Below are 144,179 nucleotides of genomic sequence, written 5' to 3'. Positions count from 1 at the left end.
TATTTGTGGATCCATTGCCACACCACCGTCCGTATGTGGATCCAAACGGAGCCACAAGTGTCATCGTCAGTAATAATAATAATTACGTGCTTTTTATACAAATCCACCTTTTTTGCGTTTTAGCTCTTGTTGATCCGATTCAAATGAGCCAATCAGAGCCCACCGAGCTCAGCCATTGGTCGTTTGCGGCCTTAGCCATTTGAAGGTTTCAAGACATTTATTCCCGTTATAGAAACGTATGTTGCCGTTCGCCTTCCATAATTTGTTCGGATCTTCGGGAGGACAAGATAGCTAGCTCGTCTATTAGGATAGTGGCGATTTGATGTTGAGATTATAATATTTGTATTTATGTTTTATGTAGCGCTTTGCGGATGAACATACACGTATTATAAAAGTAAAATTGTTTTAAATTCATTATTTTAGTGTCGTCGTAGATTTTATTTGTAGAAGTTAAAAAAGGATAGTTAAAGATAGTTTTAATGATTTTATTTTGTTTGTTTTATTTTATTTTGTTTAATTTATTTTTTAGGTGGTCGATGTGATAATTCCATTTCAGAGAGCTGTCGATTCGCAAACCTAGGCATTTCTCGTGGGTTTTATGTTCTAATACAACACCGTTAATTTTAATTGGAGCGTGTGGTGGAATAATTTTGTTATGAGCTTTGAATTTAGATATATTTATTTTTAGTAGATTGCATTTATTTATTTAATTTATTTAAATCATTTTGTGCTTGCGCTATCATGTCATGTATAGAGGGACCAAAATAAAACAGACAGGTGTCATCCGCATAAAGTGTTAGGTGACCATATTTTAGCTTTAAATCTTGGAAATTATTAATATAAATTAAAAAAAAGCAATGGGCCTAGAATCGAACCTTGTGGTATGCCACATGTAATTGGTAAGGGAAGGCTATCATGGTTATCTATTTTATCTATTCGTGATCGATTTTTTAAATATGATTTCAGCATATCTAGTGCTTTACCATTAATGTTAATGGATGCTAATTTCTTTTTTATTAAAAGTTCGTGAGAAACGGTATCAAAGGCCTTTTGTAGGTCAATAAACACTCCCAAAACTATATTGTTTGCGTCAATGTTCTGTTTTATTTTAATAGTTAGGTCCATAGTCGCTGACAGAGTGTTACTTTTTGGCTTAAATCCATATTGACGCACTGAAATAAAATTAAATGAGTCTAAATATTTTTCTAATCTCGTGTGTAAAATCTTCTCCAATATTTTTGACAATACTGGCAAAACCGAAATTGGCCTAGTTACCAGGTTCAAATTTTGAGCCACTCTTATAGATAGGAGTTACCTTCGCTATTTTTAACGAGTCCGGAAAACGTCTTTGACTTATGGCTTGGTTAAAACAGTCGCTTAAGGTATGATTTAATTTTTAACCGACTTCAAAAAAAGGAGGAGGTTATCAATTCAGCCGGTATGTTTTTTTTAATGTATGTACACCGATTACACCGAGGTTTCTGAACCGATTTACGTGATTCTTTTTTGTTCGATGCGGGATGGTGTCGAATTGGTCCCATAAAAATTTTATTCAGATAGGCCCAGTAGTTTTTATTTTATGAGCATTTTTGTCTGTATTTGTAAATGTTGCAAGTGCAAGTTTGAAGTCGGTTGTTTTTAACGCAGTTATCTACTTGTTCTTTGATGCATTTAATTGCTTTTGTAGTAATACCATCAAGACCTGTACAACAGTTTGAATTAAGGTTATTTATAATTATATATTTTTTTACTGGCTTCGGTAGGTCTGAACTTATTAGTGAGGTAATTTTTTAAAATTTCGTAGTTGTCTTTAGATTTCCTCTCCTTTGAGTTATAAGATGTCGATTCTGGGAAACCAGTAAAAATTACATTTTTTTCGCGGCTCTTTCTGTCCCGTAGTTCCTTGATTAAGTTTTAAATTATATGAAGTTGATTTTTAGACGTAAAACCCGATGGATTGGCTGACTGATTTATTGATTAAAGATTTAATTCCAGTGATTTTATTTTACTCTCACCCTAGTTTATCTGGGATTCTAATTGAGAAATTGTATTTTGGCGAATTAAATTCAAGGATTGTTCGTTGGACGATTTAATTTCGGTAATTTGTGTTTTTACCTCAGAAATGTTTTCATGAATTTTGTTTACTATTTGTTCATTTGAGCATACATATTTTTCAAGTAATGTACTAATACGGCTCAACTCCGACCGAATATCCTTCATATCATCACTACATCTGCAATCTTGTTCTAGCGGTTGTCTCTGTTTTCTGCAAGTAATTTGAGTATCAGTTGGCATAGAACTCGTAGAAAACGAACTTAGCTTCGATAGATCGGGATGCGATCCACCGGCAGTACCCACTGCACCACTGCTGGTTAAACGTGTTGGCGATCTGCGTACACTCATATTTACTCCGCAATGGATAATTTGTGCAGGAATATGAGTCGTCATTTGTTTGACCTAAATCTAACATTTTAATTATTTTATCAGATTGATATCAGAGTCAGGTCAAAGGCGAATAAATATTATGATAATTATCTTGATATTTACTGATGATTCAAGAGGTAGGTTGTTATTTGTAGGTTGCATACTACTTGAGAATTATCACCGTCACTGTATGACGAAAGCTTCGTCGAAATATCTATCTTTTTAGGGTTCCGTATTTTTAGTTTCACAACGTTTTCTATAAGTTTCAATTGAATTACGGTCGACTTCTTCAACTTCCATAAAACTCAGGAGATTTTTTGCTAGCCTTAATTTCATATCCCCATGTCAATGTCATGCAAGTGCATATAAATGGAACAGATCAACATACGACTTATGATTATATATATACGACATAAAACGGAGTCAAAAAGTGTTTGAGCATTTCAAAATTTGAACCGTTACGGAGTCGAGTTCGTCTAGTCTAGGCGGATTTAGCAATGTATGGAACATTAACTAACTATAATATGTTTGTGTACGGAGCCAACAAATACTGTAGAGTTTACGAAAAATTAAACTACGTTACTTAATATACAGTTTCGTTTTGTCGGATCAAATAAAGCTGTAATTTTGATAATATAAATGATAATGATCAACATACGACTTTGGATTTGGTATATAAAACGGAGCCAACAAGTGTTTATGGGTTTCTGAATTTCGGCCGTTACGGAGTCGATTCAGTTCGAGATCTTAGCAATAAAAATGTTGAGTATATCAATTTCTCCACGAATACGTTTGGCAACATCGCTCAAATATTTGCGCCGTTGCCACTCCGGGCAAGATCTATGCAACCGGAGTCGAGTAATATTGGGGTAAAGGTGGAGTCAGGAATGCACGGCAGTCAGGCTGGATCAACTTAGTGCCCAAGTTGGTATTTATATATATATTATATATATATATATATGGCATATATCTGTGGCGACATTTTTTTTCTTTTTTATGGTCTTTTGTTATTAAAATATTTAACGAACGTGTGAATTCCGGCATTCTTTTTTAAAACAAATTGGATGATTCGATAAAAAGGCACAGATCTAGAACCACTCTGTGTAAAAAGGTCATACCAATATAGAAATAAAAATGTAAGTAAATATATATTATTTCTGTTTCTATTCTTAAACAATAGCTTTTATTTGTATATCGCATTATCACTCTCATAAAAAACAAGATACAAACTGTAACAATATTCGTGGTACACGACTCTTTCTACGCATCCAGTTAAATATATTAATCAGCAAATTAACTTATGCTCCCAAATATCTATACAGTAATTCAATTTGTTACCGAGTGAACCACGGCCGCCATATTGAATTATACCTTTCATGTTTTCTTTAATATACGGCAGAGTTTCCTTTGTCATATTGCACGCCTCATAAGCGAAGCGTTGAGGTGGGTACTACTGTCACTTCGCGCAAAACATCTGATTTTTCAAACTTAAAATGTCTTTATGTATCATACATTGCACTTGTAAGATAAAACATACACACACATATTAAGAAAAAACACTATTTTTAACATTCATGATATTTTTGATGTCATTTTTGTTATTTAAACTAGTTAAAAAACAGTTTAAAAAAGTTCTGTCTTGGACGTCCGTGTGTCTGTATGTGCGGAGGATTTTCTTGTTAACACGATAGCGACCGAAATACTTTACTAATCGAGTCTTTTTTTTTCTCTTACGCTTGAGTATGCTCAGGAATAGAACCCTTTCATTTTTCAGGGTCTGATTCGATGTGGTTTAATTGTTATTAAATAAACAAAAAAAAAATCGACTGTTCTCCATAATTTTAGTATATCTATATATATTCTTTATTTTATTTTTTATTTTTTTTTTATATTTATAGTCTACACAAAATTCACCATTATAAACTCGATTCTTTAAACTATAAGCCAAGGTTTAAAAAAATAAGTTGGTAGTCAGTCCCTTAAACCTGCGCAGTTTCACATCTAGGTGGGGCCACAAGAAAAATAGCTCAATTATTACGGTAGGTACCGCTTTACTTTTCCAACTGTTTTATTTTATTTCTATTTTATATTTATAGTGTACTCTTTATAAATAATCAATTTTATTGTAAAGGATGAGATTATGAGGCGTGCACTTTTGGATTTTCCAAACTATTTTGCTAATGCAAAAACATCAACCATGTTACAAGATGGGATATCTTAAATTGAAAGTAATATGTGATATAATGAAAAGTATCCTGTCGGGTTGTCTGTTACGTTTTATGTAACTCAATGAAGCAATTTTTTTCAGTAAAAAATTATTATTGTATATTTTAATGTTATTGTTGGAAGAATTAATTAATCTACGGTAGAAATATATCTTAGATAAATAGATACGTGGACAAGCATAACTAACATTTATGTGTTAATTTGGATTAAGTACTTCATAATATATTAGCGTGATGATAATATTATTATATAGCCTATAGCCTTCCTCGATAAATGGGCTACCTAACACCGAAAGAATTTTTCAAACCGGACCAGTAGTTCCTGAGATTTGCGCACAAACAAACAAACTCTACAGCTTTATAATATAAGTATAGATGTGAATTTAAACGTTCTCTTATTACACTGTAAACGAATCAAATTAATATTATTCTTATTTAAATCTGTGAACTGTATGGATAAACTTCCTTTAGACAAAATTAACTATTTTGATAACGAGATTATTTTAAACTAGGTTTCCGCCCGCGGCTTCGCCCGCACAGTCAAAGAAAAACCCGCAGATTGCGTCATTTTCCCGGGATAAAAAGTAGCCTATGTCCTTTCTCGGGTATCAAAGTGTCTCCATACGAAATTTCATGAAAATTGGTTCAGTAGTTTAGGCGTGATTGAGTAACAGACAGACAGACAGAGTTACTTTCGCATTTATAATATTAGTATGGATTAACAGGCCTTTTTCTTTCTTTCCCTAATGTAAAATACACAAATGTTTTATTATTTAAGCCATACATCCTTCTTGAGTGTACATCCAAAGCAATTACATTTCACACCCTATTACGTGCACAGTTATCCGTTAGGGGAAGATAATTTGATACCCGGGTCTACCCGGTCATGACGGATTATCCGACCCGGTCATCCGGCCACAATGCATTTGCTGTTTCATGTATTGTGTAATAGAGAATGCAAATTCAGAATTATGGATTTAGCAATTTTGTGTTGATTAATTTATACTTATAGCGGTAATGGATTGAATTTTTAACCGACTTCAAAAAAAAGGAGGAGGTTATCAATTCGGCCGGTATGTTTTTTTTTTATGTATGTACACCGATTACTCCGAGGTTTCTGAACCGATTTACGTGATTTTTTGTTCGATGCGGGATGGTGTCGAATTGGTCCCATAAAAATTTTATTCGGATAGGCCCAGTAGTTTTTATTTTATGAGCATTTTTGTCTGTATTTGTAAATGTTGCAAGTGCAAGTTTGAAGTCGGTTGTTTTTAACGCAGTTATCACTTGTGTGTTGATTAATTTATACTTATATATTTATATTTATAGTAATGGATTGAATTTTAATGTGAATCATTTCAAATAACATTATACTTGTACAACATAATTAGTTAAACAGGTACCTACTAGGGAAGCGCGTACGATCTTAGACCACATCTTAGCTTTCCATCAGGCGAGATTGTGGCAAGCGCTTCCCTATCTAGATTTAAAAAAAAAGAAAAAAAATGTGAATATTTCACACAACAATACCTATCTAGTGAAACTAGGAAAAGCTTATACCCACTATGGATAACAGATAGCGGATTTTATTTATTTATTTATCTTTCGGAAACGAACAATACAATATTTATTAATCTTATTCTTCCTCGGACGTTCTAGCATCGCCAATTTTCTCAATACCATAACCTACAGAATATAATAATTGCCTCCGGAAGTAGTCAATACGCGAAACAATGGCGTGTGATTCTGTGATATTAGCACATATTAGGTATAGTTTGAAATTTTGTGCCATTTATTTTTATTGTATTTACTAGATTTCCGCCCGCGGTTTCGCCCGCGTTTGCAAAGGAAAACCCGCATAGTTCCCGTTCCCGTGGGATTTCCGGGATAAAAACTGTTGTTTGTGTGTGTTAATCCAAGTTACCCTCTATATGTGTGCTAAATTTTATTGTAATCGGTTCAGTAGTTTTTACGTGAAAGAGTAACAAACATCCATACAAACTTTCGCATTTATAATATTAGTAGGATTTTACCCAGTATTTTAACGTTTGTATATAACATTTTATTTTAAATTTTGTATTTTAATTTATCGTATTGTAAATAATTTTAGTTTAAATTTATAAAATGGCTGTAAATTGTAATGTAAATAATGTCTATGGACAATATTCCAGAGGTGGCGCGAACACACTGTGATGGCGGGTTCCTTTAAAAAATAATAATAAAATAAATAGCCTCTGCCGACTTTACTTTTATCGAAGCAATGGTCTCAAAGTTGATCGTCTATCAAAGTACTCTTCTGTACTCTTATCCATTTGAGTGCATCCACTCTAATAAGCAAACTGAACACTCGTTTCGCATTATTTACCGACAATCCAACGTTTTTAATGTTGGAAAAATAACGTAAAGCTCGATTGTAGAATATGCCTGTTCGCTGCGGTGTAGGGCTGTCACTGGTGGTATTTAATAAAATGTGTTAATTTATGCCGTTAGGAGGCGCTATGTAAAATTTAATATTTATAATTTGGTGATTATTGCGTCACTTTTAGATTGTCTTTTTTGTCTAATCCACAGGTAACTCGTTTCATAAATAAATATACTGTTCTACAAACAACATATCCCTATCATGCATTTATTCATATTTTGAACTAAATATCACAACGATAATTAAACTTAACACAGACAACTTAATACGTAAACATTTTCTACTCTTACAAAATCCATGAAAATATAATTTTCCTGAAGAACTTTTTACTTTTGACAACCCTAACAAACTAATGCTTTTATTTCAAATTTTTTTACATTTAATTATGAACTCTATAATTGAGAAGTTTAAACATAAATCTCTTGTTTCGAACTACCGCGCATGTAACCTAGTTCATGAAATATTTTTAAAGTTATACAATGCTATTTCCTTGTAAATACGTTATTTTTGTTTGTCTTGCTTCATATTATACTGTACTATGTTATAAAGATTATTCAATTTATTTACAGTGTACGTAAGGCTTCGTCTTGGTATAACTTACTGTGATACTAGAAAGAAGCTTATCTATCTAGCAGTAGTATAGTAAATCATTTAGTAGCTTCCAAAAATAATATAAATACTTCGTTAATAATCAACAAAATTACCTGACAAGCAGCGTAGCAAACAAGACGAACAGCAGAGGCAGCAGCGTCCCGAAGCAGGCCAGAAACAGAGTCTGCATATCCGTGAAGCCTGAGAACATAGATAGAACTGCGACAGGTCACATGCCAGGGCACCAGTGGCCCCGTATAGGGAACTGCACGTTGGTAATATGGTCCCATACGGGGTACTAACAGTTTGAATGTAAAGGTGCAAATCGACAAGGTGCAAGGTACATGGTCCCATACGGGGACCCTGGCAGAATGTAAAGGTGCGAGTGACCCCGTGTGGGGAATGGCACGTCACGTAGTAATATAGTCCTATACAGTTTGAACTGACACTGACAGTTTTAATTTAAAGCTACAAGTGGCCCTGTACAGAGATGTACGTCGCATTGTAACATGTTCCCATACGGGGAACTGTGACAGTTTAAATGCAAAGGTGCGAGTGACCCCGTATCGGGAACTGCACGTCACATATCGATAATGTGGTCTCATACGGGGGACAGTTTGATTGTAAAGGTTCAAGTATCACCATGTAGGAGACTACACGTAACATTTCAGCAATGTGGGCCCATATGGGGAGTTACGATAGTTAAATGACTGTATCACGGCCCCAAGAGGCCATTGCGTATTAAGAAATATATCCAGCAAATTGATATCATAATTTTTTATTAAATAAACATGTCAATCAGCTTTTCAAACTGATACAAATCCAGTTAATACATTCAATGATTAAATTTTGCTGAATTGGTATTAAGAAATAAAATTGACTAAGTAGCTATTTCACAAACCAAATATTGAACTGTTCCACTTTTATACTACTTTTAAATTAGGTTCCATTAGCAAGATAATTAACTAATGGACCTTTTTAAATTGAATAATAATTGAGAGAAAAAAATATTCATGCCATTAATATATATAGGAGAAGTAAATCCCATTTACGTAAAAGAGAATTTATCACGAGTTTATTTTTAACATAAATTCATCTGAATCCCGGAGATTTACGTTTAATTGAACCGTCAATGGATAGTAAATGCGGAACGAGATGAGATCTGAATAAATCTAGACTTAATAATAACGCTACAGACTTTGTATATTTTAAAAAGAATCAATACAATTAAAATATATTATTGATCCAATAATTGGTTTGAAAGTAACAACATTGAATAGATAGAATGAATTTAAACATTTAATATTTACTCACTTGTGTCCGGAGCAGAATCGTTATCTATGTCATGTCCTGTGATATTACCAAGAGTATAAGCACTTTTGTTTTCACTAATTTTCGGTTTCGCAACCTCAACTAACTCCACATAGTCCACCTTTCTAAGAATATCACTAGAGTTCCTATCAACTTTATCTAAATTATTATCACTAAACACAGCAGTCCTGTTTACATCACTTTCGTTAACTCTAGCTGCGATCAGGAATTCAAATCTTGGTCCTTCAATATATTCTGATTCGGGCCTGAACAGAATATCAGTTAACGTTTCCTCGCGATCTGACTCTGAATCAATCATTGATTCTAACAACGCACTTGACGTGTTCAATTGTTTTTCGAATGCTTCAGCCTCGTTTTTCGTCATTTCTAGAATACTGACTTGGTCTTTTATGACTTTCTCTGATAGCGCTTCGTCCCTGTCTTGTTCCGCATTCATGATTGCCTCCATTTGTTTGTTGGAACTTTTATTCGTTTCTTCCGGTGTTTCATCGTCGTTTCTTTGTTCATCATCTTCGTTAGCTACGATAAGAGTGTCCGAATTGGTATCAACTGGTATAGTGTATGTGCTGTTATTAGAAAAGTTCATGAAGAATTCTGTGACATTTTTATTGGAGTAAGGACGAGAGTGCACCAAATCAGCTGACAGGAGCGCGTTCAAGAGGAAGAACAGTAGTTTTAATTTGACGTTTGTCATTTTGAGTGATCATCAAGGCTTCATAGTAAGTGTTACGCGATTCTTGGAGACATGATGCGGCCCTGGGGACAAAATAAACTATTGAACAAAAGTTTTTACTATCGATAGAGGAGGAACAATTTAAGCTCACGTTGTGCAAGTCTTGGAGAAGTTACGAGTTGGAAATAGTGAGAAAAACATGTTATTGGAGAACGACAGCTTGCTATAAAATCAAGAAATTTAATAAGAGTAAATATCGCACTTGCAGTAAACGCTGTAAATAATGGTCAATTCATTCCTTGTCTATTACAAAATTCAAGATCTATACTCTAAGCACTCAAATAATAACCACAATAAAATAATCTTAAAATAATAATAAAAAAAACTTTGACATGAAACTAAACATTGAAAGTTTTACAGAATTGAAGAATAACTAACAGAAGGCATCAATATCGGAAACCAATTTTGTATAAGTACCAATAAATATGTCCATTTGAATAATTATTTACGAGTAATATCAAAATGCTATTTCAGTTAATTACACACGCGAGCAGCTGTTACAATAACGCCAGTATACTTTGCCGTCCGACTTCTCCCGCTTCCGTCTAAATTTATTGAGCAAAATAACCATATCTTTTTCGTGTCGATACAGTTGTTTTTGAGGAATGTATGGTACAAAAATAACGAACACACTTTGTGATTTTGAGTAAATTTTATCCTTTTTTATCACATTCAAATTTTATCAAGAACTTTTTTTATAAACAACATCTTATACAAGGTGGTACATACTTTCAATATAGGTAATAACATAACAAAAAGAATTAAAGTTGCATAAAATCTAATGCACTCAGGTATCTACTAAATTGTCAGCTTATCTCATTCACATAGATCCAAATCATCGGCTAATTAAAAAACTTAAACCTCTACACGTGACTTATAAAATATGAAACCCTACGTTTTCACACAGACCAATCTGGTCGAACTGTCATGTCCGCCCTGAGTGCGAACTCAGAGGATGTTAATGTCATGCATGTTATGACATTATGCTGAATCTGAGTAAAGCGGTTGTAACTGACAGTAATTGGTTTGCTATATATAGTTACTAGCTTTCCGCCCGCAGCTTCGCCCGCGTTTTCAAAGAGAACCCCGCATAGTTCCCGTTCCCGTGGGATTTCCGGGATAAAACATGTGTTAATCTAAGTTACCATCTATATTTGTGTTAAATTTCATTGTAATCGGTTCAGTAGTATTTGCGTGAAAGAGTAACAAACATACACATACACATCCATCCTCACTAACTTTCGCATTTATAATATTAGTAGGATTAGTAGGATTTAGGATATATTAACATTTAAAATATCCTTGCAATGTTCAGGATTATAATAGCATACCTCGAATTCGTTTGCTCTTCCTCGATAAATTAACTATGAGTCCATACAGTATTTTCCAATAATTCGAACTAGCAGAACAGATTACTAAGTAGTTACTACCGATGGTTTTTGAGAATAGCGCTATTATCTACACGTCTAGTCTTTTATTCTTTATAATGGTAACATAAAACTTAAAAAAAAAGAAACGTCAGCCAGTTACAAATTAAAAAACGACTAAAAACTGTACTTATTCATATATTTTTTTAATATAACTACCCAGTCACTAGACACATCCGCGGCATTTCTCGCATGCACATCACGTTATCAACAGATGTTGCCCTTATAAAATTTCTGACTATTTTGCCCCTTCAATTTTATTTTTGGCAATAAAAAAAACTCTTTAGTAGTCTCGAAGAGCTGTTAACGTAAGAAACAGAGAGATACTATTTTAATGAAAAAAATCAAAATTATCAGAAAATAGAGCTGTGTCTGGTCATACGTAAGGTATTATTTAATTTTTCTATGATCCCAAAAAAGATTAAATTTATTCATAATATTAATAAATTAGTTCATCCACTTAAAAAAAACTAAATTAGTAACTTTGTAGGTAAATATAATTATTTGTTTAGTCTCTAAATATTAAAACCAATTCTCATAATTCAAACTAAAACTAACGATTCGTTTACTCATTCATGACCATTGATTCTGAAACACCCTTTACAAAGCTACAATTGAACTCGGAAGGATCCTCAACAAGATAAATATCAAGCGCTTGAAGTCGATTACGACAGCGCTGCAACAAATCTCCTGTATTGATTAACGAGCGCTGTCAGCGCTTTAGAACCTTTGTTAATCTGGCTTTACATTACACCGATGAAAAAAAGGTTTTTACCGCCTTTTTAGCTTAAAATGGTGTTGAAATTGATGTGTTTAGATTAAATAGATTCCGATGGTTAATATAAAATAAGGTTTAGACTTTTATTAGCCTACTGTTTTTATTTATATCTAAAGGGGTATCTTTTATAGCGTTCAGCTTTGACCTACGTTTTAATCGCAGTATAAAACTGTTTATCTTTGTGTAAGTTACAGATTTTTATTTAAACGTCTAACCGTTTCATGTTTTTGTATTATCAAACATAAATACTCTCATAAATGTAAACTTTTATATTCATATTAACAGAACTACGTTAAGTCTAGGATTGTAGCACATAAATACCTATTACCACATACAACCAAATCAAGACTTAAACAAACATTTTTTTTATATATATTTATACCTATATTTAATATTTTGTTTAAACAATGGAAACACTCAATTTTCTTCATTTTTTTTCACCAAAAAGCTACAAGGTGAGCTTTTTTTCTTTTTATCCTATTTCAACAACTATAAACAAATATATACTCCTAACTATTATCAAACACTTTGTCTATTTCAAGCTTACTAACCACACCAACCATTTATAAAGATAAAACGGAACAGTTAAGCTTTCATAAGCTTTGATCAAAGCTCTTCTATTCAATGAGTTTCCATTGTTATAGGAAACGAGTGTCAATCGATATTACCTCGGCTCCTAAGTTGTTACTCATTGCAAATAATTGCTATATTATGTCTTTCTAGGTAGGTTTTCGCCCGTGGAGTTACTTGCAAGAGCTTTTAGTTGTGAAATAATTAAAATAATACAAAATTATGAATATTCGTTATTTAGAGATAACTCAGAAGGATTAAAAAATATAATATTGAATGGTATAATTAAAAATATAATTGCTACCGTAGGTAATTTTTTAATAGGAAAATTAATTGTTACAAATCATTTGTTCATTATTGTAATTAAAAAAGTGTTGTTTGGTGTAAATGTGTTATAATTTTCTGAATGCCATATGAGCTACTATTTAACCATTTATTAAATAACTAGCTTTCCACCCGCGGCATCGCCCGCGCAGTCAAAGAAAAACCCGCATAGTTCCCGTTCCCGTGGAATTTCCGGGATAAAACCTATCCTATGTCCTTTCTCGGGTATCAAAATATCTCTATACCAAATTTCATGCAAATTGGTTCAGTAGTTAAGGCGTGATTGAGTAACAGACAGACAGACAGAGTTACTTTCGCATTTATAATATAAGTATGGATTTACAAATGCCTTTCAAATAAACGAATATACAACGTAAGAAAAAATACAACAGAATTGAATACCTCCCTTCTTCATCGGTTAAAAGCTATGCCCAGTCCTCTGTTAAATAGAAACATAAAAACTAGTAATCTAGACTTGCCTTGAACCAAATGGCTGTTATTAAGACAAAACTGTGTCGACCTGAGACCTGACCTGAGGGTATTCATGCCTCCTGGCATATGAGCTTTTTTATACTTATTATAATATACTAAACGTTCATTTATATTATCTAGCTGTGCTACGCGGTTTCTGTAGACAAACCCGCGGGTAAAACAAGTATTTCTTTAGCTTATGTGTTATTCTAGTACATAAGCAATAGTATGATGATTCAGTGGTTTTCGTGTGAAAAAGAACAAAGTGCAAACATTCATACATACATACATACTCATAATAAATTATACTAGTCTATATATATAAAAATCCGTTTCGCGTTGTCACGGCATCACGTGTGAACGGCTGAACCGATATAGATAATTCTTTTTTTTATTATATTCCTTGAAGTACGATGATGGTTCTAATTTAGAGAAAACGTAAATATGTACCTCGGGCGGACCGCTAGTAATAAATAAAATATACTACATATTAACTTATTAATAACTAGATTTCCGTAGCTTTTCCTGTAGTCACGGGAAATTCCCATGGGATTGAGATGTTTCATCGCGGCAAAAAACGTCTTTATTATTCCTTTCTAGCCTTACAACTTTCTTCACACATAAAATATTATAAAATTGCTCCGTTTATAAATAAAAAAGGCAAACACACTTCCGAATTTATATATTCCGAAGAAACAAGAATAAGGATAGTAAGGATACGGATAAAGATGGGTTGAAATATAGTTTCTGGTATTTTCACTTTTTATTTATCTTGAACAAAGTTTATCCAATGGACTACGCTTCAAGACTCAAGAGCATTGCAGAAGTACTGGATCAAGGGTCAGTTTCACAACCTGTTGACAAAGTTACTGATAGGCTATTTAAAACCATTCTCACTTATATTTCATTTATTATTTGTCAGTTTAACTGGCAGATAGGCCAAATAGAGCGTATACGAAAGATGTTAAGGGGCTAAATTTGGTCTATAATAGCATGCATATTATTGGACGGATAAATTTTAACCAAGGATTGAAAAATCGGCCCTTACTACTACAGATAGATATTCGACATAATATGCCTTGTTCATCGTAGTTCGTAGACACCAGTCTAGAATCAAGATAATAATGATTGACGCGATCTATGTCTAGCACAGTGTACCTACCTCGGCCTTGGAGGTTCTTTGCATGCAAATTGTTACCCAACTGCGGGAAAAGAAGGGTTATGTGCCTAGATTATGTGTACGTATTTATTAAACACGTCTGAAATAACGATAGTAATATGAGGAATTCTATTGTGGTACTAAATTACAAACCCATTTTAAACACTATAAGAGTACGTAGTGAATGAAAATTCATGGAATATTTCGTTTCCCCATTCGTTCCACATTCACAACTCTTCTCTGTGGAAATTGCATTGGAAATCTATCTATGTATGAGGGCGATTCAAAAAGCACTGATTGGCATTCATATAAAACAATAATATATGACTGGTTATTGCGATCATAATATGAATTTGCCAGTCAGTGCAATTCAAGGCGTAATCTGTCTGGAAATAAGAGGTCATAATACGACCCCTGAAAGTCTTTTAAAATAAATAGATACATGTAAATGAACATTCACACATACATTTAACCCTTCTAGCTAGCCTATATCTAGCCTATACCTTATCCAGCCCGCGGCCAATGGCACATTTCCCCCAGCATCGCTATGAAAGGCAACAAATTATGTACCGACCCTTAGCTATAAAATATTCACAGGCACACGTGTGTTTGCTCTAAGGGATTTATTAAAGGCATTTACAATGCAAGCGTGTATGTATGAATGAGATGTTGATTAAAAAGACGGTTTTGTTGGAATGGGTTCGAATTAAAGACGAAATTGAATATGGAATGTTAGGAGCAATTTGAAAAAATTGTTATAGGTTTTGTTAATGGAAAATTAATTCAATCTGTACATTACCAACCCGTACGTATATTACGTTCAGTTTAAAAGTTTCAAGAACAAAGACTTCATCGAAATCGATTCAGATGAAATATAAGCCTCACAGTTTTATACTACGAAATATAAGTGTGATATAAAAATAGCTGCTAAGTTTTATGTTGTTTTCTGAGTTTTATGAGGCAAAAACCAACTTCAGAAAAGTAGAAAATCAATGTGTCGCAGTATACTTTCGTACTATAATATTAATATGGATTAAATTTATTACACATCCTTTATTACCTTAATTACGAAAGTGTATAATCGGTAACACAAGTAAACACATAAAAGTTACACCTCACGCTAGTTTCACTAATTTAAGCTCTAATTAGATAGTAATTAGATATTGAAACGAATACGTCGCCCCAGTTCAGAAACTTGTAATTAAGCTTTTGAATACTGGAGCCATGAGACTAATGCTTATATTTTATTTTTATATTAAGAGCTTGGAAAATGTAAGAATTAAAACCCACGTAAGAGGCGTTTGTCCTTCGAAATAATGGTCTGATGATTATAATGAGGTGTAAGTAGATATGTATTCGTTGTTGAGATTTACTTAAATGATATTAATAGCAATATTAAGAAGCAGTATTTTATTCGTCAATATAAAAATATTGTTTAATACAGCAATTTTAAGTGTTCTGTTTAACCATTAACAATAATTAAACCATCTTACGAAAAATAATGATATTGTACGAAATATTATATAAGTGTAGATAAACACACAAGGAAAGAAATACGTATCTAATATATTTTCGTGGGCAAATTACGGTCGTGAAAAAGCTAGAAGCGGTTTTAATGTTGACAAAACTGCTACGCGGCTACGCTGCGTAGACATTTCGTAGCGCGGCTACGAAGCTTTTTAATTATCCGTTTCCTTATGTCATGCTTGTTTCAAGTACAGTGCTTTTTACGTATGGTATATGATATATAATGTTCGTTGAATACGAGTAATGAATATCAAATATACGACTAATCAAAAAATTTGCAGAATAACTGATGAAGAGTTGTTCTAAAAATGTATTCCGTATATGCGTAGGTGTGCCTGTATATTCAGACCAACCTAATTTTAGGTTCTGCTCTACCTAACAGTAACTCTATTATATATTGTTTTTATTTGTATATAAAAGCTAAAAAGGATTTAAACTATACGACAAATCACTATTTTTGTATAGCTCTAATTGTTTTTTCCTTGCGCATTGAATTTCAATATCTTTAATTGAAACTCAATGCGCATTTATGTAAAATTAAAATGTGGAATTGACATGATTTAAAAGAGCAACTACAAAGTTTCTTGCCGGTTCTTCTTTGTAGATAAGTACCGCTTTCCGAACCGGTGGTGAATGATAAAGCTATGATATGACGATTCAAAAGTGCTTCTAGAAGAAGTCTAATTGAATAAGTAAATGTTTGAGTTTGAGTTTGAATGAAATGGGTGAAATACATAACTTCGGATACAGAAATTCGATATGAAAAGCTTTAATAGTTCGACAATTAATTGATAACAAAACCTTGAAGCATAGTTTATGAACACGTATAAAATTAATTTATTTAAACTAGTATACTTAAAAAATATGGTTGATTTTGAAATTGCCTTAGAGGGGTCGTTAATACCTGCGTTTACCTTAATGTATTCCTGATGATGCTTTTTCTGGGATATCAAAGAAACAATTTTTTTTTAATTTCATGAATATGTCTTTTGTTGAAATTAAATTCGTTTATTTTTTTTATTTGGGTATTTTTATAAAAAAAAGACATGGATTGTATATTTTTTCAACGTCTACTTTGCAACGTCGCTCAAAAACACTTATTGCATCATCGAGAAACTGAAAAGCTGTTAAATATAAATAAATCACCTGCAAAACGTTGGTATTTCATGTAATAATAATAATAATTAACCGAGGATCTTATTAAGCCACATGATACGTGAAAATTAATAAATTACTACAAAACCATGCTATTTTCATTTAATATTAATCAACGTATGAACTTAATAAGCCAAACTTAAAAGCAGTGCCTACATGATAGCTATTAACCGCGACATTGCTTGTGGTAAGGTTAAACTTGTCACTCCCTACGTGAGTCAGATGTTACGCTACTGTAACGTCTTATATGGGTTTAATAAGTCCTACGTTATTGAGTACCATACTTACATAATATATTGAGATAAATATACGTATTTTCTTTTTCATATTCTAAAATGGATTTTACCATTTTATGGTTAGGATTTAGGTATATACCTAATGAAAGACACGTAATTATATTTAATTGTTAAAATTACATAAAACCTTTGAGATTTCCCTTAAAATCAATATTAAATTAATTTTAAGAAAAACATTACTTGCGCGCAAACTATCTTATCGTTAAAGTAGAAAGTAAATTGCTTGAATAATTTTCATAAATTACAAATACATAAATATAACGAATTCATTACATGTATAGATAACAGAATATATTTTATCTATCATCTATTAATTAAAAATTATTATTCTTTTAATAATAAAAATAACTTTGTAAAAATAATTTTGTATTGTACTCTTAAGAAATAGCTCTGTATAATTGGCGCATGCTGTGTTAACCCCTAATTGTTTGTTACTTTATCGCAAGAACTATATGTTATGTAATAATAATTATATTAAAGAATTATTGTAAACAAATGTTGGTTAACCAAATAAATAAATAAATAAATAAATTTTATCTTATAATTTTACTAATCAAAGAAAAAGAAATGGTATAGGTAGGTTGAAGGTTAACAGAACACTGAATGATACGAAAGTAAAAAAAAACATGCTTTAATAAGTTAAGAAATATTAACCCACCTTAATTAATTAATACGTTCCTTCTCATGTAATATTTAAATGTTGTATAAAATACGAACCTGAAAGTCCATGAAGCCAGTGGAAATCCTCTAAAAATTGTTCTGTCACAAATTCCGCAATTCACTCACGGGCCGATAAAAATACGCCTTTGTAAAAAAATAAAAATCTAAAATCCGACCATAGCTCGATGCAACACTGAAACATTATTATTTGATAATTATAACTTATAAATCGTGTTTTTTATAGGACGTGGTTCGACCGGGCTATGCCCTCAGCTCCGGAGGCTGACTCTCGACTACCGGTCGAAGCTTCGTATGCTGCGGCTCCCCTCTTGCGTAACTATTGTTGTAAATTAGATAAACCGTCTGGCGAGCTAATAAAAATGTTTATACGTCTATCACCTCACTGTTATTGAATAATTGGTTAACAAACGACAGCTTTGAAGTGAAAAGGAAAACCAATATGTACATATGTGTTATTTCATCTTGCGATTCTGAATAAGTTTCACCTTATGAAGCTGCGAGTGACTCTTCGGGAAAAGCCTTAACGCGCAGGCGTCAAATGGGAAATTCGAAAGAGATGAAAATAGGATCTGCCTGTGCTGGAAAGGGAGGGGAAATCGTATAGTGCAGATAATCTCAATTTGTTGTCTAAACACGTTCGAGTTTTAAGATGTGAATAGTGTATGAAATGTGACGGTCGTTATGAAAATTTTAGATTTTTTGGGACGTTAATTAATGAAACACTGAAAACATACTTTATATGAAATAAATAAAAAATTTACTTACTCTTTTGAATGACTTTAAATGAACTATAAGTACGTGAAGTACAATTAAAACCTAATATTGCATGCCCCGTATCGAGCTAAAAGCTTCCTGCGCGCGTAAGCGTTAAAAGGCTAGAAGGTTTCTTGAAAATAAAATCAAAAGATTGATTCACTTAGCATAAACACAATAAAATACTCACTGAATCGGATTTCCTAAAATAGTTAGGACTTTTAAGTTTAAAAAAATCTTCATATTATCAGAATACATATACAAAAGCTCTTTTAAAAACTCACTTACCTATAACTGTTCACATACCATACGTATTACATAGGAATAAATTTGGAAACCGATAATATTCAATAAAAATCCCTTTATTAGACTTGAATTATAATAAAATATGTATTAATTTCCTTAAGTTTGAATTTGAAATAATTAAAACAAAAAATATTATATTTTTGAAAGACTGCGTCTCTATCTTATCTATAGATCTCCTACGTAAGCAATCTCTCTGTCAAATTTCACTTAAAAACGTCAAGCAGTTTTAAGATATTTCACGCTAAGTCAGTAAGTGTTAATCCTTAAACTTTATAAATAAACAAGCAAAAAAAGAGTTGCTTTTAATACGTAGAGTAGTAGTTAAAATTAGATGTAGACTCGTATATTATTGTTATAGAAGCAGGCACACCTACGCATATACGGAATACATTTTTAGAATAACCGCCATCAGCAATTATGCCAAGCATTTTCATCTGTAGATTAGTCGTATAACTACTATCTGCCCGCGATTTATCGTGTGAATTAAACTAATCATACAAACACATGTCATACGTACTAACTTACTCACATGCTCTGCACAAACACACAGATGCACAAACACATACACACACGCAAACACACACACACACACACACAGACACACACATATACGAACAGATACAAGCACACAATATTTATAACGGGAATGACTTCTTAAAATTGAAATATTAAACTTCAGTTTGTCCTTTTTTTGTATAAACAAAGGTATATATATATTTGTTTTTCCTTTTATCTATTTTTACTGTTTAAACATAAAACTGTGAGTTTGCAGAAACATATATAATATAGATATAAAGACTGGGAAGAAACTGGCCTTCGAAACACAGTTTACAATTAGTTCGAAGGTCAGGGTCTGAACATAATGCTGTACCTGTTTCTTGAAAAATAATTTTTTATTATTATTATTTTTTTTTTTAAACATTATCATAAAGAGAGATTGCATTATGAAACATTCTGAAATAAATTATTTTCAACCATGAACTTATTAAAAACATTATAATTACATAAAAACCTTCTCTGTTAAAAAAACAGTGCAAAATTATCCAATCCTAATAGTTTTCATTTCAGTCAGTTAGCTTTATAATTTAAAGCCAAGGTCTATAGAAGTAGATGAAAAATAACCGTTTTTAATGCGTAGTTATCATCATTCCATAATTTTTGAATCATAATAACCGTAACAATTACCTCTACCCGCAAAGTATTCGTAACTCTAAAGAAATAAAAACTTGCGAAACAAAATGTAACCTGGTAGAGTCGAAACATACAGCTACTTTGAAATAAATAATAAATTAATCTTTTTTTCTATTGCGCTCTTAAATATCTAGTCGATAGACATGGTATTTATGAAATGACAGCCAAATAATATGGATCGTAAAAAGTTATGTTACCAAATTAATAGTATCTGAAACATTAGTTATAAGTTATAACATTAGGTATAAGGTTATTTATGAATTTATAGTAATAATAGCTTTCTACTTTCGGCACATTCCCAATAGGAATTTCCCATTTATAACGCGTAGAACGAAACAATAAAAAAGATGACTTATCTTTTAATCCCCCTACACAATAATCAATCATAAATTATATGCTATCATTATTTTTCTGGAATTGTTATCGTGTCCCCAATAAACGCCAATTATCCCGCAGGACTTTCACCCCGGGGACATTGCTCCTGAAAGGGGGAAATAATTACATTAATAACGCTTTGCGATGATTGCAAAGACAAAACAAGTATCTTTATATTTAACTAGCGGTCCGCCCCGGCTTCGCCCGTGGTACACGTTTTCTACATAAGATCCATCCTCGTACTTCAAGAAACATAATAAAAAAAGAATTATCGAAATCGGTTCAGCCGTTCTCGAGTTATGCGCTTACCAACACATTTTGCGATTCATTTTTATACAGGGTATCTCAAAAGAAAGTTTATATTTTGTGGATGAATAAAAAAAAAGTAAGCGGTGTATTGAAAAAATGTTTATTAATTATCAGAGTGCATAATATGGGAATTTATTTCTTAAAAATAATATCGTCCAAATGCAGTCCATTGCGTTCACGGCACTCATTTAATCGAACAGTAAAATTATTTATGACAGCTCGGCAGGTAGACACGGTGATGGCTGCCATTTCGTGCCGGATATTTTCTTTTAAATGCACTAGAGAAGTTGGTTTGTTGGCATACACTTTAGATTCAAGATACCCATATTATGTACCTACTATACACCGCTTACTTTTTTTTTATTCATCCACAAAATATAAACTTTATTTTGAGACACCCTGTATATAAGATGGTTAAAGAATAATAATATAATGGAAATTGTCAATATACATGCACAGAAATATAATTTAAAAAGTATATTCTATCAATATTATTTATTTTTCCATCAAAATACTTCCAAAGACAGTCTTATATATCGTAGTTCGTGTTGAATCCGGTAAGGACTAGAAAAACAAAGTAATAAACTTTATAGTATGTACTTACCAAATTATATTATTGGAACTGTGTTATTGGTTACATACTAATAAAGTAATTAAACTGAATGTGAATAATAATAAATGTGTGTAATAATAGTAGAAATATTTTAAACTGGCTTTGTCCCGCGGTTTACCCTTCATTGCTCCGCTCCTATTGATCTTATCGTGATGATTGTATATATTCTCCTATAGTCCTCGATAAATGGATTATCTAACAGTTAAATATTTTTTTCAATTCAGACCCGTGTTTCCTGATATTAGCATTCAAGCAAACAAACAAACTTTTCAGCTTTATGATATCAATACAGTTATTTTTAAAGAAAGTAAGTAAATAATATTCCCAAAGTAGTTTCTCAAGTCTTTACTTCTATATGTCTGTCTGAACTGTCCGTTAGAAACTTGTAGATTTTAGTGGATTAAACTTCGATAGTAAACCTTAATGTATTCAAATCCTTCACTCTTTATATAAAAAGATCTTCGAGACCATTCTCCGTTATATTTCATTTAATCAATTGACTGGATCCAGCTAGCTAAGTGCGGCGTTTAGAGTTCACTTTACAAATGTTATAAAAAAATGTAAATGTCATATACAATAGTTGTAGGCAATGATATAACGGTGCATTTAGAACATAGAGCTAGAGCAAGAGCATTCTTTCGTGATCTTTTAGTGTAAACGAATACTCGTATTCAGTGTTGTTCAGTATTAGAACATTGCATAGAATGTTTTCGAACGCACGAAAAACGAAAGAATGCTCTACTCTCTCTTGCTAAGAATGTATAATAATACAAGTGATAACTTCGTTAAAAACAACCGACTTCAAACTTGCACTTGCAAAAATTTACAAATACCTACAGACAAAAATGCTCATAAAATAAAAACTACTGGGCCTATCCCAATAAAATTTTTATGGGACCAATTCGACACCATCCCGCATCGAACAAAAAAAGAATCACGTAAATCGGTTCAGAAACCTCGGAGTAATCGGTGTACATACATAGAAAAAAAAACATACCGGCCGAATTGGTAACCTCCTCCTTTTTTTTGAAGTCGGTTAATAAGTTTGGTATTTTGTAATGTATTGATCAACGTTTTAATTGTGGGAGGAAATAAATGAATAAATAAAAGAATGAAAGAATGCTCTACGACTATTTACACTACAAGAATTTGACATAGTGGGGTTAGAATTAGCATTCGCTCGTTTGATGTAAATGCACCGTTATAAGTAAAAAGGTGTTAATATTTTATTAACGAGAATGGTAAAATGTGGCTAATTAAAGAATTGGAGCATTAATTTATACCATGTAGTATTTGTATATCTTCTATAATATAAAAATGAATCCCAAAATGTAAGCGCATAACTCGAGAACGGCTTAACCGATTTCGATAATTTTTTTTTTATTATATTCCTTGAAGTACGAGGATGGTTCTTATGTAGAGAAAACGTTAATATGTACCACGGGCGAAGCCGGGGCGGACCGCTAGTCTTATATATAAAAATGAATCCCAAAATGTGTTGATAAGCGCATAACTTGAGAACGGCTGAACCGATTTCGATAATTCTTTTTTTTATTATATTCCTTGAAGTACGAGTATGGTTCTTATGTAGAGAAAACGTAAATATGTAGGTACCACGGGCGAAGCCGGGGCGGACTGCTAGCTATTTATATTTATACAATACGCTGTACAATCAAAAGTATGCAAATAAACTGCACATATCAAAGAGGTATTTCGTTTTCCCACGGCTATTGTGCGGCCTATTGTACTATGTCTATCTTACATTTTGACAGATAGCTAAGGCTGTATTGTTCAGCAAAGCCTTTGTAGCACTTTGATGAATATTGTGTTTGATTCTTGTTGGATTTTAGAGTATATAGTTTGTGTCTTAGTTTGAAATGTTAGTTTTTCATTAAAAATATGACGTTATGCGTTTAGCTTTGCTCTTTTGCCTCGGTTTTTTAATATCATTGTGCAAAAATTTCAAATTGTAAAGATGATTATTTTATATAAAGTTTATTATTAATGGATGGATAAGGTGTTTACGAAATTTCTGTATATGGATTTAAAATTGTATGTAGGTAATAATAATTAATACTCAATCATAGAAGACTTAAAATTTTACAAAATATCACAATGAAACGTCCCTATGCTTTCTAACCGATAAATGATTTATTTTAATAAAATTATAAGTATTTTAAATTGGACTTCAGAGACATGAATAAAATCCATTACACGCGAATCTTTTACAAAATTCTGGAAGAAATCGCTGCATAGCGATAAGGCCGCCAATTGTTTAAATGTATTCTTAGGTTAGTTTTATTGTAACTTTCTTGGAGCAATAAAGAATCTATATCTATACATATAATAAATCTGCAGAAAGGTCAATTCTGTACATTGAAAATATTGAAAAAATAAATAGCAGGGGGTGTTACTGGATCGATACCAAGCCCAAATATGTGATTAAAAAAATTTTTGTCTGTCTGTCTGTCTGTATGTTCAGGCATCACGTGAAAACTAACGGTTCGATTTCGATGAAACTTGCTATAATTATACCTTATTATCCTGGGCATAAAATAGGATACTTTTTATCCCGGAAAAATACGTAGAAAAAAATAAATCTTAATTTTTCCGCGCGGACGGAGTCGCAGGCGGAAGTTAGTTAATAAATAAAATTTCAGTGAATCTATCATAATAAGATATCTTTACTGGTTCATCCTGTTATCATTTAAGATATTTAATTGAAAAAGTATTGTGTGTTTTATTTCAAATTTCAATACTAGCTTTCCACCCGCGGCGGCGCGGCGCCCGCGCAGTCAAAGAAAAACCCGCATAGTTCCCGTTCCCCTTGAATTTCCGGAATAAAACCTATCCTATTTCCCGGGGTAAAAAGTAGCCTATGTCCTTTCTCGTGTATCAAAATATCTCTATACCAAATTTCATGCAAATTGGTTCAGTAAATAAGGCGTGATTGAGTAACAGACAGACAGACAGAGTTACTTTCGCATTTATAATATTAGTAAGTATGGATTAGTCAACCATTGTTTGCACCAGACACCTCAAAGCACGAGTCAATTTCACAGGCGCGTTTCGTTGAACGATCTCTGGAATAGAAAACTGTCCAACAACAAAGTCCATATGACTCGCATTGCTATTTCAATTTCTCTTTTAGTGAAACCTTTGTGCTTTTAAAAGGGTATATAAATATTTGAAGGACAAATAAACATACCGTGGTCAATATAAAAACCTAAGACTATACCTACATAGTACCTAGTGTATTTATTAAAAGCATTCATTCATAACATCATCATACAACTAAATACAACAACAACATATTTTGTTTTTTTTATTACTCCGCTGATAAGAGAAATGGCCTATCCAGTACAATAAATATTTTAATTTTAAACCTGAGATAATCACATTCAACAAACAAACTCTTCAGTTATATTATACGTAGTATATTATTATTAGTCTGTGGTTATATGTATATATATTACTAGCTTTACTCCCGCATACTCTAAAACGTAATAAATATACGTAGTAAAACCTTCCTCGATAACCACGCTATTCATTAGTGAAAACAATAAATATCGATGCAGTAGTTTTTGAGTTTATCGCGAACAGACAGACGAACGCAAAGGATGACTTTGTAATATAATATGTAGTGATTCTTATAGATTTAAAAGCGGTAGATTAAACACTAGAAACTCGAAAGTTACTTTTACCTTCTACTATCAAGTAGAATGCAAGTAAAACCGCATGCTCCAGCTAGTTATATCTAAATCAGCAAGAATTCCACTACATTGTGTCACAATGCTCTAACCTTGCGAGTTGCGACGTATTGGCAAATTGCTTCACAATACACATTGTTGTTGACAAAAAGATCACAAAATGTATTAAGTGAGTCATGTGCATCTCTAGTGAATAATATTGTGGAATAATAAAGGCTTTTTTCAACTGTTGGTTGAGAATCTAAACAAAAAGTATATTGGCAGTATAAATAGAATGTTAGCAAATATTCTTTAGAATAAATACATAGTTGTCGAACTTTAATATTTATGAATTACAAGCTTTCAACCCGCAGCATCGGCTGCGCAGTCAAAGCATAGTTCCCGTTCCCGTGGGATTTCCGGGATAAAACCTATCCTATTTCTCGGGTATCAAAGTATATCTATACCAAATTTCATGCAAATTGGTTCAGTAGTTAAGGCGTGATTGAATAACAGACAGAGTTACTTTCGCATTTATAATATTAAAATAATAAGTATGGATTTAGATTATCATTGTCGTGATTTTTCTAACGACCTGCTAGTCATTTTATCGTTCAAAATTATACATATATTCCAGGAGGTAGCAACGTTGACAAGTGAGCATTTTAGTATAGTTGGTTCTTTGATATGCTGTTCCTCTTGCTATTTCGGTTACAGTCCGGGTTGTCTGGCTGGCTGCAGTGGTTGCGTTTAATAGTGCGCATCTTATCTGCACAGGAAAATATTCTTATTCATTTTTTAACGCGTAATTTTTAATCGTTTGCCTTTAGATAGATCCATTAGACATACATTTTTTATTGCAAGACGTGTTTTTCGTTGTTAAATAGGTGCCAGACGCAATTTTTATTTCGAATTTATATTTTTATTTATTTTTTATTATTTATATTTTTTACAAATATCATCGAAATAAGTGAAATTCCATCAACGTGAGTCCCAGTGAAGGATAAGTAATCACTGTGTTACTTATACTATATATAATATTCATTTTACTATTTACAGTTTTTTTGCAACAATCTACCTTATCGCACTAATAAACGCAACCACTGCGGCCAGCCAGACAGCCCGGACTCTAACCGAAATAGCAAGAGAAACAGTATATCAAAAACACAACTATACTAAAATGACTTTTTTTTAAACGTTGCTAGCTCCCGTACTAATACATGTACATAATATAACATTGGAATGGTCATAAAATAAAACACATCATAATATATTTGTATTATTTATTTAATCTTTATATTTAAGTCCATAATATGTAACAAAAATTCGATCAAATGAGGTTAATTAATTGTTTCTTTGTTATTTCACAAACGAACAACATATATATATATATTAATGTGTTAATAAGATCAACTTTTAAATGCAACACCTTCCACTACCAAAAAAATATAGTAATCTAAAGTAGATGTTTTTCTAACAACTTTTTAACTCAATCTAGAAATCTCACTAGAGAAATTCACTAAAGTGTCCTTCTATATCATTGTAATAATCATCATCATCATCATCTTCATCATAAACATTACTCTCATCAACAACATTATCTAATTGTAGATATTTATCACCCTGGTTTTTTAACTGTTTGTGTATTTACACAATTTGTTAATTCTTGTTATTCAATGTTAATTCTATTAATTCTATACGAATCTCCCACAATACCACCATTGTATCTTTGACGAAAATGTCTTTGCATGTCAAAACCTTTATCATCATCACCTTCTATTACAGTAGCGACGTCATTTGTTTTCTTTCTTCCCAAAGTTAGGTTAATATCAACGCTTTTTATACTAATACTTCTTGATAACGATTTTGTTCGTTTTACCAGTTTGTCTTTTGGTTTGATATCGTATATAGGATTGGTGATACCGATTGTATCATTGCCAGTGATTTTGGGGTAGCGTTTTATTATCTGGAAAAATAAAAATTTATAAATCGCTAAAGTACGACTGTGTAGTTTATAAAATTCAAAAGATATTAAGTGTCGAAGTGAAGTTCGTAGTTTATTTAGGTATATTATTTTATTAATTTCCGCAATTGAACAAGTATTGTAAAGGAAAATAAAAGTCGTTTTTTTCCTTCTCAAGTTTTTGTTAATTACTACAGAATTAAAATTGCCCGTGGTGTCTTTAAAATATGAAATTAATCAGGATACATTGTAAAATTTATCGAATCACATTGGTTTCATAATAAATTCTCCTAAAATTACATTAAAAAAACTACATCAATTATTCAATAAGCAAGAATTTAATCGGTCACGTTTTCAATTCCCAAAGGAAACAATTCTTGTGACAGCATACAGACAGATTGCCCGCTCAGTGCTCATATATAACGATCGATCAGTCCCTGTTGATATATCGAATTAAAAGGATATTTCTCATTTAGAGCACCTGGAGAATGTAATTTTATCAAAATCGGTTGATAAAACTAAATAAATAAATAAAATAAATATTTCGGGACAATTTTCACACAGGGCACAATCTGATCCCATACTAAGCATTTCGCTTGTGTTTCGAAACCAGATGGCTGATAAACATACATATAAAATTTTAAATAATATAGATAATTAACACCCAGACACGGAGCAAACATCTATGTTCATCACACAAATATTTGCCCCGGGTGAGAATCGAACCCACGACTTCCGGCTTGGAAGGCAGGGAAGGGTTGATAAAACTATGCCAAAGAAGTAGATTACTTTGTAGATATAAACAGATTATTCTTTTTAACGTATTTCTTGTTTCCTATGATAAACATTAATGTAACTATGTAAGATTTGTTTGTAATTAAATACATTGTTTTTAAAAGCAACAATTTTCTTTAAATACCTTCAATCTTCATTTTGAAAAAAATCGGAAATGTTTGAAAATAAAATCCAGGAATAAGTTTTACCTCAGTAGAAGTAGATCTACGAGGAACAGGTGGTGCATGTTCGTCGGAGGACGTGTAATCTGGAGGCCGCGCCCGGTACTGCTGGACTGTATTTGATGCGATTGTGTCTGGTAGTTTCCATGTACTAGGGAAATTATAATTATAACATTGTTATATTATGTCAGTTGGGAATTTAAGATATTCTGTGGTTAAGTATAGCAATCTAACACAATACAACACATAAATTTTTCATTTTTATGTTCCAATATATAACTTATTCTCGTGTTTTTGTTTATAATAGTGTTCGATTAACTGCTTTTTCTTTTTCAAAATGTTCTCTATCTCCTCAATTCTTTACGATTTCATAAGCTAAAAAGGCTTATAGCTATATAATAATATGTTTGTTTGAACGCGGTAAGCTCAGGAACTACTGGTCCGATACTGGAAAATTATTTCGGTGTTAGATAGCCCATTACCTTTTTTTAGCATTAGCCCACCAACGAGAGCGGAGCAATGCGGGTAAAACCGCAAGGCACAGCTAGTTTTCTATATTACTTCGCTCTGTATACAATGAAGAAAAATCTTTAGACATTAGTCATTAAGTACATACCTATCAGCCCGCTCCGTGCTACGAGCGCGCGCGGCTCTCGCGAGGCGATGCAGCGCGAACAGCGCACCCTCACTCTCGTTCAAGTGTACACACAGCTCTTGGAGCATCTGAAAGTGAGTTTTGTTATTGTAAAGTTGACTTTATCAGTGTGTGGTAGAATTAAAAGTCGAATGGCAAATGTGTTGGCTTCAAGATGCACGTGGAAGATGGTTTTGTAGTAAAGGGTAGTTGAATCAAGAATGGTTACAAATGTGTATTAATTACAAACTAACTGAAAGATGAAACAGGTTACAGACACCGATGAATAAAATGTTTTATCCAAAATATTGAAAAAATGTGCAGTGCAAAAATAATGATACAATATAACAATAATGTAAAAACTTTTAATATAACAAGAACCTCAATCATAATTTTATCTTTGAACGCACGTGAAGCATTCACATAACTAAGAAATAACACGTGACCAACACATTTACCTTGAGGCACCCCCAGTACAAACTTACCGTGAAACAGCCTCGGCGTATTGCACATAATATGACATCAGCAAGAAGTAGATGCAAACTGTGTGGCTCTTTATCAGCGATCACGTTGAGAGGTGCCACGTGACTCAACACCCACTCGTCTTCGACGCACCAGCTGTTGTCTTCTATGTCGGATGCTCCAGATTCTTCTACTAAAGATTTTTGTGTAAAATTGATATGGTCATTTTCTCATGTTTTACTATGTTTTCTATATTATCTGGTCAAACAAATATCTTTAAATCAAAGTAATTAAACAAAATCGTTACAGAAAAATTACCAGAATCATATCATCAGCATCAATGCTAGCTTACCACACAACGCATCCTTCACGCTATTAATAAAGTCCATAGTCTCCAACAAACTAGGCCGAGTCAACGGCTCTTTATTCTTCACAGTAGACCCAGCAGACCTCGGCCGTCTTCTCATCTCCTTAACATCCACTTGGTCAGAGTAGACCAAGCTTCTCAACGTGTGATACTTTCTTCTCAACGTCTTCACATCTGACTGGTTTGTGATGGAAATTTCTGGAAACCCGTAGATTGTAGCTGGTCGATGTTTACGCCTAGATTTTGGCTCTAAAGTATTTGATGCTGAAGGAATGATATCTGGTTTGGAAGTTCTCCAGAAGTTACCATTTTTAACACTGGCTAATATTTCATCTGTGCTACCGTGGCGCGATATATTTTTGGGTTGGAACCTGTAGAAAAAACATGTGCTTTATTAATTAAATAGCAGATAACATGTATTCTATTGGATAGCGGTTAAAAATACCTTCATTAATTTGACATTCAATTTTGTAAATAATATAATTATACTGTAATTGTACTAAACAATAAACTTAAAGCGCGTCACACACGGTGAAGATACTATAATATTTTATGTTAAGATTCTCTAATATAAAATATTACAGTATCTTAAGGTATCCGGTATCAGCGTTCTAACCATCATTTTTCTTTTTGTCATGGCGTACTAAGACCCCTGTAGAACCGCCATCCTGTTACAAATGACCCGAAACACTGACACACGGTGACGCGCTTAAATGTAAATCATTCATGTTAAAAGCCATATTTTTATATTTTAGACGCAATTCCAACAAAAGGTAACAATTACATTAAATCTCTTCCTGGAAATCTCGCGAAACATATAAAAAATGTAAACCTCGTACAGGATTTCTTAAATAAAATGAAAACTAACTAACCCCAAAATCTGAGCAAGGTCAATCCGATAACCGTGTCTCGTAAATTGCAAGCGGGTGTGTGCTGAATGTTAATAAAACACATCTGAGGTTCGTAATGTACTTTGTCACCTAGTTTTCGTATTTCACGTCTTTCTTTATTTGTAATTTACTTATCAACCACAAACGTGAAGTATAGGGATAATTAGTACCTCACTAGATATATATAATATAAAGTTTTAGCACTAACACTATTAAGACAAAACACTATGAAGACTTACTTATCATTAATTAAATTATATCTATTAATGTACTGATAATTTACGACTTTCTCATGCTATAGTACCCAAAATAATGTTTAGATGTAGGAACGATGATGCGAGACCGGATTTCGTCAATTTTATAAAAACAAAACAAATGATTTCGTCTCTGTATATAAAATTTGATCTTATTCTTCATACCTATTTAGTCGAGTTAGGTACCTATAGTAGTAAAAATAGATAAATTAAACTTTCATTTTCAAATTCCAATATATTGTTATCAATTTAACAGTAACCTTGAAAAATTAAGCACGTCAGTGCAATTTTAATTATTGTAATAAAACTTACATAACATCAAGCTAAACTATTTTATGTCCAAACCAAATTAAAATTGTCTAAAAGTAGCTAGATCACGTAAAATTTTCTCTTTTTAAGTATTCCCGCTATTCCCTTGGCGTTAGCGTGATGTAGAGAATTGCTGTTTCATTATACAGATGTACAAAGGAATTTAAATTGGACGGGTATGTACTGAATTTAGATTTTGAATAGATTTCTGCTATTGCATAGTGCAGGATATATATAATTCGGTTAATTGTAAAGAGGACTCTGTGCGAATGCACTTATAGAATTGGATTCGTATAATAAAAACTTTGTCATTATTTAAAATTAATGTAAAAGGTATACCATAATTATCAAACGCCTCCCTTTACTTACTTTTACTTGAATTAGTCATTGTAATAAATCAAAGAATAACCAGCATAGTTCCTGTGGGATTTAAGCGATAGCCTATGTCTTATTCTGGGTCTTCAGCTACCTACATACCAAATTTCATTGTAATCTTTTCATAAGTATTTGCGTAAAAGATTACCTAACAAACATCCATCCTCACAAACTTTCGCATTTATAATATTTATAGGAATGACCGTCAGAAACCTACCGTTCACCAACGAGAGCGTCATGGAACGCGTTCACGACGCATCGCTTCGCCAGCCGAAGCTTCGCCTCGGCTTTGTCCCGCCTGCTCAGTGTGAGGAAGCGAGCGGAACTGTGCTCTCTCCGGGAGGGGATCTTTAGGGGGTAGGATACGGCTAGACCGTCTCCGGTGGGGAATATGAGGCGGAATTCTGAAAAAGAATCGAATTTTATATACGTTGTTTAAGATGATGATAATGATGATGACAATGATGAAAATAATATGGTAACATTTATATTAACAAAAATGTGTTTCAATAAGTACTGTACTCGTAGGTATTATCAACACACTTCTGTTTTTTAAAGAAACATCTTAAAATTGACCTTTTTCAGAATTTCACCCGCGCTCTTACAAAATTGATAAAAATGTTGCCTGAAATGCTTTTACAATATAACAGTTGTATAAACATCAACTTAAGAGAAATAAAATAAGAAATGCAACTTTCACAAAAACAGGCTAAAAGCCATATCAGCTCCAGTAACTCCCCTTAGCGTAACTCCCATAACTTTTCAAAGGTCCAACTTGACCCTTCGGCCTCAGATTTCCCGAGGGCGAGCAAATGGACAGAGTATTGACAAATAAATGATGAGCACAACTCACGCGTAACAAAAGGGAATCTGCAAATATTTGGCTGTTTTGTTTGGAACTAATCTTTAAAAGTAGCTATGAAGTATGAACTTTACGTGTTTACACGGTAATTTCTAAGTAAAACCTATAAATGGAGATAAATAGATACTTTACGTATTTTACTTTTACATGGTAATTTCTAGAGTAATAGAGACGTCATCTAGCAACAGAAAGCAGGTAATTTATGAAGGTTTGTACTATACCCGTAACCCGTACAAGATCAGTCTATGACAACAGAACAGGGTAAAGAAGGCTAAGTTACAAGCTTGCTGCCAATAAAAAATCATTTAGTAAAATTACGATGGTACTTACAAGTTACAGAGAAACTCTGTCATTATTCCCCAAATCACATAATATCTAAAAAAATACGTAAATTAGGTGCTGCATAATTTAAAATAGTCCTTAGCTAAAGCAAAACTACACCGTTTAAAAGTGTTACATTGCACGGTAATTCGCTTTTATTTGAAATTCTTTAAGCAAAAAGATTTAAGCGCTAACTCTAATAGGTATATCGAGTTAGCCGGTTTCTAACAAAAGTACTAACTCCCCCGGCTTCCAGTCGCCACCGGTTAGTCATTACATCGTATAGTTTACTAGATGTGAACTATAAATACTTTATTTATTAGTTACCCGTGTATAGAATACACAACTTTTTAGCATATAGCTCAAAAGTCCAATACAAATTTTAAAGTTTAAAGATTTGTATTTGTGTTCTGTCTACCTTTATTAAATTTCAGGGGTTCAGATGTGATTACATTTGAAAGTTTTGAATTATTAATATAAAAAATAATAGTCACGTTCACATTTAATAAAACTTTTGACACAATTCATTTTATTGATAGCTACCTAGCTACTCATACTTTGAATAAAACAATAAATAGTGTAATAACATAACATTATAAAGTAAGTACAAAATACAAGAAAAATTACACCACTTGAAAAATAAGCCACATCTAGTGAATATAAATCTGTGTAAAGCTATCGCCAGCATTAACTTTTCTCCAGAACCGTAGCCGTAGTTAAATGGAGGGGTCTAAAAACCCCTCCATTTAACTACGGCTCGAACGTAAAATTACTTGCAGGGGTCAAGTGCGGCTGGTTTTATTCATTTTAACGTATTCCTGTTTAACCCGCCCGAAAATCCCAGCGCATTTGTGAAACCTTTTAAATGAGATAATTTTTGATGAATAATAAAAAGGTAAATCTGTGAGCTGTGTTTCGTTAAATTACGAATGTTGTTTTATGATATAGGTGGGAAAATATTGCTGTTGAGTGGTTTATAAAAATATCCTGTTGACAATGTAAATTCAAATGTTTAAATACATGCTGAGCCTATTTGATGTATATTCTTACTTTTAGCTTTTAGTTTGAAAGACGCAGTATAACTTATAAAATATATATTCGAAAAAAAAAGTGAAACCTTACATTTTAAAACGGATTTAACAAGCGAACTTAATTAATTAACTTATTTAATTTAACTACTACCTATTTAAAAAATGAATCAATTTTCCAACAAACTGAATTTCTTGAAATTAACAAAAACCACATAAAACACAAAACTTACCCGTATGTCGATGTCGATCAACAAAGTCCACCACCGCTTTCGCCCAAGCGTGTTTCTTAGCAGCCCCCAACAACCCCATACAAGGCTCAATGAACCCCTCGTGAACCCCCAAACAATATTCCTTTAAACCATCCAACTCTGAATCACAATTTTTAGTATCAAAGTCCTCTAGAAACCAAGAATTTTCTAAAGATGAGGTAAAAAGATCGTCTAGGTATGGTTTTAAAACGGGCCCTAGATATTTTTTGTCTTCTTTCGCTCCTGAAATTGTTTAAACAGCTATAAGGATAAAGAACGTATTCTGCTAAAATGATTTTATATAACGTTATAATCATGAAATATTTACCATATTGTTAATCTTTGTCTTATAACACTACAACTTGACAAAATCCCCACCTTAACACTTTTAAGATCAGTGAAAGTCTTTGGATTATAAAATGAAAAATAATGCTACGTGTACTACTTACACGAAGTATCTATTTTTTTGCTAGAATTCATCTTCAAAAATTATTAAAATCCTTTCTACCGTTAATGCGTTATCTGTTGTGTTACTAACACGATTCACTTTTTTACAGATAGATATTTAGATAGAACTGCTTCATATAAAAATTTATAATCATATGTGTGCTTACCTTTATAAAGCCAGTGCAACACCAAGCTCATGAGACTTGTCTCATCGTCTTCAAGCTGAAGGTCCTTATCCCTCCTCACTGCATCTATCAAACACGCTGATGATGCATCGTAATAGTCCTTTAATTTGTTCCACTTTTTAGACCTGATTTATTTGGACAAATAAATAATAAAATCCGTTAATGTGAAAGGAAAAATAAGAAATCTTGTCGAAATTCTTAAAAATAATTGCCAATTACCTTTTAACAACTTTAACTTTTGAAAGAAATTACAGAGATTCCAATCGAATAGATATCTCATATTTTGTTTAATACAGAAAAATATTCCTATTTGTACATCATAATCAAAGGTAATTTGCTTTGGTAAAAAGTAATTACAAACCTGTATATTGTTAGCTCTCTATCAAATTCACCTATATTCCTGTTATTTATATTATTCATATACGAATCTCTGGCTTGGTCTAAAATGATGGCCATAATATGTATTAAATCTTCAATAGATTCCAAATGTACAGATGTGGCTTGAATCAGGTTAGCTCGGAATGTACTGTGGCTCTCCTGTTAAAATAATTCTAGTTATTAATTAAAATTAAAGTTGATTCATGCATGATTTTGCTAAAGCCTTTGAAAGGGTGTTTTATTACTATTTGAATTTGTAAGAAAATTTGTCGAATTGAATGGAATTTTAAAAGCAATTTTGTAGAAAGATTAACAACGATAACAATAAAAAAAATGCAAAAATTTATTTAAGGCGTTTCACAAGGAAGCAAACAGGGACCAACGGACTTCCTTTTATATGTATATAAATGATCTTTATCAATGACATTGTAGGATTTTAATTAAATTTTCAATTAACATACATAAACAATAGACCTCTTGCATCGAACCAGTTCCGAAGCCACTCTATTTAAATATCGTAACTGTCGTTTTGAATAACTACTGGGTCCCGTACATTTTATTTCGTGCGTCAGCCTCTCCCATCGTGAAAATAATGCTAATTCCAACGTTTCAGATGGTGAAAGAGGTATTTCTTCGTTACCTAAAATTTAAAATGAAATTATTGAAAAAATGGCAAAAATTACCCTTATAATATTATAAAAATAATGTATTTGTTTCATTTAAAACTTTTAGTTGAATATAAGTAACACATAATAAGAAACAATTACTTACTACCACTAATAGCAGAATTAATTTCATACATCAGATTTATTTACGTAAAATAAAACGTAAAAAACATGAATTGTCAACAAAAAAGTTCTTGGTTTATGCAAGCGATATCCAACCCACATTACAACACTTAAGCCAATCCAATTGAGCATGCTCAGACGAATGAGCGGCTCGGCCAAATGAACCGCTCATTCGCCTGAGCATGCTCAAGTGTATACAAGGCTTTACCCGCGACCCGGTACAAGTGTCGCACGCAGCCAGTGAGTGCGATGACGTCACTCGCCCAGTTCCCGCGCGCCCCGCGCCGCGCCGCGCACCCGCGCTCCACCGGGTAGATGTAGCCGCACCTGCCGCCAGTCGTTGCGATTTGGAGGAGCCTGGTGATCATGAGTGACGTAAGGTAAATAAAAAATAGGAAAATTACGTAATTTCATTAAAATTTAAAACAGTAACATAACAGGGATGTTCTTAAACCGTAATGATAGGAAAAAAAGTGCTCGGCACACACGCTGTGTGACAAGAACACGTGTCAGAAGTGAAACTTCTTTGGCAAGATTCAAAAGTACCAAAATCTTCACCTTACTCCATGAAGTGGCGGTATTGCCACGACAAGAGCTTGAAATTTTACTCCCAACGCGCCTAAAGAAGTTTCACTTCAAAAGACAAATCACTACATGGTTTTATACCATGTCGGTTTAAGATGTAGGTACAAAATTTATTAGGCTTTAGACAAAGCGGGCGATGCCACAGACGGAAACTCAGTTATGTATAATTTAATTAAAATAGAAAACAGCAATGTAACAGGGATGTTCCAAAATCACAATGATAGGAAGATAAAATTTGAAACAGTCTGGTGAAGAATATAACTTACTCATCAAGAACAAGCAGTAAATGATGTGCCAAGTGCGAGGCGAGGCACGCTCTCGCGGCGCCGCGCTGCGAAGCGCAGCGGTACGCGCGACGCCTTAAGACACTGCTGGCGGCGTAGCGACTTAGTAGTTGTAGAGAACCCTATAGGTATACAGACAAAAACTGAATCTGAAAACTTCGAAAACATGTATCAAAAGTTATTTTTCAAGATCTGAACTATAATCAGAAAACTCATATTTTCGTAGCTTTTACCCTGCAAAGAACATTGTGCATAAAATATTTTTACTGTTCAACATTGACCAAATTTCAATGAATTTCATATTTCAAATTCCATGTCATCAAATCTCATTTTTATTAGTCAACATTGTCCTATCCTCAAAATTTCCTTCATTTGTTATTTTTATTTCTTCCTATCCACAGGATAGCTTATATATACTTACCTAAATTTAACCTTATAAACATATTCTGCTTGTCCTACATTGTCCATACCTCAAAATGCCCCTCCCTCATCTTATCCACCAACACGTTCAAGGCACCAGCTATCCTGGCCACGTTGGAGAGATCAGAACAATGTGCATCTAGGGCTGCCTCTAGTGCGGGGTGCCAGAGCTGCCAGGTGGAGGAGCGTTCTGCACACACCATAGAAGATGGTGGAGCTATTGCCACTGCGTAGTAGCCCTGAAGCATATTTAAAAGTTAAGTGAGTATCAGGAGTAGAAAATAATGGATAAGAAATTTTATTTCTAATGATGATATGTGGCAGTTTTCTGATATAACTATCCATAAATAAATCTTTCATAACTTCTTCATTAGAATCTTATTCGAATTTAGCAGTTTGAGCCTATCATCTAAATGACAAAAATCAATTAATCTGTAACTATAACAATTTTAACTTCGCATTCGAAAAGGGTCAATAGTACCAGGCCTATTATTTACAAACGAAAAACTTACGCCTTGTCCACAGCTATAATGCAGCAATGCTAAGGGATGAGTGATCGGCACCTTAGTAGTATACGCGTCTGGGCTGCAACCTCGCACCCTAGCTCCAAGCAGCAGCTTAGCACTATCACCCCCCACCCCCACTCGCACTACAACCCACGCTGACCCTTCTACTATAGCGAGCCGATGTTCTGGGATGGTTTGGTGGGATGCTAAAAGTGGTAAGAAATATATGGCTAAGTGGATAACCGGCTTTAGGAAGTTTAAAGGTTTAAAGCTGCTCAAAGCAGCAGTTTAGCGCTCTCTAAGCGCTATAACTAAGCAATGTTCCGGTTTGGTGGAAGCCGGTAAAATGGGAAACAACGTTAAGAAATTGAAATTGAGAAGATATGGACTGTAATTTTATAAAGAATAGAAAAAATTCGATCACGAGGCGGGACTCGAACCCGCATCCTTTCGCGCCATTCCGGGGCGGATGCCTCACCAACTCAGCCACTCGTGACTGAGTTGGTCGAATTTTTTCTATTCTTTATAAATTTATATTTATAAAGCATTTGAATGCCATAAAACCAAAAATATAAATTCAACAGATATGGACTGTAGCAAAAGCATTAGGGATAATATCTGTGTGATTTTTTTTAAAACATAACATTGAAGCAATTCGCAACTTAAATACTGATTATTTTGTTTTTAGGTATCTTAGTTTTATTTACAACCCTTAAATTTATTAGTAAGTGTACCTTATTGAGATTTTTAGATGAAGGGCCGATTTTTCAATGCCCAGATAAACAGTCTAATAACTACCCCTCGAATAGATTTATTCAATTGCTCTTACAATTGCTTATCTAACTCATAACGGCTCGCCTATTTTTCAATCGTGATTTATTTGATGAATAACTATCTGACCAAATATTTCCATATTGGCAGCTCTGCTCTTGGAGTGGCGAAACAAACATATTAAATTAGTCAGGTTAGAGCGGGATAGAGTCAACTTGCAATATGTCAACAACCGTCATTATGACTCACGTCAGGAGTGCATTTTAAGTTTATCTTGTGTTCTATGATTGTTGATTATTGTTTTGATTCGAGTAAAGAGTTTTGATTAAATTTGTGTTAAAATTTATATATTTTACGATGGAAACGACATAAAGGCAGCGTCTGGCAAATTTTCAATGGCATGATCATCAGTAGGTACTATCAAAAACATCAATTTCAATATGATTTTAATTGATAATTATTTTATAGAAAGAGGCTTTATTGTAAAAATTCTACGCTCTATGTTATTACATACGAAAATATCCCAAATTGGACGCGTCAGTTGTCAACTCAAACGTCTAATCGTCGAATAGCACGCTATCTGGCCGTTGGAGCAGCAGATAGATTTATTCCTCAAATAACGTAGTTATTCGATAGATAAGTCCTATTCGTCTATTGAAAAATTGAATATTTTGTTAACTGAAGAATAAAGTCTATCTAGCTGTTTATCTGGGCATTGAAAAATCGGCCCTAATAAAATAAACATTTTCGGATCAGTGATTAATTTACCTAATCTCTTAAATGTAACGATACAAATTCATTTCAATGAAGTCTAGTGGAATAAAATTTAACGTGAATTAGAAAAGGTTTCATTAAATTAGGTGTCGCATCTATACTAATATTTGTATACGTAGTATATTATTATTAGTCTGTGCTAATATTATAAAGCTGAAGAGTTTGTTTGAACGCGCTAATCTCGGAAAATACTGGTCCGATTTGAAAAATTTTTTCGGTGTTAGATAGCCCATTCATCGAGGAAGGCTATAGGCTACCTATATAAATCATCTCGCTAAGACCAACAGGAGCTGAGCACTGCGGGTAAAACCACGGAGCTCAGCTAGTTAAAAATATTTAAATAAATCTAATCAAGAATTTATTTGATGAAAATATTTTTTCACCAAAAACTCTTTCGCTTTTTAATTTCAATTAAACCATAGAAATACTTAATATAAAACTTATTTATGCAACTCAGCATTTCAATATCAGTTAGCCATGACAGTTTCCAGCTACCAACTCATAACTAACTCAGGCACGAGTGAGTGTCAACTTGTAAGTTAACTAATTAGTTGGTTGGGATTAATTACCAGTTGTGGACCGTGACTTCGCTTTATACAGGAGGTTCAAAAAAGTATAATTAAATTCATCATCATCATCATCATCATCAGCCCATATACGTTCCCACTGCTGGGACACGGGCCTCCTATGAGGGTACAGGCCATAATCCACCACGCTGGCCAAGTGCGGGTTGGCGGATGACACATGTCGTCGAACTTTTTTAATTCTTCGACATGTCGGTTTCCTCACGATGTTTTCCTTCACCGTTCGAGCAGTGGTGATGTTACAACATGCGCAGATAAATTGAAAAATCAATTTATTTCCTGTACGCTCGCCTGGTCTCGAACCTCGGACTTATCGATTTGAAGTCCGAGGTCTCACCACTGAGCCACCACTGCACTGCTAATTAAATTAAATTCGCTTAAATTAATACACTACTAATGCGAATGTTTGGATGGTTTCTTGTTAATTTATTAAGCTCGAACGGTTGCATGAATCTGGGTAAAACTAAGATAAATGAAAATTACACAGTAATTCTTAGTAATTTTCGTACATGGTTCTTATACTTAGTAATAAAAACATGGTCATTATAATGGAAAAATATATTTTTCCGAATTATATCAACAAAATTAAACAGAAAACATTTGCAGCACTGTACAAAACATTCTGAATAAGACATTTTGATGATTCCTATGATGCACAAAGTATGTTAATAAATGTGAATTATTGACGACGACAACTTTGATTTTACTTAAGCTAACTAAATTGTGGCCATATTTTAAATACACTGCGAACTTAGACGCACTTAAAATCGGCTATATAGTACTTTGAAACATCCTGTATAAAATGTGGCGTGACGCGATCAATACCCACTTTCAGCTGATATAATCCATTAAAACTTAGCGAAGTTCGATACACATCACGCCCGAAGCTTACTAACTTCCAAATCGCAAATCTACAATATGTGACGCCTTCCGTTAAATTTTCGTTCAGCATTATATTTCTCCTTTCACGTCTTATATTTGAAAATGGTATAATTTTAGGTGACATACGGTTAAAGATATCTCTATTAAATCAAATTGGAACTACGAAAGTCTCTTGAGAATTAATTCTATTGCCTTGATAAATTTGTTGGTATAGCCTTATCAAAATTCTAAATCATAACAAATACTTTCTTTTACTAACACTAGAATAAGTACTAGATACTAACAATATATGGGCAATGCTGCCTGATACAAATAAAAAATGTGTGCGTGTACTAGTGTACACACGTAAGAAGTGAAACTTCTTTATGACCTTATTTTTCAAAAAAATAAATTACTATATGCAACTTTACAGAAATAGGTCGAATCACGCGTGATAGGGATAAGAAAAAGATGGCGCGTAACGGAAAAATGTCACGCGTAACGTAAAAATGTTACACTAAATTTTCTTCCAACCCCGATAAAGAAGTTTCACTTCTATAATAAAAATTGAGCTATTTATGAAGAATTTAGACACAGAAGGATTTTATGCAATCAAGAGTAAAAACAAATAAACTCACCCCGCTCCAAATAACAGTACGAATACGGTGCGGCGTGAACATGTGCCCTTGCGCTCAACACGCGCAACGCGCCACCACCGCGCGCCCGCGCACAACGCGCTACCAGCTGCACCCAGCGCTCTACTACCTTGTCTCTATGTAGAGAAAATAAATAAGAGCTCTACCAGGTTCTTTTCATTATAAAGGTAAAGATGTAGAGAAAATATAAAGCTCTACGATATAGAGCTCTAGATGACGAGCAAAATTATAATGATCTACATAATTTAGCTCTAGATAAATAATAAAAGCTCTACAGGTTCTTTTCATTATAAAGGTAAGGTCCAAATAAATATTTTTTCAATTTTCATTTTTCATAATATAGCTCTAGTTGTAGAGAAAAACAATAAAGCTCTACCTAGATGTAGAGAATTTTTTTTTATATATATTATATAACTCTAAATGTAGAGTAGAATAATAGAGCTCTAGATTATATAACTCTGGATGTAGAAGTTTGTTAACACACAAATTCTGCTTATACAATCGAATCGACAATTACTATAATCACGTTATCATAACATGCCAGAGAATGGGTATTTTACTTATTTGAAACCCATCTCAAATGGTGATCTACCCCATACTTTCCGACACAGATATGGATATTTAACTAGGATAGTATAGCTGGTGTGTGGAACTCGTTGAGATCTGGCAGAGAATCTATGGTAACTAGATATTCTAGCCACAGATATGGGTATTTAGGTCATCTACTCCATACTAACCGACACAAATACCCAGCTGGCGTGAGGAACTCAGCCCAGGTGTCCGCCTGCCGCCCCGCCAGCCGCACCTTGCCGAACCCCACAGGACCTTCCTGGAGACGACCCTCGTCATCCACGTTCAGTATTGGCAGGGAATCTATGGTCACTAGGTATTCTAGAGATTTGGAGCGCATCTGGAATGATTTGAAGGTAGCAGACGTTAGAAAGACGATAGTTTTTATTTATTTTACAGAGTTGTATAGAATGTTAAATGCTTATACATTAGATAAACTCATAATAAGTATACGGTTAACAGGTAATCTTTATGTTAAAATTCATGTTCAGTGTTTTGTAGAGGTTGATCATTGATGAGTATGAAAAATTTGGCAACGAAACGTTATTTCCTACGAAATTTTTAAAAAGAACAAAGGAATTCAAATATTGCTGAGTTTTCCATCAACTGAAACATGAGCAAAATTCCTGTTATTTTATTAAATGCTTGTCATTAATTATTTTCTCCTGGATCGTTGAAAGCATACATACATATTGCAATAGGAGCAAAACAGTCACTGTTTCCAGAAACATCTTAAACATTATTTAAAATTATATATATCTATGTTTATCTGGTTTCCATAACACGTCAAGCGAAAGCTTAGTATCAGATCGTGCCGTGTGTGAAAAATTGTCCTATAAGTAATATTTTTTTGACGTGACAACGTCTTATAATTCGATAGAGCCGGCTGCACGCACGAAAAAACATGCCTCATGCGGCGTTACCTCGCTCTGAGGCGTTCCGTAAGGCTTGAAGTGCGAGCGAGAGCGCGGAACGAGCGACAAAGAAGCACAATCGTTGTCACGTTCAACTATCGTCAGTAAACCGACTTTACAGACAACCAATTTTTTTATTAATATAACATACCCGTTTCCCCCTATGCAGTGCAATAAGATGACTACATCTGAACCGCGGGTCGCGCTGTCCGGCACCATCCACTATCCTCTGAACTAGAGCCTCCACCATCATCTCTGTTTCTACTGACATGCGACCTGATATAAAGAGGGAAAGACAAAAATTAAATTTTTAATTTTAACTTATATTACGAGTAAGTACTTTAACTAATTATCCCTCGTTTCAAAGTGATAGCTTCTTAGATAGGATAAGTGACCTCTACAAACACCCCAAAGTTATAGACACGATGTTCCATACTAAAATCGTTATTATTATTCTTAAAATATAAGCGAATAGACTACAAAATATGTACATCTGTTTCGCAAAAAAACATCGTAATTTTGCTCATAGGTAAATTTCGAATTATACCAGCTTTGTTTATTTTTATTATAGTTATATTTATATTATAGTTATAGTTATTATATATTTATTACCTTTCCGATCCTCTTCATACAGTGTATCGACATAGGAATTCAAAGATCTCAACTGATGGGTCGTGAAGCGAAGCCCTGACGCGGGCAGCCGCAAGTCCCCGCCGGGCGTGTCGCTCAAAGCTGATGTGTTGGAGCCCATTGCTATCAATATTATTGAATAAAATATTATTGTTTTTACCTGTGCATACCTTAGGTAATAATGTTAATGGTCTTAATGTTGTTGTTAATGTGTCTTATAAGGTCTTAATGAATTGCTTACTTTAAAGAAGGAGGAGGTTTTTTACGGCCCTGTATATTTCATGAGCTGTTATTTTAAAGATAACTAAAAAATATTGTTAAGAAAAACTACTTCAAACATCATTCGAACGTTTTTGCAACAGCTGAGCTGATTTTGATACATTTCCCACACAAAGTCAATTTTGCATGAATGGTTAAATTCACGATATGTTCTTCTAATATTCAAAACACCAAAGTTAGTAAGAATGTATGTTCAAAAGCAGCTGATCGATTTGTAATTGTCACAATGATACATTATTACAGTTATCCTTACTAATATCACAGAATACATAATTCTAATATATAAAAATCAATGCCACTTTTCGTTGTAATTCCATAACTCGAGAACGGCTGAACCGATTTCGATAATTCTTTTTTTATTATATTCCTTGAAGTACGAGGATGGTTCTTATGTAGAGAAAACGTAAACATGTACCACGGGCGAAGCCGGGGCGGACCGCTAGTAGTAGCTAAACGCTACAGAACGGACACTCTCCGCCTCCCGCCAAAATTAAACACTTACCTCACCCCGCACGATCAGACATGTTATGGTACCCATTTCCCCGCAAGGACGATACCAACGACGTCTTTAGACGAAACGCAACGAAGATTGACAACATTAATCAAATTGACTTAAAGCATTTTTATTATTTTGGATTTGTGATTATCGTTTTTCGTAGAAAATGGTTAGATATTGTGCTGTTTACGGATGCATTTCATCAGAAAAACGCGAATTTTTTTTTACGCTAGTCACAAATGTGCCAACCATAAAGAGTTTACACACACATTTGCAGTCTCTACAGTGTGACTGTCAAAACTATAATTTTGTATGGAGTGTCCGGGGTGTGCTAATATTATAAATGCGAAAGTAACTCTGTCTGTCTGTCTGTTACTCAATCACGCCTAAACTACTGAACCAATTTTCATGAAATTTGGTATGGAGATATTTTGATACCCTAGAAAGGACATAGGCTACTTTTTATCCCGGGAAAATGACGCAATCCCGGAAATCCCACGGGAACGGGAACTATGCGGGTTTTTCTTTGACTGCGCGCGCAAAGCCGCGGGCGGAAACCTAGTAGTTAATAAAATACGATAAAATTTACAATTTTGATTTACACAAAACAAATCGATCACAAAATATTCCACAGACCTCTAAATTACTAGATCATTACCGTGATGCGCAGACGCACGCTATCAATACAGAATCAAAATAATTGTTGAGTTTCCGCCGGAAGTCACATTATGTGTCGTCAGTGATGCGGACAGGTGGTCATGTACCATATTAGATAAGTACCATAATATAGGTGAGGTACGAGCGATGATTTTCTTAAAACATCAGTTTTAGTCCGAGCTCTTGTTGGCAGATTTTAATTTCTCACTACGATGAAACTACACAGTATAAAACAAAGTCGCTATCGCTGTCTTTCCTTCCCTATGTTTGCTTAAATATTTAAAACAACGCAACGTATCGCGATTTTTTATTAGATAGGGTACTTCTTGAGGTAGGTTTTAATATATCATTTTTCTACTTAGATTAATGATAGAGCTAACTTTTTTATTATAATGAATTTAAAAAACAGATGTTGAAAGTCGGAATGATTTCTTATTGTTTTATGTGTATAATGATTTTTTCCTTTTCTTAATAAACAATGTTAATAAATGTATCTTCTTTTACTTATATTTTACCATCTCTTATTTTACAATTTACAATTATCCAAGCGAAAAGGTATCAAAGAACTTAAATAATAAGACGCAGAAATTATATACCTGCTACGATTATATTACTTCGCACGTGGATTACGTGAATTCTATGTACCTATCTAAGTTTTATGAGGTATATTCTCAAATATATTCCATAATTAGGGTACAATATTAGGTATTATCTAATATTACACCCTGAATTCAATTTCAGAAAATGGTTATATTTTATTCAAGTCACATTTTTAATTATTGATGTTATTTACAGCTTTTTACGCATGTTATAGATATCTACACTATACAATTTTTCATTTGTATATATAGTTACTCTATCTACTTATATCAAAAGAAAATCATAAACATAAGTCGTAGACAGAGAAATTTCTCTGTCTACGACATAAGCTTTATTAGTAAAATTGCATAGATTTTCAAAATTTACTGTTTCTATATTCGCCCTTGTGCACCATTGTTGTGCACAGATAATGAAAAGTAAATAAAATGACATGTAATTTATGCGCGGGAAGGTCGAATCACTAGTCTGTGACGCGTATTTTTATAAAAAAACACATTGAAATTGTATATTGTCGTAGTAATCCGGTATTGTTACAATACAGTTTCTAACGGTTGCCAAATTTTATATTCGATTTCATTCAATAGAATTAACATACAAAATTGTATAGTTTTAAAAACTGCCTAGACTAACCATAGTAGATAATAATTATGGTAGGTAATTAATTCGTTGTAAAATGATAAGCGTTTTTTGGCATATAAATTTAAGTATTATCGAAAGCATTAAGTTCATACAGAGACACCACATAGATATTAAATTTTTCTGTTTTCCCATTAATCATAAAAGTGCGATTTTAACCTATCCTGAAAAAGAGCAAATAAAAATGACTCTATGTAAAATCTGTGATAGAGTCATGTTGCATGTTTTTTCTCAATAATATAGGGTTGATCTAAGGGGTTGATACTAAACGTTTTTCATAAAATCATAAAATTCTTATATGAAAATCTATCATAAATCTCTAATTGTCTTGACATCAACTAACTAAATAAATTGAAAAATAAACATAGGTATCTAAATACCTACATTGTATACCGCTTGAATTTGACTTAGTAAGTAATAAATTTTATCAAGGTTTAAACTATGTTTAATAATGAAGACAGGATTGTTTTTTCAATTTGTGCCTTTAGATAAGGCTCATATTAAGTGATAGTTAAGTATTTCATTGAGTATTATTTGTTCATTTAAGTATGTTATGTTATAGACTACGCATCGAAATTGCTTTGTTTTTGTATCTAATATATAAAATTCTCGTGTCGCAATGTGTGTAGTTAAAACCCGAAACGGCTAGACCGATTTTCATGAAATTGTATGTACGTATCGGGTAGGTCAGACCTTATCGTAAAACATTAATATACAGGCAACATAAATTAAAACATTGATTATTCAATATTTTATGCCATAGGTAGAGCAATGTATAAAATCTTTTGAGATATGTACCTACTTAAAACTTATATGAACAAAAATGTTGTAATTCAATTCAAAAAATATTAGTATTATTTACATTATATTATTTTACATAAAATAATCATTTGTTAATCTATAATATAAAAATGAATCCCAAAATGTGTTGGTAAGCGCATAACTTTAGAACAGCTGAACCGATTTCTTTAATTCTTTTTTTTATTATATTCCTTGAAGTACGAGTATGGTTCTTATGTAGAGAAAACGTGAATATGTACCACGGGCGAAGCCGGGGCGGACCGCTAGTATTTTATATAAATAAAACTCTCGGTTAGTTAAAAATAAAAAAACTCACTCAATGGCTGTTTAAAAAAAATCCATTGCCAAAACACGAAACAAAAAAACAGAATTGTACAACAGAAACGTCAAGATTTCCCGCCTTTTTTAATGGCGCAGATACACACAACTCCACTCGCCCAGTGAGTGTTTGCTTTGAGCTGTTGGCGCGGTGGACCGGAAGTAGTTTACACCCATTAATTCGCGCCACAATACATTTTACTCGAAACCTCGTCGTAAACATTATGGCCGCTATAATCTACATTTTAAGGCAGGAACATAGCAATTTTGTCGAGAAGTTAATTAAGATTCTTTTTTTTATTTATACTTTACATTGTTAGGCGTTGTTTGAATATCATTTTACAAAATAAATGGGATGTTTTTCATGTTTGAGTTTCAAGTACTAAAATTACATAAAGGTGGCTCAGTGGTGAGACCTCGGACTTCGAATCGATAAGTCCGGGGTGCGAGACCAGGCGAGCGCGCAGAAAATAAATTGATTTTGTCAATTTATCTGCGCATATTGTAACATCACCGCTGCTCGAACGGTGAAGGAAAACATCGTGAGGAAACCGACATGTCGAAAAATTAAAAAGTTCGACGACATGACGTGTCCGTATCCGCCAACACGCACTTGGCCAGCGTGGCGGATTATGGCCTGTACCCTCATAGGAGGCCCGTGTCCCAGCAGTGGGAACGTATATGGGCTGATGATGATGATGATGATTTCTTTTTATTCACCTAAGCAAATTCTGTAAGAGCACTACTTAAATAGGCATTATATTGTGTTTATTTCATTAATAATAAAATAAAGGTTCTATACGGTGCATTTACATCAAACGAGCGAATGTTCATTCTAACCCCACTATGTCAAATTATGTTAGTGTAAACAAGGGTTCATTCTTTCGTTGTTCAGTGCGTTCTAAAAGATTCTATTCCATGTTCTAATACCGAACAACACTGAATACAAGTTTTCGTTTACACTAAAAAATCACGAAAGAATCTTTCTCTATGTTCGTTTGATGTAGGTATATTTTACAATCGTTGAATAGAAACACGTAAACGAATTTACACGCGTGTAGGTATTTATTGTCTAATGTTAACAACCATTTGTTACTCGGAAAGTGATTAGTGCAACCGTTTAGTGAGTAATGTACAGATAATTTCGCGTTCGTCACTGACATGCCTTTACTGTCTGTGGTAACTATTCAAGCTATTGTTAAATAGATTTTAGTTAACACAATTCTACTCTATATGAGTAGATATATTACTACTAGCGTTCTTCCCCGGCTTCGCCCGTGGTACCTACATTGTATAAGCACTCAAGGATCATATACCTACTACGATACAAGAATTTTTGAAATCAGTTCAGTATTTCCTGAGATTAGCGCGTTCAAATACACAAACAAACTTTTCAGTTTTATATTGTTAGTAACTAAGTAACCATTTTACGGTTAAACCACTGCTCCGATTTGGATGAAGTTTAGAATAAAATTAGTGGAAGACATAAGCTACTTATTTTAAAAATCAACCCCTAGAGCGCTAACACTCTATGACAGTGATCTTATTTCGGCATATAAATAAAGTTTAGAGTTTTGATATTATACCAATACCTACCTATTTAATTAACATTCTAAGACTAAAAACCAATTATGTACTTAAATAATTTAATTATAAGCGTAAAACTTAATACAAAATATTTAATTTAGATCAACCTAACTACTACGTTATGTAAGGCTGCATATTATAGCTATAGGAACCTAACTTTAGTATCTATGAAATATTCTTGGCTTCACATAGACATTCAGGTTGCCTGAATAGCTAATCTTAAACCTATCATCGGTTTTCCAATAGATAAATTGAGTAGACTACGGATTTTCCTTCTAACACATCATGTAGAATACTTTAGGATTTTTCGTTTTGGAATATTAAGTTACCTACATGATTTTTAGTAGGTACATAGGTACCTTATGTAATCGAACATTTTTTAACAAAGTATGTTTTTGTTCATCTCTCTCTCACGTCAGAACGGAGCAGCCCATTATCATTAACATAACTATGCATAATCAAATCGGTAATTACCTATTCTAGAAATCCATACTAATATTATAAAGCTGAAGAGTTTGTTTGTTTGTTTGTTTATTTGTTTGTTTGTTTGAACGCGCTAATCTCAGGAACTACTGGTCCGATTTGAAAAATTCTTTCGGTGTTGGATAACCCATTTATCGAGGAAGGTTATAGGCTATATGTCATCACGCTAAGACCGACAGGAGCGGAGCATTGCGGGTGAAACCGCGCGGCACAGCTAGTTAAAGCTAAAATTGAAACCGAACATACTGACAGGCGACAAACATTAATACCTATCTAAAAGTATAAAGTTGTTTGCAATAGTTAATACTTAGTAGTATAATATTAGTAGATTACTACTACTAAGATACTACTAAGTATTAAGTATTAACTTAACCCCTTGTAATCAATACAAACAAAACTTCAAAGAAACAAGCGAGCTCATTAAAATAACTAAATTAAACACAACACGAAAGCGCTGGATTTCTATAATCACTTGTTTGTCGAAGTTTCATAATTGCTGTATTCGTTTGTGTTGATACTGCGAAGTGTTGTATAAAATATGTTAATAAATTGACGCTCAATTTTGTGTACAATGTACATATTACAGTTGAACCTCGATAACTTAAACCTCGATAACATAAAAACCTCTGTAACTTCACAAAATAATATGTTCCCTTCCCATCAGAGCCCAAAACCTCTTTAACTTAAAATACGCAACCTCTATAACTTAAATAAATAATCTCTGTATTGGCCCTCAATAACTTAAAAAAATGTTTCCACAACCTCTATTAAGGTAAACGCAGGTATTAACGACCCCTCTAAGGCAATTTCAAAATCAACCATATTTTTTAAGTATACTGGTTCTTCTAAAGATTTATAATTTCATTTTATATGCTAGTGTTATGTATAAAAAATGTATTTATTGAAGCAAATACATTCTAATAAAGGATTATCTTGTAAAAAATAACTTACAATGTGACTTAGTCGATTGTTGCTATTACCGACCCATAAAAACGGCTGTGAAGCTATTAACGATTTTTATGCAGCTATTCCCGATCGTATGTGAGAGGAAGCCTTTTTCCAGCAATGGAATGTATAGAAGCTAGTGATGATGATGATTACCGATCTTAATAAAATGAAATAAAAATGCAAATATATTCGTATTTTTTAATTGTAGTTATTTTTAATAAAACAAATGAGTACTTTTTAGTAATGAACTAAATAATTATAAACTTTTAAATTAATCAACATAATACTATTAATATTTAATATATGTACATATATTAAATGAAGGATTTCAAACTCTAGGATATTTCGTTATGCTATTTGATTGATTGCTTCGGCGAGTTGTGTTTTACTGAATACTTTTCGCCGCTTTCGTGGCTCCATATTTCTGGAAAAAATATACCTAATTATATGTTTTATGTTAATTTAACCTAAAAACCTAAAAATATAATTTTTTTAAATTTTTTAAATTTAACCTAAAAATTTTTTAATAGGCACCTATTATGTCATAAAAGTAATAAAAATATATTTGCACGCTCAATTACGAGCAGAATGTTTAAGGATCAATATTATCTGTATATACAAACATCTTTATTCTACATTCTGCAAATAAAGCAATTTGAATTTGAATTTGTAGATGAGAAACTAAACAATCTATATTCGATCGGTAATAGCTTCCTATAGTTGCTATTGCCGACCCACATGGGTCGGTATTAAAGTATGTAAGTATAAACCTAAATTGTATTACCGACCCATAAAAAAATGGTTATTTTAATTCATTTGATCATCAGACTATAAAATAGATTATAATTGATTAATGTCATACAAAATATGAACAAATGCATATTGTTTAAGCAAAAAAAAAACAATGATTTACTTCTGTAACTATTCGATAGGGATCCTCGAAAATTGATATTTAAGTTATGATTAACTTTGTATAAATTGACAACGCTAAAAGACACAACACTAGACAAAAAAGTTTAGTCGCTAATAGATTTTTATGAAGACTCATAGCTTAGATTTAAACTGGTCCATAAAACCACTTGTGTTAGTGTGATATAATAACATAAAAGAAAATAAAACAAAAAGTTACGTTGCTGCCATTGCCGACTTACGGGTCGTTGATACCTGCCGCGGCTTAAACTGGTGAAGCTAACACCGTCCCATTTTAATTTTAAGTTTTATCGTTTCAAATTACTTTTTATTAATAAAATGTTGTAAGAAATGAAAAGTTGACACTTAAATGCATTGACATTTAGTAATATAAATTAAAGTATAGATGTCATTTGTTTGTAAATGTCTTAAAAAGATACTCACAGTACTTACCCGAAGGAACAACGGAACAGTACGACACGTCCTGCTTCCACGCTACCCCGCAGCAACTTACGCATTTTAACTCTTTTTTGCTCAGTTACTCACTCTAACGTTAAAGTATACGATGCTCAAGTAATACATTCGTGTATAACTTTGCCTACCTATAGCTAGAATAGTTCTGGAAACGTTTAAATTTCGAATTACTTTTATAGGTCGGTAATACCTTCAGATTTTCGATGGGTCGTTGATAGCTGCGTTTACCCTACATAAAATTTTTTGACAATGAGTCATTTTGAAAGAGTGTCAAAACAAGAGGTTTCGGTATTTATTGCTTGCACGTGTTTACTATGTATTGTTAACGTAAACAATACATTACCTATTGTTTGCTTTATCGAAATTCTTCAAAGCTTTGCGGCGGTTAGCTATATGACAACGACTTACTTGCATCATAAGTTTTTGATCGTTGTCCTGGAAACATCACTTTACTTACTGTGTGATAAAACTGGCTTAAAATTAGTCCAAAAAGAAAACTAACAACCCTCACCTACGCTGATAAAATAAAAGCTATAGAAGAAGTGAAAAATGGATAGACCCTTGATAACTTAAAACCTCTATAACTTAAAATATTTTGTGTTTCCCTTGGACTTTAACTTATCGAGGTTCTACTGTATAATATTTGTGTATGTAATTAGGTATAATGATGATAATGAAGCTTTTAATTTTACTCAATGTGTTTGTTCGTTAGCAAAATGGTTTCCAATTTTATAATATTACTAGCCTCTCTAATATTATTACTCCTGTTGGTCTTAGCGTAATGGTATATAGCCTATCTAACACCGAAAGAATTTTTAAAATCGGACCAGTAGTTTCTGAGATAAGCGCGTTCAAACAAACAAACAAACTTAGGCATAATTCATATGCCACCGCAAAAGCCAAACTTAAACTGATAATAATCGTATATCGTAATACTTCTTAGAACTTCAATACCTACTTTTCAATCCTAGATTTTTAAGAGAGCTTACAATTTATAATAGGTACAAACGCACCCTTTTAACTACCTACTAATAAAGCATTGAAACGTGTAAAAATAAATTCAAATTTTTCATTCTCTAGACTCGAACCCTGGACTTATGAAGTAGAAGAAAAACACTGAGACGTCGCTATATTTATTAATAACTAGCACGCCCCGGCTTCGCCCGTGGTACATGTTTACGTTTTCTCTCCATAAGAACCATCCTCGTACTTCAAGGATTGTTGTAAAAAAAGAATTTACGAAATCGGTTCAGCCATTCTCGAGTTATGCGCTTACCAACACATTTTGCGATTCATTTTTATATTATAGATAATTAACGCTCATTTCAATGGGCGTTCAACATTTGTATTTCATAATCAAATACTGTTATTGAATAACAGTTTCGTCTGTATTATTCCCTAACCTAATCCATCAATATGTACGGGATAACTTTATAAAAATATAAAGGTACCTAAATACCAAATATATACATAGTATAAAAAAGTCACTTTCCACCGTGTCTGTAGGTATGCCTGAATCTTTAAAACCACGCAACATATTTTAATGCGGTTTTTTTAATATATAGTAGGGATAGGCCGAAGTTCGTTTCACATTCGGTTTAACCGAAATTCGGCACATTAAACCGAATTTCGTCATTCGGCCGAAATTCGGTTCATTATACCGAACTTCGGCCGAAATTCGTTACATCATCGTCATAGTAGTAGGTGGACCAGCATACATAGGTACATATCACGCCGATATCCATTGCGAGAGAGAATGAGCTTCGATAATAATTATGTTCAAATAAAATAATTTATTTAATTATAGGTTTAGTTAGGTAAAATGTATTATGAAGTCACAAACTTTATTATTTCCTGAGTATTCAAAGTCAATGGAATTATATTATTTTAATGATATAAAACTCAGAATTAGGTATGAAAAGGAAATAATTATTTATTTTTAATCATAAATAATGTTAGGTAATCATAACATGAATGACGCATTGAATAAAAGGCGGGAAGATCTGCCGAACTTCGGCCGAATTTCGGCCGAAGTTCGAATTCGGCGTTGTCATGTACCGAATGTTCGGCCGAAGTTCGAATTCGGTTCAATCCACATTCGGCCCATCACTAATATATAGAGTTATTCTCGAGGCAGGTTTTAGTATATAATTTATTAGGTTTTAGTGGGTTTTAGGTACCTATACAAAGCGGGAGAAGCCCCGATCAGAAAGCTACCTAGTATAAAGTTAAAAAATACTCTTTCTAGATTAATGCTTGTAATTATGTATAAATTGAGAATACTGTGTACCTACGCCTGAATATAATTTCATACATCAATTGCCATAACATACTTAACCTTTTGTAAAGTCGGTTAAATCAGCATTTACCTCGTGTATGCTATCAACCCTCAGATCGGTGCCGCGCCACGAAGTCGAATGAATTAAAACTTACCACCATTAAGTCCAAACACGTATATTCCAACTATAAGCTGATATGTAGTTAACGAAATATAACCTTTGCGTAGTAATTTCATCTTTTAATACTGTTATTTAGTTTACTAATGTGTTATTTTATTGGTTTAGTTCTGAATTAGTTATTTGATTTGGTTAGAGCTTAATCATATGTACAAAATAAGTGTTGATTCGTTGTTATTATTGATCGAAAGTTGATTCTTTTTTTTAAATAGTCCGATGAAACAGTACAATCTGAAATCTCAAAGGCTCTCTAAGACCTAAGTGATAACCAACTGCAAAGCTGTTTATTGCATTGAAAAACAGAAAAAAATTAATCATGAGGTGGGAGTCGAACCCGAGTTTTCCCGCAGTACCGAAGAAAGGCGAAAGTTTTGTCATAATTTCTATTTCAAATTAGATGAGTCTGTGCACATCGTATCACCTACTTACATAATATTAATATTTGTGATAAATATTTTCAGTTTCTTATGGCTACTTTCCGCCCGCAAATTCAAATCAAAATCAATCTAGCCATTCTCAATTTTTAGGGACACAAATGTATATTATTTCATTTTATACATTATAATATGTTGCAGCTGAATAAATCAGGGAGAGCTCAAGTATTATGTAACCCAATTTTTGGAGATTTTTGACCACACCCCCCTTGTTACGTACTTTTCTGTATCACAGTAACGCATCTTAACTTTTTACGAGACCCCCTCCCCCAAATTGCGTTACGTAATATATGAACGCACCCTGAGCTGATTCATTAATAAATTAAAAGCCGTTATGAACGAGCCTTTATGTCTTTATTACACGTCTAGTTTTTATTAACTACCTAAATTATATTCAGTCATCTGTATACTTAATATTACCAAGCTGAAGAGTTTGTTTGTTTGCTTGAACGCGCTAATTTCAAGAACCAGGAGTCTGAATTGACTTCTTTGTCATGCCACCGAGACATTTTTCTATATTCCACCGGGAATCAAACCTACGACCCCTGTTCTACGCTCACGCGTTAACCACTGTACCAAAGAAGCGGTCAAATGAATAAAATTAGAGGTATTCAAAATGTTCAAAAAAACGAGGGTAGGTAAATAAAACACGCATATATTTAGGTACATATATAATCACTCCCAGCGGCTCTTCTTGCCAGAGCGTCGCGTGCGCTCGGGCTGTGCGGGCGCGTTCACACCGGGCTGCAGCACTTCGCGAGTTTGTTCCCACGAGTGGTCCGTGGACGCTGTGAACTGGGGAATATATGAAATTGATGAGTTTATTTTTTTTTAAAGTACCAAACTATATACTTATAAACAAATTGTATTGACAAAAAGAATCAATGTAAAAGCGAAATTGAGACAGAAACTGGAAGAAAATTAAAGACACCGATGACATTATAATTAATTTATGCTATTTTAAATTCTTGTTTATTTTTCAGACCCTAAAAAATTATTATAAAGTGTCCGAAAAATGAAATAAAATGTCGCTTCCAGCAGAAATCGTTAAAAGATCGAAGACAAACTTTATTTAAGTATTTTTAATTGAATTATGTATTTTTATTTTTCCTTTTCATGAAATACCGCTAAAAACAATTGCCAAAAATATAAATCGCTAAGTGAAATTCAAGTGGCCACTAGAACAAAGAAAGGAAAACATCCGCTTGATAACAATAGTACATAATTCAGAAGATACACGCATTTAAGTCTAACGATATTCATTTCTTTTGGATCAGTTATTAAATCCTTTCAAATAAACTATTTTCCTACTATTTTCAAAAATCACATCACATTTTTTTTTCTATATGTCACCTACTAGTTCGACTTTTTTTCTATATCTACCCGCAAAACCTACCTTATTGTACTGCGAGCGGAAGGCTTGTTTGAGCGACGCCAGTCTGTCGGTGGCCGGCCCGCCACTGGGAACATTCACTATTGGCTCTTCTGTCACATTGGGTAGACCGGGCCTCTCTTTATACCTAAGATAAATACAAAAATTATATTATATATAGAGCCATCTATTGACATACAAAGTAAGCCTTAGAACAGCTGATTAGTTAAATATTCGTATATTCAATACAACGCCATCTATTGAAACACGAAGTATATTTTAGAAGAGCTGATTAGTTAAATATTCGTGAATTTAATTCAACGCCATCTATTGACATACAAAGTAAATCTTCTAACAGGTGTTCGTCGATTTAGTGCCATTTATGAAATTAAAACTAAATTTATTGAGACTACTAATAAAAACAGAAGAAGAATTAAACACAAAGAATAATGACAAGTGGCATTTAGTAAAAATTGCAGTCACATAACGAACCAAAATATTTCTGGTTTTAAAAATTAAATCAAAACTTACCCTAAACCACAGCCGCCGATATTCAAGTTTTTGCCTTTTCCCTTCTTGAAACGCGACTTCCTGAACCAAGCGGACTGCATCGCCAATTGTGTCAATTCTTCGGGAACTTCCTATTTATTAAAAATACTGGATTTTAGCAAAGGAAAATTGTATGCATTTTACTGCCTTATTTTGAAACATCTTTCTATTTTGAACGATTTGTCTGATACAAATAAATATTAAACAAAAAAGTGAAAAGTGCAATAACTTAATCTTTAAATCGAAAAACTAGCTTTCAAAAGTAATTTTATAAAAATTAGTAAGTAGAGAGCACCCGACATGTTGCGGCGGAAGTGCGGTACCGCTGCGGTGACGCTGCGTCGATTTACTTAGAACTACGGTAGCTATTGTTCATGTCGCCCGCCTCTCGCCGGGTGGTAAAATCTATGCGGCGCCGCAAAGCGTCGTGTGCACACTAATTTTAATTGTATCCGTGGCCAGCTTTGTGACCGCCACAACATTACTGTACTCCAGGCTCGCCTACCTGTTGAGCACCTTCCAAGTTTCTCAGCAAGTGCCCCGCAAACTCCTTATCCTTATCCCTCGCCAGCAATGTATACGCGTCCCCCCGCACCCCCGCGCGCCCCGTGCGCCCCACGCGGTGCGTGTGCGTGTCGATGTCACGAGCTACTGTGTAGTTGATCACGGTACGTATGTGCGGGATATCAAGACCGCGAGCTGATGAGAAACGTGGTGAAAATTAGCGAAAAATTAAGGCTAAGAGAATCAGGCTCGAAGGACCAAGCTCTATCATGGTTAGGAATGTAAAATTAAAAAAAAAAACAGTAATTGAATCTACCTACTACACATTTAACATTTTTTAACATTAATTTCAGATGGAATCCGGCTCGAAGGACCATTTTGAAACACTCGTTGAAAAACCAGATTAAATACCAATTTACTTATTTTATAAAGTTATGTTAAATGGAATGTTTGATGAATGCTTCAAAACTCTTCTCAATCCTAAACCGTCGCGAAGAACATTATTGTAACTATTATTATAATTTGATAATATCCGAAAGTAATGAAAAGCTTTGAAATAAACTACTTATTCTCATATGAAATCCGAATCAAAAGACCATTTTATAAACCTCATTAACATTTGATCTTCACCAAAATTAACGATATCTATGCAATACTAATGTATATATTCCACAAAATATCTTTAATCTTTATTTATCATCATCATCACCTGCAACATCAGTAGCAACAAGTATGTTCTGCTCCTGCCGCTTGAACGCGGTGATCACTTTGTTCCTGTCAGCTTGTTCCATGTCACCGTGCAACAATAGTGCGTCATATTGTTGCACGCCCAAGTTCGCAGCTGTTTGTTCCGCTTCTAGCTATACGAAAAATAAACAGAAGTTAGAATCAGTCCTGATACAGCCCTGCAAGTTACAAATTTACGATAGAATATAAGTCTTTGTCATTATAAATCGAAGCCCTAGAAAACAAGGCAGATTCTAATTAAGGCAGATGAGTAATTTTTATTTCTGTGTTTTCCGCCTTCATATGTACCTTATTTTTTACTTAGCACAAATAATACCTTCCAATCTATTAACATTACAGTACAACACGGAATTATTTCTATTACCTACTTTATTTTATATGCTAACCTTTTTGGTAACGAATATTAAAATGCTACCCGCTGACAAAAACTCAACGAGATTGTGCAGTAGCCACGGCCATTTTTCTTCTGGTTTGTTGAATATGCTGTAAGAATTATTTCTAGTTAATGTCAAATATAATATTTGGCAGGCGTATATGTTTAGAGAAATAATTTCCCTTTCCTCTAATGGTTTGGCTGACTTGGTGATTGACAAATCAGCACAATAAAAGTGACAAAACAGTGTGATGCTAGAAATGATGTTGATGATAATGTTTGGTATTAAAAATTCTTGAAAGCATTATTTACATTATTTAAATTGTGTTGTTATGCGTTGAGTTGAGGTGCGTAGCAGTGCGGTGCGGTGTGATGCGGGGCATTTGCGTTTACGCTTGTTTATGCGTATTGCGTTTGCGTATACTCTTGTATATGCGTATTGCGTTTGCGTATACGCTTGTATATGCGTATTGCGTTTTCGTTTGCAAATGTTTATGTCGTGGCGTAGCGTGGTGTGACGTAGCGTAGGGTTGAGTGACGTGTTTTGACGTGGCGTAGGGTTGAGTGTCGTGTTTTGACGTGGCGTAGGGTTGAGTGTCGTGTTTTGACGTGGCGTAGGGTTGAGTGTCGTGTTTTGACGTGGCGTAGGGTTGAGTGACGTGTTGTGACGTGGCGTAGGGTTGAGTGTCGTGTTTTGACACTGCGTGTGTGTGGAGTGGTGTGATATGGTGTGGTGTGTGTAGTGTGGTGTGGCGCACATACCGCACGTGCTGCGCCACCAGATGGCACGCCTGGCCGGCGGCGCCGTGCTGCACGCGCACGGGGTCGTGCAGCGCGTCGCGGGCGAGGCGCTCCACGCGGCGCGGGAACGTCGCGGAGAACAGCAGCGCCTGCCGCTCGGGCCGCACGTGCGCGCAGATCGAGCGCACCTGCGGCTCTGCGGGCGAACGAGGAACGCACGTTTATATACGGTAAACCATAGACTAGACACATTCGATTATGCGGGGTGAATTTTTCAACTTCACGTCGTAGGCGAAATTTACCACATAGTTTCGATTGAAAAACGCTGAAAAAAGCAAGACAATGTTTCCTTTAAGGTATATATTTTAACAGAGTATTTTAGTAGAGTAAAAATCGAAAATTTATCCAATATCCATCAAAATACCCGCAAAAATAAACACTTCTTATCCGAATCAACCTAATTTATAACCCGGCTACAATAAATTAACTTACCAAAACCCATGTCAAACATTCTATCCGCTTCATCTAGCACCAAATACGTGACCCTCTGCAAGTTGGTCGCTTTACACTTTATCATGTCTATAACACGACCCGGGGTGCCTACGACGATTTCAGCACCACCTATGAACAAAACAACCCTATATAACCCAAAAAATATTTGAAAAAATAGAAATAGCAAAAAAATTCGATCCTGAATGATGTCAAAGGCTAATAGGAATTATGCTAAGCTAATAGAAGTAAAAAATATTTAAGTGTAAAAATTTAAAGTTTCATAAAATACATTATTTTACATCTTATGAATTGTTCTTTTTAATCTGATTTTTTTATTTTTTATTATTACCTTCTAACGCCTTTGTCTGCTCCCACTTCGATCCACCACCATAGCAACATACGCATCGAATATTATACACTTTGCCGAATTTCTTCGCCTCCATGTAAATCTAGAAAAAAAAACAGGGCCATTACATCTTTTTTCCATTGAAAACAAATGTGTCCACACAGTATATTCAATTAAAATTATTTTTTTACTGACCTGTTGTGCCAATTCTCTCGTCGGTGCCAGAATTAATCCAATAGGTCCATCGCCGGGTGCTAATTCCTTTTGATCCATGATATGTACCAGCAAAGGCCATAAGAACGCCGCCGTCTTACCCGATCCCGTTCTAGCAATACCTATTAACATTGTGTTTTTATGATCTCAAATATCTAACCTAAATTTAATTTAAATCTAGAAATTTTGAAAATTCACTACTCAGTTATCTATAAAAGGAACATTGACGGACCAACAATAGACCCTTGAGACACCCCTATATTTATATTGTAATTTTCCTACGAAAAAGATCTTTATCGAGTCAAGTATGAATTCATTACATTTAAAATTAATAGTCTATTTTTATCCATGCATAGTTAAAATTTTACAAATAAATTTAACAAATTACGTAAAGGCAAATAAATCAAAGGCCTTAACCCTTAAATTGTCACCCCTAGATAACTTGTGTTTATAATGTCCAAATTTGGAGGACGTATTGGAATTAGGATAGAAAAGAGGAAAATGAAAAAAAAAATTAAAAATTTTAATTTTTTCTATTGTTTTCACTATGTCACATAAAACGGACATTGCCAATTATATGTACATGTTCGAACCGTCACATATAACGGACATTGTACATTATTCCTGCAACCGTGGTACATGACTACAATGCACATTTTCAACTCTGTAATTCAAAATTATTATCAAATTATAATTATGGAGGATCTAGAATAAGCTTTTCAAACGTCTGTCTTAAAATGTTGGTTAAAACTTTAACGATATCGTTAAAAATAATGGATTTTAAAAAACGACAGTACTAAAAATCACAGCCTAAGAATATGCTAAGAATTGGAATAGAAATAGTATTACATAGCCTGAGAACTTATCTAATACACCAAGAAAGTCCTCTTCCCATTCACTAAATTGTACAGTTTGAAATGTGTTTGCTTCATCGTATGCAAAGAAGTCGTATACCATGCCTGAAGTACCAAAACGAACAGGAAATTTAAATCGCTTTTTTTGGATTCTTTGGCATATATTATATCCATTGTCTGCCTGTTTTTTAATTTGTAAGGTATTATATTATTTAAATTTTCAAACATTGGGTGGTATTTCTGGTAAGTAACATGATGCTGTGGCTGAAGAACTACTGAGAAGTAGGGAAGATTCATCTCACACCTCATGTAATGGCTGTAATTCTGCAGCAATAATATTTTGTTGATGGTAAAAATTCTGACTTTTTGAATCTTCATTGTGTCTCAAATCAATATGTCGTATAATTCCGAAGGTATGGTGCTGGGGGTAAATGATTGACACTGTTATCATAGTGAAATCACTCCTGTAGGTCTACATTTCCTTCGAAATCGACATCTCAACTCAACGCCAGACTCTTCAGCTTCCGCCAGAGGTAGTGAGGGAATTTTTTATTGATTGCCAAGTCATGCTCCTGTAAAATATAATAAAAATAGAGAAAAATATATCAAAATTATTCCGTTGAAAATGGAGGGCCTTATTGGCAACGTCCGTTACATAGGACATGTGAAGAATACCCTAGTATATACTCCAAGTTGTCAACGTCCGTTTTATGGGACATCGTATATAAACGAATATTTGTATACCAAATATTGTAAAATATGTCAAAATTATGTCAAAATACTATACTTACAATCGTATTCTAACTAATAATATAACATTATAAGCAAAATAGCCAAAATACTTACAGATATTATCAATTTTATCAAAAGAGTCAAGAGATCCGTTTTTTGCAATTTTCAAATGGTCACCATTCGCGACTGTACATGGCTTTGGTAAAAAAACCTGCATGTACGCGAAGGACATAGCTAGTCTCTTCCCAATATACCGATTAGCGAAGCTTAGGTCTGCCATAACAGCGCCAGCATGTGTGTAAATACTATGTCTTTTAAAACGGACGAAATCAATTTAAGGGTTAATGAAATCTTACGAATATTTTTTAAATGTTGTTTTACCAATAAGATCTCTTCCAGATAAAGCGGCGGGTACACCGGCCGCTTGTACAGGTGTGGGTTGCGTGTACTCTGAGCGACGGATAGCTTTCATTAGCTGTTCGTCAAAGCCAAGATGGGCGAAACTGCTGACTGGTCGTGGTGGTTCAGGTCCTGATATCTGGATATGACCAAAAATTATAAAAACACCAAGAATCATTAAAGATATTATATTTATAGCACAAATTGTATTTTCATGACATGGAACGAATGTAAAATATAAATGAAGAACTAATAGATATTAAAATTGGACAACATACAACATACTTACTACTCTTTCAAGAAGACAATGTTTCATTGAACATTGAGATTAGTATCAGATTGAGAGAATTAGAAAATTAAATTATTCTATCTTAATTGCGTCAAGTTAAATGCCAACATAAAAATATTTGTTCTAATTAATTACAATTTCAACCCCTTACCTGTACACCTAAATTATTTTTCAATTCTTCAACTTGTTCATGTGTTAGTTTCTCTATATCTTCGTGTGGGGTGTAGAAGTTCTTTTCAAATGGTTCATATACAATTTCCGAATGATCTATAGGAGGTAGGGGATCTATGAACTTCTTTTTGGGAGGAGCAAGGGGGTTGCCATCTTCGTCATACTCGATTTCAACGTCTGAAGTGTCATCTGCAGCACTAAGTGGATTTTCTTCCATATATCTGTAAATAGGGATGAAATGAAAATTGTTTGATACATAATATTTTAATTCCACTACCTCTTTGGCAATGACATGGATAAGAGAAACAAATAAATTGCTCATAAATATCTCCATGATCAATTTAGAATTTACAGTTACAATTACATAAAACACAATTCTTGTGTAATAGCAATAAGCAATTTAATTTGCCATATTTATATATGAATTGTATAATTTGTATAATTGTAAATATCACACTCCATTTCTCTATACTTAATAGTTGCGACTACCAATAACAAGTAAACCTTACTTATAATAGCTTTCTTCATCGTCCATTTCATCAATATCTCCCCGCGTGCCTCTGGCTGTTTCACCCTTGCCTGTTGCTTCATTCTCTTTGCTTGTCTTCATGTCTTTTGCCGCTTGTTGCTCCAAACCAGCCATGTACGCGTCAAGGGGATCTTCTTCTTCATTGTCCTAGAAAATGAAAGATTATTTTACTTATTTGGTTGATACTTTTTACTGTAACTATGTATTGATTTTTATTACATTATCTTTATTAGATATTGTGTTATTCCTTCATGAAATTGATAGAAGGCTTGCCCTGAAGTTTACAGTTTACCCTTTTTGTGACAGTCATTCTGAATGTTATTTGTTAGTTTTTGCTTTTTACAATAAAACTAAGCTTATGGCCATCTACAAGGTCAAATATCTTTATGCTAAAATTTAAAGACAAGTGATGTTATTGTGGTGAAAATAATGAAAGACACTCAGAGTAATAACAAAAATCTATCAACTTGCTAGTTTAGACTTCAATTTATAAAATCAACAAAAACTGCATTACATGAGACTTAGCCATGTCATAGCTGGGGCTGCCTGGTGCCGGGATGTATGCTAGAGCTGGTGTTGGAGGCTCGTCATCATCGTCAAAATATCTGCAATTCAAATTAACTTGTTTATAATATAAACTTAAAGTTACTTTAGATTTGCTAGTGTTTTTCATCTCAATAACATATTTGAAATTAATCTATCCTACAAACAAAAAATCAATGAACATCACTTTGAGAAAACTCATTATGCGGAACCTTATCAGCAGTATCCGCCCATGTCTATCTATAAATTTTTGAAGTTTAAATACTTAATAAAAATAAAAAAAGATTACTTTTTAATGTTCACTCTACTTACTCGTCTTCTGTCTTTGAGCGTTTCTTTCCCAAGGTCCCCCAATTGCCGGTCATAGCATTTTGCGTGATAGCATTCATAGTTGAATAGCCCTGCTTCGACAGCCCCGCCGGGGGAGGAACGCTGTTCATGGCCGTAGGAGGAGGCACTGCGTGTAACGACACATTCGAGGGATTCCGCTTGGGCATCGAGAACCCAGCGAAACCAAAACCCTTACCACCATTCCCACTCATTTTTGCTAACAAATCGATTTCCCTTATAACTAATTATATGCACATTACATTACTATAAAAAAATAAACGAATCAACTGATCTATTTCACGATAATCATTTTATTAAAAATAAAAATAGCCAATTTTGCTACATCCAAGCACAAGCACTTGACCATAATTTGACAGTTGACATTTATCGAATTAATATTGACATTTGATAAGTATATCCAAAATTGATGCGTTCAGCGTTTGATGATTACCTATTACAAAAATAACCAATTCCTATTTTAAAATATGAACTGATATTCTTACAAAATGTCAAATAATTTAATAAATAAAATATAATAAAAGGATGCAACACAGCAGAATAATATTAATATAATTTAAATTGTATTTTGACTGTTGTGTTGTCATGGAGTAAATAAATTATGACCTAAGAGCAATAAACCTATAGAGTTCTTATATTGAGACAGAACAAAATACATATTTTCTAATCTAGTCTTACTACTTACTCTTAGTCAATAACAGCATAAGCCAGATTGAGATAGCGATAGAGTATCTGCACTGTCTTCAAACGTAGCGCGCCGGCAGTCAGTTTGTTTTCCAACCAGCTGGTGGGCTCAGTGTGTCAATTAGTGTTTTTAACGAAATATTTAGAAAATATAAAGTGTACAGTGTTTCTTTTTATTTGTCAGTGTGCTAAAATAACTATTGTATGTTTATCAACCGGCTATCACTAGTCGAATGGGAGTTTTGGATAAAAACAATGTGCAAATATCTTTCCATCGGTAAGTGATTTTCAGCAAATTGATAAATATTTATGTTTTAAACCTATTTGAAGGTTTTATCAAGCGCTTTTTTGTAATTTTATGTTGTAACTGTAACATTTACCCACTTTATGGGGTTGTGGAATATAGAATAATGAAATAATTTTTAAAAAATGTCACAATAATATCACGTTTGGCATTTTGTTTACCACCGTAGTGTTGTAACACATCTAGCGTATATTATCGATTTATGACAAAAAATCTATTTCATATTAACGTTGATTTATTTATTTTGTTTCTTATATCAGATTTATATTATGTAGTTGTTCTTGCAAATAATAGATGTAAATGTTTTACCGCAGGAAAATAAAACGGCCACGTGGTTGTTTTATTTGCCTTATGTGTTTTAGTTTTCGTTTGTTGTTTATTAATTTCTCTTTCAGATTATTAATAAATTCATTTTGTTTTAGATTTCCAGAGCTAAATAAAAAATGGGTATAAAACATGAGACATGAGTTGATTGGACGCCGCCACAATTTGCTATATTGTGTTCACTGCATTTCGAGCCTGCGTGTTATCAAGATGGATACTCTGGAAGAATTGTGCAATCTTACGCTTACGTTTTTTTTGTTCCTGTAGTTAGATAATAAATACATTTGATTAAAGAGAGTGAATTTTTATTTTGAAATTTTTTACACATAAGTTACTTTAAATGTGTAGGTACCTAAATATGTGAAAATAAAACGGTTGATAAAATGACAATTCTCATAGATGAGAAACTACTATTGAAATACATACTTAGTATACATGCGTTTTCAAAGGAAAACCCGCATAGTTCCCATTCCTGTTGGATTTACGGGATCAAAAGTAATTTTTCCAAATTTCATTGTAATCGGTTTAGTAGTATTCGCGTGAAAGAGTAACAAACATTCATCCTCACAAACTTTCGCTTTATTAGTAGGATGTTAGGAAAATGTTTTCATTAAGACTGTCCTTTTATTAACTTGTTAAAATGCTGCATGATTCCTTCATGCTGACTGTGCCTTTCTCCTCACTCCTTTAACTTTATCATCATTTCCTTCTTTATTTTAAATTACATTTCAAGTTTTAAAATTTCTTTTATAATATACTAGCTTTCCGCCCGCGTTTTTAAAGAAAATCCTGCACGGTTCCCGTTCACGTAGGATTTCCGGGATAAAACCTAACCTATGTGTGTATGTACAAAATTTCATTGTAATCGGTTCCGCAGTGAAAGAATAACATCCATTCTGGCATAATTTCGCATTTATTATATACAAATAATGTATTCAACTGAAATTAATTATAAGTTTTGTTTTTTTTTTATTTATTATTTCACGAATCCGTAAATGCAAAATACATTCACGATTCTATCGATTGAAGCACATCCCATCACTATCACCTTCTATCTATCTAAATACGTACCTATAGTAAAAATGGTGCCATGACTATGTTGAAACGTAGCTTGTTGTCTATAGCTGTCTCATTCTTTCATACGACGTTTTCTTTAGATAGAGAGAAACAAATATATGTAAATTGTATACGCTCGATATAAGTACTCTATAGGTTTATTGCTCTTAGATTATGACAAAATAAACTTGTCAAACAAGTTTGGCAACACGTAAAAGTAAACGAATTGAAACTCATTTTCATTTTCATAATTCGCAGTTGTTTTGCAATAAGAACAAAGATTAGAGATTTCAGAAACTAAACAATTTCGAAAAAATGTATGTTCAACTGTTACTTTTGGTATTTTGTTTGATTGCCATCACGAAGGTGGAAGCATCACAAGGGTACGATTTTGGCGATTTCCTAGCAACTATGTTAGGAATTGGTATCGCAGTGACTGGTATTCTAGCATGCTTAGGAAATTACGCTAGGCAAAAGGCAAGGAACGAATTTATATAAGTGTTTAATTATGTAAGTATACTTCTATAAATTTTCCGTTATAAGTTTAAAGTACATTATTATTTATGAGATTAAAACGACTGCCGAAAACATAAATATTAACTACTTCTTACACTTTTCATGTTTCTGTTTCAAATAATGACATTGTTCTTTGCAGAGTTTCTTCTAAGTTGTAACCACAAGGAAATAAAGATGATAACTTATTTATAATGAATATAACATAGCACCAAAGGAGATGATTATTTGCAAGTTGAAGTGATAGATTGTTTTTGCAGAAAACATTAACATCATGTACTTGTAACTTAATCAGTGATTATATTGTTATCTATTGTACCAGCTGTTTTCATTATTCCCAGTTCTATAGCATTTAGAATTAAAATTGTTTATTAGAATACTAGCTGAGCTCTGTGGTTTCACCCGCACTGTTGGTCTTAGCGTGATGATATATAGCCTATAGACTTCCTCGATAAATGAGCTATCTAATACCGAAAGAATTTTTCAAATCTGACCAGTAGTTCCCGGGATTAGCGCGTTCAAACAAACAAGTCTTCTGCTTTATAATTTTCGTAAAGATGTAATATACTAGTCTCTTCTCTACAATTAGAGAAACTGGCTTGCCTAACAAAGTTTCACAAAAATTTTATACATGAATGGGTAATTGTGAAAATTCCCTACCTGTATAAAACTACATTATTCCTGAGACAAATCCTCCTGAATATATTTTGATGATGTTTGAACAAAATTATTAGTAATCTTGATACATAACATCTACTCAACTTCTCTTCAAACCTAAAATGTCACCTAAATAAATAATGAAAAGCACATCTAGCACTTACAAAACAGTAAAACACATCCAAGATTGTAAATAATTTTATTTTACAAGTGCAAATAAATTTCATGCACATATTTCATTTAGAAAATTAATTAAAATTGAGTAATTTAAAACGTAATATTATGACTTTTCTTAAACACTAGCTTTTTCTAATTCTTGTATTGCTTGAATGATTTCATTTTTCTTTGATAATTTCTCCTTTTGATCTTTGTCGAGGGTAAGGGTGCCTAATTTTATCTTCTCCTCCAGAGTTTCAATGTCTCGGAGCTTTTTTCTAAGATTTTTTATTTTTTTATTGGGGTCTGAAGAGGGCTGTGATGATTGGCCGTTAAATGTTGGTTCTGTTATGCCACATTTTGACAGTTTCTCCGCAACTTCCTCTGCTCCTGTAAATAAGAACATTACAAGAATGCACAAACAAAAGAGAAATAATAAAAAGAAAATGTAAGAATAGATCTAATTTTTCATTGATTAATTCAATTTCAATAAAAATTTAGTGATTTTTTTATAACTACCTTCATTTGATCTTATAACAAACTGAGGTTTTAATAATAAATTATACCGATCATACCATGCGGTTCCATAAAAAAATGGGTATGGATCCTATTTTGTAAATTACCACAAAAAATTCTAATAAGATTTTTTAAAATTATTGTGACATAGCTTAATATGATTACCATTTTTATAGTTTTCTGATATAAATGAAATTTGGGAAGCATGTTTATATTTGCATCCTACATCATACAAGCAGCCAATATGAAGTCTGTTTACCACAAAACTAAATTGATAAATAATAAAACCAACCTGTCTTCTTTTTCTTTTTCTTCTTTTCCACATTGATAATCATTCCTGGGATCGGTTGAATAGTTCCGCCGGCCTTCTTGGGTTTCCGCGCTTCAGCCACGATTTCTGGAGTCAAACCAACAGGCAAGCCAGTGGTCTGTCTAGCTTTAAACTGCTTTCCTTTACTTTCATACAGTGGAACTTCCTCTTGAGGCACATAGCCGTCTCTAACCCGCCGCGGTTTCCTCCATGTACCATCGGGACGTTGAGTAGCTGGTATAAACTTGCTTCCTGAAAATAGACTTGATATAAAGCAAGGGAGAACCGAGACGTCACATTTTTTCGCGCTAACCAAGATCTGAGCTGAATTGTACAAGCTTTATTAGAAAAACATAATTATAGATTTGAACTCACAAAAATAATGTTATGTTAAGTTATGCTTAATCTATTTGCTAAAGATTATCAATTGTTTTAAATATACAAACAATCGCGTACCATCTGCGTCATGTTGATAACTTGTTGTGGCCATCACACTTCATATATTGTGTATTTTAAAGTAAAAATAACTTCCTACATCAAATTAGATTGAGTTCATTTATTATTATATTCAAATAAAGTGCTTTTTTATTTTCATGAGCTAAATACAGATGTAGCTTCCATTAGGTAGGTATTGAAGCCAATTGACATTGACACCATTATACTCTTTGCATTGACAGCACATTGACATTCTATTATTCGTTTAACAATCGAGTCTGTACCTATTTTTATTAAATACTAGCGGTCCGCCCCGGCTTCGCCCGTGGTACATATTTCGCAAAAAAAAGGTATGCCTATGTTCTTTCTCAGGGTCTAAAGTTTGTCTGCGACAAATTTCATCAAAATCCGTCGAGAGGTTTAAGCGGGAAAGCGTAACAGACATACAGAGTTACTTTCGCATTTATAGTATTAAAATATAATATTATAGTAAAATATAGTAAATATAGCAAAGGTATATAGTATATGATATTTGATATAATTGGTGATGTAAAGTTACTATGGAAAGGGATTTTAATCTTGGTTCCCTATTGAAGTTATACTTCTTTTGGCGCGATGGAGAAAAATGATGAGAGTGAATTTCACAATGCGCGCACACCGACACCTAAATTTCACAGCATGAAGTTAGTTCTAGGTGGTATGAAAATTGATAACTATTGTATATTCTAGTATTTTTTTTTTCATACGCCAAAGAACTTAACTTCTAACGCGTGTACAAAAGTACACACACTCTTTTTTATTACCTATTACAATTATATCACACGTCACTCTTTTAATGTATGCATCGTGTATAATTATACAGGGTGTATAAGTGTGCACCAAGGTGTGCAGTGTGCACAGGCGATTTTTCCGTAAGTATTACAGATAACAAATATTAAATAGATTTTAGCTTTATTTTTCTTATTTTGGTTTTCTGCTTTAATTACTTCGCAAATTTGAAGTGGCATTTTCCACGCATTTTACGGATATTTTCCGGGAATTTTCCGGGCATTTCCCAGGAATTTTCCGGTTATTTTCCGGGATTTTCCCAGGCATTTTCAGGGGATTTTCCAGGTATGCCCGGAAAAATGCGTGAAAACGTCGGGAAAAAGCGTGGAAAATGCGACTTCAAATTTGCGAAGTAATTAAAGCAGAAAACCAAAAAAAGAAAAATAAAGCTAAAATCTTTCATATTAAATGTTTATGGGATATTCATATTTCATACTTAATGTATATATGGGAGGATTTAAAGATAATTTTTTTGATAGATAGATTTCTATTTATCGATTTATTTTTAAAAATTTACTACGGCCATTTTACTCATTAGGTGATGTACTTTCGATATCAGTTTAAAGTTTTTTGTTATCTGTAATACTTACGGAAAGTGTACGGAAAAATCGCCTGTGCACACTTACGATTACACCGATTACACCCTGTATATTAATGTATTTTCCTGTGGTATTTTCTATTATATATAGTCTATACCTACATTACTTACTCTGTGGTCTGTTCAGTTTGCTTCCGTCACCTGTCATTTCAAAACAAAAAACAAATCAATCTGGAAAATAGATTTTGTTTGAATTTAAATTTTTGATTCTGTTTTCGAAATTGTAAAGTAGTGTAAAGTTGTATTATTTAATTTTATCAAAATGCCCAAACGTAGAAGATTAACACCAATGAAAAGTAAAAATAAGATAACGACACCCGCAAAGAACAAAGATATAGATGAGCAAAGAGGTAAACTGTTAACTTTCAAGTTCAGTAATTTCCAATAATTAAGTAATAACTTTTTAATTTTCTATCGATCAATGATTATTGTTTGACAATAATTTTTTGGCCTGTACTTTTAAATATTACGATGCAGTTTCCTGTACTAAAAAGTGTTGTACATACAGTAGTGCATTATTCCTAATATTTAATTCTAAAATGATAATTTTATAGATCAAGAGGTAAATACTGCAAGAGGAAGACTTAAGGGTGCACTTATGGGGATGATGGAGCCACAAGCGGAAGAGTCGGATAATTCCTTAGACTTAACACCAGCTAAAAGAGAAAAGTATGATCATAGTTGAAAATAATAAGTTTTTTCCTTCATTCTTAATTAATGAAATAATTTAGTAATGACATGCATAACGTTAGTTATAATAATAATATAATAGATAGGGAGGCGAAGAGGGGAATTTTCTGCAATACTCGAGCGTGGCAGTTTAAGATATGAGAGATACCTTAGACCTAATATAACAAACTTTTTCACTATTTAGCTCTATATGTAGTGACGCGCGCCTAGGATAGACGATCAGATTAGTAAAAAAAAATCGATAGTCTGAAATACTCGAGCGCGTCAGATTAAGATATTGGGGGTTGATTTTAGTGTTTTAAGACTAAATTTAATTAATCTGACCATAAGTCCTTGACGCCGCCGAGTTATAGGGTCGCGAACTTGTAAAAAAAAAACGTTAACCCGGCATTCTCGAGCGCGATTTTTTTTATTTTTATTTTGAAGAATATAATCTAAAACTTACTAAAAACACAAAATCTGCCGGTTTCCGCATGACCGGAAGTCTGGAGGAGCCATTTCGTCTTCCGAAAAACGCGTTGCAGCATATAAGTCGCGAACTTTACTTTTTCAAAAAAAAAGTTTAAATAAACAAAAAAGGTAATTTTATTTTACAAAAAAAGGTCTCTTTTCATTTTTGTCCAAAGTTTATTTTTTTTTTACTTGAAGCATCATAAAAACTCAAACTCCCGGTTTTTTGAGTATATCTCGAAAACTGAGGGTGGTAAGAAAAATTGATCTGAAATAACGATGATTAAAAAAAAGAAACCCACAAACCTTTTTCGGTCAGATTAAGAGAACCCACCAACATTTTTATCAGATTAAGAAAATATGCTTTCAGGATACCTAGATAAACCTCCCCTATGAAAATCTGACGCGCTCGAGTATTTCAAAAGGACTTTTTTTTTCTGCATTTTCAAAAATTCATCGTAACTTATCGTCATGCCGTAATCGTCAGTTTTTTTAAGGGGAGCTTTCTTGGGGCCTAATTAACACCCCTTCCGAAAATCTGACGCGCTCGAGTAAATTTTTTTTTTGTGCATTTTTGACGAATTTATATGCCTAGCCCCACCACGCAAACCGGCAGATTAGTATACCGTTGTTATCAGAGGCACTTGGGGCATACGTAGTATGAATATCTGACGCGCTCGAGAATGCCCAAGTAACTGTTTTTTTTTACATTTTTGAAAATCCGTACACGCCAAACCCACCGCTAAAATGGTTTTTACCATAGAAGCTTTTCTTTTCGAAATTATTTTCTCTTTCGATTTTGATAAGTCTCGACGACGCCGTTGAATTACGCCATTTAGCTACCTCGCCTCCCTATCTATAATGTAATCTGTCATAACAGCTATAATTTGTTGAAATTATAGCCATTATGAAGATTTTGATAATTTTTTTTTTTATTTAAAAGCTTATGCTATCTTCATGGTACCTTTTTTTATATAGTCTAGTTCTGACATTTAACAATTTACATAAATATTTCAGAAAGGTTAGTAGCCATGATTCCACATCTGATGAAGACGACCCCAATAATGGTTTGACTCGGCAGTCCTATGTGCTGAAACTGTTTGACCGCAGTGTGGAACTGTCTCAGTTTAGTGAAGACTCTCCGTTGTATCCTATATGCAGAGCGTGGATTGTGAACCAGCCAAGAGCTGACTATAAGAAGTTTGCGTGAGTTTTTTACCATTTTCATTTCTATAGCATGAAATGCTATGTATAAATATTTGAAATATTTATAACTGGAATAAATTGATCTTGTAGTGGCACAATAATCTTATAATTCTCATTAATTTAGGTTGCCTAGGTCAACATATTGTCTGAATTAATTAACAAAACTGTTTTAAAGTTTGGATAATAGCCTAAGTATATGAAAATCTCATCTCATCAAATTTATAATTACTAAAAAGCGTGTAAAAAATGAAATAATCTTAAAGAATCGAATGCCAATACATTATTTAAAAGTTTTTTTCTGTTGATTATTCATAATATTAAAGGAGGTTCTTAATCCACTTTTTTAGTAACAAAGACGACAAGGAAGACAAAGTAACAGATGGCGTGGAACTACCAGGGCCTGAAGGACCAGTGGTCTCCAGGATACCAGAGCTTCTACCTGAACAATTGGCCGCTAATAAGGATAATATTAATTTGAATTATGTGAGTATATTTTTTTTTGCATTTAGTTTAATTTTGGCAATTTATTACTAATTAACATTAATAGTGTAGATAATATTGAGTTATTTGGTAAATTTATTTTAACGAAATTAAGCTGTTAAAATTTGTTTTCAAACAATTTGAGCTGTTTTAGTCTTGGAGCAATTAGTCCCCTGTCACACGCGCCAAATGTCGATATTGGGCACAAAACTATCTTTTTTTACATTAGCGGGAACTCATCCCCTCCCATTATCAACTTGCGTAGCACTCGGGCTGCTGGGGGATCGTGCCACATAAAAACACTAGCATTTTTTTAGCATGCCGATTTATTTACTCATATATTTCGCACACTATTTTTGAGTGATTTTTGAAATTTTTTTTCATGTATATGAAAGTATATGTTTATTTATTCTCGTACATTAGCGCGAACCGCCCCCCTCCCGCGAGCAACTCCTAGCGTGGCACGCGGGCCGCTGGGCGGGAGTGAGACGCGCGTGGCTCGAACAGGCGCAGAGAGTACATAGCAGATATGATGCCACGCAAAACGTGCTGTATAAGATTAATGTCAAGTTAGTGGATTTTTTTTATTTCTATTGTTATTTTGATTAGAGCTAGCGCGCAAGATCAACTTTTGTCTCCGCAACTATTTTTATCCGACTTCAAAAAAAGGAGGAGGTTATCAATTCGGCCGGTAGGTTTTTTTTTTTTTTTTATGTATGTACACCGATTACTCCGAGGTTTCTGAACCGATTTACGTGATTCTTTTTTTGTTCGATGCGGGATGGTGTCGAATTGGTCCCATAAAAATTTTATTCGGATAGGCCTTTTTTTTTTTGTTAACGGGGAGGAAATCTTCTAAAGATACTCTTTTTTGGGGAAAAAGAGAGCATGTGGGATTCTTACCCACTAACAAACAGACAAATTAATTCGGATAGGCCTAGTAGTTTTTATTTTATGAGCTTTTTTGTATGTATTTGTGAATGTTGCAAGTGCAAGTTTGAAGTCGGTTGTTTTTAACGCAGTTATTATAACATTATGTCTCTCCCATCAACTCTATGGGGAGTTACGTCGCTACGTGCGCGCACTTTCTTACTAGCCCATAGAGTTGATGGGAGAGACAAAATAGTTGCGGAGAAAAAAGTTGCTCTTTCGCGCTAGCTCTTAATCTCTGTTTTCGAATATGATGTTTTGTTTATCAAATTTATTTTTTGTGTTTAGTATATTAATCACTTAATATTCCCAGTGTTTTAATTTTTTGAAGCTAAATAACTACCCATTGATACTTATATATTGGATTAATTATTATTGTTTTAACTCAATTTTTTCTTTTATTACAGCGCTCTCTGATCGAAGAAAAAGCGAAACACCTGTATCTGATGGGAATAAATCGTAGACAAATAATAATTTGTAAATAAAATTTAGTTGAATCACACAGAAAAATCTTCATGCAAATATTCAATTTCTATTTAATGCTAAGTAATATAATTTTTTAGAAATCTTTTAGCCAGTTCCCTATTTTTTTTTTAAGAATATTTATTGTAAATAGAGATGCTTTACCTGTTTTTTTAAGCTCAACTCATACAGAATAAAAAAAAATCATTATTATTGTATTGCTTCTTATCATAATATGATAGTAAGTGGAATTGGACTGATTTGTAATAGAATTAAACTAAGGTGAATGAAACAATAGAGCAGAAATAGTCTATCAATTTATATAAAAATGAAACCCGTTTCGTTGTCACGGCATCACGTGTGAACGGCTGAACCGATTTCGATAATTCTTTTCTCATTATATTCCTATATGAGGATGGTTCTTCTGTAGAAAAACGTAAATATGCACCACTGGCGAAGCCGGGGCCGATCGCTAGTATGCATTCAATATCTCTTTATGCCTAACGAATTATAATATTTTGATGATTTATAATTTGAAGATCCTTAAGCTGATTTTAAAAATTGTAAACTTTTTTTTGTATTTTTCTATTTGTAAACGATTTTACGATATTTTTTGTTCGTCAGCGTCGATTGTATTGATTAAATCATGATTGATTTGTAAGTATATTGATTATTATAATTGTTATTACATTTTATTTTTTTAATCACTTTCATTTTATATAAATTTTCTGACAAAATAAAAAAAATTAAAGTCACATCCTTAACCCTTAAAAAACTATTTTATAAACTTAAAATAAAACAATGTACATTATAACAAAGTTTTATTAAATATAAGTTTACTTTGATTTCTGTTTTTTATTGCTCACTGCTTCCTTTTGAGGACATTCCGATTTCTTGTGTCCTTTTTCATTACAATTGTAACACGACTGAAACAAAAAAAAAAACACAATATGTATCTATCCCCACCTTCATTTTGCTTTATTTTCTTTTGTTTGATTTTTGATCAAACCTTAACATTGAAAATTGAGAACGCCATTTTAAATAAGTACATTTAGCTAAGATCGCAATATTATTTCTAAAGAGAGAAAATATTTTCTAATTTCTTTGACAGGGTTGAACACAACATTTTATTACAAAAAACGACGTGTGGCACTCGGGGACTGCCGCGGTTGCGCTATTGCATGCTATGCCTTCAAGCCACACCTCCGCCCCAAGGAGTGGGGAGCGTGAGGTTTTTTCGTTGCGGAATTTCTCGATTCGGTCCCCGCGCTCAAGGCCCGCGATAGAAGCTATGCAATAGTTTAGTTAACATTTTATTGAATTTAATTAGACAACATAATTATATTAAAATTGGCTGAAAAAACTGACCTGCGATTGCACAACCACCCCACACTTGTGTTCCGCTTGACAGCATCTCTCGCACACCTTACAATGCTTGTACGTAGGCTTGACACACCGCTTGCACAAATCACAATGTATATACCTCATGCCATTCTTACTTGTACAGTCTTTGCATTTATTACAATGAATATTCGACGTGGCAACCCAGTATTTGCATTTATCGCAGAATTTATAAGTGCTATCATTGGATAAGTCAATAGTTATGAATGGTAGATTGGTGAAGAAACGCACTGGCGAACCGAATTTACGCCCACCCTTGCTGTTTTGGAACTTTTTGTGGTTTTGATATTCAACCTGTAATTGATAAATAATGCGTAGATAATCTATACTAATATTATAAAGCTGAAGAGTTTGTTTGTATGTTTGAAAAATTGTTTTGTTTAAAAGTAACTGTAACAAATTTTTTATGATCAATTTTATTTTTTGAGTAATAAGTCCATAACATCTAGTTTTGCACAACATAACATAGTTGTAGCTATAAGTATCGATTAAAATTAAATATTTCGAACATCAAATTACCTGATAATCATGCATCTTAATCTCTGGCATCATATTCGTAATGTATGGTTCAGAAAAGTATGGAAATGCCCATATAACTGGTAGAGTGCCTTCTGTGTCACATACTTTATTATAACTGGCTGATAATTCTTTAATAGTATGAACTATGGGCTCCACTCGACCTCCGAAAGGAGGATCCATAACGATGCAGAGGTTTTTATTTCTGTAAAAAGAAATTATAACGTTATGTAACTAGAATATTGTGGTTTTTAATTTATTTCAAATTAAATAAGAACTGCATTGATTTAAATAAAAATAAAATGATGCGCAAAGATCAGAGCTCTCAGTAATAAAAAAAATTTTTGGTAAATAAATTGACTGCTTTTGGAAAATTATTGCTTACATTCAATAATAAGAACATGTTATTCTCTAGTACTCCTAGTACTCTATAGTACTACTAGCTTACCGCCCGCGGCTTCGCCCGCTTTCTCTAAAACGATTTGAGATTTAAACTATCCTATCTCTCAAGTTGGATCGAACTGCACATGGTGTGCGAATTTTATTATAATCGGTTAAGTGGTTTAGGAGACCATTGAGGACAAACATTGTGACACGAGATTTATATATATTAAGATAGAGTACTATAGAGTCATAGTACTCTAGAGTACAATAGTCATAGTACTCTATAGTATCTGTGTGTATTCTATAGAGTCAGAGTACTCTAGGGTCATAGTACTCTATAATACCTGCACAGGTTAATTCAAGTAATTATGCAGATATAAAAAAATAATTACTTGGATGCTTTAAAGAACTTCGTCAGCACTTTTTCATCCGTATTTCCGTTGAACAGATAGTTGTTGAACATGTTGTACCATAGAAACTTAGTTGGTTCATAGAATTGGTGGTGTCGAGAGTCATAATCCAGGAGTATGGAATTAAAGTCAGGGTGCGCTTGAGCTGCTTCGTGGATTGATGGTGTGCCGATGCAGAGTATATTGCTGGAAGAAATTAATTTTTAAAAATATTTATTCTGTGTGTAATGTAAATTAGATTTGAAATAAGAACTTCTAGTCACAAATCTAAATAAATTTTTGCAACTAACAATTGAAGAATATGAAGGTTTGTTTAAAAATGATATGCTCAAAAGGAAAATTTATGTTGTTGTCAATATCCTTTTAAAGTTATTAAACCCAAAAATTCAAATAAGAGAATCTGATATCCATATTTTTTTTAAACAGTGGAGTCAGGCAGAATGGGTTGCTAAATTTAACATTTGTACCTTTGATATTTCTATAATACTTTTATACCAACTTATTATGTAAAAAAAATTAATGATAACTTACAATGAATGAAATAAATACTCAATAATCTCACCTAATCTTGTTGTTCTTCAGTATTCCCAGAACAGTGCTAACAGCTTTCTTAGTAAACAAGTACTGCGCTTCCCTGTAATCATTTTCCAAAGTTGGTAACCAAGAGGAGGGGTTGTTTAGTAACTCTTCAGTCAATGGTGTTGTGATTCTATGATCCCCTCTGTGTTTTTTAGATTGCGATATTAGGTAGAGTTCCTTACATGTGTGACAATAGGCTCTGTCAGAGGGGTGTCTTGATTTTACCTGTAGGTTAAAAAATTTATTGATAAAATAAGTGTTGATGATCAAAATGGTTTTTAGAACAGAGATGAGTTAAGAAGTACATAACATATGGAATTCTAGGTACCTATATTTGAAGATACTTCCGTACTTAAAGTTATGAAATTACTTTACATAAGTTTCCTTAATTAATGATTTATTCTTAAGGAATAAAATAATTAAAGATATGAATTTTATGAATCATTTCGGTGCTTCTAAACATACCTATACTATATAGAAATACTTCATTTACATTTATATTTTTGCATACCTCATTCAAAGTATTCCAAGCAGCCTGTTTATCAATTTTGGGTATGAGGTTATAGTACTTTTCATTACGTTTTCTAACCCCTTCCTTCTTCCAGTCTTCTTCGTCAATATTTACTGTACAGTCCTTTTTGTCTCTACAAGAGGCGCATGCAAAATATCTTCCTTTTTCGCTTGAAAACAATAAAGTAGGTCCATGTAGACACAAGGGATGTGTTGTTACATCTTCCACTATAACTTCGACTGGAGATGATTTTAATGGTTGCACATTGTTTGTATTGATCACAGCTGCAGAAAACTTACGTTTCTTGCCCATTATAACTTTCAAATTGATGTATTAAGTACGCCCAAAAAAAATATATTTCGGTAATATTCTGTCCTCGTTGAAAATCACACGTGAATCTGACAATCAATTGACATTTGACAGTTTTAAATTTTAATATTTTATTTTTAATAATTTATTCATAACCATGGATACAAGTCCTTCAGTCGCAATCTTAAAGTGACATTTGACAGATTTCAAAATTGATGCCAGAATGAAACCATGACCAGTGATTACCATTTTTTGATCTAGTAACAAATTTGACGATAAAAATGTAACTTTTAGAAACCAGTGCAAACTTAGCACCCCATCTATGGAATTTTGGGTCGAAAATGACCTTAATCGATAGGTCTCCGTTAGGTCCTATAAGGTCCACAATTTTTTCGTTAGGTCCCCTTTAGTTTTTTTTTTAATAATTTTTTAAATTTTAGGTATAAAAAAGTGCACTTTAGCACCCCATCCATAGAATTTTGGGTCAAAAATGACCTTAATCGATAGGTCTCCGTTAGGTCCTATAAGGTCCCACAATTTTTTCGTTAGGTCCCCTTTAGTTTTTTTTTTAATAATTTTTTTTTAATTTTAGGTATAAAAAAGTTACACTTTAGCACCCCATCCATAGCAAAATTGGCGAATTTTATCAAAATCGTATTCTTTACCGTTAGGTCCGTAGAGGCCCATCATTGAAATTGTTAAATTATTTATGTTACCTAGTAAAATCTATATATATTTTTATATTTATAGATTTTACTAGACTTAGAGCGTTTTCACATTATCCGATCCGATATCGGATATCGGAAGCCGATAGCCGATATCCGATATCGGACACAATTTGCCCTTTCACATTATCCGATAATATCGTCCCGATAACATGAGTGTTGCCAGAAACTGGAAAAGTAGATATATTGGGAATTAAAATAAACAGTGGATGCATTTGTGTTACAAAAAATAAACTTTATTTTAAATGAAATAAATAGTAATAAATAAACTGATGTTTTTCAAACCGGTTTAATCTGCTGACTGCGGAGTATGGATTTGTACCCTCTGCAGAGTCAGAATCTAGTTTCAATATTCAATTTCATTGTGAGGCTTGTTTTTTTATATGCTGTTTTTCTTTTTTTATTATTAGAACATGTTGTGTGGTCGTAGTGAATTTTAGAACTTTTTTATATTAAATCATGTATGACTGTTATGTTCTTATACAAATAAAATAAAAAAAAAATTCAACTCAGTATTAAAGCGACGAAACTAGCAAATACAAATTCAAATTACATTTACAAATGTAGGTGCTGTTATTACAATTTTATAGTGCTATTAAGTACATTCTACCTAATATCTGGGGGTGCAAATATTTAAACAGAAATAAATTAAACTAAACTAATTCACAGTCACAGATTCCGCAATGTACATAGTACCACAGACTAATAATAATATAGCCATGACAACCAAAATAGTAAACAAGCTCAAAAATCGCCGCGCGTTCTTGACAAAATTTAGGGTCGCCGCCTTAGATTATGGATTGGTCTCCGCGCACGCTACGACTAGATACCGCCGGCGTACTCGAAAAATGCGGCAACTAAAAGTACGCCGAAATCGGCGTACCCGAGCCAGTCGTGTCACAAGCATTGTGTGGAGAGGGTGTACCGATAGTTTCTAAAGATTTTGGACAAAACCTGAAGTAAAATGCCTGTTTGTGCCATAAAACTGTTTAAAAAAAATACAACAAATAATAAGAAAGACACTGGGATCACGTAACATCAGGAATAATCGTATTATTCGATATTTCACCTGTACTTTGAAAATGTTGTTTACGAAAATACGACGCCATTTAGTGTTGCCGTACTGCATATCCCAAAAACACACTTTTAATTTGAACTTATTTTATTCATAATGTTTTCTTTTTCAATACTATTAGGTACTAACGCATATTATAAAAAAAATGATAATAACAATAATTTATTTCTGTTTAACCTTGTTTAACTGACTCATATGTTATTTTTTTATTACTGCTTTTTTACTTTTAAAAAACCTTTGTGATAGTATAGTGGCATCGCAAGTGGATTTGAGTCACATGTTCATGGGTTCGATTCCCGGCAAGGCCAAAATGAAATGAAAATATTTTTCAAACTTCTTTCCAAGATAGCCCATTTCCCATTTATGGGGTAAAATTTATGTAGCTGGCAGTACAATTCTTCACACACACTAGCGTCCTTACAAATTGCCTTACACACACTACAGAACTGAGTTGCCGCACTCACGGAGCTATTGTTTTTAGGTGGAGCGGTATCTAGTCGTAGCGCGCGCGCGGAGACCAATCCTTAGTCTAAGGGTCGCCGCATTCTAATTCTGAAATTTTAGAGAAAACTAAACAAAATTGCCGTATTGTAAATTTTCTTTTCAATAAAAAGGGTTTGATTTAAAAAAAATCAACTGATAGATCGTAGTTGTACATACAGTAAAAATAACTACAATAAAGAAACCGACTTCAAAAACAGCTGGAAAAGTAAAATATAAAAAAGATTTGATATTATTAATTACTTAATATTATTTAGATGTGCTATTTATTATACAGGTTTGATATCGGCGCTAAAACAAAGCACTAAATCTGTGACTCAATGACAACAATACAATAAACAGCTTACAGCACAACAGTAGTCCGAGTAGGAGGAGGAGCGAGGCAGAATGAGTAAATAAAGATAAAAGATACTAATATTTCGAAGATACGGTTGAATTTAAGAACACAATATATTTTTGTTTACTTCAGTTCAGCCAATTGCCGTATATTATAGGACGATATTAAAATAGCTCCCGTATAAATCGTATTTTTAATGCCTTTAAATACTTAAATGAATGTTTTCTTAATAAAAAGGTTTAAAGTAAATGAAAGGATTTTTTTTTTACATTTAGCGCCTAGAAATGACTGAAAATACACAAACTAGTGCTTTTTTTGCTGTTGGTATACTACCTTTTCGAAAATTGAGTTGGTAACACTGAACATTATCGTCCGATAGTTCACGGGAATATCGGTGTTGGCTCCGATATCCGATATCGGACCGGACAATGTGAAAGACAGGTACGTAAATCATACATTTTACTTAGCCTCCGATATCGGATATCGGCTATCGGCGTCCGATATCCGATATCGGACCGGACAATGTGAAAACGCTCTTAGACTAACACGACTTTCTTTAGAAAGTCGTGTTAGTTACTCCACTTATAACTCAAGAACGGCTGAACCGATTTAGCTGAAAATTGGCAGGGAGGTAGTATAGAGCCAGGAGAAGGATATAGGATATGATAGTGATTCTTATTCTATATTATTAACTAGCGGTCCGCCCCGGCTTCGCCCGTGGTACATATTAACGTTTTCTCTACATAAGAACCATCCTCGTACTTCAAGGAATATAATAAAAAAAGAATTATCGAAATCGGTTCAGCCGTTCTCGAGTTATGGAATTACAACGAAAAGTGGCATTGATTTTTATATATTAGACTAGCGGTCCGCCCCGGCTTCGCCCGTGGTACATATTAACGTTTTCTCTACATAAGAACCATCCTCGTACTTCAAGGAATATAATAAAAAAAGAATTATCGAAATCGGTTCAGCCGTTCTCGAGTTATGGAATTACAACGAAAAGTGGCATTGATTTTTATATATTAGAGAAGAGATAAATGAAACGATACCAATTTAAATTTCACACTGTTTATGTATGATGTGCGCATGCCTTAATGCTCTAAGGCGCATGCGCAGGTTTCAATTATTTTATAACTAGTGGTCCGCCCCGGCTTCGCCCGTGGTACGTATTTAGTATCCTATATCCTTCTCCTGGCTCTAAACTACCTCCCGGCCAATTTTCAGCTAAATCGGTTCAGCCGTTCTTGAGTTATAAGTGGAGTAACTAACACGACTTTCTTTTATATATATAGATTTTAATAGGTAACATAAATAATTTAACAATTTCAATGATGGGCCTCTACGGACCTAACGGTAAAGAATACGATTTTGATAAAATTCGCCAATTTTGCTATGGATGGGGTGCTAAAGTGTAACTTTTTTATACCTAAAATTAAAAAAAAAATTATTAAAAAAAAACTAAAGGGGACCTAACGAAAAAATTGTGGGACCTTATAGGACCTAACGGAGACCTATCGATTAAGGTCATTTTTGACCCAAAATTCTATGGATGGGGTGCTAAAGTGCACTTTTTTATACCTAAAATTTAAAAAATTATTTAAAAAAAAAACTAAAGGGGACCTAACGAAAAAATTGTGGGACCTTAAAGGACCTAACGGGGACCTAACGATCAAGGTCATTTTCGACCCAAAATTCCATAGATGGGGTGCTAAGTTTGCACTGATTTTCAAATTTCATCTAATGAAATCGTTTCTCAGAATCGAAAATATATAGTTTACCATCTGAGAAAATGAAAAGCATTAATAATTTATATCATAGAGGAAGGATGTATAACTGAGAATTTATATTGGCAACACAAAATACATAATCAGCACGGCCGGTCGGGATTTGTCTTTTGGTCTTTTGACTTTTAAAAAATCTCCGGAGTTCATTTCTCCGAAATATTCGTTAAGTTTCCAGTGTACTATTAAACAAATAAGAAAATGAGTGGTCTAGTAAGAACAGCTCACAGAGTCCTGCACAGCTGTGTGAAGAACAGCAGCCTCGCCGGTGCAGTTATCAGCAGGACCCAAGCACCCGTAAAACGTGACTTCACGCGAGGAATCTGGCACATGAGCTGCACAAAGAGATTAGACGGCACATCAGCATCCACCGGCCTGTTGCATCACTCAAATACCTGCAGTTGCGGGTGCGGCTTGAAAGCGCTGCACACGAAAGGTTACTATTGCATTTATAGGTTATGATTGCGCCACAGTTGAATATATTTTCTATCATTTCATGAATTATTATGATAGAGATATTTAATTTAATCTCAGCATTTTCAAATGTCACTTATGTTAAAAATCAGTTTTCTGTCAGAATGATAAATTATTTATAAAATAATTCGGCAGATCACCTACCTACTACGAAACCTAATGAAAAATCCAAACCCCTTGGTAAGTCCTTTCCCCTGTTCCTTGTACCAGTATCCTATCTTTAGATCCTAGATTGTAGATTTGAATGTAATAAAAAAATATTATATCAGGTATCTTCTTGTTTTTTAGGCTATAAAGCAGAACCATAATAATTAGGTATATGTAGTTGCTTTCCCTGTAAAATTTATATTGTCTATTTCCAATAAATAGACAATCCATTTGCAGGGTAGATTAATTAATATTCACATCCAGTTATAATCTCCTATTGGATTATGTCTGCATAAAAATATTAAACAATTATTTTAATTATAGTCTTTTCCACCTAAGATGATTTCTGTGACACATCGATTTTTGACACGTGTAGAGATGTCTGTACTGAAATCGTATCAGTTGTTTCCGATAATCGATAATATTTTATATGGAAATGAAATCGATTTGAATAAAGTACCAAAATTAGTTTTTTCGGCATTTCGCCAACAATTAACTAAGGAAACTTAGCAAACAACAGCAAAAAAAAAGTCAACAATAACAATTAGTAACAATAACAGAATACCACGTAAAGTATCAATATAAAAATGCAACTTGTATACAAGGCTGACGCACTCGTACAGACGATTGACTCGATTGACAAACGATCACAAGATGGGCGCCGATTATATGATTTCCAACTCTATGATTTTTCAACGATCTATTTCATGTACACGAATTGCGTAGGCACTATATTTTTGTGTTATTTTATTTTATATTTCATTATATTAAACTAAACAATACTGTTTTTGATTTATAAGCTTAAGATGTTTCATTTTTATATTTTTGGTAATAATGCCGCCATAAAATAAAAATATTATGCACTAAAATTATTTTGGCGTTTTAAACATAAAATACGTAATTCGGAACACGACGAAGTGTCATAGGAATCATCATAGGTGAAAAGGACTATAGTTTATAGATTTGAAAGCAGTAGTTAATATTATTGGAGCTGTTGTGTGTAATGTTATGTATGTGTGCGTCATACTATATTGTCCTGTGGTTCTTGAGTTTAAGTGCAGTTGTAATAACAGTTCAATACAAGCTTACAGTCGAGTCAAGTATTTCATTACCACCAACCATTGCAAAGCTAACTTTAGAAAAAATATCCTTATACTGTTCCTGATTATTAATCTTCCTCACAATAAAAAACAGAAAGATCTTTGTTTACATTTATTATTATCTTAATCCTTATCTTTAATTCATTGTTTAGATAAATTTGCTATAATATTGATTAGTATTAAAAGTAAACAATTTATTGCTTTCAAAAATTGTCCATCTAAAAATTATCTTTTATAATATTGTGTTTATTGTATTATATCCCATATATTCATACATAACTAGGTGAACGGGAGCTGGTGGAGTTCCTCACAGAGGAAATAGTTGCGGAGCGCAAAGCGCAGAAGCTGAAGACACTGCCGACAGAAGTGGAAGGGTTCTCCGTCAAGGGTGATGGTGCTGAGGTAGTGCTCACTAAGCAGATGAAGGATGAAATGTGAGGGGAATAAGATTTCTACTGATATTGTTGCATGAGTAATAAATCTTTTTATTGTAATTTCTCTGAGAAAAAATTTGTGCATAAATTTATAATTATTTTTAGCTCACAATTATTATTGTTCTAAAGTTCTTATTTTTATCAAAATACAAGAAATATACAAAATTACTGGAATTTGAATTGAAGCGCAGCTAGTTATATTATAATTATTTTTAGCTTACAATAATTATTGTTCTTTGGTTCTTATTTTTATCAAAATACAAGAAATATATAAAATTACTGGAATTTTAATTGAAGCGCAGCTAGTTATAAAAAAATAGATGTGTGTCACTCGGGGACTGCTGCGAAAAGCTATTGCATGCTATGCCTTCAAGCCACACCTCCGCCCGTCGGAGTGGGGAGCGTGAGGTATTTTCGTTGCGGAATTTCTCGATTCGGTCCCCGCGCTCAAGGCCCGCGATAGAAGCTATGCAATAGCTTAATAAAATAATATCAAAATCATTCAATTTCCAGTGTCCGAATCACATTCAACGTAAACCACACAGTGGATTCCGAGGACTTCGGCGACGACATCCAACCAGAGAAGCAGGAGTTTGCAGAGATGAGGTCCAAGCCCCAGTTTGAAGTGGATCTGGTGAGAGGGGATACCACCCTTGGCTTCACATGTTCATTCCTGCAAGAGCCTGCGAACGCTGCTGCCGATGAATATAGTGAGATATTATTTGCCTTTAATAATAATATTTGTACTAGCTGATTGGGTTAAGTTCTTTTAAATTTATACATTGTATTGTTACCTCTTGATAATTTTTTAAAGAAACACACAATTCTCTTGTTCGATAAAGAAATTGAATTGGAAAGGTTGTGGAAAGTAAAATTTTATTATACATTTAATAACTACTGATTCTATGACCTTACAATGCGATACGCCTACGATACGATTCGTGTCGTGTGTTGAATAGCCGTCCTGTCGTACGCGTGACGTATTAACGATACGTTTACGAGACGACTACAATTACGAGATAAAATGATGGTAATATAACAATATTACCATCATTTTATCTCGTATTTGTAGAATTCATATGATCAAGCTAGTATTTAAAAGCTATTTTATTAACTTACAGATGACATATTCGGTATTGATGAAGTAACACTATACCAAGGAGAGTGGTCTGACAAAGTGTATGCAGTGGCTGGTGATGTGCTTGATGGGGTATGTATCTAGATGATAATAATTTACTTATACTTAGATTAGATTTAATAACTTTTTAGTGTATTTGCTTCTTTACTTTACAAATAAAAATTTGTTTCATTCGCAATTTCATGAATAGGACAAATTTTACAGCTTCCTGATGTCTTCCTGTTAATTATTGATATAAAATATTTAAAAATACATAATACAGTGCACACTTTTTATGATTTGTAAAAACTAAAAAGTTTCCTTCCCCTTGGTGAAAATTTATAATGATTATCACAATTTCTTAATATTGATTAAAGTTAACTAAGTTGGAAAAGTTTTAGAATAGAAAATTGGTATGTTCAACCATATTATACAATTTTTGACACATTCAACTAGTCACACCGTGGCTTTATGGTACCACATAGCACTTTGAACTCAACGGTCCCGGGTTCAAATCCCGCCATGACCATAGATTTAAATATAACCCCATATATCCGCCATACTTGATTCCGTAACTATACGGTGCTCAGGTGCCAATTATGGGGGAAATCAAAGCAGGAATTTGAAGTTTAGTTCTCATTCATGTGAGGATTATTCATTGAAATGCGACATTTTTTTAAGGGATTAAAAAAAACGTTTATTGTTTTATCTTGTCTTTAATCACTTTTTAATTCTACATAATCATTACCAACAATACTGTAAATAGATATGCGTGATTAGATTTTTTTTACAGCTTTTTTTATTTACTGATGACTCATTACTTTAGTTTGAATAAACAACATGCAATTTTTTATAAATTAACTTTTTTTTCAGTATCTCTACGATCTGCTTATGAACGTCCTCGAAGAAAAGGGTGTGAGCAATGAATTCGTTCAAAAACTGTCAGATTTTAGCACCGCCTACGAGCACACCGCGTATATTAACCTTTTGGAGGGAATCTCCAAATTTACTATTGGCAAACAATAATCTGTTACCCTAGAATAGTCGATGACAACATTTTGTATCTGTGGAATCTGTACTGCCATATTTTATCTGTATTTCTTTTTGCAGCTGTTCAAAAAAAGTTTTAAAAGAAGGTTGTTTGTTGTTAGATTTATTCCTTGACTGGTACAAACAAAATAAACAATAAATAACTATGTTGTCTCAGTTTTGCAAAGGCATTTATTTACAGATTTTCGTGTAAATAATTGCTTTTCAATATAAAATATTTGTAAGGTTCCACAGAAGAAAGAATTTATTTCTGATTGTTATGAAGAGCATTTATTTTGCTGTAAACAGCTTTAAGAATGTTAGTTTAGTTGTGCAATGTGTTGTTTGATTTAGTTATAATGTTAGTTCTGAATAAAATATTACAATAAGATACTGGTGTTTTATTTAAAAAATCTTATCTTTATAGTTTTTTTTATCTATTGTTTTTATTATGACCTAAGGAACAGCTAAGATTTCTTTTATCCATACGCACTCCTAAATTATTATTGAACTGATTTGGATGGATTTTGCAAATTAAGAAATGCCGACATATACCTAATAGCAGTAATAAAAATTATTAAGCACTAAAAATGTATTCCAATAATTTGGGGCTACATTTCCATCCTAAACTTTTAAAATACCTAGGCACCTTTTTTGCCAAGAACTTTGTTAAATAACATTCAGTACCTCCAAAGGTCGCTTCAGGGCTAAAAAAATCATACCTAATCGATCGACAATTGGCGGGAAATAAGATGAACATCGATGAAAATAAAATAAGCGAAACATGAACTTCCTTTTTTAAAGTCGGTTAAAAATAGGCTGTGCCGCAATTGACGCATTTTATGTACGTAAGATAGGACTGATAGGGAGATAAAATTAAACACCCATGCACGCCCCCAAACGCCTGTAGAATGATGTTAGCGTGAATATCACGTAGGTAAAGATTATAGAAGCGTTCCGTTTAAAAAATTATTATTTTTACAAAGTACCTATTCAAGCGTAGAGTGAGGTACCTTCTAGGCTTGTAGCATGCATGTAGCGAAGCACACGTACCATCGTCCATCTTAGATAGTTAGATCACATCTCAACTAAACATCAGGCGAGATTCAGGTCGTTCAGGTCAAGCGCTTTCCTATTCACAAAAAAAAATCTATAGCATAATATTATGGTCTAAAAGAAGCCTCGTTCGAGAAAGTTTTACGATTTTTTAGCACCAGTCATGAAGCAGTGCTGCAAACTGATTTTAATTACCGTTAGGTTTTTATTTTCTCAAAGCTATATGTCACCTAGGTACATATATGGGTTTGGATGGAAAAAAATATAATATAATGAAAAGGGTACATAGGTACCTACATAGCACAGGGTACGTAATTCTTCAAAGTACCTAGGTACGTTGAAAGTATAATTTAGGCATTAATTTAGGTAGGTACCTATGTAAGAAACAATTTTTTTTTTATTGCGGGTTCAAACTTCGAATTCCGCCTCATATATAACAGAAACACGTTATTATAATTGCTTATCCTTCGCAATAGAATCGCAATAATTCGTTCCAATTATAATTAATTTTATTTTATTTAAAGTTCATTGTCTAAAATACCTAGGTATAATGTTATGCATATACCTACCAGGTAAAGCTGTTAATTTAACCTTTTTAATCAATTGTCATAATATTATGGATTGTAGTATATTATTATTAGTCTGTGTTATGGAGGTATTTAATAAAATTTAAATAATTAGAAATGTATTGAATATACATGTACGGAACTTGGCAAATGATAATTGGTTTTTATAAATTTTACACCCACGTAAATTTGCTCATGCGATAAGAGTACAAATGATGTTTTTTAAATAATCGGACTATAGTTATCACTTTATTATCAAGTTGTAAATAAATAAGATTAAAAAGCATGCTTCTATAAAAACTGTTTCACACACAAGATTTAAGTTGAAATGCGCGGGCGCGGCGGTGTAATAGTACTTCATACTTGTAAAAACTTCGCTGTAAATATTCATTGGCGATCAGCTGTTTTAGCACACGTAAAACAAAGAACAAGCATGGATCCATATTTGTTTTCTCTTTCACACTTGACTCGTTACAATGCCTGTGCTGTGTGCATTCACATTCACGCTGAAAAGAAAAACAAATCGATTCAAAGTTACAATCTGACCAATTGGCGCCCTCTGCACATTTGAATTAACCAATAGGAGACACGATTGTAACGTGAACTTAGTTGCGAATCGATTCGATCTGCCAGACGTGATGCAAAATGAAACGAGTACTATAAACTATTTTATCTCGCCAAGATGGCTGACGTGTCTGCGTTAGTGCGCGTGAAAAAAACACCAAATAGTTTGTATGATTTGTGTTTAACCAGTTTAGTGAACTACTTGCAGAAATCAAAGTGCGAGAAAAATGATTTGCGATCATTACCGGACAGCATCCTCATGGACGTTTATTTCAAGGTAAGTCACTAGGACCGACCACATTTCTTATCTACAAAAACAGTGACGAAAATTCACCGTTATTTTATCCAATGTTTTATATAATGTGCAAATTACTGGTATCAGGGGCGCTGATTTAAGAACAGTTTGCACCTATGTAGTGATTATTTTGTTTTGTGTTGGGTTCACGGTCATGCGTTGCTAGAATGGGTCGTACCTCGGTGGAATCACTTTCACTTGCTAGCAATGATCATGCTATTGTTACGAAATATATCGCTTTGAGAATATTCAATTCAATTTTGCATAAAACTCTGTAGGAAAGATGCAATTTCTTATGCTTTACTTAGTATTTTTTTTCTTTATATTTGATTGGAACCTAACAAGATATTGATTCATTAGGAATGGAATGAGCACTATCTTACTTATTTATTCAATATTTATAAGTGCTACAGTGGATATAAATCTAACAAAGCACATTTCACATTGCATATATTAGATACAGGTATTAATGTTTTCATATCAAAGTAATAAGCAATTAGCAAATACAAGAAGCAATTGAAAAAGTTTACAATTAAATTAATAAAAAAATTCTTATTTTAAATTATTCATCTGATTTTAAACAAACAAAATTCAATAGGTAACTATCTTGTGTTCAATCTAAAATTTGAAATTCTTATCAATTCACATGACATAAAAAATAAGTAAATATTTATTTATTACATACCTATTGTAGGCTTGTGTTGTCACTTTTCCATTTTCTAGGACCATGTATCCAATCCAGGTTTTAGCAACTTAAAAAAAAACTGATGGAAAAAATGTTCCCAAAAGTCAATAAAAAGTATTCAATCTTCATCTTTAAAATTCCATTTACAAAAATAAGTATAACTTATTTTTACTTTAAAGTGAAAGTACATAATGCAACCTTCTCTTTCTTTTCATCTTCACCTTTCTAACATCTTCAACCTTCTAGAACATTCTGGGACCTTCTAGACATTTAACAAACTTACTCCGTTCCATCATTCATGTCTTGGCAACTCCTGATTGATTATTTGGTAAAACTGTACATTATAGGGCGTGGAGTTGAGAGTCGACAATTTTTTTCTGGTTAGCTATTGTCTTATGGAACCCAAATCTGAAATTTCACACCAAGGAAACTTTTAGTTTTTGAGTTACGAATTTTTGAAAATGGGAACATTACTTTAGAAAGTTACTCCATCTTGTTTTTGTTACGCATATTTATTATTTTGTCAATGTCAAATTTGGCGTAAAACAATTCGAGACGCTCCGCTCGCTGCGCTCGCTCCGCTCGATTGTTTAAAAAAAGTCTAACATAACCTAACCTAACTTGTTTCGAGTTCGGAGAGTTTAACTTTTTACGAAAAAAAAATTTCGTAAAAAGTTAAACAAAATAAATTAAGTGTCAAATTTGGCTATTCATTTGCATTTCACGTAAAACAATTCGAGACGCTCCGCTCGCTGCGCTCGCTCCGCTCGATTGTTTAAAAAAAGTCTAACATAACCTAACCTAACTTGTTTCGAGTTCGGAGTGTTTTTTTTTTTCGTAAAAAGTTAAATAAAATTAATTACTCTATTTAATGGTTAGAAATGTTGTACTTGAAATGAATCACACTAAGCAGGTGCTGTGTGTCAGGTTGACATTGACAAAACAATAATTAATATGCGTAACAAGAACAAGATGGAGTAACTTTCTATAGTAATTTTACGATTTTCAAAAATTCGTAACTCAAAAACTAAAAGTTTCCTTGGTGTGAAATTTCAGATTTAGGTTCCATAGGACAATAGCTAACCATAAAAAAAATTACGACTCTCAACTCTACGCCCTATAATGTACAGTTTAGCTGATTATTTTGTCAACCCATTGACCACCGAGCGGCCCGATCGGGAATAGACACAATAGATTTCTATTGTGTCTGTGATTCCGGGGGCTGAGGGATTCTTCTACTAAATATGGATATTTCATTTAATATTCTCACTTTTTATTGTAATTGTTCAATCATGATAAATTACTACAGATATATCATAAATTATATGTTGAAAATGCTACATAGTAACTGTATGACAACATAGTTTAATGTTGCGGTAGGTTGCATAGGAACCTTGATGTTATTATTTAATTATCAATGATTAGCATTATAAAGAATGATAATTTATGGGTATGCCTACTTTTTATAAGGCTGCATCATACATGTTTTATAATTTAAATGTGATCTGAAAAATTCATAAAACATTTAAATTGTATTAACAATTAGGAAATACCATAAAAAGTTAATTGGTAAAATCGATTATCTAAATAGTAAATACAAATATCCAAAAAAGGTGTAATTAGTGACCAAAATGCATCTTCAGAATTGCTCTTTAAAAAAATGTCTTAGAGCCGATTTTTCAATGCTTGGATAAAACTTATTCATTGAATAACTAATGTATACAACTACCATTTTAAAAACGAATTCTAATTGCCCGTATTTGACAGTTTACGTGACATTTTAATATTATTGTGCAATACTTTATTGGACGGATAAGTTTTATCCAAGCATTGAAAAATCGACCCTTAGTATTTATAATACAATATAGGAAAAGTTAAATTGAATAATTTACTTTATTACATAACAATTTTTATTTACATTGTTATAAAATGATAGATACATGGATAGATAAGAATCTTTTCTTGCTTACATAAGTGTGAATTGTTTAATTTGGAGTTCTATAAAGACAAACGTAACATACATTTATACATAGATTCAATGTATTGAATATTAAAAGCAGATTTAAATAGAAACATTCTTCTAGAAAAATTTCTCGATTTTAGCACTTAAAAAAGTGAAATCCCATGTCCCCTAATGGGGTAAGGGGCAGATGCATTATACATCTGATTCAATGAACGATTTTTTTAAGATTTTAGCACTTAACTGTTATTAATTTTTTGGACTATTATCTTCAAGTGCAACTGAAATATATGTACTAGCTAGATGTTTGTTTGTTTAAATAAGTAACTAGATCAACTAGCATCCTGTTCGAATAGGCTGAATAAAACACCACAAATCACTACTCCAATATAATATGATTCCCTTCGACTACTGCTAATGTTATGAATCATCTTTATAAATTAATAACATGATATTGACATAGTGATACATACTCCTTTCATCTAGTTACTAGTAGAAAATGTGAAGCAACCAGAATGTTCTGGTTTTAATGTTATTAGTACCTACCTAGAAAGGGTTTTAGAAAAATCAATAAATTCTTTCAGGTATTTGTTTGAAATAGTTTTGTAGAAACCAACAAGTAGGCTTTTTAAGACTTAACTGTGTTGTTGTTTTACTATGACAGTGCAAGAATTTTAAAGACAGACAGATTATACCACTTTTAGGGCCGATTTTTCAATGCTTGGATAAAACTTATCCGTCCAATAAAGTATTACACGATAATATTAAAATGTCACGTAAACTGTCAAATACGGGCAATTAGAATACGTTTTTAAAATGGTAGTTTTATACATTATTCGACGAATAAGTTTTATCCAAGCATTGAAAAATCGGCCCTTAATATTATAGTATGCTTTATACTGTAGATATAGTTGTTACCACTCCATCCATGATATGAGATAAAATGTAACAAATTATTGCTATTTGTAATTACACCAATATGTCTGGATACATTTAACAAATGATAACCATAAAAATATTTTACATTATATAAGCTATAGAATCTTGCAACAATTGTAACAGATCCGTCAGACTACAATGAGTGTCTCGTCTGTTAGTTATTGGGTAACAAAGAACAGTTCACTCGAGTGGCCTGGCTTCATTTGCTATTGTTGTTATATTGCTGTCTTTAATGTGATGGTTGGGGTCAGGATGGAAAGTTGAGTGATAATGGTTATTAACTTTCATATTAAAGAACAATTCGTTGTCGTATGATAACGGAGGTATTCATATTTGATGATCCCAGTTTTAACGAAATTTGTGTCCAATTCACCATGTTATTATTTCAATTATCTCTTGTTAGACTATGAGAGTAGAGTGTTTGAGTATTCGCGCTTAGCTGTGCTCTTAAATGTATCTTCTGAATTAATTGGCCAATCTCAATAGAGATTGCCTGCCATAGTTCGTCGGGTCTCACGCTCAAGGCTTTGTTTCCTTGTTTGAGCCGAACTCTGGAGTCTGGATCTATCTGTAATTAAATTCCTTTCTGTAATTAAACCCCGGTACTAAATAAGAAAGGTCTATACGCGATCTATAATAACATATTATTTTAAAGGATTATGCCAAAATTACTTAATTAGGAGAAAGCAATGTGTCATCGCCGGATTGTTCAACTCGTTACGCATTACGCAGTCGATGCCACGGGGCACAGACAGTGCTAAAATATCGATCAGCTCACGATAAGCCCCAGGAAGTGTTACATAGAGTGTTATCTTTACTTAATTCTATGTTAGATAATGGAATTATGCCCATGTTATCATTGGAGCGTTGCATTGTTTAGTAAACAATATGATTTACGTGTTTATCGATTTATTGTTTTATGTGCTATGATGAAATATGCGCTTATTTGTGGCAATTGGAATAGAATGCTTTACGACGTTTGCTATTTGTGTTGCACACATACGAACAATTTAAATAGTGAAAGGATATGATTTTACAAGTAGCCTTAATTCAGCAAAGATAGATCCAACTGTTCCAGAAAAGTGGGCACTGATAGACAAGTTAATAACACAACAGTTGTTATTTTTTATAGTTAAAGTATACACCAATTACATGTCCCGCAGCCGGAGGCCCCAAAAGAAACTCAGATATACTTAGAAAGTACATTTAATGACTAAAATGAGACTTTTACACCCATGTCCGCACGATGCGGACCGGAGTCAAAGAATGAATTTATACATTATAATAATTATAAAGACGTAAGCTTGGATGCTAACTAAGGGAAATCGCACCCACATTCTATTCCCGTGCGAACGGCGTATTCAGCAGTTTTGTATGAAGGCAGGGCCGTAACTCCTCCCGCCGAAGTTCAGCGACCATTTTTGAATATTGTGAAAAAATGTTGCTGGAAGCTGGGGCTCATCTGCTTCCTCATCTGCTCATCTATGGTCCTCTATAAAGTATGTGTCGATCTGCGTCACATCGTGTACCAAATGGCCAAAATTAAGACTGCACCAACCAGAATTATTATGTATATAGGGATAGTTGTTTGATATATTGCAGGATCCTTTTCTATAGCGATAGGGGTTTCTTCCAAATTAACTGAGTTGAGAATTGCGTATCTTGTATATTTATTTCTAATGTCCTTGATATATGTACCGCGTATCTTCAGTCAGTGGCTGTTCCTTAATTTTGTCATTTACATTATAGATCTTGAAATTCTCCGACTCGAACATACATCCAGTACATGAACTTATGAACAATTTTAAAATAATTAATTACGCGACCGCTTGCGAGCACTGCGTGAACGGATAGTTATCGATAGGAAGTTCATGTACGCAAATATAACCTTTATGTTGGTGATAACTGTGAATAAAGTGGCGTGAAACTTTATAAGCGAGAAGTTTTCCGCGGCCCATACTCACTACTGCGGAACAAGGACAGCTGCAATAATTGCTGTCTCACCCGACTGCCGCTTCAATTGAATTCGAAGGCGATAAAATATAACACTGACCAGTGTTGTAATCAAAGGATTACAAACATACTTTTACGCAAATCAGATCTGACACCCCGCCCGTTGGATCGGACGAGAAGTAGACGCTGCCGCAACGCTGCGCCAGGGATCTGAAGAAGGGAAAAATTGCAAGACCAGTAGCCCCAATCGGAGCCACTGTTAAAAGACTTTACTTTTGTGTAGTTGCTAGGCCAGCTAGTTTTTATTATTAATAGCTTCATCGCCTTATTCTGGGAGCATAGGAACATCCGCTATTTATCACCACACAAACTATTTATATTATCTTATTTATATATTGTGTTATCTATATAGGTGTGTATATTTGTATAATTATTGTGTTATATATATATGTGTACATATTGTAATATTTTATTATCTAGAATACACTGACTATATAAATATATTTTACACATTGTATTACACAATATATTTTAATAGGTTAAGACAGGGTTTCCCCTATTGGGACAACTGTTAGGTTAGGCTAGGTTAGTATTTATACCGTTGACAAATAATTATTATTATTTTAATATTAATATTTTATACAGCTGTCTCTCTATTGGAGCAACTGTCTAGATTAGGTTGTTTTGACAAATAATTATTATATTATTATTTTATACGGTTGTCTCCCTATTGGAGCAACTGTCTAGATTAGGTCGTTTTGACAAATAATTATTATATTATTATTTTATACAGCTGTCTCCCTATTGGAGAAACTGTTTAGATTAGGTTGTTTTGACAAATAATTATTATATTATTATTTTATACAGCTGTCTCCCTATTGGAGCAACTGTCTAGATTAGGTCGTTTTGACAAATAATTATTATATTATTATTTTATACAGCTGTCTCCCTATTGGAGAAACTGTTTAGATTAGGTTGTTTTGACTAATAATTATTATATTATAAGTTAACAATGTTCCACACACCCCAAAAACGTACGAGTGACACCTTGACAATTGACGTGAGCAGGGCTCCAACAAAAGCTGAGGCATCCGTAGTGCGGAAAAGCATTGATAAACTGGAGGCTCTGAACACTATTGTGTCGCCCCCCACCCGGGAGCCTCCAGTTCTTAAAAAGAAAGTAGTCGTAAGTAAGAGACAAGTCGAAGACAAGGAGGGAAGCCCACCTGCAACGGCATCCATTTTTTTGATTGAGGGTAAAGCCTGTCTATTAAAAGCGAAAAGTCACATAAGGGACTCCCGAAATCTCAAAGTGGAAAGAAAAGAGGGAGTCATCGCAGCGCTAGACAGACTCTACCAGATAATTAAAGAACAAGATATAGAGCTTACCAGTGCGAGAGCTGGGAGCGGCGGAGGGCAGGGGAGGGACCCTTTACATCCCCCCCAGCCGTCCCACGCAAATTCGAAGATACTTGACCAAGCACTGGTGGAAGAAAATTACAAATTACATGAAAGCATGAAAGAGAGTATGAAAGGAATGACGAAAAAGATGGAAGAGATGAGCGGAATTATGAAAGAGAGTGAGGTGAGAATGGAAAGGCTGAGCTCGTTGTTGGAGAACAACATAACTGTCGCCAAAAGGACAAGTTACGCGGCCGTTGCTTCGAGAGGAGTCGCTGAGGGACTCCCCGGAACAAGGGCTTTGCATTCGGTTGTGGTGTCCTCCAAGGATGATCAGGAAACGGGAGAAGAAGTATTGGAGAAGATTAGGAAGACTGTGGATGCAAAAGATGGATGGGTAAAAGTGGAAAGAGTAAGGAAGGTGAAGAACAGAAAGGTAGTTGTCGGCTGTGTGAGCGAAGAAGAAAGAGATAAGGTGAAAGAGAGACTGGGAAAGAATGAGGGACTAGTTGTGGAAGAAGTTAAAAACAAGAGCCCCCTTCTGGTTTTCAGGGATGTGATGAAGTGTGACACTGGCGACTTCATCACTGCGCTAAATAATCAGAACGCAGGCATCCTTGAGGGCTTGAAGGGGGAAGAGCGAAAGGTTGAAGTAGCGTATGTGATGAAAGCTAGGAACCCCCTCCAAAACCACGTGGTAGTAAGAGCGAACCCACAGGTATGGAGGAGATGGATGAACGAAGGACACGCCCACATAGGGTTGGGCAGAGTGAGAGTAATGGACCATAGTCCACTGGTGCAGTGCTCCCGCTGCCTTGGGTATGGACATACTAAGAGGATGTGTAGGGAAGAAAAGGAACGATGCAGCCACTGCGCCGGTCCTCATATGAGGACTGAATGCGACAAGTGGTTGCGGGGAGAAGCGCCTCAGTGCATTAACTGCACTAAAGCCAGGAAAGGTAACGCTGAGCACAGCGCCTTTGATCGTGAATGTTTTGAACGAAAGAAGTGGGACGCTTTAGCCAGGTCAACGGTGGCGTATTGCTAAGGTTGTCCAAGGTGAGTACTTCCAGTACCAAATATTGCAGGCCAACCTCCAGCGGAGCCAAATCGCCACCAAAGAGCTTTTGCTCGAGGCCACCAAGCGTAAGGCTTGCGCAGCGTTACTACAAGAGCCCTACGTAGGTGGGGCTCGGAGTATGAGGACATACAATGGAGTGAGGATCTTTCAGAGCGATGGGGAAGGGGGTGGTGTAGTTAAGGCGTCTGTTGTGGTACTCGACGACTCACTGGACGTCGAGCTACATGCACGCCTTAGCAACAACAATATTGTTGTGGCCACCCTCAGAACCAAAGCCTGGGAGATGATTGTAGTGTCCTTCTACTTCGAACCCGACAAGCCAATAGGGCCCTACCTGGACCATCTTATGCGGATAGGAAGGGAGTTGGGTACCAATAAGATGGTCTTGGGAGGTGACGTGAACGCAAAGAGCCCGTGGTGGGGTGGAGACAAGGAAGACCAGCGAGGTAGGGATGTGTCTGCTGTACTGGAAGCAATGGGTATGCACATACTCAACACCGGGGACATCCCAACATTCGACACCGTCAGAGGGGGGAAAAGATTCTCCAGTTGCGTGGATGTGACAGCGTGCTCCGACGATCTGTTGAACCGAGTGGGCAACTGGAGAGTAGAGGAGGGTCTCACGAGCTCGGACCACAACGGCATATCATTCGGCATCAGACAACAGAAATCCACAGGCACAAACATAGTACGAACTACACGCATATTTAACACACGCAAGGCAAACTGGACTCAGTTTCATGAGAAACTGACTCAGCTGATGTCGGACAGACAATTGACTGCACACGACATAGACACAATACACAGCACACAACAAATAGACGAAGCAATAGACAGTTACACACAAGCAATCACACAGACATGCAGAGACACTATGCCGACCAAAAAACACACACAAAAATTCAATTTGTCGTGGTGGAATGATGAGCTCGCGCAGATGAAAAAGGAAGTTGCCACGAGGAGACGCAGGATCCGAAACGCAGCACCTGTTCGCAGAAACCGCGTTGTTGGATTGTATCTTGAACAAAAGGAGAAGTATGAAAAGGCTGTGAAAGATGCGCAATGTGAGAGTTGGAAGGAGTTTTGCCGGAAACAGGATAGAGAGGGGGTCTGGGAGGGCATCTACAGGGTGCTGAACAGAGCCGGTAGGAGAGAGGAGGATCTGCCCCTTACGAAGGGCGGTGAAACCCTCGACGCCCGAAGCTCTGCAGAACTGTTGGCGGAGACTTTCTACCCCGTGGACTTGGAGAGTGGTGAAAGTGAGGAACATCGTCTGACGCGCCGGCGGGCGGAGTCCTTGGACATCGAACCGCCGATGGGTCCGGACGATCCTCCTTTCATCATGGAGGAGTTGAAGGGAGCCGTTAGGTCCTTCAATCCCAAGAAGGCCCCCGGGGCGGACGGCCTCACGGCCGACATCTGCCAGCACGCTGTAGATTGTAACCCGGAGTGGTTCCTTGCGCTGTTGAACAGGTGCCTCACTGTCGCCTACTTCCCCAAACAGTGGAAGTGGGCGACTGTGGTGGTCCTGAGAAAGCCGGGCAGGGAATCATACCGGGTACCGAAAGCCTATCGACCGATCGGTCTCTTACCTGTTCTCGGCAAAATCTTCGAAAAGATGTTGGTCGCCCGACTCAGGTTCTACCTGCTGCCCAAAATAAGCCCCCACCAGTATGGTTTCATGCCACAGAGGAGTACCGAGGACGCCCTCTATAGACTAGTGAACCACATCAGAAATAAGAGGGAGGAGAAGAAGATTTCTGTTGTGGTTTCGCTGGACATAGAGGGAGCTTTCGACAGCGCCTGGTGGCCAGCCATAAAGGTGCGGTTGGCCGAAGTTGGGTGTCCGGTGAACATGAGGCGGGTGATCAGCAGCTACCTGAGTGAAAGGGGAGTGAATGTAAGGTATGCAGGTGTGGAAGTGAGTAGGGAGACCAATAAGGGGTGCGTACAGGGATCCATAGGTGGACCGCTCCTGTGGGACCTCTTGTTGGATCCCCTGCTATGGATGTTAGAGGAGATGGAAGTGTTCTGTCAGGCGTTTGCCGATGACATTGTGTTAGTGTTTGATGGAGATACGGCTTTAGAAATAGAGATCAAGGCAAATCGCACACTGAGAAAAATTGACGAATGGGGTGTCAGAAACAAACTGAAATTCGCGCCACACAAGACATGTGCCCTGCTCTCGACACGAAAACTAAAATTTGACAAGCCACGACTTACAATGGGGAGTGTGGACATCCAATATTTCGATAATATTAAGATACTGGGCCTTATTATTGATGGCGGCCTGACATTCAACGACCATGTCGGGAGCGTTTGCAAGAAGGCAATCGCCCGCTATAAGCTGTTAGCGAGAGCAGCGAGAGTAGGTTGGGGGCTTAACCCCCAGGTAGTTAAGACTATATATATCGCAGTTATAGAACCAACTATATTGTATGCATCAGCAGCGTGGGCACCCACAGCGGAAAGGATGGGGGTACGAAAGAGGCTTAACACCGTTCAACGGGGTTTTGCCCAGAAGATCTGCAGAGCATATCGAACTGTCTCTCTGAACTCTGCGACGCTGTTGGCTGGGATACTCCCACTTGATCTCAGAATACTCGAATCTTCGAGGCTTTATGAGATCAAGAGGGGTGTGTCGCACCCGGCGGTGTTGAGGGACAGGGAGGTGGAACGAATGGCTCTTGCGATTGAGGACCCACATCCGGCAGAGCAGGTAGAGCTGGGGTTTGGCTTAGTAGATGAGGATACCTATGCCGACGTGGTTGACAGCCACGTCCATAGGATCTATACGGATGGCAGCAAAATTGAGGGTCGAGTCGGAGCCGCCCTTTCCGTATGGAAAGGTGAGACCGAGACAAAGGCCATCAAGCTTGCGTTGCCACCGTATTGTACCGTTTATCAGGCTGAGCTCCTAGCGCTCAAAAGAGCAGTAGATATAGCCTGCAAGAGCGGAGCGACAAAGGTTGGTGTCCTCAGCGACTCCAGATCGGCGCTCCAGGCGGTCACCCTGAGTTCCCCTCATCCTCTGGCGGTGCAAACACGGGCGGCCCTCCGAAAAGCTGCATTGCAGAGGCGGAAGGTCTCCCTGTTTTGGATTAAGGCGCACGCAGGGCTGAAGGGGAACGAACGGGCAGACGAGTTAGCCAAGGGGGCCGCTCTGGGGTTGAGGAGGAAACCGGATTACGATCTGTGTCCTGTTTCATTCGTCAAGCGTATCTTGAGACAAGATACGATCAGCGAATGGGATAGGAGATACGACGTAGGAGGAACGGCCGGAGTCACGAAGCTCTTTTTCCCAAGCGCTGCTGCTGCATACAAGGTAGTCGGGAAATTAGACATCACACACCACACCACACAAGTACTGACTGGTCATGGTGGATTCGCCTTCTATTTGAACAGATTCAAGCTGAAGGAGAATCCGTCATGTCTATGTCAGCCCGGAGTAGAGGAGACGGTTCCTCACCTGTTACTCGAGTGCCCAATTTTTGCAAGCAATAGATATGCTATTGAGCAAAAATTGGGCATGGCGATGACGGGTGAGAATCTGCCTTCTGCCCTGGGGGACAAGTGTAGGGATGCGTTCTTGCAATATTGTAAGCATATTGTAGTCGTAGTTAACCAAAGAAATAAGTAGTGTGTGATATTAGTTTAACTGTGATATAGGATTAAGTTGAGTGTTTTTGTGCCGTGTTTTTATTTAATTTTTACTTAACTAATAATTTTGTATATTTTATATTGTAATTTAATTTAAGCTCTTATAATTTTAATTGTACTTATTTATATTATGTGAGTAACCAGTATGTTAATATTTCTAAAAATTGAAAAAAAAAAAAAAAAAAGCAAGAAAAGTCTCTGGACTATAATCCAGAGGTGGCGCGAACACCCTGTGATGACGGGTGCCTATAAAAAAAAAAAAAAAAAAAAAAAAAAAAACATACATCCAGTAGGTATAGTTAATAAGAATGTACCTTGGAGTATCACGAAGTCCTCTTGTTGCATTTATCGTGAGATTTTAAATGAGCGTGGTAAATATAGTAAGTAATGTAAATTATACTTCGGGCATTCAGCCTCTATGTACAAGAATGAGTTACTGTTAGTTGCTTTATAGGGATAGGAAGGGATGAGGGCCTGCCTAATCTTATTTGGAAAAATAGCTAAATGAAATAAATCAAGAATATCGGTAAAACTAATGGAAATTTAAAAATTATTACAATTTGCTTATTTGAAAAGTAGTATCCAGGCTTAAGTATATTATAATATTCCCTATCTTTTAATTCTTATATGTAATTCTTATTATAAATGTTACCTTATTTCTTAATCATCTTCCTAACAGCTTCTATAACTAATATTGAATGATGATTAGCTAACTTAACGTCTCTAATAACATTATTGTCATTTATTTTTATTTTAGAATTGAATTAATGTGAAATAATTTTTTTTTTTCAATATCTGATAATGAATACTATGGCGGCTATTTTAAATCATTAGATGATATATAAACTGAATGCTGATTTTTTTGAAAAGCTTAAATGAAATTGATATAATATTTTATAACATCATTGTAATCCAAATTAATACCTGTAATACCTATGATGATCGATCCTAATCTTCACAGTCAGTAAAGCACAGTGTGTAAAGTTCGGATCATAGGTATGTACCTATTGTATAGTATATATACCGATAAGGCGATTCACTATAATTTTAATACGAATAATTCTCGGAATAAAAGTCAGGGCCGTACTCAGGTGGATATAATTCGTGCATATTCATTTCACGCATTTTAGAATAATTTTGTGTTAAAGGTAAACTTCTAACGGGTTTCGAATTAAATTCTTTTCTATATTTGTTACTAATTATTAAAATTATTTTTATTCTTTAAATAAGATGCATTTAATTCTTCGTACATAAATTCTAATGATGAAATTAAATTAAACTAAATGAAAAATTTATTTATCACAGTTTTTAAACTTTTTTTTTCAATTGAAATCGGATACATTGAATTCTTGAACCTAAGGCCTCCTATGAACCGCGAATAAAATCTTGAGTAGAATTATTATATATTTTTTATATAAAATGTATGTTTTGCCTCTATGGTGGTTACTACTGAATCATGAAGCGAAATGTAAGTCATGAAATTAGGTAATTTTATTCAATTTATCATTGATTAAGAAATTAAGCTATTCACTACCTTCAGTAGTACTTATATAACTTTATAACCTAGTTAATAAGAATATAATCTAGTTAATAATATAATTAATTTTATAGTACTACTACCTAAACCTACTATTATCTAAAACTAGTCCACGAACAGCCTAACTCAATGTAGTGCTCTCGGGAATTTGACTTTCACGGATGGAAAATCTTGGAAAGGAAACTAGGACTAAAAAATAGGTATAAACTAGTAAAAGGAAGCAACACAGAACTATTCTATGTACTTACCAATAATTGTTAATCTGGTTACTTTTCGGGATCGATGTTTGATTTAGCCTCCAGGCCGCAGAAACCGTAGATTCTGGATCCTCAGCTCCGTAGCGATAGCAAGGTCGAAGCTATCTATGCCACGTTTTTTGAGGATCCTACCGACTGCGCCAATTACATGTCCCGCAGCCGGAGGCCCCAAAAGAAACTCAGATATACTTAGAAACTACATTTAATGACTAAAATGAGACTTTTACACCCATGTCCGCACGATGCGGACCGGAGTCAAAGAATGAATTTATACATTATAATAATTATAAAGACGTAAGCTTGGATGCTAACTAAGGGAAATCGCACCCACATTCTATTCCCGTGCGAACGGCGTATTCAGAAGTTTTGTATGAAGGCAGGGCCGTAACTCACCTCAATATAGGTAATTAGTATTTGTAATGCTTTTCTTTACTAAAAAATTGAAGCATTTACACGCGACTGCGTTTTTTCTCAAAAGGTCTGCAACAATTTGTCAGAACACTAATGGGCCCTCTTCACAATCGAGAGTGTGGCCCAACAAATGATCGTCGATGGTTATAGCGAGTATGAATAAACGACTACAATGACAGCCGATCACAGACATTAGGCAGTGTAGAGGGCCTAATGTCTTTGATTGCCTCTATTCGCCCAACGGTGTCCATTGTGAAGAGGGCCCATAACATGTGATCATGGGACCGTGAAAGGTCGCACAATTGTTATTCGAGAAGCGATGGCAAGTGGTATCGAAAGTGCTCGTGCACACTGCATGTTTATCGTCGTCATCTTTGTGCGAAAGTTTGGACTTTCTCGTTGTTTATGTTTTTATACAATATTACATTAAATAACTGGATAAAGGTACATGCTTCGTGCCAAGAGATGGTGAAAATATGGGAACTGCCTTCAAACTGTGATTTGCAATCATCAATCGGATGTATTATGCATATTAAATACTGAATCGAATGTACCGTTGTGCAGTTAAGGAACATGTAACGGCAAACAAAATAAAATATCGATAATTTTTTATTAAGTTGAATTACTCTAAACCATACTTTTTATGAATTAATAACTATGTAAGCGCTTGCGTTTAAACGACAGCTACTCCACTCAAATAAAATTCTGATTCATCCTTTTTTGTGTTCTGTTAAAGCACATTTTATATTCAACATTCTATATTAGCAAGATAAATTACCACATCGCTCTATTTAAAGTATATTACTCATATTTTTTTAATTCTTATAAACCAGTTGGTTTATATCACGTTTCTATGATTCACAAGCAAAACTGCAGATTTGCATAATTTAACACTAAAAGGTTATCATTGTAAAATTATACGTAAATTTAAATTTATCTAAAAATTGTTCACCAAAAAGTAGAACATGAAATTGTACACTAAAACAACTAGGTATGTTCGTAATTTCCGCTATAAATAAAGGGACATACTACATAATGTCCCTTTGATCATAAGAAAACTCTTATTATTGACTAACTAGCGGTTCGCCCCGGCTTCGCCCGTGGTACCTACACGTTTACGTTTTTTTTTTCATAAGAACCATCCTCGTACTTCAAGTACTGCTGCGTACGCGATGACAGAATTTTTATTAAGGAATTTTTTAGACCTCGGGTTACATCATTGGATTTTTGGTAAGGATCTCTAATCTTGAAAATGCAATATGCCTATGTTGCTCAGTGAAGATGCAGCTTTCTAATGGTGAAAGAATTTTTGAAATCGGTCTAGTAGTTTATGCGTGAAAACCATACATACATAATTACAAACCTTTCCTCTGTATAATATTATATAGTATAGATTACAATGATCCATATATGTAAGTTGTAACAATTAACAGGTGCTAATATTAACTCGGTCTTTTATGGTAATTGCAAACGATTACTGTTTATTGTTTAGGTTATACCTAAGTTTTTCGCTTTTCGCACTATAAAGTGAAGTAGGTAAGTACGTTTACGCAAAATGTATAATGTCGGAATAGTTTTTTTTTCGACGTTTACGATTACATAATATTCAACGATGAGAACGAATTAAAAAATTGTAGCATTGTACAGATTGTTTAAAAATGTGACATAATGAAGATATTTGGTTAAAATGTTTTATAATTATTATGTAAAATGTATTTTCAATAGGCCGATGTTGTTCGTACGAAAACCCTCTTATATTATGGTAGTGATCTACTATTTTTAACAAATTATGTACCTACCACATTGTAAATTATAACAAAAAATATTTAATGGCAAGATACATTGGCACGGATTTTTGAAATTTGTTTAAACACACGTTAAAATCTACGATGAAGTTATTGCATGTTAAGGATCCCGGAAGGCGGCGTCTGTCAATATTCAATCACCTCTTGGCTCTTTAGTGTGAGCAACGTGTTTGGCCATTTTATTATGTACATTGTATGTACGTGGGTCGGAATATCAAACCACATTTTATACAATTTTGCACCATATTTTTGGTGAATAAAGTTGTTTTTAGAAGAACATGTGCGACCACCCATTATGCCTGATGAAGCGTAGAGCAAATAATCCAATACTACAATGTGCTACAATGTTATATTTTGGTGAGACGCAACGACTTAACGCTACAATGCAAAATTCTTTGATCCTAGTTCAAAACATTTCTATATGATGTTAGCTTAAAGTGACGTCACACCAAACATGTAAGGTCCTTACAACTTTTTTTTTTTTTTTTTTTTTTTTTTTTTTTTTTTTTATTATACATGATAGGCAGGCGTTTGACCACTATCCCGCCTGATGTAAAGCGGTGATGTGATCTATGAAGGAGCACGCCTGCCTAGAAGAAGCCTATTCACTCTAGACTTGAAGAGCTGCAGATTATAATGGTCCGGGAATACCGACGATGGAAGAGAATTCCACACCTTCGCAGTTCGAATGAAAAATGAATTCGCATAACGCTGAGTGCGTGTGTGCGGTATATCGACTGCGAAGGGATGGAGTTCCATTCCACGCCTAGATGTCCGATAAAGAAATGGAGAAGGTGGAATAAGGTGGTGGAGTTCAGATGCACATTCAACAAAATGTATTCTATAGAAGACCGACAGACATGCAACTTGTCGGCGGTGATCCAGACTTTGGAGGTTACGACGAATCAACGAGGGATCGGCAATAATTCTGCAAGCTCGCCTCTCGATGGAGTCCAAAGCTCCAAGGTGAGTTTTGGCGGAACCCGCCCAAAGATGACTACAATACTCCACACACGACCGAACTTGGGCTTGATACAGTTTTAAAAGCTGTTCCGGTGTGAAGTAATGTCTCACTTTAGCAAGTATTCCAAGTTTTTTGGCTGCTATATGGGCTTTGGACTCGATGAATTGTCCGAAATTGAGACTTGCAGAAATCGATACACCAAGTAGATCGAGGCTGTCAGTTAATGAGATCGGTACATCACAGAAAGATGGAGTTAGATGGAGAGAAGTCCGTTTGGCAGTGAAAAAACACGCTTGTGTTTTTTTCGCGTTAAACTCTACCAGATTAGCGTCACCCCAACTAGCGACGTCCTGTAAGGCTGAGTTCATACGCGTAACCATGGCCTGCCGCTCGGATTTGGTGATGATTTGGGATGCTTGGGCATTGGACAGATACCTCTCTACAACAGTAGTATCATCTGCATATCCGAACATGTTGGGTTTGAGAAGGTCGTTTATGTGCAGAAGAAATAAAGTTGCAGAGAGGACGGATCCCTGAGGAACACCGGCATTAATAGTCATTTCATCTGATGAGCAACCATCAATAATGACACGTATCGTGCGTTCTTTCAGGAAATCTTCTATCCAAGCACAAAGGACATGGGGAATACCGTACGCTGGAAGCTTGTTCAGTAAGCTAGCATGCCAAACCTTATCAAATGCCTTGGAGATGTCTAGAGAGACGGCCAACGCCTCTCCATGATTCTCCAAGGCTTCGCCCCATTGGTGTGTAGCGTGCGCTAGAAGATCGCCAGTCGACCTCTTTTTGCGAAAACCGTATTGGCGGTCGCTGAGGAGGTCGTTGGCTTCTAGGTGTTCGAGAAGTTGTTCATTCAATATACGCTCCATAATCTTAGAGAGTATGGAGGTTATTGATATTGGCCGATAGTTCGTGGGTTCAGCACGATTACCTTTTTTGGGCACAGGTTGAACGTTTGCCACTTTCCAACTCTTGGGGACTATTCCGGATTTTAAAGATAAGCGGAAAAGGCGTGTGAGGACAGGAGACAACTCTGGTGCACAGTTCTTAAATACCACCGCTGGCAAGCCATCTGGTCCGCTGGCTTTATTCACATCTAGATTACGAAGGGTTTTAAGAACTGTCTTTTGTGTGATATGTATATTAGACATATATGAGCCACAATGGGGAATTATTGGTGGAAATTTATTACCAGAATCTAGACGCGAATTATTTGCAAAAAGTGATGCCAGTAAATCGGCTTTTTCCTTCGCGCTATGTGCCAACGAACCATCAGATTTAAGTAACGGTGGTAGTGAAGGACGACAGAAGTTAGACTCGACAATCTTGGCAAGAGACCAAAAAGCCTTACTGCCTGAAGGGTAGGATAGGTAGGACTTTTGACAAACAAGGATGGGGTAAAAACTAAAAACCCTCAAATTCGTGGGTAATTTGTGATTAAATACTTAAAGATCTCGCAGTGATTCAATCTATGCCAAGATAGTCATGCTTCTCAACGTGTATTCTTTGTTTCGTTAAAATCGAGAAAACTTGGAAGCTTATAGGTAGGTAGGTACTTGAAAAATTAATTGATACCTTAAATCCAATTAGTGTTATTTTTAGGTATCTAACTATTGCAGGAAAATATCAAATATTTTATGCGCAAATCGCGTATTCTTTATTCTCACTCATTATCCTCATGTCTTGCATAATTATAATCAACATGATACATTGAGTTTTCATTAAAAATAAAGGTTCGACCGGCGAACAAACTCGTTGAAAAAGGACTAGCTGTGCCGCGCAGTTTCACCCGCCTGGCCCCGCTCCTGTTGGTCTTAGCGTGATAATATTATATAGCCTATATTACTCGTGGATAATGTAGCTTTCGAATGGTGAAACAATTTTTAAAATCGGTCCAGTAGTTTTTGAGCCTATTCATTACAATCAAACAAACAAACAAACAAAGTTTTCCTCTTTATAATGTTAGTGTACCTACATATTATAAGATAACCTCACATTACTAAATATTTACTAGGTACATGTAAAATTTTGAGATGCAGCTTATTCCCTCGTATTGTCAAATACAGGGAAAGTTGCGTGGGGATGGCCGTTAAAATATTCAATTACACAAAATAATTATCATATAGTTAGATCGCAAATAATTTTCCAGCTTTGCTTCAATGGCTATGGGGGAACTTTTTCATTTCATTTCATGAAACATTCAATGAAACCATCTCAAGATGCAATTATCATCATAAAAAAAAATCCCTCTCCTGGCTATACTGACGATAATTGTCAAATGAAGACAGAGTACATGCTACTCCCTATCAAAACCGGCACAGAATATCTACATTGATCTCACAAAAATGCTTCAATCTAAAAGCGGTTCACAGGATATTCTGTGCTAAGAACGGTGCTGAAGACGGGCCTTTCGAAGAGTACAAGACGCAAATGTTATAATTACAAAACGCAGCCGGTTAGCCTTCACACGAATGCTGATCGCTAGCAGTACACAGCGCTAACGGTAAAGGATCGACCAGTTTGACTTGACCCCCCGAACGAGGAGTGTGCGCATGCGCTGAAGGGGCCATGGAAAATTTGTTTGTATATGTAGCTATATGATGATTTACAGTTTCAGTAGGGATTTCGTGTTTGCAACGATGTTTTTGTTCTCCTTGTTGTTTGTGGTTTTCGACGAGTCAAGCTGTCCAAAATGCGTTGCCTGAAGCTAAATATTATGTAAATATAAGCTCCGTGACTTTGTCTAGATACATACAAACGAAGTTGTGGACCAACTATTTGTCCAATATAAAAAGTAACAGCTTTGTAAGTGTATGTCCTGTTAAAGTGTCCAGACCTATCAGCGTCGGAATAAGCAGACATACAAACATGAGAATAACATATTTTGATACTACCAACAGGTTTTCGTTGTCATAATGTGATACATATTAACATATTTCTATGTTTACGGATCGTTTCATTTTGAGTCATAAAAGTTTTATCAAAACCCAACCGTACGTGACGAAAATAGTTATAGGAACGGAACAATCAGAGAACAGCAATATATGATTATTTATTATGTTATCGATATCGTTAAAACTAAGTTTAATTGGCACTTGGATGTAGGAAATAACTCGTTTATAACCGTTGCAGTTGCCCGGTTTGGTAAGCGTTATCGCGAATATGAATCGTTTTTGAGATAAAGTTGTGTTAATTTATGAGCATTGCTTCAAGTAAATATAGGCTAAGGACACGGGATGACACAAAGTGATGATATATGATGATATTATGGTAGCTTTCTGTGTTTATGACGTCAGTTTTTCTCCTACACAGTTCGTTCGTATTCGTAACATACTAAAAATAAAGTTGATTTATTTTTAGTATGTATGTTACGAATACATTTAAAAACTATTCCACCGATATTAAAAACGCTTATTAGAAAGTTAACAAGTAATATAGGCAATTTTTTTATCGTAGTCAACCAGGGCGAAGTCGGGATAAGCAGCCTTGTTCATTTAATAACTGACGAATTCTGTAAAAACTTTCATAGCAATTACCATTTTTAAAACACCTACCTTTTATACTAACATTCTGTACGTGCCAGCTATGCCTTTTCAGGGCTGACTCAAAATTAGGACACAGTGTACCTAAAAAAGGCGACCCAACACAACAGTAACTTCAAAACACTGCCCTTAATCCAGTGCAGGTAAACTGGGGCATTGCGAAAAGATTTTAATATCCATTTATGTCTATTTTGGAGGTTATCCTTTCTTGTTATTATTATTGCCTATAAAAGTTTGGAAGTCGTGTATTCCAATAGAATATAAGAGCAGAGAGGTGCATGTCCATCCTATCTATAATAATATGTCTCATCAAATTTGTTGGTTCTTCTCCAACAGTTATTACCTACTACATCAAAGCTACCTACGGTCTAATAACCACCATCACGAAAGGCACTAAAAATTTTCATTTAAATACATTCTAAAATATTCTCAAAAGATTCTGCGGTTGCGTCGTAGCTCGATTTCAACATTTTTCTCTATTTGCTTTGTGCCAAAAAAATTTGCTTTCAGAAAAAACGGTACTGAATAGATACGTCAATAGAAGGTATTGCAACTATTATAGAGGCTAAGCAAATAGCCAATACAGTTAGCGATAAGTTGTTTTGTCGAAACTTTGTGCGGCATCACTGAGTCATATTTTTTGCGGCTCAATAATGCCAATGTTCGGATTCGCATTAACTGTACATCTGATTTGTTATTGCGATGACCGTTAAGCTCTTTACTGTAATGATTTATCATTATTGGTGGTAATTGTGATTTGTGAACACTCGTGTCTGTGCTATGCCAATCTTTGTTGTTAGATTAAAGATTTGTCGTTAAGTTCGCATCGTCACGATTGCACTCGATTATACTATCATTTAACTAATAGCATTTCTGTTGAGCTTACCCTTGAAGTGTTGGAGTTGAGTTTTTGTTGTATATTATGTTGAGATGGAGATTTACATTGTGTCACTACATAGTCTAAAACAAAGCCGCTTTCTCTGTCCCTATGTATGCTTAACTCTTTAAATCTACGCAACGGATTTTTAAATATATAGAGTGATTCAAGAGGAAGGTTGAAGTATATAATTTATTAGGTTTTAGACAAAGCGGGCGAAGCTGCGGGCGGAAAGCTAGTATTATATAGAATTGCACGCTGTTAGAAAACAAACTTATTAGATCCAGCTTGCTGCTGTGCTGGTATTACCCATATAAATAAGTAACCAGCTCGTAAATAACAAATGAACTCATACCACATTTTAATTAAATCGTTTAAGTTATTTTGCAAGAGTAAAACAGATCTTCACAGCTAACGTACAAACTTTCCCATTTATATAAGTAGGATTGAATTATGCATAAAAAATTAAATTAATTTTAATAGCACCGCAAATTTACCTAAGATGAAGTAGCAAAACAGGCTTTCTAATTTATTTGAAACTTTTGGCTAATATCTACTAAGTACATTTTGTTAACTGGATATTCGTATTAGAAAAATGTAAGGGCACATTATTAGTTTTTATTATTATTAGTTACCAAAATTGAATTTCAGGTTGAATCTGCTTGAATGACTAGCGCTTTCATTGAATAGACATCCAACGAAGTAGAAATTATGTTGTGAGCTTCATTATAATTATTGCCTCAAAAGTCAATATTTTCGCTTGTTCTTTATTTAAAAGTATATTTGCTTTGTCTTTTCTAAATCCTGGTACGACCTTGTTTCTGTAACCTCGATATTAAATGAAAGAGAACTTCAGATTAAGCGATGTTTGGGGATTTAAGGCGCATAGGTACTACATGGAGTACCTACGCAATTTATTCCGCCCAACGTTTTCCCGTGCATTTCGACTCGCTGCCAAAGTAGGTTAGGCCATTCATCAAGATCTAACAAACGCACTTTCATCAGATTTCGATAAACTGGTCGCGGCTGTTGGACAGCCATGTGACTGGGCCTTTCGCTTTCAAGGTGATTTTCACTTCACCAAGCTTGTGTTAAGTGCGGGTTGGATATGTACGATCGAAAATGAAAAGCAATAAACTTCTTATATAGGTTATTAGGTGGCCAGGTCAAGCGCAATACAAAAAGTTTGTAGTTATTTGTGTAAACCGATGAAAACATTTAAAACATTTCCTTCCTGCGCGTAAAAATACGGGTAAAATTATTATCGGCGATATAATCCTTGGCTCAGTTATTATGTTATGCTTGAAAAGCTCGTGATAATAACTCTGTTGCTATGCCTGTGATTTCTTCACGTTTAAAAAGAAACTTTCTCATGAAAATTTGTAGGGTTTCAAACGGAACTTTAGAGAAAGACGTTTGTGTTTGTCAACCAAACAAAACTTGGGAGGGAGTGAAAAGTAAAAGTTTCGACCGAGAAGCCATTATATTCTCCAATTAAATTGCTGGGTTAAAGAATATAATGTTTGAATCGCGTTTGAAATCTTTCGAAATGTATAAAACCCGACACTCGGTACTACAGCTTTTAGAAAATAACGCGGCGCGAGGCCTACTTTTTAGCAATCGCAAGAATTGTCAATCTCCAATGAAAGTGTTGTCGCCTTAACGATTTCACTTTCGCTCGCTTACGTAAACACGACCTTTTATATCAATGCGATACGTAGACACGTAGACTTGATGATCTTTCGTTATTGTTTGAAACAATGGCGAGATGTAGCCTGCGGCAATTGTTCTGTTTACTTTGTTAGTGTAAATGTGGGTAGTTTTCTTTTGAAAACGTAATCATGAGGGTACAAAAATAAATAGGGACTTGATTTGTTCTGTTGCTAAGTTATTAAACTTGCTTGCTCATAAAGTCTTTGTTTATCATATCACTGAGCCTTAAACGTATCATTAACATTAATTGCGTTTGTAAAAAAAAAAATCATCTTTGCCGAAAATGAACTTTCGAGCGTAGCACGGATCGAAACCGACAAATTTCGGTTTGATCAGTGGCAATACATTATAGCCTCATATCTCATCTCACCTCATATGCCACATAAAAATGAAGTAGCTTTCTGCTGACATCGGTTTTATAATAATTATAGTGAGTTTATTTTGTTACAAACATTAAAAAATATAAATCTTTCCGCGTTATAATTAAGACAAACTGGTTCGCAATATATTTTCCACTAAGAATGATATTTAAAATTTATTAAATTATTAGGTTTGTACCTCTGTTACTAATAAAAGCATATAGGCTATAGTCTAACACCAGTTATTAAAAAGTTAATGACCTTACCAGAGCTGGATGACATTTAACAACCTCTGTTATCTGATAATAATATTGTCTTAACCGGTACATTACCGGTAATGTTAATTTAACACAGTTTACTTCGAGTGTTTAATTTTTTTAATCCGATGTCGAATAAATGAACTGTATGTAGGTACAGTTAGTTTAACCTTAATACAAAATTTCATCATTATTTAAAATTATCCTTAAAATCACAACGAGAAATATTTAATTTGATAATACCATGGAGTTTTTGTGAATCATAATATTGAAATTTTGATATTAAATTAGAATTATCCTCGTATCAAAATATCAAGCTTTTTTTCATATTACTCAGCTAATAATATCTACCTTACCTACATAATATTATGTGTGTTTTTGTTTTGAATCTTCTTAAATATTATGTAATAATTGGTTAAAAACAAATATTTTTTAACGTTAGTCTAAATAGGTACATTATTTACTAATGAATGTGAACTTTATAGATATCAGAACTAGAAATATTGTTGAAGTGAAACTTGTTTATCGGGGTTGGAAAAAAATTAAGTGTAACATTTTTTCGTTACGCGTGACATTTTTCCGTTACGCGCCATCTTTTTCTTATCCCTACCACGCGAGATTCGACGTATTTATGTAAAGTTGCATATAGTAAATTATTTTTTGAAAAATAAGGTCATAAAGAAGTTTCACTTCTTACGTGTGTACACTAGAACACGCACACTTTTTTTTTAATTATATAAAATGCTTTAATATAAATGAAAAGGAAAATGGTTATGCAATACAACGATGTTTTTATTTGCTATATTATGAATGTGAAAGTTTGTAAACGGGTTTGGATGTTTGTGTGTCAAACGTTAAATGGCTGGATGGATTTGCATGCAAGGGTCACGGTTCTGATTAAAACAATGTAATCACTTATGGTGCAACCCGAACAGAGACATGGAAAGTTTATTGCAGGTTTATTATTAATAATATTACTTTGAATAGGTTAAAATTTGTGGTTTCTCGGGAGATGGAATGATTTATCATAGACCTCTCAAAATAAATTTTTTCGTTTTGTTTTTTATTGCGTTAATTTATCTCATCCGATACAATTATTTAAGCCGTGTCTTAATTTTTCCGTTTTTTGTTTCAGGTAAACATCAATTGTTGTTAAATCTGAAGCAGTAAATGGAAATTGGTAAACAGTTGGTATTGATGAGCCAATTTTTGTGAAGGTCTATTAACTATTTCATTAACCTTATACTGAACTAAAATTTGTAATCGATTTGAAATTTTTTAAAGAATAGAAAGTTTTCAACCATGAGGCGGTATTCGAAACCGTATCCTTCGTCTTACAATGGCGACGTCTTAATCTGCTAGCCAACGCGTAATCTCGGCTCAGCAGTCGAATTTCTTCTACTCTTCCAGTATTAGTGCCTAACTCCTAAGAGACTGCCAATGGTTCATCTTCTTACAAGTTTGACTATTTTGTATTTTTCTCCATTAAATCCACCTCTAGTCATCAGTAATAAGTAAGATAATCTATAACAACAAGATCGCCATAGTCATCGCATGAAACAACCACTGTTTACAATTTCTCTATGTTCATTTTGTTCGTACATTGCCTCGTCGAGATAGCGTTGCGTCACACCGGCCCAATTTATATTTTAATTGCAGCTGATATGTTATAGGACACACTTCCGTATGTAGCGATGTGCTCTAGGGTGTGATAGCGGCATCCGTGTGATATGAGTTGTTTACATTTTGTGAAGGAAATAATGATCTTTCTTTTTCGATTGTGTGGGAAGTCTGTGGTTGAAATAGGAGCATCTGTAGGTGTAATAAGTGTCTGTGCTACGCCCAATTTCCAATTATCTCTTCTATGATTTTTTGAAGATGGTACAGACCTCTGTACCATCTATGTCATATATAAAAATACCTATTTTTGATGGAATTCGTCATGTTCGTAACACTTTTTTCAACGTACCATGTCTTAGTGAAAATTTCAGTACACTTAGGAGTTTAAGGTATTTAGTTTTATAACAATAAAACCCTCTGACCATAAGCATCAAAATATCAATAGGCACACAGGACAAAATGCATTCACGCCCACTTCACTTCGTTATTGGTGTGTCAGACTTGTAAAAGATTGGTTTTATTAGGTCAATTGTTAAGTAAGTTATTGAAAATCATGAGTAACATTGTCTCATTGATGGATGTTGCGTAATAGGTAACCTGCCCAATATCGTATAGTTTATATGTATTTTTGTTATATTGCATAAAAAAGTATCCCTTAAAATGAATTAAAATTTTAGCATTTCGAGATCAAGATGAATAAACTTTATTAAAGAGAGCTATTTTTAGCTGTAGCGAAGCATATTATTAAAAAAAGGCCCTTTAAATTTCTTAGGGTATTAGCAATTAGCATATTCAAACTTCAAAGCAATATTGTTGCTTTGTTTTGACTTCTAACTTGCTCTATTTGCTTTTCCTTTCTTAGTCGTTCCTAAAAATCTCTTTCTCAATTTGTTTTTTAGAACACTAGCAAACAGATTACATATACACCAAGTTATACATAGTTAATAGCCCTAACATCGGAAGTGTTTTCAACTGTCCATAAAAAGTACCAATAAACGAACATAAATCAACAGCACAAGTATGTGTTTAGTTATATATCGCACGTCGATTAGCTCTATCTTGAATTCTTGACACACTTACAATTAGTTCGCTCGTCACGAATGCTCGCTTTCACAACTTAAAAACAAATGTGCTATGATGGGATTGGAACGCGATTGATTTATTATTTACTAGCGGTCCGCTCCGGCTTCGCCCGTGGTACATATTTCGCAATAAAAGGTAGCCTATGTTCTTTCTCAGGGTCTAAAGATTGTCTGTGCCAAATTTCATCAAAATTGGTTGAGAGGTTTAACCGGGAAAGCGTAACAGACAGACAGACAGAGTTACTTTCGCATTTATAGTATTAAGTAGTTATTTATTATATAGAATAGACAGTGCCCGTAATTGTGGTGGTTGGAAGATCTTATTTTTCTAGATAGAATAGTAATTGGTGAATTTTTCGATATTTTTGGCAATTTAAACGAAGCCTCGGGTTGTTTCTTATATTGGAAACTGCTTTTATCTAATGGCTGCAGTGACATCATAGTAGATATATTGAGCAGAATTTGTGATAATACAGATATTTGTATAGTTGTTAACTGTGTGCCTAGTGCGAGTTTTCATCGAGTACGAAACGTTACTATCGCGTTTGCGTCACAGCCGAATTAGTATGGGAAATCGAACAGCGCCCTTAGCGGACGTATGGGGAAGCTTTGATTCCCCATACAAATTTCGCTGTGACGCAGACGCGATAGTAACGTTTCGTACTCGATGAAAACTCGCACTAGGCACACTGATAAGTGTTGAACAATTCCAAAAATAGTATCCAATAAAGCAGGAAAGATCTCTCATCGACGAGATGTTGTGTAAAACAGTTTGACAATCAATTGTGGAATTATTTAGTGTGAAGAATAACACATCCTTACAAAAATATTTAGTTCTTTACCCCATTCAAGGAGAAGCAACGGTTAATCGATAGATATATGAGTAGAAAACACCAGAACATTCCGACGCGAATGTCACAAGCGCAATCAGTGGCTGGTGTCAGATAAAAACGCATGCGCAAGTGTGCTAGGCCACCGGGTTAGCGGGCTAAGACCAGACGAGATACGTTTGGCACACATACGTGGGAACACAGACACGGTGGTAATAAATCTTGCCGTGTTTAGCCATCGGGGCCTTTGGGGTAGCTCGGGTTTCTCTTGTAGCGGTGTTTTTAGATGGATTCCTTAGCTTTCTATAGGAAGAAAGCTAGTGTTTGTTGTGTTGGGTGACATGCTTATATTCAGAAATACTGCCTTTGGTGGATAGGATTGTCTTTGTTTGAGTTTTACCTGGATAAAAGTAGCTTACAGGCTAAATGTTATGTGAGCTATTAACGAAGAGGATGGCTGATATTTGTTAAAAATACACTAACAGTAACTTAATTATGACTGTCCTTTATTAATAGCTCTTAACAAATTTTACTCAACTTAGACGTTCCCTTTTGATACTTTAGTGCCTGAATAACGAACATGCACGCAAATATACAAAATAATTCGCTTTATGTATTTTTAATTAGGTAACACTCAACCAAACACAACTTAATTTACGTAGGTATATTTATTTACACAAATGAAACAGCGCTAATCGATTGAATTACAATGTAGGTAGGTAATGCACCTTTTTGCGTAGCTTTCACGGTGGCAATTAGCTAAACGGCCCAAATACCATGACTGTATTTACTATTTAGCGTCACATGACAGTGGTGCTAGAGAAGTACGGCCTTATGCAACGAGGTGCGTATACGGCGACTATTAACACCAATACCGAGGAATGCGGGTAGACGGCGAATTAATTACCGCCATTGAGTGTGATCGCTTCCGCGTATCGTGTGTGTGCTGGGAAGCTGAGAAGAAAAAGGCTTTTTGAAGTTATACTTCTTTTGGCGCGATGGAGAAAAATGATGAGAGTAAATTTTTACGATGCGCGCGCACACCGACAACTAAATTTAACAGCATGAAGTTAGTTCTAGGTGGTATGAAAATTGATAACTATGTTCAAGTTGTATATTCTAGTATTTTTTTCCATACGCCAAAGAAGTATCTAACGCGTGTACATAAGTACACACACTCTTTTTTATTTTTTACAAACAGTACTTTTTCGACATACCACAAGGTACTGTGAAATTCTTTGAGATAATAACATTTAAATATTTGAAGAGATGCTGCAATCTACAAAATCATTATTTTCATAATAATTATTTTTCGAACTACTATGATCTGTTTCATTGTCATATTTAGAAATTTTATCAGATTCGTTTATCGTAGTATTAATTAAAGAAACAAAAGTAGTTGAATGTTTTATATTGTCTAGTTTATAATCTGGAGTAATACAGAACCTACTTTTTTCCGGAAACAATCCGAGCAAATATGTTAATTTTACGCAAACATAACTAGTATTATGTCATATTTGAATTAATTAGGTATGTACAAAACATGTGAAGAACACATAATATTTTCAAATTGTATGAGAACATAATATAAAAAAGTATGAATTATACCCGGCGCGGCCTAAGATGATCCCTATGACACTGACAGTTATTCTCAAGAGACAAACTTGTAATGGCGTCACCATTAAATTAGAAACTTAATGGAGGCGTCTAAAAATGGCATTTATTAATTTTTACGTAGCTTTATCCTATTACAATGATATTCCGTTGGAATTATAACAATCCTTATCATTTACGAGAAATTATATCAATCTGACTTTACGTTTACGTCCTTCAAAACTTACATCGTTGGCATTTATCGACTAGTGCGGAAAGTATCGATAAACAAATTTCGATAATGGAAACGAGTTCACATTTTTTCCATGCTTAAGCTATAGTTCATTCACTATTGAATGGAACAGAAGCTCGCAGCATACTTAATTAATAATTACCGTTCGCGTTAATTTACTTACCTATGATAATATAAGTTTTTTAGAAAAATTAAATGGGGGATTCCATTTTCATGATAAAATAATATACACTGTGTTAAACGGGTTAAAAATTACGAGAAAATGATAAGGTGTATTTTTATGTTTTGGAAAACTTTCGTTTTACTTACCGTTTCGTTTACATAATAGACGTTAAAAATTCATTTTATAATATTTGTAAAAACATGTTTACCGAGGTGGCTGAATGCAAACCACGCCTTTGCCTATAAAATAGTAAAGTATCGACACGATCCATCATACGAGCAATCACTAAGACGAACTGTCATAGGGATCATCTTAGGCCGCGCCGGGTATAAACATTATTCTTGACATGCACTACACGTAATATACATAAGTGCTGATTTACACAGGGTCAGTAACTGACTACAAATTCGAGGCAAATCTGTGCTGACCCGAAAAAAACCCTGTGTAAACAGATTTGAAGTCAGTACAGATGCAGAGGCTTGAAGTCTAAGTAAACAGTTAAAGTCAGCCGAATTTCGGCGCCACGACTGACTTGTCTACTGACCCTGTGTAAATCAGCACTAATATTATAATATTAGTTTTTTCTTTTTTTATCGTGTTGGTTTTATACAAGGAATATTATTTTTAATTATATAATTGCCATTCGATTACATATTGTTAAATTGCATTTAAATTAATAAGATCTGTCATATTTATGACTATAGTTAGAATGGAGGTGACTAGTGGTTTAAAGCAAGAAATGAATAGACTTTAAATAGGGTTTAGATCAAGTGTCGACTGTCTATAGATTTGTATAATTTGTAAAATATGACAAGTATTAATTATTTTGTACATTAGACTTTAGAGGACACTATTAGGGTTGCTAATTTTATATTCAATTTTCTATTACGGTGTTATTATTTTAATAAGTATAAATAATATTTTCTAGGGTTTGATTTTACGCGAGTATTATACATTTAGAAATTAAAGACTTTTTAACGGATTTTAAACGCGATTTATTCATTCTATTATTTTCCCGACGTTTCGACGAGTCTCCCCGTGACCACGCTCGCTGTAAAGTGTTCGAAACGTCGGGAAAATAATAGAATGAATAAATCGCGTTTAAAATCCGTTAAAAAGTCTTTAATTTCTAAAAGTATAAATAAATCTTTGTGTTATAAATTCCGCGTTATTCTATCGACTAATCGATAAAAATATTCTTGAATCTTGGCGATCCACAAACGAACTGTGTAAAATACTTTTGTATTGGTACAGTTAGTACGAGGTGATAATGTTTTTTGTTTCAAATACATAGGTATATTTTGTGTTTTTATGACAAATTAAAACTTAGCTTATTTTAATTTGTATTGGGCATTAAATTTATTACAAACGATTGGCAACCCTATCTTATACATAATACACTGGTGTAATAAAGAGTGATTTGTCTTAGGTAATTATGTCAGGTGTAATGATTTAGTAAAAAGATGATTTATGCCTGTATTGTGCGCTACGAAATAGCAATAAATTGTGAAATATAGGTTGGTCGTACGAAACAACTATATTTTATTTAGAAGTGTTATAAATGTGATTGTTTGATTGGATGTTTGTTTGTCATGCAGTTATAAATGGTTTGACCAATTTGCACGTGACCCACGAGTGAAATGGAAAGATCTTTTTAGTTTGTACACTATACCAAAAATGCATAATATCTTACTTAAACTAATTCATTTATAGGTCATGGTTCAAAATTTATTGGTCTCAATATAATAACATTCAAAATCTTCCAAATTCTCAGCTACATTTTACATCATATTTTCAACGAAAACCTACTTTTCACGAAATGGATCAAAACATTTACCAAAATTGCAGACAATTTTTATTTTTTCCAAGAATGCATTGCACGGTGCACCAATTAGATCAAATAGATTAAAACATTTATCCTAAATTGCAAACAATTTTCGCGACAATTGACATGCAAATTTTTGCGAGATGTGACCTTGAAAATTAATCCGTCCATGCCCTAGCCTGATGCAAAATCGATAGCCAATTCCAGGCACCTGGGTGACATCCAATGGCCTGCATAATAACGCGCAGGCGCAACAGGTGCCAATGTACCTAGCACATCCTGAGTGTAAAAAAAAACAGCCTGCGAAGTTTAGACAAGCGTGTGCATGAGCTTTTAGGCTAGGCTTTCAGGTGAAATGGTCTCGTATTGTAAGCGCTATATTTAGTAAGCTTGATATCCTAATCTAATATATAAAAATCAATGCCACTTTTCGTTGTAATTCCATAACTCGAGAACGGCTGAACCGATTTCGATAATTCTTTTTTTATTATATTCCTTGAAGTACGAGGATGGTTCTTATGTAGAGAAAACGTTAATATGTACCACGGGCGAAGCCGGGGCGGACCGCTAGTAGTATTATAAACGCGAAGGATTGCAAGAATGTTGATAAGATGGATTGAGTGACTCTTTAACGCAAAAACAGCTGTTCTGTACGAAATTTGGTTGTACCGCGGATCTAGCTAGTTCATAATAATCTTATATATAAAAATGAATCGCAAAATGTGTTGGTAAGCGCATAACTCGAGAACGGCTGAACCGATTTCGATAATTCTTTTTTTATTATATTCCTTGAAGTACCAGGATGGTTCTTATGTAGGGAAAACGTAAATGATGTACCAAGGGCGAAGCCGGGGCGGACCGCTAGTTATGTATACTTTTGTTAATGCATACGAACATGTATTTAAATACATAAGGCCGTGTACGCGGTCCGTGCGCTGTTTGGCTCAAATATGTGATTTTTCAAACCAGATTGTCCATCAACCACTTATCTTACAAACATATGAATTACTAATAATTTTAGGAAATTTTATTGTCTATATAGTTAGTTAAGAGTTTTTTTCAATTAATACAGTATTTGTGAATACCGTCAAGATAACTGAGCCGATGATTACTTGATTTCACTTTTAGTGTCAATTTCGAAGCTAAAAATATCTGAAATTGCTGACAGATCTAACACACATTTTTTTTAACTAACTGCAAAAATCCTTATGAAAATAGTTAGTTAAAAGATTTTTTTATTTTGGACTCCTAACTTACGAAATTAAAATCCGAACAATGTGAATTTTTTTAGAAATTATAGTCGACAAAATGATTATTTTCACCAAGATATTTGACTTAGTTGAATATAATTTATACATATTGCAATAAAAGAACGTATTACTTATAAGATAAAATTTAAAAAATCAACTAAGGTACCTCTATTATTTTTCTACAATTTTTTTAAAGTACTATAAAACACTGCGCGCGACCCGATTAAAATCAGTCGGCAGCGAGCCTTTCCAGAGAGAGGACATGTTGCTCGGCGCTCTCCTGTGGACCTATGCTGTTCATAGTAAAAGGATAGCGCAAGCCGCGATCTATCGTAATAGATCGCGGAGATTTTGACTTGCGTTAAATTGAATAAGCCCTCATAACAATGAACATATACTAGAAAAACGCAATGTTTATCTTCAAGTTCAAAAACTACTTGAAAACGATCCATGGGAAAATAATAGTATAATACAATGAAAACAACGGTATTTTTTCTGTCTAGACTTTAAAATCAAAAGTATCAAAATTCAAAACATTGTTCTATTTCTGAACTCATTATAACGAGTATCCGGTGTGTAATTACTGGATATCCCATGTCTTCAATACCCAAGGTTTATAATAGGACTAACTATTTCTGTTCTTATCACGGGAATGTAACAGGAAATTCTGTCTTCAATAACTGTAATGTACGTATCAAATAAGGGTTTTATTTCTGCGCTAATTATAAAGTGTGAAATCTTACACACTCATCTATAATATAAAAATGAATCGCAAAATGTGTTGGTAAGCGCATAACTCGAGAACGGCTGAACCGATTTTGTTAATTCTTTTTTTATAATATTCCTTGAAGTACGAGGATGGTTCTTATGGAGAGAAAACGTAAACATGTACCACGGGCGAAGCCGGGGCGGACCGCTAGTAATATTATAAAGAGGTAGGTAAAGTTTCCAATATTGTACGTTTGTAGTTTGTAGGGAGTAAGTAATCTTCAGACTGATGCGATCACGAAAATTATTTTTTTTTTACAAAAATGCCTATCTTACTATTTTAACATAAGGGCGAAGTCGGGGCGGCTAGTAATAAATAAACAATCATAATAGCGTCATAGAAAATCCCAGCGATATCACATAATCAGTGATAATATATTTTAACCATCGATCATGGTTTCGTTTACGATCTTCTAGAATGAATATCAAGGGCGCACGTTTGTGAGTTGTGATTTGAGTTTGAGGTTTTGCTTTGAGTTCGGACTCAAGCTTTTGTAGTTTAATCGTTTGTTCAGTGAACTAGGATAGAAAATGCGTTTTGGTTCGTTGTGCAATTTGTTATCACCATTAATTAGTTTCTGTAAAGATAAGACTTTTCTAAATTAATTGGCTATATTAGTTATGTAGACTCTATTTTTTGCGAAATAAAGTGATTCAAAATCAACCTCATAACGACATTAAAGAGACACGAGGACATGATTGAGATGACAATATTATGATAAGCACCCCAGAGCTTACTTTTTTGGTTGAAGAAAATTTCTAAATTACGCCTTGCATGTTTTAATATACACTCACCGGCACGGAATCTTGGCCACTGCAAATTTTTGCGTAAAATAACACTATTTCTTTTCTACTACAAAATTTAATAAAAATTTAATCAAAACGAGTTACTTTAATGTTTTTACTAACTTTTAGTAATAATTGGAAGTTTGTAAGAAGTACTACCGCGTAGATCTGAATAAAACAAGAATTTACGCTTTTCCTGTGAAATTTAAATGATTTCTTAAAAAATGCACAAAAATTAGAAAGAACGTTTCCATAAAAAAAAATTGAACTTTTTAATATAGGGTGTTTCCTTCTCTTGCCTTAAACACTGTTTGCATCCAGTCTGGCATACTCTAGAAGACATTTTTGATGTCCACTTGAGCTATAGTGTACCAAACGGCCCCAGCTGTATTTCTAAGCTCATCTAACATTGGTGCTGGGTTGGAATCTAACTTTATGTTTCTTTTAAGCATGTCCCAGATGTGTTCTATTGGATTAAGATCCAGGCTACGAGCTGGCCACTCCAATTTTTCAATAATAACCTCTTGAAGGTACTCTTATACGCATCGTACGACACGCAGACGTGCGTTATAGTGTATTAGTAGCAAATTTTCTTCACTGATAAACCTGTAATAGGGCTGAACATGTTCCTGAAGAATTTCCTCGATGTACCTGATCAAATTTAAGCCATTATCTACGATAACTAACTCCGTTCGAGCATCGGAACTTATACCTCCCCATACCATTATTGACCCTCCATGAAAAATCGCAGTTTGAGTGTGGTGAAGGGTGAAAACCTCTCTTCTCGTCTCCTCTATATTGACTCTTGGCTATCAGAAGCTCGTAAAGTGCCTTAGCAGTCATCTGTGAACACCTCACGCGCGCACTGGCTGTGGGTCCAGTTTTCATGTTCTCGTGCAAAACGAAGACGTGCTTCTCTGTGATGTCTGAGGAGTTCTGGAAGGCGTGCTGGTCTGCAAACCTTCAAATTAACTTCCTTCATTAGTCTTCTCACGGATTGCTCACTCACATTTATTATCCTGGTGTTTTAGAGCCGGTGGCGTATCTAATAAACTGTCGGAAAGCCATTTCTGAGTATCTCTTGAACAATAAACGGGTCTTCTCGAGCTGATGTGCACCTCACGCCTTCATTTCCTGGTCTGCACGTGTCGCTGCCAGTCTCCTGGTATCTTCTCCATGCATAGTGCATCGCTGAACGTGGTACGTACTGTACATTAGGTACTTTATGTTGCGGCAGTCATTGGCCTAACATTGTGATGGTCTGAGCAGGTTGTTCAGATGTTAACGGCATTTTTTATTGTTTGTTATGATCATTGACTACAGTACAACAATAACAATATCTTAAAACGGCATAAACGATATCGAAAAAAGTTTAAAACGAACAATTCGTAACTTCGGCTTAACCGCACAAATCACAAATTTCGAGTAACTCTTAAAAAGTGGTAAAAGATTATTCTCAAACTTAATGATTTCTTACCATAAAATTAAACAAATAATATGTTAACATATCTGCATACAAAAAAATCGTGAAAAACACTTCAAACTTTTTTTATCGACAAAATTGTAAGTGGCCAAGATTCCGTGCCGGTGAGTGTATATATTTAGTATTTGTAGTGTTTAAAACTGCATCATTGTTCGGTCATCTTAATTCCACACCGCTTGCATTATCGCATCCATCATTTATTTACTTGGTGCCTTTTAAGAAATTTCATACTAAACATCTGTTAATCCCGGGGATGTACGTTTCCATGTCACTAATAAGGAAAGGAAATTTACGACTCACTATACAAGGCAACATAGGATAGAACCGCCTGAACAGCCAATTTTAACGTAGAACAAAAAACAATACACTAGCAGGTCTTTGCCACCAATAAAAAACTATTAGCAGAGGCATTTTCTACACTTAGTCAGCGGCCACAAAAAATGAGTCTATATTTTTTGTTACCAATTCTGTGGTTAACCGTGATTCATGGCTCGAATTGAAATCTGAAATAAAAGTTGAGCCGGTTGAGACAGTAAGAGGTCGTTGACCCGCTGCGGTGCGTGACCATCAGGTCAAGGTTGCTGCTGTCGTGTTGCGAATTATCGGAGAAATTTTAGTTAGGTTTATCTTGCTTGATAGTGTGCAATAGGCCTATAGCCTGAAGGATTTTGTGGATGTGAACTGTGGAAATGTATGTTGCTCGTAAGCGAAGACTGTTAGGTATTGGTATTCAAGCTGTATGGCTGAAGGTAGATTGTGATAAAGAATGCTATATTTAATTAAAAACTATAATGTTTTGTGTAAATTGAAATTATAATAAATTCATCTCATGCAAAATTTGACCATGTCAAGTACCATTACATAATATGAACGGAATTGTTTAGACTGGTATATTTTTTTTTTTCTATATTTTCCACATTTTTTATACGTTTTACGTTATTTTAATAAGCTGCCAATGCGCCTATGCTATGAACAATTCCATTGTTTACATGTAAAACGCAATTTGAAAGTATGATAACTTCCTTGTTTTACGCGAGTCAATATGACCGTACCAAATAAATATTGGAATACGGCCGAACCAATAGCATTGCTATTCAAAGCAAAATGCTTGATAATAATATTTAATTAATAAATAATGAGTTTCATTAAGGATTTTCCAGTCATTAATCCACATGAAATATGTAAACAATTGTTTTGCCCTGTATTACTAGGTTAGCCTCGTATTTGTGCAGTAGTTATATAAATGTATATTTATTAATGGTTTATGTGGGCTTTCAACCGAACAAAGACGTTCAAGAAGCTACAATGGTATAACATTTTTATATCCATTAATTGCTCCATAACTTTGTCAAAATGCTATGCTAAAGCGTTACCCTAATATTATTCGCGTGATATAATCAATCAATTATTTGGTGCTTAGCTTTAGCAAAGGTTATTAAAAACCCGACTTCAGATAAAACTAACACTTCCTGATACGTTGTTCCAAAGCAAGGGGGCCCCCCGTAATCCGTATGTGTGGCCTACCTTCGTTCATGTCTACTATCACTAAATATGCGTGTTTTGACATTTCAAAAGGTTCACATGAAAAAAACGTGTTCCTAAAATCACACGATATTTATTGACTAGCCGTAAATAGATCAAAACAAAAGTTAAAACTTGGCGAACGGCGTGACCTCGCCATACCTCATCGAGCACATGCTATTCTGACTATTATGAGCAGGAGATACAGCTCGTTCTTCCATGCCCAGTTTGTTACACTGGTCATTAATAATTCGATCAGTGTTTGCACAAGTGATAATGAATAATGATTGCCAATTGTTGACTTTGTGGCTTTTGATTGTAGATCATGTTTAAAGTTTGTTGTTTCGCGATGTTTATGGCTTTGCAAAGGTCGTTCTACTTTATTTGCACTTGTTTATGGTACGTCTTTGCAACGAATGTTCTGTTATTTAATGAATCGCTAAATTGTTCATAATATAGGTAATTATTTTAAACACCTAACTCTAAAAGGTTTGGTGGAATTGGAAAAAGCAAACACGTTATTTTCACTCATTTCTTGTAGCAGCAATTTCGTGAATAATTTGCTTCTATTGTTTTTAGGATATGTCTAACAGATTGGCGTAGATTAGATGGCATTACCTACGCCTACGGTTTCAAGGAATTTAACAATCAATTTGCTATGTAGTTCTAATAAAAGCCACCACTAAGCCTATTGATTAGTATGCACAAAAGATTTCTAGTTTAAAATTGTAAATGTTTTCCGCGTTTTGTTTTGGAGGATACCTGAATCTATGAAGCTGGTCCTATAACACTCAGTCTTTCTTTGTAGTTACTTTAAATGCGACTACGTGAAGTATCAACTTCGTATTTGATACGAGACCAAATCAATATAGATATCAATTTAGACGTGAAAGTAGTAATAAAATAACGAAAATTAGGACAGAGCCAAATTTTGGTGAAGACCTTTAGTTTTAATCTTGCAGTTAACCGAAATCAGATAATAAGTTGCCAATACATATCCTCTCGAATGCTTTCCATACACTATTTAAAGCATTAACAGAAGGTTGTATATTACATAAACATTGATGATATGACTGATGGTGACGACAGAGTGCAATCGATGTGGGCCATCAGATGCGTGCCCGGCGATAGCGTGTGATTGTGTTACGTAAACAGCCTCTGTGGCTGATACAACATGATATGGTGCTTGGCAGTGCGAAGGTCTTCTAGTGCTTGAGTAATTGGCGTCCTTGAGTAAAGTGTAAGGTTCATGTGAAATGGCATTGAAATGTTTATGGATGGAGTATGGGTTAGAAACTGTTGAGTGTATTTAAAGAATTTCAAGTGCTTGTTCGATATAGTAATTGGTATATTATGTATGTTTATAATTGGATATAATCAGTCCCTTATCAGCAATAGGTGTATCTTCCACCATTTCCTCGTTTATCAATGCAAAAAGTTCTGTAAGCAAAGACTGCTTTTCGTTTTGACTAATACATATTGGGTAACTATTCAGGTTCATCAAACAGTAACTGTTTGATGAACCTGAACTTAAACAATTTTTTACTTACTTTTTCTTTTGGTAAATCTCGTTTTTCTCTTATTAACAGATGCTCCAAGAGAAGCGGCTATGCATCCTGGGCGTGGAACTCTCCGAGCTGGAGATATTCGAGCGGCTGCTGCGCTTCTCGGGAGCCCAATTGAGGCTATTGCAATGCTTTCAGGTGAGATCCTAGCATTAAGCTCTATCTGTTGCGACTCCCTAGTTGTTTTACAAGAACCAGCTTGCAACTGATACAGGTTGATGCAGAATAAAACCCAGGATTAGTGGATAACCTAGTACTAAGCTTATGCGGATGCTTTTTGCTATATGCTAGCTTTTTATTTAGGTATGTTTAATTATTAAGTTGTGCGCCATTTTGTGATAGATTTTTTTTTTCAATAATCAGGCCCAATATAGATGAAATATTGACACGCTTTTTCCATACATTTCAATGGTACATGCGTAAGTATTGTTTATCAATGTCACTGCCGTAATAAAGAGTGTATTTAATACATAACATTGTTATTACGCATGCGTTGCGGCCGAGGATGACTCAGCATAAATTGCACTAGATATACGAATGTCTTAGGCCTTAGCGTCATGTTACAAATTACGTGATCATTACTTAATAGCCCCGTATTATTCAATTTGTACCCGACTGACTTCGCAATAGCAGTATGCATCTTCTACCTCTATAAAAATAAACTGCAATTTTAATGTATGAATCCACACGTGTGTTGCGTCTAGAAGATTAGAATATTTTTTTGGAAATATTTAACTGAAGGCGTGAAACAGGGTGCATCAGCAAGACCTCGAACAAAAGTTAGTTGATACATATACGAGGAGTGCTTAATCTTGCGTTAGTATACAAATATAAAGAAGAACACTGATAAACTCATGCTGTACGTCTTCCAGCATGTATTTTTTGCTTCCCTATTTAAATAACATGGCAAGAAGCACTGGGGGCGGATCCCATCCTTCAAGAAAAGAAAAAGAACGAAAGCAGCCAATTAAATAAAACAAAAATATCACTGCAGTGACTACATTGTCTATCGTGGCTGTACAAACAAACTCATTTGAAACAAATGACACAACCTATCTAGTTTTACGTGTGGTCTATGGCATTGTCGCTCAAATGGCGTGTAAGCGTATTGTTGCAACAATGTGCATCAAATGTATGACAGGCTATGTAGGCCAGCGGGATCTCTTTGTTGAGTTTGTCTCGTAAATACGACAATGTTTCTCATGATAGGTTTAGTTTTGCACCAGAATTTACTTTGTAAATGGTCCTGTTACGTCTGAAATGTCTGAATATAGAAGGAAACAAGTCCCTAAACAATAGTTTTATCTTTTGGGTGTCTTATGAAAGTATGGTACTTAATGCCTTACTGGGCATTCTGATTGGAAGAAATACAGCTTTTTTGGGAATTCCTTTTAGTCTTGTTGCGGTTCATCTATAGGCTAGACTAACACCATTTCAGATAACCTTACCTAAAAAATAAAGGGAGCGAATAAGTAATAACTCAGCCGTTTGGTCACTCAGCTTCACTTTTACTAGTAAAAGTTGGAAAAATGCAATACTTCTCGTAGCATTCCAGTTTTCTACACAAGTATGTTAAACCATAAACGCATATTATGTAGAGTGGTTTCTAGCGACACCTAGCACGTAAGCAAAGACGTGACCGTTACGTAACCCTGGTGGCATTGCGTTAGAGCGCAATGTTAATGCACATTATGTTGACCGAGGTCCGTTATACGAAATTGTGTATGTTAATAAAAACACGGCATGTGGGTAATGGTTAGATGATTATGGTATAGGTTAGACACGGAAGGCGACTTTTAGTTTAACACACCAAAAAATTGCCCAAAAAAGAAGTTTATAACAACCACATATCCCTAGCCAAATGCGGAGACAAACCCTGATGCTAGCCATCTGTTTGTCGGGATGGAAAGTTACAAATACAAATAAAAATGATATATTTTTTGGAACATAAATCTTTTGAAGGCAATGCACTCAATTGTCATATTATATCATGAAAAGATATTTCATATTAGCGACTAGATAGACTTATCCATCTAATATACATATATGTATACGATTAGCGCATGTTGCAAAGTTACAGATCTTACGCAATCTCATCCCACTCACGACCACATATACATTGGCGTCTGCCTTTTGGTATTGTAATGAGCAGTTGTGCCAAATTGTTTTTTACTGAAATACTGCCCTTGTAACATGATGTCTTAATAAATTTACAATGTGGAAAAGTGGGAAAAATAGGTGGTCTAGCGACATAACTTTACCACGTTGGAAATAATACTGCTAAAAGACATGTGTTTCCTTGTAGTTTTGATGAGATATGTGGTCGTAGCTCTTTATGAAGAATTGTGTTTACAAAGTTCACTGCAGACTGTGTTTATTTCCCAATTTCTGTTTGATAAGAACACTCGAAGATGCGGTTATCACATATCATAATATCAATTCATAAAGTAGTCTTAAAAATATACTAAGATTAGTAAAATTCAATAGTCATGATGATGATCATGGTGTCAATGACGTATCTAGCTAGTCAACGGATTATCCCAATGCCATATGCCACAGGTCGTTAGGTCATGGGGAGTAGTTACATATGACATGAGACACGCGCATTGTTTGTGATTATCATCAATTTTACAATACGATGACGTCATTAAAAATGAATTATAGGAGGAAAAGCTCGGCTTTGTATTCGGTTCGTGGGTTGGAAAATATTACCTCTACGTAATAGACAACCTTTGGAGTGTTGATATGAGTGCTTTCTAAAAATAAACTCGTTATTAGAAAAGTATGCATATAGAAATTTATTGAGATAGTTGAAATATTTCAGTAATTCTCCACAGTAAAAGCTTGTCTCGTCCCAGATCCTCCACTCCCTTGCTTTTCATATGAATCAATTACAATTGAAAATTACTTATATTCTTTAGTACATTGTCACTTTTCATGACGCTGTATTAAGGAGTCAATAATAATATGTAATTAGTGTAACAATAAAATTAACGTCAGCGGTTAATTAGCATTGAGATGGCAATATCATTAATGATAATGAATGCACGGGAATATCCGTTAAGTAATGCTCGAAGGTATCTCGATTAATTTGTTGTTAAGTGCTATAAATTACAATGTGCTACTTATTCGTTCCCTCTTGTTAATTAAGAGCTAGTGTCCGATACTTTTACGATAGCTTTATCTTCTCAACTATTTCCTCTACATAGTAGCACTGGCCGTTCTTGGAAGCATCGCCAATATTATGTTTATATTTTATGTTGAACGATGAATGTAAAAACATTTGTCTTATTTACTTACTCACACATCGATTGCAATGTGTTTGTTTTATAGGATTTATCATTATTCATTTCTTTGTTTTCTCTTGTTACTAAACAGTTTATTTAGAAACCAATTTGTTTCCTCCTCATGCCTCCTCCTACCATGTAACTTACCTGATAGTTGACGATGGATAAAAATCTTCCAGTTCCTATGTTAACTACTATATTATGCGATGTACGGAAAGTCATATTACCTGGCTTCTTGTAAACTGCTAGTGGTTAACGACCCGTCCTTGATGCTCAAAGTTACGGTTAACGGTCTAGCTTGTGAGATTTTATCTTATCTATATATGGATTATACATTCACCCAATTAATGGTAACTGTTCTAGATGGTTATGTTCAGTACATGCGAATTACAGCCGAAACACAAACCAGGTCGTTTAGAGGCCGTTTATTATCACAGGTAATGCTGCAGAGCTCGTGAAATACTGCTGCGTTGATAATAAGAATTTAGATGTCCAATAGTATGATAGCTATAGTGAAGTATGTATATGTACTAGCTTTCCGCCCGCGGCTTCGCCAGCGTTTTCAAAGAAAAACCCGCGTAGTGCCCGTTCCCGTGTGATTTCCGGGATAAAACCTATCCTAAGTGTTAATCCAAGTTACCCTCTATATGTGTGCTAAATTTAATTATAATCGGTTCAGTAGTATTTGCGTGAAAGAGTAACAAACTTACATACACATGTCACATACATCCATCCTCACAAACTTTCATATTTATAATATTAGGAGGATAGGATTTCAGAGTCAAGATAGGGAAAATTAATTAAAGGAATGGTCTGAATGTTGTCGAAATCCATGAAGCCATAAATAATCTCGAAATTTTCCCCAGTACATTGGGAAAGGTGGAAAATTTTGCGAATGTTAAGCGTAGTAGTGTTTTCCAACTCGTTGTTTACGTCGGTGATGGCGGAGGTATGTCAATAACAATGGCCTCGTTGTTATGAGCTTTGTGTAATTGGATCGCTCCAGTGTTTGTAGGCTTTAGGCTATAACGCGTAAGGGGCGCTTCACATTGAGCGAGTTGTTATAACTTGCAATATTTATTTAGAAATTTTATAATATTCATTTTATTGTATGAGACAGAAATGACCACGGGACATACGAGTTGAATAAGATCTCTTAGCCATGCTCCATGATCTCTTAGTCATGAGAATATATACAGTTATGATTAAGTTATTTTGTAAGGATCGCAGATTTGCATTCACCAATGGATACCATCAAATTCAGCACAACAAACAAGACAGTCTCCCCACAACCTAATTTACGCATTATTAATAATTGTCAGACGTACCACCGTACCCTTCGCACGTTGATAATCACATTGTAGTTAAAAAGTAACAACCCCGGCCGCCTTTTACTCAATTTGTTGCCAGGAATTCCACTTCTATATCCCATTATTGGCTAGACGACATTCCACCAACAATGTTGCTAATATATACTATAATCACATCACGCGATCACTGCTGCATAGCTGGGCATCACAAACTACTATGTTGTTACGATTTTTCTCATTAAAATCCAAGGCTTTTGGCCACTTGGTAACTAGGGTTGTATTCGATTGTAATGGGATGGGAATGCGAAGGTCTATTGTACAAAAAGCTGTTGATTAGTGGCATAAATTTATATTTTTGGCCTGTCTTTGGTTTGGTGGAAGCAATTGTAAGGAAATATTTAGCCCTTATTTTAACAAGTGTATGAACAAATATTTATTTTCAGTATCCTTTTCTTAACCAATCTCTTTACAGAAGTTTCGCAAAGACTTATTGTGTTTTCAATTTCATCATTTTTTGTTTTTTGTTGTGGTTTGTGTGTTAAGGAAAATAAAACTGATTAAAAGTTGTAACGCTTTCGCAGCGCAACATACTCTAGTGTAGTGGTTTTTATGTCTGCTTTTTTGTACATATAAGTCAAGGATGTTTCGATATGAGTTATATCACGTTCGCACTAGAGGTTATCACACTTTTGCTCGATAAATCGTATGTTAAAAATTACTCTCACTTTCTACGACATGTTGTAAACAAAAATATTGTTAAATTAAATGTTAAATATTTTGTGTTATAAGCGAGAATTTGAATCTTTCGTACTAAATCTTATCGGGAATGTAGATGTGAACTGTGAGGATGTTAGTTGTTATTTTACATACTATTCTTGATCTACAATTCAACATATCTGATTTGATTGAAATTTGATAATTAGACGATTCTCTCGCTGTTATTTTTCGTGTCTACTAATGAATTAATAACAAACTACTGTTATTCCGGCTATCATGTAAAATGAATAAGTGTACCTCAATCAAATACAACTTAATCCTTAATTGGAAACGTCAAGTACTGTAAGGTAATTGTGTACCATATTTGCTTTTACGTCTAATAAATATTCATAAAAGAATTACAAAAACGGTCTAGCACTTAATCCAATTAGCGATCGATAACGTTACTTTTCTTGACCATGTAATTAAAAATGATAGAAAAAAACACAATAACAATTGAATATAATGAAAAAAGCAATAACAAATGCAGCTGGTGTTTGTTTCGCGTGTAAATTCGATGAGACACAGTACAAAACAAGTGTCATAATTATTCACTACACACTATGTATTACGATTTACAATGTAACCCATTTGGAACTAACATAAGTTCTCTTTGTACTATGTAACTGACTTGTTTACATAGCAGCGTGATACGCACCATTTCACTTGCAAGTATAGTGTATGTGACATCGCAATTTATGTCCGTTCTAAACAATTGCATTTGACTTTGTTATGCATGATGCAACTATGTTTGATACCGCGGCGTTAACGAATTGATGGTTTAATGATTCACAATCTTTAATGGTATGGCGATTGTTTTTGTGTTGTGTATACTTTATCAGTGAACTGGTATTGTAAATAGAAATAACTTGATTCCTGCATTTTATTCAAGTTCTACTATTTTTTTTGAAAATTCCTTCATTCATGTTAAATCAATGTTATTGAGTACATAATATTTATGCTTTTGCTCCCAGGATCAAATGAGTCAAATGTTCGAAAGGAACATTGAATTGGATCTTGTTGTTTGTTAAACAGACAGGAAAGAATGGAATTATAATATTATATTCATGATTTGCTAGAAAAACATGCATGTCATGCAAGCTATTATTTGTGGCAAGATGTAAATGCAACCAAACTGAATGCGAATTTTGTCCCGGTATAACAGGAAATCTCAATGCTTAAAGTATTCTTCTTTATTCGTAAAATAACCTAGTTTATGTTCTATACAGGCGGTGATTGAGCACGGCTCGAAGCTGTCCACAGAACTGGCCACCAGCTATTTAGCAAGATGCGATCAGAGCAGTCGCCCAAGGAACTCTCTCATACATTTAGGTTTAAGGCTAGGTAAGTATCTCGGCTATTGACTCTGTTTCCGAGTCTTCTTTATTTTATTTTAGTCATGAGTTCAGATTGATAGAAGATTAAGATTGAATTAAGCAACTTAGTTCTGCTGTCAGGTTTAACTCTTCTATACTATAAAGTTTTCAAATTGCGAGAAATTTTCTCTAATGGGTAGTATTAGACAAAAGTTTTTAGTGTAGCACTGATAGTAGTAGAAGAACCTGGATTGGCCATAAGTAAAATAAAAAATATACCCAGTTTATTGAAAAGCTCTGTAAATACAAAAACTTGAATAATAAACTCATTGTTGTAGTTCCGGAAGTGTTTAGGAAGCAAAGTAGTTCATAATGGCATTTTGTTTCAATCATACACAACTTGTTTCAGGTGGTTTTCTGAACGAGGCCGGTTGGTACGCAGACGCGCAGCGCGTACTATTGCGGTGTCGGGATCTGTGCCAGTCACAACCACAGTCCACTCACTATAAACGTTTGACACTTGAATGTTGCCATAGGTAAGATTTGAGAGAATTTTTTTGATGCTGTAGTAATAATGGTTTGCTTTATTTTATGGCTATAGTTTCCTAGTAAAGTTTTTACTTCATGTAAAATACTCTCTATAATCTCTATTCTTTAGTAATTATTTCTTTTTCTCGAAAATTAAAGTATGTTTTATATTATTAAAACCCTCATTAGAGGCCCGTGTCCCATAGAGATGATGATTTTATTAATAAATTCCAGGTTATTAAATACACAATCGGTATACTGCTGCTTTCCCGCGGCGGCCGAAACATACAAATTGGCACTCAAACTGCTCGGTCTGCCTGAAGACACGACGGCTCAGCTCCCAGAGGGTCCCATAGCAATTGCAGAAACGTGCTCGAAGGCACTACAGACGGATGATGAGGAGATTCAGAGGTTGGTGTCCCGCAAGGATCTGTTCTAGGTCCTATGCTTTTCCTTGTGTATGTTGATGACTAATGAAAAAAAATATTTTTTGTTTGACGGTTCAAAAGCGCTTCATAGTATAGTCGAGTAAATAAATGTTTGAGTTTGATGGTAATGTAATTTTATTGTGCAGGCTAGAATCGTACGCCGAAGACTCAAAAGTGTATAATATACAACCAGTTCGGAAAGCTGATCAATGATATGATCACGTTTGTGTTATGTTGATTATACTGTAGAATATGATGATGTTGTAGATAATGACGATGATGATGATGATGTCAGTGATGATGATGATGTGGGTGATGATGATGATGATGTGGGTGATGGCGATGATGATGATGATGTGGGTGATTATGATGATGATAAGGGTGATGATGTTGATGATGATGTGGGTGATGATGATGATGATGTCGGTGATGATGATGATGAGGGTGATGATGATGTGGGCGATTATGATGTTGATATGGGTGATGATGTTGATGATGATGGTGGTGATGATAATTGATGTATTTTGTGTGGTCAGGCTAGAATCGTACGCGGAGGAGTCGTGCTCGGGCGGCGAGCGCGTGTGGGGCATGTCGGCGCTGCTGGCGCGGCTGTGCAAGGAGATCAGCGCGCTGTTCTTCGTGCGCTGCGACTACAGCGCGGCGCACGCGTGGGGCATGCGCGCGCTCGCCTTGCTCACGCCGCACACGCCCGCCAAGTATGTCACACATTACATATGTATATGGATGGATGTGGTGTTCGTTATTTTTAGCTGATCGTGCCTGCTTTTAGTGATAAGAAGGACGGTTTGTACGTTGAAGATACCTATTATTACAGTTTGCTCCGTATTTATCGCTGCTGTTACTGCTGTATTTATGCCTTACAATTTAGAAATTTTCATTTCATATATTATTTTATTCCTTTATAAACAATAAAAAAAATTGAATAGTTGTAGCTTTTCTCACTTTTTATGGTCCTTCGAGCCGGATCTCTATTGTAAAATGCAGTATTGATTGTTTATGTTTTGCATTGAATTTTATTCCATATTCCACCGATTTATATATTATTGCATTCCGTAATTTTATTTTTATATTTTGCATACATTATTATTTCGCTACAAGATATTGGTATATTCCCATCGATAATTATAAGTGTTTTCGTTATGTGTCTGTTATCCAATGAATTCGTCCATTGTGTCTCGTTGGTTCTTCCGTGTTCTCTCGTTACAATCAGCCACATAATATCTGTAATTTGTAACTAACATTCTTGCAAATAAATATAATTAGAATGTGAATATCTGTGTGTAGGATAACGATCGAGGTGGTCCGCGCGTGCGGCACCGCGTGCGTAGTGAAGCGGCGCTTCAGCGAGGCGGGGCTGCTCGTGCGGCAGGCCGTAGCCCTGGCGCGCCGGGCCTTCGGGCCGCAGCACCCGCGCTACGCAGCCGCGCTGCTCGACTACGGGTTCTACCTGCTCAATATAGACTCGATACCGCACAGCGTGGCTGTGTACGAGGTCAGTGTGGGGCTAACTAATCCCGCGTCCGCGTTAAAATGTAAAAGCCCTTCTGGCTAACATTGAGAAACACCTTACAAAAAAAAAAAAAAAAGCTAACTGATCCAAACTAATCACTACATAGTATAAAACAAAGTCGCTTTCTCTGTCCCTATGTCCCTATGTATGCTTAAATCTTTAAAACTACGCAACGGATTTTGATGCGGTTTTTTGACGTGATAACGCCTTTAAAATCGTTTTAGTCGGGTGACATGTTCAGAAACTTGTGTCACACCAAAACCTCACGAGCGCGATCGCAGGTATAACGAGAGAGAGACGGACCGATCTCCCGTCTCATCTCGAGCGTTGCCACTGCATTATGTTATCACATAAACATCTCGATCGTAAACCTACTTTGCAAACAACCAATTTTTTTTAATAGATAAAGTGATTCAAGAGGAAGGTATATACTTTATTATGTTTTAGACAAAGCGGGCGAAGCCGCGGGCGGAAAGCTAGTTTATGATAAATGCAAAATTCAAGCGAAGTTCGTCTGTCTCTTCTCTTCACGCTTAAACTACTGAAGCGATTTAGATGAATTTTGGTACAGATACAAAAGATAATGGACAATTGTTATCCCGGAAATCCTTCGGGAAAAGGTACTATGCGGTGTTTCCTTTACTACGCGGGCAAAGTCGCGGGCGGAAAGCTAGTGACATTATAATTTTTTCAGCTTATATTGTCACTAGCTTTCCGCACACACACACACTTTTTGTGTAGATGGATTATTTGCGTGTGCGTGCGTCACTGCGTACACAGTTTGTATGTATGTATGTATGTCTGTGTGCAGGAGGCGCTGTCGACGCTGCGGCGCGTGTTCGGGCGCAGCAGCCTGCACGTGGCCCGGGCGCAGGAGGACCTCGCGTACGCGCTCTACGTGCTCGAGTACTCGTCGGGACGCTTCTACAAGGCGCGCGACCACGCCGAGCGGGCCATACGGATCATAGAGGTGATAAAAAAATAAAACTCAAAAATAGTTTGGCAAATCCATGTCTGTGACAAATTGAAGGCAGATCAAATTACAAAGAAAGAAAGAAAACAAGCTTTATTGCAAAAACAAAAACTTGAGACTAACTTAAAATTAGTTACTAAAAAAAATTACATAAATAAGGCAATCGGTACAGACTCAACCATGCTGTGGGCTTTAAAAGTTTAAAACCCGCACAACGCTGATTTTCAGTATACCCGCGTATTTTTTCGAAGCGATTACAAAGTTTATTTGAAAAAAAATGGAATAAATTGGAATTAATATTATTATTTAATTATCACCAAAATGTGAATATTAAGATATATATATCATACGCATACGCATCATATATAACTCATGATTCCAATTTTATTTTTCAGAATCTAGTACCACCTGACCATCTACTGCTCGCTTCAGCGAAACGTGTCAAAGCGCTCATTCTAGAAGAGATTGCATTGGACACACCCGCCGGACAAGATATGAGAGGTAATCACAAAATGATAACTTAGTTTAGTTTTAAATTAATTTATGTTTTGGTACATTTTAATCTGCTCTGATTAGTAAGTTGTCATTGATATACATTATATAAAAACAGGGACCTAGAATAGGACCTTGGGGCACCCTGATTTAAATAGTACAATTACTATTTAGTATTTTAAAATAAACTTCGCGTTATGATAATTAAATCGTAATTATTACGATTAATTAAGTAATACAATTTATCTCATTGTAATATTTATTGCTTTTCTAATTATCAAGTCTATTCTTATTTGAAAACTTTACCCGATATGGAAAAAATAATAAATTTGAGAAGTGACAAGGGACATCCGAATGGTACGAATATCTATCAGAGAGAGAGAGACAGACCGAGATATCAGAGAGAGACAGACCGAGATATCAGAGAGAGACAGACCGAGATATCAGAGAGAGAGAGACATACGCACGCCGCACAGCTTACAAAGTTACAACTATATCAAAAAGTGTCGTTACAACTTTTCGTGTTAATTTTTTCCATCTAGTCCCCTTTCACAACGCGCGATTAGGAACTTCGTTCCAACAAATTTTGTCAAAATCAAATGTTTACAGAATTCATTGTTTAACTTATGTCTATTGTCTCCCTCTTTAAGCTATGCTCGAAAGCTAACATTATACATATTCAGAAAGCTAATTAATAATTTACTTTACATATTGATGTGGCATATTTATTAACCGACTTCAAAAAAAAGGAGGAGGTTATCAATTCGGCCGGTATGTTTTTTTTTATGTATGTACACCGATTACTCCGAGGTTTCTGAACCGATTTACGTGATTCTTTTTTTGTTCGATGCGCGATTTATTCGGTTAGGCCCAGTAGTTTGCCTGCCCATTTTTGTCTGTATTTGTAAATGTTGCAAGTGCAAGTTTGAAGTCGGTTGTTTTTAACGCAGTTATCACTTGTTTTAATTATAATAATTAACTACTACACTACCTCCCACAGAGCCAAGTCTTCTAGAAGAATCGGAAGCGCTTCACAAAGCCGCGCTGGAGCTGTCGATGATGGCGTTCGGAGAGAAGAACGTGCAAACGGCCAAACATTATGGCAATTTGGGAAGGTTGTACCAGTCTATGCAGAAGTTCCAGGTGCGTGTATACTAGTGGAGCACGTGACTTTGTTCGTGTTTGACGTAGATGACCAAGTTAATAAGTTTTAACGCTCGTTTATTAAGCGCCTAGGCTTATTGTTAAAATTTGTCTTTTATGTTCAATTTATTATGCACCATTAATGTAATTCCTATATTATGCTATTATTAAATTAAATAGAAAAAATATATATAACTATATGAAACGTACACATAATTTTAAATTTTTAGAGACTGGTGTAAAATAATATTAATACTAAAAATAGTAATTTGGCACACAGTTGAGATATTTCTGACTGTGTTTTTATTAATCTCCATTGTTACATGGATACGAAAAAAAACACGTATTTATAAATTGATATTTATGCATCTAAGATTCAACTAAAATTTTCCAGGACGCGGAAACAATGCACCTCAAAGCGATAGCCATAAAAGAAGAACTGCTCGGCGCTGAAGACTACGAGGTCGGTCTGAGTGTCGGCCATCTTGCGTCGCTCTACAACTATCACATGAACCAGCACACCGCCGCAGAGAAGCTCTACCTGCGCTCTATTAACATCAGTAAGTGTCACTTAAGGTTTTGAAAATAATGTAAAAGAATAATGGCAGGACAGCTTCATTCTCTACATATTTAAATAGGTCGTTTAACTATGCATCCGGTTCGAAGGACCAATGTCGCAGTTTTATCGCTCTACCACAGCTAACACGTGTATTAACATCAGTATCACTTCACGTAATTAGAGAGTACAGCTGCTTTAGTCTCTACAAGTTGAAATCTGTTCTAATACGATCCGACTCGAAGGACCAATGTAAGATTTATGTCGGTCTATAACTACTACATGAAACAGGACACACTGCAATCTCTGCCTCCGTGCTATTAACATCAGTAACCTCTGCATGAACTAGAGGAGGTTTTGGGTACCTATTGTACTCTATACCATATCTACAGATATAAAGAGACAGACTAATGTAAATGTAGAGTACGTCTGTACTAATTTAAACGAGGAAGTAAAACATTACTCTCTTCTTCTTGTTATGTTATTACATTGGTTTATTGTTTTTCAGGCCTAAAACTGTTCGGGGAGCGTTACTCGGGCCTCGAGTACGACTACCGCGGACTTGTGCACGTGTTCACTCAGCTCAAGCGGCACGACCGCGCCCACCACTACAATGCGCTGTTACAGCACTGGCATGGTTAGTGTATATGTATATATAAACATACGTACATGTGCATAAATATACACTATACACACACAAACATACACGCACAGGAGGATATATACACACACGCGAACATCTAAATACACATCGACACATACACATCGACTATATACCGGGTATGGACTCTGTTAATGCGGACGATTAGCTCGCATAAACGCATTCGCACTTTACACGCACAGACAATTTACACGAACACGCACTTTACAAGCATACGCAATTGCTCTTTACCATACTTTATTCGCACACGCACATACGTACATGCACAGTATACCACTCGCACAAATGCATACCCCTTCCAATACCAATAATTTAAACACATAATTTCAAAAAACTAATAACAATTTCCCCCAACAGATCTCCGTGAACAATCAAAGACGGAACAACAGCCAGCCATAGGGGACGAGCAAGTGATTCCCCTGGAAGAGCTGCAAAGCAAGTTATTCGCGCGCTGAGACAAGCGGCCGCGCTGGCGCCGCGTCGTGCGCCGAGCGCTCCGCCCGCTGGGGCGTGCTGTGCGAGCGATCGGGGCTTGCTGGAGGAAATAGTGGGGGTTAGAAGTGGGGGGGAGTGTTGAAAGTGTTTCTGGGAGTGCATGGGGGGAAGTGAAACAATAAAAAACAGAACAATAACCAGCCATAAGCGAAGTGCAAGTGATCCCACTAGAAGGGTTACAAAGCAAGTTATTCGCGCGCTGAGACAATCGGCCGCGCTGGCACTGGCTCCGCCCGCTGGGGCATGCTGTGCGAGTGATTGGGGCTTGTTGGAGGAAGTAGTGGGGGTTCGAAGTGTGGGGGAGTGTTGAAGTGTTTCTGGGAGTGCATGGGGGGAAGTGAAACCGTATAAAAACTGAATAACAACCAGCCATTGGCGATGTGATAGTGATACTACTACAAGCGCTACAAAGCAAGCTGTTCGCGCACTGAGACGCGAGTGCGCGAGGGTTTGGGGCTTGCTGGCGGAAATAGTGGGGGGGAGAGTTCGAAGTGTTTTTGGAAAAGTTGGAAGTGATTTTGGAAGCTTAAAATTACTTCCGCATGATACGCACGGTAGGATGTGCTTATTCCTGGAAATGAAATAATTGATTCTTGAAATAAATAACTTCCGATGATGTTAAACTGCTTCCAAAAGCATGGAAATGTTTCCGGAAATATATGAGTTGCTTCCAGAAAGAAACATTTCAATATGTTATGTGGATAATCTAACGCCCCAGAAACATGCAGAATTGAAGAAAATTTAAAATTTGTGTTTGTAAAGAAATTACTCTGTATCTATGTGTGTGGACCAGTTTTTTATGTATGTTAGTTTATGTGAACTAGGAAACATTTGTACTAAAAATTAATAGTAATAAATATGTGTGTCTATGTACTAGTTTCTCGACCTAATGACAAAATGTAGAAGTGCGCTTAAGAAAACAACCTCGTATATTGAATAAACACATTAAAATGTTGAATTTAATGATTCATTTAATAAGTGTTCAGGCAAAGCTGAGTCGAGTTGCTAGTATTAAGTAATTTCTTCAATGTTAATTAGATGTGATCTTGTTGTGTCAATTTCCTTTAAAAAATGCTTCATTTCAATGTCTACAAAACCTTGTTGTTTAGAGGATGTAATAATTTTAGTCTTTTGTAACACATAGATATTAAGAGGTAATAAATTATGATTGTTAGCCCTTTACTATCATAATTTATTCGCTTTTTGTGTAAAATTGTCGTAATTTTATTAAAAACAAACAATATTTAAGCAGATAACGAATTTTAACGTCATAAAGCAAAGGTTGGGTGGATGTCGCTCGGTAGCGATCGGATAGTCGCATAATATAATACTGCCAATTTGTAAGGCTTCGCGTTCGAAAATACATACGATTCAAAGTCAAAGGCAATGTTAAATAAAAAAAAAAATAAATGACATTAGACATTTTTAATCTGTGGTAAGCAATTAAGACTCTATAATCTATACTAAGTCCTTTGGCTTTGGTATCATCATAAAGTTTTTAATATCACGATCTCAAAATGGGCGCGAAGTCGAACCAAAAATATTACGTTTCTTTGATCCGATGTGAATATGTAGTTTTATTGTATAGTTAGGATGTAGTTGCTTATTTATATGGCATTAGGTTATTTGACAAATACCAGTTATTCGTAAATATTACTTGCTGTGTATTCTATATTATATTACAAGTCGAATTATCTCTAAATACGTGTTTTATTGCTATGTCGATATTTCATGGATTAAAATTTACCTAATTTAAAATTTTCTCGAATTGATATTATTACACAGTACACACATAGGAATCTAATTAGGATTTTCTGACTTTACAAGAATTATTTGAACCGTAAAAATTTACGCACAATGACAATCCCTAATTCCCACACTCACTTTGAGGGTAAAATCGTAAGTGTTGCTATGTATATTATAATAAATAGAATAAAGAAATTAATGGCTACTTACGTTATAATATTATGACGTCACACAAGCTCAAAATCATAAAGTCATGGACCATGGTATTTGGAATGTGTAGACTCGTCATAATTTCTAATTGAGGTATAATATACTAATCACAATATGAGATTATGTAGGTATTCAAATAAAATATAATGTAAAAAAATAATCGTATATTCCAATAAAAAAAAATCAATGTGGTTTAGAATTTAATTTGTAAATATTAAATAATCATATTATACTCATAGAGAAAGACAATTTAAATTCTCTTTATATAAGTCTTAAAATAATAAATAATAGAAATGCTTATTGTATATACTCTGTAAGCGTTGAGTTCCATGTTCCTTGTTTAGTGATTTTTTTTTTCATATAAATTTATTTCTTGTAAAAATATTAAATATTGTATGTATGATGTATCGCTTTCAATGTTATTTGTAGTATAATCTAAACATGTAATGACTGGTTGCTAAATGTATATTGTTCGACACAGGGCTAAAATGTACGAAAATTTGTTTGGTACTTAATGCGAGTGCATAATTATGTTCTGTATTAATATGCTTTGTTTTATTGTTAATATATATACCTGTTCTTCTTAGATTTGTTCTTTCTTATACATATATACTTCTTGGGCGTTATATACACGAATTTTCAAAAATCTTTGTTATTTATAAGGGTTTTTCACTTGTAATCTAACAAAAGTTCCACTCAAGAAAAATAATATTAAAAGTTTAAACGAAAACGGCCAGTGAATACGACGCCTAAGAGATTTATTTTTATTTACAATTAATATGAAAAAGTAGTGCATTAAGTGCGTATATATTTTTATAAAATGATATAGTAATTATATTTTTGCTGCTCACATTGTAAGATCAACGGCGTGTCCAGTAAATGTAAACATATTTAAATGGCTGTAATGTATGACTTGTGAATAAAGATTCATGATGATAATCATTGTTTTATTTCACCCTTATTATAATAATTATTACTACTAATAATGAGTAGTCGGTAGATTTCTGAATTTGTTTTTCC

At 34.5% G+C, this 144,179-nt stretch overlaps 8 protein-coding genes and 2 long non-coding RNA genes across 11 annotated transcripts in view; 4 read left to right on the top strand and 6 right to left on the bottom strand.

Moving 5' to 3' along the window:
* LOC123696452 overlaps nt 1–18,421 on the bottom strand; it is a 46,927-nt gene extending 28,506 nt beyond the window's left edge. The window contains exons 1-3 of one of the 2 annotated variants that reach the window (XM_045642612.1): nt 18,152–18,421; nt 8,977–9,750; nt 7,776–7,881 (exon numbers count right to left, since the gene is read on the bottom strand). In XM_045642612.1, coding sequence (XP_045498568.1) covers nt 7,776–7,881; nt 8,977–9,688 — 818 coding nt within the window. In that variant the 5' untranslated portion in view covers nt 9,689–9,750; nt 18,152–18,421. The remainder of the gene's footprint in view (nt 1–7,775; nt 7,882–8,976; nt 9,751–18,151) is intronic. The other variant, XM_045642613.1, reaches the window with a different exon arrangement.
* An 8,338-nt stretch (nt 18,422–26,759) lies between these two features.
* Nucleotides 26,760–43,497, bottom strand: LOC123696468. Its single transcript, XM_045642641.1, has 19 exons — nt 43,359–43,497; nt 42,898–43,022; nt 42,000–42,172; nt 41,245–41,378; nt 37,623–37,822; nt 37,161–37,349; nt 36,673–36,812; nt 36,030–36,178; nt 35,495–35,673; nt 35,017–35,192; nt 34,638–34,780; nt 34,006–34,266; nt 31,790–31,965; nt 30,732–30,733; nt 29,719–30,104; nt 29,390–29,559; nt 28,887–28,993; nt 28,298–28,421; nt 26,760–27,317 (listed from the first exon to the last, which is right to left on the bottom strand). The coding sequence occupies exons 1-19, from the start codon at nt 43,495–43,497 to the stop codon at nt 27,021–27,023; spliced, it is 3,270 nt and encodes a 1,089-aa protein (XP_045498597.1). The 3' UTR covers nt 26,760–27,020.
* Nucleotides 43,498–55,110: 11,613 nt separating this feature from the next.
* On the bottom strand, nt 55,111–64,007 carry LOC123696308 (ATP-dependent RNA helicase DDX42). Its single transcript, XM_045642415.1, has 15 exons — nt 63,621–64,007; nt 63,280–63,370; nt 62,746–62,912; nt 62,217–62,457; nt 61,759–61,915; nt 59,774–59,913; nt 59,582–59,681; nt 59,233–59,361; nt 58,762–58,936; nt 58,013–58,109; nt 57,589–57,739; nt 56,881–57,074; nt 56,358–56,467; nt 55,851–55,974; nt 55,111–55,249 (listed from the first exon to the last, which is right to left on the bottom strand). The coding sequence occupies exons 1-15, from the start codon at nt 63,848–63,850 to the stop codon at nt 55,130–55,132; spliced, it is 2,226 nt and encodes a 741-aa protein (XP_045498371.1). The 5' UTR covers nt 63,851–64,007; the 3' UTR covers nt 55,111–55,129.
* Nucleotides 60,306–61,710, bottom strand: LOC123696310. Its single transcript, XR_006752059.1, has 2 exons — nt 61,492–61,710; nt 60,306–61,217 (listed from the first exon to the last, which is right to left on the bottom strand). It is a non-coding gene; the product is annotated as an uncharacterized LOC123696310 (long non-coding RNA).
* Nucleotides 64,008–66,212: 2,205 nt separating the features above from the next.
* Nucleotides 66,213–66,855, top strand: LOC123696271. Its single transcript, XR_006752050.1, has 2 exons — nt 66,213–66,534; nt 66,680–66,855. It is a non-coding gene; the product is annotated as an uncharacterized LOC123696271 (long non-coding RNA).
* Nucleotides 66,856–67,379: 524 nt separating this feature from the next.
* Nucleotides 67,380–68,816, bottom strand: LOC123696162 (partner of Y14 and mago). The gene is made up of 3 exons (XM_045642215.1): nt 68,633–68,816; nt 68,159–68,428; nt 67,380–67,740 (listed from the first exon to the last, which is right to left on the bottom strand). The coding sequence occupies exons 1-3, from the start codon at nt 68,664–68,666 to the stop codon at nt 67,487–67,489; spliced, it is 558 nt and encodes a 185-aa protein (XP_045498171.1). The 5' UTR covers nt 68,667–68,816; the 3' UTR covers nt 67,380–67,486.
* Nucleotides 68,817–70,165: 1,349 nt separating this feature from the next.
* Nucleotides 70,166–75,016, top strand: LOC123696403 (protein lin-37 homolog). Its single transcript, XM_045642551.1, has 6 exons — nt 70,166–70,387; nt 70,592–70,706; nt 72,195–72,383; nt 72,731–72,866; nt 73,287–73,432; nt 74,201–75,016. The coding sequence occupies exons 1-6, from the start codon at nt 70,300–70,302 to the stop codon at nt 74,208–74,210; spliced, it is 684 nt and encodes a 227-aa protein (XP_045498507.1). The 5' UTR covers nt 70,166–70,299; the 3' UTR covers nt 74,211–75,016.
* A 46-nt stretch (nt 75,017–75,062) lies between these two features.
* Nucleotides 75,063–78,441, bottom strand: LOC123696402 (rRNA N6-adenosine-methyltransferase ZCCHC4). Its single transcript, XM_045642550.1, has 6 exons — nt 78,057–78,441; nt 77,529–77,770; nt 76,949–77,152; nt 76,176–76,377; nt 75,624–75,950; nt 75,063–75,181 (listed from the first exon to the last, which is right to left on the bottom strand). The coding sequence occupies exons 1-6, from the start codon at nt 78,366–78,368 to the stop codon at nt 75,092–75,094; spliced, it is 1,377 nt and encodes a 458-aa protein (XP_045498506.1). The 5' UTR covers nt 78,369–78,441; the 3' UTR covers nt 75,063–75,091.
* A 4,494-nt stretch (nt 78,442–82,935) lies between these two features.
* LOC123696449 (complement component 1 Q subcomponent-binding protein, mitochondrial) lies at nt 82,936–87,479 on the top strand. The gene is made up of 5 exons (XM_045642609.1): nt 82,936–83,223; nt 84,792–84,942; nt 85,456–85,652; nt 86,064–86,152; nt 86,933–87,479. Exons 1-5 carry the CDS (start codon nt 82,989–82,991, stop codon nt 87,083–87,085), a joined length of 825 nt encoding a protein of 274 aa, XP_045498565.1. The 5' UTR covers nt 82,936–82,988; the 3' UTR covers nt 87,086–87,479.
* Nucleotides 87,480–89,382: 1,903 nt separating this feature from the next.
* On the top strand, nt 89,383–141,742 carry LOC123696003 (amyloid protein-binding protein 2). The gene is made up of 13 exons (XM_045641978.1): nt 89,383–89,551; nt 127,752–127,865; nt 134,310–134,424; nt 134,806–134,932; nt 135,159–135,335; nt 135,889–136,068; nt 136,658–136,865; nt 137,695–137,853; nt 138,252–138,357; nt 139,349–139,491; nt 139,886–140,051; nt 140,556–140,684; nt 141,066–141,742. The coding sequence occupies exons 1-13, from the start codon at nt 89,393–89,395 to the stop codon at nt 141,161–141,163; spliced, it is 1,881 nt and encodes a 626-aa protein (XP_045497934.1). The 5' UTR covers nt 89,383–89,392; the 3' UTR covers nt 141,164–141,742.
* The last annotated feature ends 2,437 nt before the right edge of the window (nt 141,743–144,179 follow it).

The sequence above is a fragment of the Colias croceus genome, chromosome 12, assembly GCF_905220415.1.
Source record: "Colias croceus chromosome 12, ilColCroc2.1".
Classification (NCBI taxonomy): domain Eukaryota; kingdom Metazoa; phylum Arthropoda; class Insecta; order Lepidoptera; family Pieridae; genus Colias; species Colias croceus.
This window is presented reverse-complemented; position numbering and strand designations above follow the sequence as displayed.

Excerpts from the sequence above, each read along its gene's own strand:
- LOC123696468 (XM_045642641.1), bottom strand. The coding sequence starts at position 43,497 with ATGGGCTCCAACACATCAGCTTTGAGCGACACGCCCGGCGGGGACTTG. Across the intron at positions 37,350-37,622 it reads ATTATAGCTGTGGACAAGGC|GGCTACTACGCAGTGGCAAT; the intron begins GTAAGTTTTTCG and ends AATATGCTTCAG. Across the intron at positions 28,422-28,886 it reads AGCACGGAGCGGGCTGATAG|TACATGGAAACTACCAGACA; the intron begins GTATGTACTTAA and ends TAATTTCCCTAG.
- LOC123696308 (XM_045642415.1), bottom strand. The coding sequence starts at position 63,850 with ATGAGTGGGAATGGTGGTAAGGGTTTTGGTTTCGCTGGGTTCTCGATG. Across the intron at positions 62,913-63,279 it reads ATGACATGGCTAAGTCTCAT|GACAATGAAGAAGAAGATCC; the intron begins GTAATGCAGTTT and ends TTCATTTTCTAG. Across the intron at positions 61,916-62,216 it reads AAAATAATTTAGGTGTACAG|ATATCAGGACCTGAACCACC; the intron begins GTAAGGGGTTGA and ends GGTCATATCCAG.
- LOC123696162 (XM_045642215.1), bottom strand. The coding sequence starts at position 68,666 with ATGGCCACAACAAGTTATCAACATGACGCAGATG. Across the intron at positions 68,429-68,632 it reads TTATCAACATGACGCAGATG|GAAGCAAGTTTATACCAGCT; the intron begins GTACGCGATTGT and ends GTCTATTTTCAG. Across the intron at positions 67,741-68,158 it reads GAAAAAGAAAAAGAAGACAG|GAGCAGAGGAAGTTGCGGAG; the intron begins GTTGGTTTTATT and ends TCTTATTTACAG.
- LOC123696403 (XM_045642551.1), top strand. The coding sequence starts at position 70,300 with ATGCCCAAACGTAGAAGATTAACACCAATGAAAAGTAAAAATAAGATA. Across the intron at positions 70,707-72,194 it reads ACACCAGCTAAAAGAGAAAA|AAAGGTTAGTAGCCATGATT; the intron begins GTATGATCATAG and ends TAAATATTTCAG. Across the intron at positions 72,384-72,730 it reads GCTGACTATAAGAAGTTTGC|TAACAAAGACGACAAGGAAG; the intron begins GTGAGTTTTTTA and ends CCACTTTTTTAG.
- LOC123696402 (XM_045642550.1), bottom strand. The coding sequence starts at position 78,368 with ATGGGCAAGAAACGTAAGTTTTCTGCAGCTGTGATCAATACAAACAAT. Across the intron at positions 77,153-77,528 it reads CTGAAGAACAACAAGATTAG|CAATATACTCTGCATCGGCA; the intron begins GTGAGATTATTG and ends AATTTCTTCCAG. Across the intron at positions 75,951-76,175 it reads TTAAGATGCATGATTATCAG|GTTGAATATCAAAACCACAA; the intron begins GTAATTTGATGT and ends TATCAATTACAG.
- LOC123696449 (XM_045642609.1), top strand. The coding sequence starts at position 82,989 with ATGAGTGGTCTAGTAAGAACAGCTCACAGAGTCCTGCACAGCTGTGTG. Across the intron at positions 83,224-84,791 it reads GAAAGCGCTGCACACGAAAG|GTGAACGGGAGCTGGTGGAG; the intron begins GTTACTATTGCA and ends ATACATAACTAG. Across the intron at positions 86,153-86,932 it reads CTGGTGATGTGCTTGATGGG|TATCTCTACGATCTGCTTAT; the intron begins GTATGTATCTAG and ends CTTTTTTTTCAG.
- LOC123696003 (XM_045641978.1), top strand. The coding sequence starts at position 89,393 with ATGGCTGACGTGTCTGCGTTAGTGCGCGTGAAAAAAACACCAAATAGT. Across the intron at positions 134,425-134,805 it reads ACATTTAGGTTTAAGGCTAG|GTGGTTTTCTGAACGAGGCC; the intron begins GTAAGTATCTCG and ends AACTTGTTTCAG. Across the intron at positions 137,854-138,251 it reads GGGCCATACGGATCATAGAG|AATCTAGTACCACCTGACCA; the intron begins GTGATAAAAAAA and ends TTTATTTTTCAG.